A 127,775-nucleotide genomic window follows, 5' to 3' on the forward strand; every position below is an offset into this window, starting at 1 on the left:
TAAAAATCTTGTAATGTATAAAATAAAAATAATATCACAAGACAAAATGCTGAAGCAAAAATCAATAAGTTGAGCTTAATAACATATTTTCAGTAGCGCTGTCTTTCTGACCGCATGTGCCTCCTCATGTTATAACCAGGCTTCGAGACTTTGGACCCGATACAATAAGTTTACTGTGCATGCACTATAGGTTGTTGACTCGCTGCATGTAGATAGAGATATGCTGAGGTAAAAACGTTGCTATTTAGAGTATAGTACGGTAGTATGGGGAAACACACATATGTACGTTCTGAAAGTAAATATACATTAAACAATGATAATATCAAAAGAATGTGAAAAGCATTTATTCTCCTGTCTTTTATAAGCATTTGTGTTTAATTATACACAGTGTTAATGGTGGAAATAAGCATGTAGCAATTTTAATTTTTTCATTTCTCCTATTGGTCGTCTTTAGGAAGTACAGTTACAGTACCGAATTGCAATGTACCTACTACAAGATACATTCTCAGTGTCTCAAACGTAAATCTTTTTCGGTTATCTGACAAAGTTTGTATTGTAGAAAGCTGCGCCCTACGTCGCATGACGTGATAGGAGCAAAACGAAAAGACCTAACATCATTGTAGTCTCTAAGAGACAGTCCTTTATTCTCGGGTGTCTCTATGTCCACTAATTTCCTGTTTATGTTACACAATGTTCCATATCCGTTATTTTTACATAAAATTGATTTCCACTTCTGTTTTACACGTTCAGTAACCGGTGTACTTGATGTCTCATTAATTCTCTGCATCATTTACTAAATTAATTTGAGGGCTTCCGGCATCTCTTGCTCTGACTTTTCTAACCGTGTAATAGTTTCAGACACGGTTTGTATGAAAACCAAATTATTCGTCAGAACCTTCAAATCCAGAGCGTTTTCCTTTGCGTATTTGTTGGCATTCATTCTACAGTACCCCCACCCACTGTACGTTTTACCACTAGACTCAATACGCCGTTATGCGGATTTCCCACTGAACTGCTGTATTGGGTCCGAAGTCTCGAAGCCTGGTTATAACGCGAATGCGCCTTCTCCCGGGTTAAGTGCGATCTCACATTTTTAATGTATATTAAAACTACATTAATCCTTTCACCCATGTTTCTCCATTTAGTAGGGTACCAATGTCAATTGTTTGCGAAAATTTGATAAACGATGTGCTCTGATACAACAACGCCTGTTAGTGCTCATTACTGTATATAACATTATTTTGTGAGACTTCCTATCTATTTAGCATACAATAATTGTACTGCCCATGAAAATCCATAAATTAATATGCGACCAAAAATGCCATATGAGTGCTAATAGAAAAGTTGAAAGGAAAAATATTTGGTATTTTGTTCCTAAGTTCTAATCATAATAATTATTACTGTCGTGTAGCACTGTAATCGTTTCGCCTAATTAAGTAACTCTTCTAAACGAGACAGGCATGCTATTCCGCATCTGATATCGTAGTAGAGAATGATTGTCGATAAGCTTCCACATAGCGGTGCCACAGATACAAAACAATTGCCTGACATCGTGTTTTACAGATGGCTGTAATTTTATCATTCCAAACACCACACCGCCATATCGAGGAAATAACTTACACAATAATTTATCAACAACAATGTGAATGTTCACTTCAACTCCGAAGTGTCGTTACTTTTCTTATCACGTGCTTTCCAGTCTGAATACATCGTGTTTCACACGTATTCTGCAGTAAAAGCACACTCATGTCACGGAGTAGTGGAAACTGGAAGTAATGATGAAACTTGTAACTACCTACTATAATATTACAGTCCGATGCCACTGAAGAACTGACGAACTCTTTGGAAAATGAATGGTAAATATAATATTATGAGCTAGGTACTTTTTTTTTCTGAAACGAATGTTGGACTTGGCAGGAGACTTACAAAATCCTACCGTTGTTAATAAATAATAACCATTAAATTTGGATGTACTTCTTTTTACCAGAATTAAAGCCTACTATTTCGGAATTTAATGCAACTAGTGTTCAGTAAATTGTATAAGAAATATAAAGTTACATTATTAAGCAATTATGTTAAATATTATAGAAGTAGGACACAGGTTAATTGAAACGAAATTAGGAAATGGTGCAAAATGGTAGCAACAGTAAAAACGTTACTGTAGTCGCGACGCTGTTATTCCCGGCGTGAATCCTCCTCTTTGCTTACGTCTTAGGAAGTGAAGGCTCTATAAAATCTATGTAGGTAGTATCGTTCGCCATTTTTGTTCTTTCGTTGCCGAGCTACCAGACGAGGAATCGATTTGCCGTACGTTAAACATTATCATGTCGTAGCTCCTATGATAATAAATCAAACGCACTGTAATTCAGCAAATATTTGTGCGGCAAATAACGTCCTCGTGTGCTTTCTGCGAACGCCAACGAAAGAGTCAAAATGGCGGGCGATTATATTAAGTATTTATCGAGCCTTAGGAAATGCATAATGTCTTCATCAGCGAATCACAAGACGCACACGTTTAAATCTAGCCGACCTGCAACGTGATTGGCTGCCGGAAATTAGAGCGACGGGACTATAAATTCGAACATGTCCTAACTGCAAGTGGAAGTATAGCAAGGGATGGAAGGTTATCAGCCAACTTTCGTCTTTCCATTACGCGCAAGTAAGATTTTCACGACATAACGAATGGCCTATATTAGTCAAAATCGTGCACAGTATGCCACATTATTGTTCCAGTGCCGTGAAATATTACCATGCCAACTAAAATGTAATTACTTCTATTTCTATTATTACAGCATAACTTGTGCCATAATAATATATTATGAAACTAAAAAAGTTTATAATGTTTTACATTATTGCATAACTCGATGTTCAGGAAACGTTCGAAGTGAGTTTCCTAATTTTGACGAATCCACTAACTGTATAACGTTATAAAGGTGATTCATACGTTATTTCTTACGACAGCATTATAAAACAATAAATTAATAATAAAGATTGTCTGTTTTATTTCATGGTCTACGAATAAAGGAGTTGCTATGACAACAACGATGCATTAAGTAATATTACACGGCAAATCATTTCATAATATTAACTTTATGGCACAAGATATATCATCATAATAGAAGTCATGACGTTTTGACGCGTTAATATTTTACGGTATTGTTACAATAATGTGGCAATTTTGACTACAGATAAAGACTGGTTATAATGATGGTGTCCAAAACATGAACATTATGAAACGATTTTCTGTGAAATAATATTTTATACAGGGCTACTACAAAGGCTTCACCCGATTCCATAGCCTTGTATTATGAAAAGTATGAGACATACATTATTGAAAGTTATACCAATAAAAAGAGAAACTCATCAAGTTTTTGGTCCATCAACTGCTACAAGTGCTCGATGTGACCTCCTCGACAAATATCCACTCGGTAGTCTAACTCCTGCCACACCCGCTGGAGCATATCACGATCAACTCTAGCCACTGCTGCACGGATCCGGTTATTAAGTTCTTCAAGATTAACTGGCAAAGGAGGTACATACACTTGATCTTTGACAAACCCCCATAGAAAAAATCACAGGGAGTCAAATCTGGCGACCGAGGAGGCCAACGGAGAACACACCGATCGTTGTTAGAAGCCCGTTGATGTGGTTGATGCCTCACTTACATGAAGATAAACCAGGGTTTTTATTTCAACAAGATGGGGCTCCACCACATTTCCATCTGGAAGTGCGTGAGTATCTTAACGAGCATCTACCACAACGTTGGTGTGGACGGGCTTCTAACAACGATCGGTGTGTTCTCCGTTGGCCTCCTCGGTCGCCAGACCTGACTCCCTGTGATTTTTTTTCTATGGGGGTTTGTCAAAGATCAAGTGTATGTACCTCCTTTGCCAGTTAATCTTGAAGAACTTAATAACGGGATCCGTGCGGCAGTGACTAGAGTTGATCGTGATATGCTCCAGCGGGTGTGGCAGGAATTAGACTACCGAGTGGATGTTTGTCGCGTGACGCGAGGAGGTCACATCGAGCACTTGTAGCAGTTGATGGACCAAAAACTTGATGAGTTTCTCTTTTTATTGGTATAACTTTCAATAATGTATGTCTCATATTTTTCATAATACAAGGCTATGGAATCGGGTAAAGCCTTTGTAGTAGCCCTGTATACTGTATCATTATTGTCATAGCAAAACATTCTTCATAGACTATAATTTCAAACTACCCATCATTACAATTTGATTATATGTTATTTATTTTTAATTGTTTTGTAAATTCGGACAAAAAAAAGCTTATGAAACACGTTTATATTATTATACAGTTATTGCAATTAGGAAATAAGTCAACAATAAGTTTAATATTATAAACGAATATAGGTCTAGTATTAGAATGTAGGCCGGCGTCATTACGATTAGTATTATCAGGGCTGGAGGGTCGTGGTCTGTTGGTAATGCAACCAAACGTTTCGTTTCGTCCACTACTCCGGTGGACATCTTCAGTGGCGTTGTACACTGGACGAATGGTCGTCCTTGGTACATACAGCAGATACCACGGCCCTCTAGCCGGGAATATAATATATTAGTACTATTATTGATACAAAACTAAAATTCTTTCAATCATTTATTATCATAATACACTGCTCTCCTAAATTGTCTGAACATATTGGGAATTAAATCAATGACTTTCACAAAGCACGCTATGAAATGTTTAATATAAAACAGTTTTTATCTCGACAAGGAAGCAAAAACGAGCAAAATTTTGTTTAAATATTTGTTTGAAATATCTCAAAGAATAACACTTACGATTCACCCTGTAGGATATATGAAGGGTTCAGAACCATAGTGGGCCAAGCGCCATTTACTAACACCGTAAAAAACCCGGCTTAAAATGAAGTTATTACCATAATTCAATGGAAACATATAGCAAGTAATATAAAGTATACACATTAAAACTAAATGATATGTCAATCTTCATTAAACAATGGTATTCACTTAACTTTAACCCTTGCTTTCTCCGTTTTTAATAAATGGCGCTTGGCCCACTATGGCTCTGAACATATAGAGATTATATGAACCATAATTTTTTAAAGGTGGATGCAGATAATGCAAGATCCTAACTTCACAACCGCAAGAGCCATCTGCGTGGCTCAGTCGGCTAAGGCGCTTGCCTGCCGTTTCGGAGTTGTTTTGTGGTGCGGGTTCGATTACCGCTTGCCCTGATTACCAGGTTGGGTTTTTTCCGAGGTTTCCCCCAACCGCAAGGAAAATCGCAAGTAATTCCATTGCGAATCCTCTATCCTCATCTCGCCAAAATTCATTTTCCTATCAACAGCACCACACACATTTGATTCTCTGATCACTTTGAATTGAGGAAACATGGCTAAAGAAAGCAGCTACACTCTAAGCCATGGGTGTCCAAACGCCTATAGAACCAGGAAATATTGCACGTCAAGCATGCTCTGCTAAGGTCAATAACTTTCCATATAAAATAGGAAAAACGACCTTAAAGAATATGCGTTGAGGGTTGCTTACGCCAGGGGTTACCTCGTACGATTTACAGTTCGACATCTATGCTCTAAGTGATGTCTGAAAAGCAGGGAGTGATTGTCCATTACTCCTTCATAGCGATGTTGATTATACCAATACACAAAACAAATGTCAGATAACACGTGTGACAGATAACAGAAGGCTCATCAATACATCACGTTAACATGCGACTTGGAAAATATACCCATGACTTGTAATCTATAAATCGAATTACTTTGTAAAAGATTTGCTTAATTTTATCACGCCGAACAGTAACTATTTAAACGACGATGGAGCTGAAAAGAATACAGTTCAACATCAACAGCAATGGGAAACTGTTCGCTTCAACTCCAGGCTTGCTTCGCCATCCTAATGATTTACTTTTTGGCTCTTTACAATACTCCAAGTTCAGCGAGCTCTACAGTTATTCTGCTACGGAAGCCTGTCAACAACACTGAAATAAAATATGAACAAAATTATAGGAAGACGCAAGCTATTTCAAATATGCACAATGGACACCAAATCATTCATGCATATGAAACGGCAATGAAACCAAAACCTCGTAGATATATGATTCTGTCTTCAAAGAACTTTACAGAAACTGATCATTTTACTGAAGGAAATACTGGTTATAACAATAAAACTGTCAGATCTAAGAGATCAACTTCAACACGTATTTTAGAAGCAAATCGGTATTTCTATAATGAGATTGAAAGATGGGTGAATTACCTATCTGACTACACATACAGTAGTACTCATCAGATAAATGGAACAGAGGTGAGATATATATATATATATATATATATATATATATATATATATATATATATATATCAGTTTTCTGCCTTTTCACTTCAATGGCGTACTGTCAATCTTTTTCTTTATAGTTTTAAGCTGTAAATAATTACGACATATAGTGGATAGCTATTAATTGTATGGAAAATTGACTGTAGGTGAATATTACTTTCAATAAATTTAATGGAGTATATTTCAAACTATAAACAGAATATTATTAGCTGGATATTTCCTATTTCAAAATTAAGAAACCATTGCATTTCTTGTAATTTCTATATAGTCTTCAACTGTGTTATTTTCAGGTTCTTAGATTCAAAGGAATCGGAAGGGAAGATAATGGATGGAATGATGTGATAATCAAGTCGACTTGTCAAACAAGATCCTCCATCTCATACATCTGCTCGGGGAGTAATATTTGCCCCAAACGACTTGAAAAGGCGCAGCATGTTCAAGCTCTGCTGAACGCAACATGTGTATCCACTTCTGCTGGATGTCGCCAGGTTTATGCTAAGCTGCATTATGATCATTTTCACTTAAAGAAACATGAAGTGGGATGTGTGAAATATGAACTACGAAGTCAACTAGCAAATGAAATTCCTGAACCAAATATTTTGTAAATACTCATCTACAAAAACATAAACAACTTACCTGTCTATAAGAATGTGTTCTACCTTACTAAGTAGATACTTCTTTTCTAATTAGTTACAAAACTTAAGTTTGTCAAAGAGACTTAAAAATCATATAATGGGTTTTCTTTGTTCTCTTAATATTTGAAATGTATGTGATGTTTGAGAATATGTATTTCTCTTTCAGATGTACGGTATTTGTTATTTTATTAGAACGTGAGGAACTTAATGTTTGCAAATATCTCTCTATGATAGTAAGAATGAACAAAATTATGTGAAAATAGAAATGTACAATATATTGTTGAATGATAATAAATTAATATGTGCTACTTATAAATTTGCATGTAACTGTTCCGTATGAAGCCCATGTATTACTATCCTGTCCCATCCTCAGCAAAAATTCTCAACTACCGCATTTATCTTTCCCGTTATGAAGAATTATAGGCAATAGTAAGCTATACCAGAGAGTACCATTAGTATGTAAAATCCTTCAGCACAGAAACCTACATAACAAATATGGTTGATGTTATAGATAATAATTTGTGAGCAATAATGGTAGATAATTCTAGGTTTCTATAATTTTTTTAAGATTCCTTTGAGGGAATAAACTCGTTAGTAAACAGTGATAATGTGCATGTTCGTATCTTATTATCTTGTTAAAGTTAGAGTTTACAAAGAGAATTAGTGATAGATGATTGGAAGTTATATCACCATTCTTGTATCTAATCATTTTATTCCATAATACACTTAGATATTTATATTTTCTACAATTTGGAATTTCTCGGTAGAGATCTTTCATTCTCCACTCTTGTCCTAAAGTAGTGTTCGACAGAATTTTTGTCATCACACTTCTCTAGCTGAAGAGACGAATTGAAGCTGAAACAGAGAAAACGCAAAATTACAAATAGAGTTTGTGTTTTCGCAGATCATTGCCAAAGAGTGTAAGCGTACTTTTACTGCGTAGACCTACTAACTTTCGACTACGTTTTCTAGAGCTTGTAATACGCTCTCGTTGTTCGTTAATTCTGAGAAATTTCAGCGCTGTTTTCTCTTTCTCGAGCCTGGTAAGTTCGAACCCTGTTATCAAAGCGTTCGATGCTTATTTCTCTTCGTCCAGACACTGGAATGTTCTAGTTATTATTTAGTAAACGATTCTCTTACTCTTATTAAGTTTCCGAATTTTGTTTTTCCCTGAGGCAGAAATGTTTCGGGATAACTGAGACTTTTGTTCTGACATTTTGATGTATATAATAGCAATACGCCTATCTATCTATCTCACGTTAACGTTCAAGATCTTTTCCAGAGAATACTATCTGAAATTATTGCTGTCCAACTTACACTTATCCACTAAAATGAACAAAGCACAAATCGAATTCATAGCCCCAGAACACATTACCGCTGTTTTATTAGGCAGTGGAGCCTGGATAATTCTCGATACAGCAAGACACAATCAAGCAGTGTGATCTAGTATAGAGAACTTACAAAATGGAACCCATTATTTATCACTGTCCAACGCACACTATAAAATAAGGCCAAATTTAATATCCTCCCACACCACACATGGGAAGAGAAACCTACTTCATAATTGAAAATAATCATAAAATTGTAACACACTAGCCTATAGACACTGTGATCACTGAGAAGGATATACAGTATACTTAATAGTGCACAATACTCCACACTGGATGATTAGCAAAGCAACATCTGTAGCACTACTTGTGGTCCATACTAAACCCCGATCTCCATCCTTCTGAGCTCGCGTCCTTATATACAGTACGATTATTTAGTCCTGACATTCGCCGGAGATGTGTGCCTGAGTCAGGTGAGTCCATTTAGTTACGCCAAGTGGTGTTTGGATTAGTCACTCGCTTGCCTTCTGAGCGATCGAATGTCATACGTGCGGTAGAGCAGTATGTTTCTAGTACAATTAAGCTGTACTGCATTCCTTTACCGATCGCTCCCCACTACTCCTATTACTTCCCCTCTTTCGCGTCGCTGAACTGTCAGGACTAAACAATCGGTCTGTACAAGGTTAGTTATGGATTACTGTTGTAAATTAGTATAGATGGTTAATTTATTATTGTAGCTGAATTCAAGGTAGTGCTACGTTCGTTTCGTACGAATTCGCAATTATAATATGCTTTAAAACTATTTAAATTAATTCTTTCACCCAGATTTCTTGAGGAAATAAGCAATGTGTTCTCATAGAGAAAACCTGCTGATGCTCGATATATCACGTTAATTTATGACTCTTACTAAGTAATCAGAATACAGTAATTGTGCTACCCATGAAAGTCTATAAATTAATATGCAACCAAAAATGCCTTCTGAGTGCTAATGGACAAATTGAAAGGAAAAATATTTTATATGTTGTACCCTAAGTTCAAATCATAATAATTGTTATTGTAATGTACCTAGTACCAGGGGCGGCTTTAGGTGTAGTGCCCTCGTGCCATGGCACTGCCTAAATAAAATATAATTAAGTCTTATTTTTAACTTACATTCAGAGCGCTATAAGATCACAAACAGTATAAAAAATATGGATTTATCATGGAGTGAATCCAGCAGAACATCGATTTTAACTACCGCGCCGCGCTTTGTCAGAGTACCGGTAACAAAGCCGTTCGACTACCTCTGTATGAGCATGCGCAGAAATATTTTGTAATCCATTCGCTGGAGCTTCACGGTGGTGCAAAGGACAAGGGGAAAGGTCTTATCCGTGCCATTCAGTTGACAACTCGATTCGAGATGAAGCACTAAGATTAACTCTAAATGTAAATATAAATACGTAAATAAACAGTGCTAAAATGTTTATGCAAAAAACAAATAGATTTGTTGGTGTGATATTAAAAATTCTTTCTTCTGTTTTCCTCGTGTTCTTTTTGAATGCCTCTGGCACTGGTCTAAGAAATTTGTGATGGATTTAGTTCACTTGTGGTAATAAGATCCCCAATTTTAGACAGAAAGTCATTGAACTCTTTGCTGAAAATGACAGGAAAATAAAATTCAAGTATAGAACAGTTTAGAAAACTTCAAAGTTCCGTGAATTTATTACATTAATTTATTACTAGGTCTATTATTATTATTATTATTATTATTATTATTATTATTATTATTATTTATATAAAATAGTCACGATATAAAGTATCGTTACTTTTCGTTTTCGACCTGAATGTTCTGGCACTCAGCCGCCACTGCCTAATAGCCTAAAGCCTACTAATTGTTTCGACTAATTAAATAACTTTTCGAAGAGGTAAGCATGCTATACCTGATATCATAATAGAAAGTGGTTGTTGATAAGCTTCCACATAGCGGTGCCACAGATACAAAACAATTGCCTGACATTGTGTTTTACAGATGGCTATAATTTTATCATTCCAAACACCACACCGCCATATCGAGGAAATAACTTACACAATAATTTATCAAAAACAGTGTGAATGTTCACTTCAACTCCGAAGTGTCGTTACTTTTCTTATCACGTGCTTTCCAGTCTGAATACATCGTGTTTCACACGTATTCTGCAGTAAAAGCACACCGATGTCACGGGAGTAGTGGAAACCAACAGTAATAAGGAAACCTGTAATTATATACTACAGTATCACAGATGCCACTGAAGAATTGGTTAACTATTTGGAGAATGAATGGTAAATGGACGGAGTTACGCAATAATAGACCAACCGACAATTTGAAGAAAAAAATATATTTGCAGGCTGATTTAACTCGAAAAAAATCAAGAATACAATATATGAATTTTGCTGCTATTTATAAGCAAAAATTCGTTTATTGCATAAAATTCATTTATTTAATTTGCTTCCAACTGTTGGCCTCTTATTAAAACTCGGTTAGCCTTTTTTGGTATTATTTGTGCTATTTTTGTAATAGTATGAATATTATAATACTTCTTGCACAAAATGTTTTATAAAAAAAAAACAGATTTATTCCAATGGCCAATATCTCGAAACAGGTTTTTGGCGCTTGGATCACTATTGCTACTCACTGTCCAAATACACTATTATGAGCTACCGTACATACTTCCTTTTCTAAAAAGAATGTTGGATTTGGCAAGAGAGATACAAAATCCAATCATAGTTAATCACTTTTAAAGAAATCTGTACAATCACTTGGGGGGGGGGGTATCCTTTTACCAGAATGCAGGCCAACCATTAAGGAATTTAATGTAATTGGTGGTCAGTAAAGGTTTATCACAAATATGAAGCTACAATATTATATAACTATGTTAAATGTTATAGAGATACAACACAAGTCACTTCAATTTAGGAAGTGGTGCAAAATGATCGCAACAGTTCAATCGTTTTAAATTCGAATGTACCTCATGTGGCCAGAAAATGGTAAGTCATATACTCGAAGGGATATTTGTAAATGAAATTCTATTGACTAGGTTGTATCATTTTAAAGTTATTAAGAATTGGGTAAATTTAAAAGCATTAAAGAGATTATTTATGAAGTTGTTAGGTAACTAAGTATTTAAAAGTTAGTACCTCAGTATGTTTCTTCTAGGACCTGTTGTGACATTTATCTTTCGTGTCTTAGGAAAACTGCGGCTACTCCGAAAAGTGCTGCTTGCCTACACAGATGTCGCGGCATACATGGTTGCTGCAATGGCGTTGCTTAGAGTTTTATCCTTTTACGTTACACGTATCTTGCCCATCATGGTATGAATCGCGTAGCAGAACAAGAGAAGAATTTCCTAAGATAAATAAATTAATCTCTACAGTGAAGAAAGTTTTCGTTAAGGTACCGTCAAGGATGCAGGCTTTCAGAGAGGAGTTTCCAGATATTCCTCTGCCACCTCAACCAGTTCTTACCCGATGGTTAAAAGCAGCAGAGTACTATAGAGAATATTTCTTAAAGATCCAAAAAGTAATTAAAAAATCTATCCGAGGATGCTGCTTGTGTCCCTTCGACAAAACATTTACTCGAAAATCCCCATTCTTCATGAATTGTCTTTCATTAGGTCCCAATTTACGTTTCTTGTAGCCATCATTTCAGAATTGAAATATTAGGTCAACCTATCTATGAAAAACATAGCTTTATTGGAGGAGTTCAAACTAAAAATCAAGGAAGCGCCAGGAAATGTAGAAGAAAAGTGTATACAACAATGGAAAACGTTTTACAAAAGAACAAGGGCCTGAATGAACTGTGTGCAGCAGATATTCTTTTCCCGGAAGATAGCAACATTCCAGTTCAACATGTGCCGAAATTCAAGTATTTCCCCATCATGTCTCTTGATGTAGAAAGCTGTTTTTCTTCTTATAAACTAATATTCACCAACAAGCCCCAAAAGTTTTCTCTAGAACACTAGAGTACCGTAATGTACCAATGCGTCTGAAAATCATGTGTGGACTCTGTTCTAACAAAGAGGGAAATTTATCTTAAACTACATGACCTGTAAGAAGCAAAATGACATACGAGTAAATATTATCGTAAGATTGCCAATAACATTTAGCACTTATTTGAACTTCATATCAGTGTTCGTTTCTTTTATTTCAAAGCAATGTCTGCTAAGAACAATGTAACACAACAATTTTTCACTTAAGATGTTTGGATTGACCATTTCAAATAACCTGATAATAAAATCTCCTTTATGCAGCGGTGTGAACATTGCCTTATCCTCAGCCTACAAATCAGAAAATGCGATCTCTATTATCTGTCACTGACAAAATATTACCATAATCATAACAAACGGAGTATGATATAAAGTGTAAACCTTTCTGAAAAATAATTCACATGAATTTCTCAGATCGCTCCAAATGGATTAAACTGGGCTACAAAGAATGTAACAGTCTTTGAAATCATATTTCAAAAGCACGGAGTGACTCCATTACTTCCTCATATACACAAACGGCATGCATTACAGATGGCAAAATCCAAGATAAGGCTGTTTATCACGAGTACACGCGAATTGGTAAAATAATCATGCATCTAAAATCTGTAAGCTGACTCTTTTGTAATAGATGTATTCAAATTATCACACTCAACAACACTATTTATACCTCGATGGAAATAGAAAGAAGACAGTTCAACATCAGCAGCAATGGGAACTTGTTGGCTTCAACTTCAGGCTTCCTTTGCCATGCTACTCATTCATTTTTTGGCACTTTACAATACACCGAGTCCAGTGAGCTCTGCAATCATTCTGCGGCAGAAGCCTCTCAATATCACACAAATAAACTTACAGACTTACAGGAAGACGGAAGGAGTTCCAAGTATGAAGAATGAACACCGAATCATTCATACGTATCAGTCACTTCGTGGATATCTGAATGAAGATATAATGAACATTTCAGATGCTGAACATTTCATGACTGAAAGAATTATTGGATGTAATAATAAAACTATTCGATCTAAGAGATCAACATCAACACATATCCCAGAAGCAAATCTGTATTTCTATCATGAGATTAAAAGATGGGTAAATGATCTAGCAAACTATAGGCCTACACATAGCAATACTCATCAGTTAAATGGAACAGAGGTGAGATATCAGTTCGCTACATTTTCACTTCAATAACATAGTGTTTGCCTGTTATTTGAAAGATTTAAGCTATAAATAATTATGTCAAATAGTAAGTACCTGTTAATTATAAGGAAAATGGACTGTAGGTGAACATTATTTTCAATAAATTTAATAGAGTGTATTTGAAAACTAGAAACGAAATATTATTACTGATTAACAATAACTTCTTCACTGTGTTAATATTATAAAAATATCTGGTTGTCTAGTTGTGAGGTAGTGTCCCTCATTGTTCGAACCCTAGTCACTTGTTACTGTTAATCAGTGAATATACAACGAAGGAATATTACTTGTTGAATAATTTCTTATCAATCAGTTAAACTCAAAATTTAGAAAATATTGCACTTCTTGTAAAATGTATGTCGTTCTTCAACTGTGTTACTTCCAGGTTCTTAGATTCGGAAGGGAAGAGAAGAGATGGAATGATGTGATAATCAAGTCGTCTTGTGAGTCAAGATACTCCATCTCGTACATATGCTCGGGGAGTAATATTTGTCCTAAACGACTTTCAAGAGCGCAGAATCTTCAAGCTCTGCTTAATGCAACATGTGCATCGAGTTCTACTGGATGTCACCAAGTTTATGCTAAGCTACATTATGACGATCTTCATTTAAAGAAACATGAAGTGGGATGTGTGAAGTATGAACTACGAAGTCGGCTAGCAAATGAAATTCCTGAACCAAATAATCTATAAATACTAATTTATAAATGTTTAAAGAATTTTCTCTATGAGAAAATGTAGGGCCTCACTTTCAGACGAAAAAAAATATGAACACAGTTGCACTACAGTCTAGTACATATAGTCACGAAGTTCAATACGTAGGGAATATGAAACCAATGACAGTTGAACTTTAGTTGCTAGCCGCTAGGATTGCTACTATCGCTACTATTGTTCCTAGTACTCTCACTATTGGAGCATTGTATCGCGAGAAATGCAAAAAAAAAAATCACTTCAAGCTTCGTGACTGTATATACTAGACTGTAGTTGCACTATCTTGTTAATATTTATAACATACCAGTGGATAATATTCCATAATAGTCTACATATTTCTGTTTGAAATGTACGGTATTTCTTGTTTCGTATGATCGTAAGAACTACAATAAACGATTGTAAATATTTATTTTTATTGTAATAATGAATTATGTAGGCCTAATGATAGAAAATAAATTATTGAGTGACAGGCTAATAAATGTGAGTGTTACTTGTAAATATGGACATATGTGTTCTACATGAAACCCACTTACATTACTTTTTCAGTCCTATCCCTAAGGATTATATTAAACCTGTGTTTCTATTTACTGTTAGTAAGAGTGATAGGCAATATGAAGCAGTATGAATCTTTATGACAAGTATGAGCAAAAATGTTAGATAATCCTATATTTGTATAGAAATTGTTGCAGTCTCTTTGCGAGACGTAGCCCATTCAGTAAGCAGTAATAATCAGTGTCTCACTCTTCCGTCTTCTATTTTGTTGAATATAAAAAGATGCTTGAATATAGAAAGAGAACGATTGGAAGGCCCTCTGAGGACAAACTTGAGGAATGCGATTGAATTACTGACAGGACGCTGTACTCTTATAAAACAACACACGCACAGTATGGAAGCCAAAGTGGTAATCCAGATGTAGACTTTGTGAACTAGAAGTAAATATTTCTTGACATGTAATGTATTATTCTGTAGATTTCTAGAAGATATACGGTATGTACAGTAGTGGCAAAAAAAAAAACCGGACCGACCCTTGTAGCTTATTTCAGAGCCTTGTTCACTCCAGAGCTCGACAGACTGGTAACTAAGACTTTCGTGGTTCGAATCCTGCCTGGGAAGAAAACTTTTTTTTGTTCCTTATTCAAATTTATTCCCAATACTTTTCGATTGCAGCGATATTTTAATACTTAATTAACTTATTATTCCCAGAACATGAATTTTACCAGCAATTGAAAAGTATTGGGAATAAATCTGAATAAGGAATAAAAACAGTTTCCTTCCCAGGTAGGATTCGAACCTCGAAAGTCTTAGTTAGCCTACCAGCCTATCGTGCTCTGGAGTGAACAAGGCTCTGAAATTAGCTACAAGGGTCGGTCCGTTTTTTTTTTTTTTTTTTTTTTTGCCACTACTGTACATATTTTCATATAAGTTTAAAACGAGAAACACTACCAACAAGTTTTGTGTGTAAGCTTCTGATTATGGTAATTGAGGTCTATTTAATGATCCACTTACATCTTTGTCGTACTGGTATGCGGTGATGGTAATGATGGAGGTTCTTGTAGCGATGATGATTATTATGATGATGTGGCTAATAATGATGGTTATGAGCATAATGATGAGGATGACGACCCGAAAGAATTAAAAGGAATCAATGTACATAGGCGCATAAAAGAACTCTCTTTAAAAAACGGCAATCAGATGTAGAGTATCTGGCAATTAGATCGCGTCTTAAACCAAATTTCATTATATATTTTCTCTTTTTCTGATATGTATGTATAGGCCTATATGTATTTCTCTTTGTTAAAATTATTATGTTATTTCTTTTTTGTTTTATAATGTCGTACAAAAAATAGCGTATAATGTTATACAGTTATTGCATTGGTCAAATTTATGAAATGAGTGAACAGTAAAGTACAGTAAAAACTCGTTAATTCGAATCCTGATAAGCCGGATTTCGCTTAATTCGTACAGGCAAAAGAACGATGAGTTTGGCAAAATTAAAGAACGTTGTTTTAAGACTTACTTTTTTTACATTAGAACTATGGAATTACAATAATTACAATATTACACTTATAGTATTAAAAATTATATTGCATTGTATGTATTACTTTACTTTTACTGTGTAGTGTAGTGTATTGTATTTAAGCCTATGCCCTTTAAATGCACCATAATAAACGTATTTTGTTGCTATAAATGGAGTTTTAATATACGTTCTACTGTTGTTTTAGATTATTTTAATTAATCCGGACTTTAGTTAAACCGGTTAACATATCCTCCAATTATTCCGGATTAACGAAGTTTTACTGTATAACTTTATAATCTACAGTAGTATCATAACAATGGATACCGTACTCAATGGACAGAACAAAGGAACAGACTTCCAGAAAGAAGAATAAACAGTTTCTCTATTCCATACAGAAATTAGAAAGATAGTGCTGTAATAATATGCTTGATTTACAGATAAGAAAGATTTGAAATTCGTGCGAAATTGACAAAATAGGAGTTCGATAACTTGATTGGCACAAATTTGTATAATATTAAATGTATAATGTTCATGAATTAATTTTCTTTGCACGAATGGAAGCTATGGCCAATTCTAAAAGTAAATACTAAAACCACAGAACAAAATAAAAAAAAACTGGGGAATTGACCCCTCCCCCTCAATGTACAATAAAATTAGTCATGCACAACCGATTACGAAAAATAGAAATGATAAATTGCTACTGAACGCCTGGCGCTATAGACAGTATGCGAAGCGACGTCTTGCGAAGTGGTCCAATGTTCGGTTTATGGAATGTCCGAGTCTTTCTCGAGTGGACGGCTCTGGATCATGAAAAACAGATAATATTCACAATAAAGAATATCTATCTATCTATCTATCTATCTATCTATCTATCTATCTATCTATCTATCTATCTATCTATCTATCTATCTATCTATCTATTCTTAATTTCTCGCTTCGTCTCTGGTATGTACAAGCGTTTGCGTGAGTTGTGATATTCTCCAGTAATTTTTAGGAAGCATGTTTACCTGTTACATTAGTATTTACTCAGATATTAACGGTACAGTTTAAAATCTGATGATTTTTATTCAGATTCTGCGGTTTTTCGAAGTGATGTTAGCGGGTTTTGATTCCTCTGAGTTGGCAAAGCTGTCTCTCTACGGTTCTTCAACGAGTTATTTCTATATATCGATAATTCTCTTTCACTTCGACCCTTATCTCGCTCTACCTCGCTCTACCTAGTCTACATTCTGGATTGTCCACTTGGTATCGCTTGACTTGTTTATGCCGGCTTAATATTGATAAATTTTGCAAATTGTAGTAGTACGATGTCTGTTACTGACTTGGAAATCATTGTAGGAACTTATGAGGAATTTCTATTGGGCTATAAAATAATTGCAAAGGGAAATAATGTAAGTGTGATTAAACAGTTATGATTTTTTTGGTGTTGAAAAACTAACCTTAACCTGTAAATTGAAGTAAGGTTAAGAATGGCCCATTGTAAAATATGGTGATTCCGTGTAAAATACAATATATGCTGGTATTAATTGACAGTGCTGTTGTAATGAAAAATTAAGGGTTTATTCCCAAGCAAGACTGCACATGAAATATAAATTAAGCAGTCTTAGTACAGTTGAGTGCTGCCAGTGTATCTCGTTTTATCCTATGTTTCTGTTTTTACTCTCTAGAAATGTCGTCTAGTTCAAAGCTTTGCAGATCACTCTCATCGTGCAAGTGTACGGAGTGTGAGTGCAAAGGGAAGATACCTGGCTTCAGGTAGTGCAGATGAAACAATCACATTATATGACATGAAGAGTCGCAAAGAAACGGGGACCCTTGTTCAGCATCATGGTAAGATGCAATGAATCAATCGTTGTGTGAATTTAACATTCTTTAAAATTGTACTATTCTTATGTCCTGTATTCAGGCTAGTTTAACTGATACCGAAAGATAAATGTGAAGAGTATTGTTCAGTATTGTTGCAGAAAAGTAGTTAGCGTGTTTCATTAATTTAAATTTATTATTGATGGCCATTTTTTTAAATGAAAATGTTTCTATCTTCCGGAACATACCGACATAGCAATTTAACACAAATTATACACTCTTTTAGGTGCTTTCCAATGCACTTAAAATTATTTATTATTTTAATTAATATTTTATACAGGTACCGTAAACTGCTTGTCATTTTCACCAAATGGATCACATTTGCTTAGTGGTAGTGAAGACGGCAGTATTGCTGTATTTCGCACTGGAAGTTGGCAAGTAGAGAAGGTCTTTCCTAAAGCTCACAAAGGTGAAGGTAAGTAGGATATTTAAATTCATTTTCCAGGAAGGATATTCTCTAGTTAATAGGGTTCTTTAAAAGTCATTTGTAAATAGGTATAATAAAAGTAATAATTTGTAATAAATAGAATACACTTTATCCAGTTATTTCCAAGAAAAGGTTGTCTTCCTCCTACCATCGATTCTAGATTTTCACCCCCCCCCCCCATTCAAATCTCGTTCCTTGAGGTGAGGTAAGGTTAGATACAGTGATGGCGACCTTTCCTTGGCACCCACCTCCATTCCAGTCTCATTCCTTGAGGTGAAGTAAGGTTAGATACAATGATGGCGACCTTTTCTTGGAGATTGCACTTAGTCCACATTACATTAAGATTATTTAAAATCCTAGCAAATGCGCGACATTTTTCTGTCCTGTTGCCTTCAATCTCTTTATCTAATATATTTGAAGATGAAATAATTGCAGTTTCTTCTTTCTGAACTTACGATATGCATTACACTTGATATGCTTTGGAGGAGAGGGATCCACGTAAAAGAAATGAGGTGGTAGACCTAATAAGCAGGCCAAAATTAACAGATTTACAGAGAAATATCATTCTCTACTCAGATGGGCAATGACAATTATTATTTTAATGTAGTCCTATCTATAACTTACTAAATACAGTAATGCAATGAATTGTAAACACATTTTCGGTAATTCTTTACTATAGCGTTACTACGTTAAGGTGTAACTGTATTTACGTTCTTGGGTCTTATACGAGTCATAGATATCGTAAAGAAAAAAATGAGTACTGATGAAAATATCATACTTAAATTAAGGGTTGAAAGTGGGGGATGGTGGAGAGATGCAGGAGGAATCACTCTGTCGAGGTGGAAGTGGCAAGCGGCAGTGAGGGGCAGCACATACATCTCATTTCCTTATGTTTCCTTACTTATCAAAGAGAAAAAGCGAGTTTTCATAAAGTCGAATCAGTGACCAAATTTTTATGCATGGGTCTAACAGAGTTCATTAGAATGAAAGACTGAGCTGGAGTGCTAGGTATGTTAAGCTGCATGTGCACGATCAAAATGTTCTTCCAATTCTACACTTTACAAAAAAAAAGAAAAACTTGTCAAAGATTGATTACTATTGAAAAAGATTTCTCAAATACGGTTTCATAGTACTGACAGGGTAGATTGATTTAAATCAAAATGATTTTAATCAACTGTTTTTTTTTAATTTGTATTTTAAACATATAAAAATGTATTCTGTGAGATCAATGTTATGCCAATGGAACTTGTTAAATGTTTAAATAAATTAGAGACCATAGTCTGCTCATAGTCAGTTACAGATAACCTACTAACTGCTGGCAGTTTGAGCTTGTAACTGAACAAGCGAAGTTATCTCATGCAAATCTAGTTTTTCAGGTGAAGCTCCTTGTAAAGCAGATTTGAAAATTTCAAGGGAAAAATTGTTCCGGAGCCGAGTATCGATCCTGGGATCTCTGGTTGAACGTAACAGCGCTCTACCAACTGAGCTACCTAGGAACTCCACACTCCGTTCCATTTTTTCCCTTTTATATCCACACAACTTGGGTGGGCTGACGAAACACCAGAGACCCACATCGAGTGCACACAGCTCTGTGTGACTTGGAATTGTGGTTTTCTGTTCATGTACCTACAGTAACGTATATACTGTATTATGCAAACCTAGTTTTTTAGGTGGAGCTCCCCGTAAAGCAGATTTAAATAATTTCAAGGGAAAAATTGTTCTGGAGGTGGGAAAAATTGGAACAGTGTCATGTGGAGTTCCTGGATAGCTCAGTTGGTAGAGTGCTGGAACATTCAACCAGAGGTCCTAGGATCGATACCCGGCTCCGGAATAATTTTTCCCTTGAAATTATTCGAAGTTATCTCATGTTTGCTGTACTGAAATGTGTACAGTTTTATTTTTGTTTTGCTACAATGTCTAATGTAGGGAGGGAAAAAGATCCTATAAGGGGAGATTTTATAAAACTTTCGACAAACAGTAGCGTAGGTTGCAAAGCAAAATGTGAAATATATGGTTTAGAATGCAAGGTTTAGTAACAAGGATGAAATCTCATCTTCTGAAATGCAAGAAGATTCAGGAAGATAAAAATTAAGTTTTTTTTTTTATTATTCTGATAGCATAACAATAATTTTTTTTAATTTAGGCCTACTTGTTTTTCATGTTCAGTACTATTTCACCTTTCTCTTGATATTGCTCTCTTGAAGATGTTTTCCCATTATTTCATCTACCCTTTTTTTGTTGACCAATCTTGGCGTTCTGTGCAAGGAGTGTGTTACAATAGAACATTGCCTGCTTCAAGGACGTGTAACCCTCAACAGGATTTGCCTTTATGATTCCTGCAACTACAATGATGTCTTTCACATTCGAGTGTTTGTTGTTAATGATGGTGGGTGTAACAGGAAAACAAATCAGTTTGGGGACTGAATTAGCTGCATTTAGTGATTTAGATAGGAGATTGAAGAAGTCTGAAGTGATAAAAAATTATGGGTTTGTGCATTCAACACTCGCAACATTAATAATGAAATGCAAGGAAATAGAGAACAGTGTTGCAAGTGGTAAAATTAATCATAAATTTAAGCATTTTAAAACCTGCAGTAGCAGAAAATGTTGACATTACTACCTTGAAGTGGTTTAATGAAATGAGGACACGCAACATTCCTATAACAGGCCAATTATGTGTCAAAAAGTACTTATTTTGCCAATGTACTTGGTGATTCGAACTTGAAAGTGACCAACAGTTGACTATAACATTTTGAAGACGTATTGCTTTCATTGAAGTGGTAGCCAGAGAAGAAAATTCTAGTCCTCAAAAAAATTGTTTTCATTTTATTTCATTTATTTAATACTATACACTTGAGCTACATTAGGCATTGCAGCCCGAAAGAGCAGAAGCTCGTGCTTGGGCGCAGTTCAGATCAGTTATACAAAATATATCACAAAATTAAGAGAGTTCATTGAGCACAATAACATTAATAAGTGGTAAAATACATACAGCATGTAATAATAGGGTCTATATACAAATAGAAAATACAAAAGTACATGAATATTAGAGTATCAATTTTTAACTCAGTTAGCTTAAACAATTAAATAATTAATCTGATTTGTTTCTTAAATCTATGTGTGTTAAGTGTACTTAGCTCAGGGTAAGCTCTAATTAATGCATTATATATTTTAGGTCCAAAATTTCTGCTGTGTTTTAATGCAGCAGTTGTGTGACATTTGGGAGTATTTAGAAAGAAAGTGTAGTTTTGTCTCGTATGGTATTCATGTGGATCAAATTTAAGTTTATTGTGGTTTTTATGGAAGTAAATCAGCAATGTTTGTTTATAAATTTGTTTTAGATTTGATACACCAAATTCCTGAAAAATTAATTTTGTTGAGTAATCAAAAGGTTTATATATACAAATTTTGATAATTCTTTTTTGGAGCAAATTTAAAGGATGGAGAGTTGTTTTATCAAAGTTAGACTGTTAGGCTGAAGTAAAATGTATCTATCTGTGGAAATAGACATGAAAACATTCTTTTTATTTGAATGAAAACAATATTATACAGTGAAACCTGTTCAAAACGGAAGTGACATGGTCCTAATTTTTTTTCTGTTGTGGACAGGTTTCTGTGTTATTCAGGTGTGAAGTTGAAATGGAATATCTTATCATTTGTATAAATGAAAAACAAAATGGCATGCCGTAACATGTAGGAATTACAAAATATTCCGTTTAACACTACTGACATTAAATCAGTTTCCTGTCACTTATTTAATTGGTGAATGATCTTGATGAAAATCTCATTTCCTGTATAAATTGTATCGTAACTTACTCATTAAAAACTAAAGTTTATTAATTACACTAAATTTAATATCTAACACTATACTATACTGTATATCACAGCACATTATGTACTTAATTGGACTAGGAGCCTAGAAGCCTTGAATTCTGGATTATCTAATTTCTTTGTCAGTTCAAGGGTTTTCTTTGCAGAATAGGTCCAGAAATTTGCGTGATCTTTGAAAGGGAAAGAACAATCCACTACCACAACAGTTCATTTACTTCTATGTAACCAGTTGTTTTCTCTTTCCTTTTGTGTCACCATTATTGACCGCAAATCACTCACTCATGATACAGCCTTTATTTTTCAAGGTGTTAAGTTAGACCTGAGTTTTCCATTCATAAATTTCAACATTATTTTCCATACCCTTCGTTTCTCATTTTCCTTGATAACTTTTATTTCATCAATTAATGATACTGCAACATTTTTACGCAACTTTTTTTTATCACGAAATCATTAATACACTTTCGTTCTACCCAGCTACGACAGTATACAGGAGTGAAGCACTGAACATCTTTGAAGGGACTCGTCTGCCTAGTCAATAGGGTAATAAAATTTATGACCACCAGACCAACACACCCTCGCACCCTCAAAAATTTTACAAAGAAAACTTGTTTTTATCTTAGTGACCTACGTATTTCGTACATTCATTGAAAGCACATACTGTTTAAAAATATAGTTTACATTAAAGTAGTGTGTCCAAAATATTATTTCCATTTTGAACAGTAGCAGACAGTTTCTGTTTCCGCGTTGGACAGTTTCCGTTTTATTCAGGAAAAATTACACATAATACATATGAATTTTGCCGGGACCAATAAATTGTTCCGAAATAGACAGGATTCTGGATTATTCAGGTTCCGATTTGAACAGGTTTCACTGTAATATGAAAGTATACTTTTATGCAACAGATTACCAAGTTGTTCTATCAGTGATGACGGTATTTCTTTAGTTAGGGACATATTCATTGTTGGCATCAGGATTAAAAATACAGTGAACAAACTGTAGTAGACCTACTATTTTAGTACAATCATAAATATCTTTATTTCAGCTGTGACATGCATTAGCGTCCATCCCAGTGGTAAACTAGCACTTTCTGTGGGGACTGATGCAACATTACGAACCTGGAACCTTGTCAAAGGGCGTCAGGCTTATGCTACTAATTTGGGAAAGTAAGTAAACATGCATTTACGTATTTTGAATATAAATTCAGATCCTTCTGTTGGACATTTTACTTCTGTGTGAAACAAATAGTGAAATGCTTTGAATCTTTCAGTAGCTTTTAAACGTAATGAATTATTTGAACATTAGTGCAATATTTTAATAGTAAGACTGGTTTCTTTTCACACTAAACAATAATTTAGTTATGCAAGTTAACTTTATTACAAGGTGTAGTTAATACACTGTTACTTTGAGGTCATAAATTTTGAGGAAGGTGTAAAGAATCTGATTACAACACGTTACATTATAATCTGTGAAGAAAAACACAAGCATTCAGATATAATATTCAGGGTGTAATGAAAAATAGTGGGCAAAACTTCAGTTATGGATTCCTCATATGTATAGAAGAAAAAATGGTTACATCAACATGGGTCCGAAAATGCTTGGTTTCTGAGTACGGCTTGCAAGTATGATCACAGTGCACTCCAGTACATTTGTTTGTTGGAATTACAGGGTGCCCGTAAAGTCCCCATACATTTCCATGATACTGACCTACAGTGACACAATGAACATGATATTTGGATAGAGTAGGATCTAACAAGAACCCAGGCTAGTGGAGTTCCATATGTCCTCCTTCCTTCTCAACACACCGCTCCCATCACCTTATGGTTGCATGGAACACATGTAGTAACATAGCAAGTGTTATCAGCAGGCATTCGTCTCCCATTCACCGCTGTAGCTCATTAATATCAGACACCCTGGTTTTGTAAACTTCGCTCTTGATAAACCCCATGCGAAAAAATCGAGGGGTGTCAGGTTGGTGGGGAGTCCACATGCGATTTGAACCTCTTCTGATCCACCGGCCAGGAAAAACATCATTCAAGTACTCTCACACAGTGATTGCAAAGTGGAGTGGTGTCCCATCTTATTGGAAAACCACTGAGTCGAGTATACCATTTTGCTGCAACTGTGGCTCCAGGAACTGTGTTAGCATATCCAGGTAGCTTCCCCTGGTTATTGTCTGGTCGGCAAATATGAAAGGGCCGAAAATTCTGTCTTTCATGAGACCAAGTCACACATCGACTTTAAGAGAGTTCCTTTGCCACTCAGTGACTTCATTGGGTTACTCATATGTCCAGATCCGGCAATTGTGTTGGTTGACGATGCCGCACAGATGAAAAGTCGCTTCATCACTGAACAGGACATGAACAATCAGGTCCTCCTCGGCTGCAACTTGACGCATGGCTTGAAGCTCCGCATAGTTGTTATCTTCCAGCCTGTGAAGCACCTGGATATGGTAAACCTTCTTAAGAGTGTAATCCAGCACTTTCCACACTGTGGACTTTGTAATGTTCAGCTCCCGACTCAGCCTGCGGGTGGATGTCTTTGGACTTCTGGCGATGCTATCCCTTATCCTCTGTACCCGTTGTGGACTGACCACAGGTCATCCACTGTGCTGCTCATCGCCTACAGACCCCGTATACCTGAATTTGTTCACAATCTGCTGAACAGTAAGGCCCGGTTTCTTCAACCTTTGTTAAAATGCACCTAACATAGTGTTAATTAACTGTAAGTTAAAAGTATGAATTGCTGTTAAAAATATTGCGTTTCTTCGACTTTACATTTCACATTTTAACATTCTGTTTGTTAACTCTCTGTTAGGACCAGAGATTCTAGAGTTTAACCATAACCTATAACCAAGTATAGGCTCACTCCTGTTTTCTGAACTCTGATAATTGTGATTCTCGCTTGTTTCCGTTGTTTGATTCAGAGAGAATATAAGTCTTTCTATTCTCTCAGGTTTGATTTCTGCTTCTTTCCTCGTCTGTATCACAACAGTGTGGAGCGGCGTATTGGTATTGCTGTTATGAAATGGAAAATACTGGAACAAAAAGAAATCTTGGGACTAATTTCTCTTCGTTCGAAAGAAACCTTCTGCTGGAAATTATTTCACAGTATAAACCAATTAATGAGAATTAACAAACAAATGAATCTAAGTTGAAAGCGAAAAGTGAGGCTTGGCAGAAAATAGCCTATACCTTTGTATGAACTTCTGGTCTGTCAAATCACAGAAATCATCCGCTCTCTTTATGTATTCATGGATATCATTTTCTAAATAATCCAGATATATAAGTTCAGCATCTAACGCACCAGCCATATTGGATACTTCTATGCTAACAAAGAGTTAAATGATTTAATTGCATGAAATTGGGCAGTTAAATTAACATAGGTTTTAACAGCCTGTTAGTACTAACAGTAGTTGAAGAAATGCTTCAACTGTTAAGTTTACAGTTAAAATGGAATAACACACTGTTATAATTTAACAAAGGTTGAAGAAACTGGGCCTAAGTCTCGTAAGCACTTCTTTGTGATACTTTCTCTGAAATAGCCTCAGGGAGTCAGCATAGCTTTTGCCACGTAAATGGCATTCCACCACAGTGACTCATTCAGCAATGGTAAACATTTGGACATGTCTTTACTGTATCTACAACAGAAATGATCCAAACTTATGCTTTTTGTGAAATGTATAGGGACTTTATGGGCACCTTGTATTTAGATGCATTCTGTTTACATTTTCTTATATGAACTGTTCAGAGTGTCCACCTCCTGTCTGAATACACGCCGCAGCTCGTCTCATTGAGATCCACACATGCTCCCAAACTCCCGGCATAGTTTTAATTGTCTGACAGCCTTGCAGAAACTGCTGATGAAATGTTCTTTCATTGTCCACAGGAATCGAACACACAAACGACTGTAAGTGTCCCCACAGAAATAACTGCAATGGGTTGAGTTCTGGTGAGCATGGAGGCCAAGCATATTTGTATCTCATGGCTTGTGCTCAGGCAGGAAGTCGAAAAATTTTGAACAGTTCAGCTAAAGAAATGTAAACACTGCATCATAATAATTCCAGCAAGCAAACGTAAAGTGCACTATGATCATACTTGCATATGAGGAATTCATACCTGAAGTTTTGCTTACTTCTTACGTTGCACCCTGTATAAACAATTTTTCAGCTAATGAAGTTTTAATTTGTTTGAGGAATCGCACTGGTAATGGTCGAGGTATCACCAGTTTACTATGGTCACCAGATGGCAGCTACTATGTCATTGCTATAGGTACAGAGGTGAATGTGTATGACGTGGCTACAGCAGGTGTTATCCACACATTCCAGCTGAAGAAAAAAATTACTTGTGCTTGTTTCAGCCAGGTACATCATTAACATAATTTATTGGTAGTTTTTAATCTTCGTCCTTCCTACAGTAATCTTATTTATAAGATATTTGTAGTGAATTTAATGTGTAGACTGTTATCTGTAGTGCTCTAAAATGTTTAGCAAGTACAAACAGAAATGCTTAATTTAAATTCAGATTGCAAGAGGCAAGAATGCTCGACAATGCTATACAGCATTACTGAAGCTTGTGGTAGAGCGACTTCACCATATCGTACTGTGACTAGGTGGGTGCATGCATTTCATAACGGGAGGGAAGATGTTCATTAAAATCGTGGAGCTGGCAGACAGTAATCGGCAAGTGAATGCTGTAAGAGTGCTGCTGGAGAACACTGTTGTCGATTATTATTTTGACGGAATCCTTCTTGCTCTTTTTTTTGTGTGTGTGTGTGTGTGAATATTTATCTAAGAGGCCTCCTCTAACAGGTGAAGCTGTACAAATTTATTTTTTTTAGATCTGACACACTCCATCAACTCAGAGCAGAAGAACTGTTAAGGGAAGTGGGAGAAGCACTGCAGAAACAAAGTTTGCTGGGGCTAGAGTTTTCTAGGGTTATCTGGTTTTCAGAATGTCAATAAGTCGTGCCTTGAAGTGTGATGTTTATTGAAAGAAAAAAGCACGTAATTTGGGAGAACCCCATGAGCACACCATGCCATATTATTGTCTTAGTTTTGTACAGATCTAAAAACACTCACACTTTGTTAATTAGCAGTTTATTTTATTGTAATGTTGTTACTTGGGATTTAGATTTTAAAAGAATGAAAATGATTTTGTGCTGCTAAATTATCCAATAAAAAAGCATTAGCTAGCAAAATTTAATGTATCTTAATTGTTTCAAAAATGGATTACAACTATGTTTCCAATTTAAGGTAACTTGGACCTCAGTTATCATGATATCTGTGGAACATTTGTTCCTTTCATCTCTCCACTTACTTTTCATAACAGAACTTACCCCTTTCTACATAGTCTAGGCATTTGAACCTGGAATACACAGTCAATAGGATACCAAAGTAGCATGTGTAAAACTTCACTTAAATTAACTTCGGTAAAGAAAATTTATCCATTTTGTATTTACTCCTTTATTGTGTTGAAAATTTCCTATTTCAATTGTATCTTTCTTCAATTTTAAGAAATCCTCATAAATACGTCTTTATTGAAATCTGAAGAAATGTCTGTGAATTTCAAACAGTCTACCATCTATTCAAATTTTTAAAATTCAACAGATGTTAAATTTAATGGATTCGGATGTTTTAAAACATTGTTCTTGGTGTAGTTACAGTATATGATTTTTCTAAGTAAGGTACAGCACTGCTGTAAAAATCCATTTTTCACTAGTCAATAAATATGGGATTTTGGACATCATGTATGAAATCAATATGGGACAGGCTTTTACAGTCTCAAATATGGAATGTCCCATAAAATACGGGACACCTGGCAACTCTGCTGATACACAGTAGACAAGGTTAGGACAATCATACTCAAGAAATCCTCTACTTGAGTGTCTGCTGTTGCTGCTTAGACGCTGCATAATATTGATGAGTTCAGTCTTTGTTTTTCAATCTTTTCCATTAACACAGCACTTTGACGTGGAAAAAGAAAATGAAAGTACAAAAAACTAAACCATTCAGAACTTTAAAAGTATATTATACTGGAAACAATGTGCTGCAGTCCATATGCTGATATGCGATATCTTATTGCCTACAAGACTAACCAGAACAACCCCTCTTGAGATGATACACCTTCTAATGACCTGATCTAAAGACATGGTGCATCTATATGGAAAATGTCAGATCTAAAAAATACATCCGTAGATCACTTTACCATACTAAGAAATCACCCTTTTATACAGATATCTGTATTGAATCAAGGATGAAGTAGATTAATGAAGTTTTCTTTTCATTAACCATTTACTGCTTCAGACATACCGGGTACATACAACTGCAATTGAAGGGTTCAGAGCCATAGTGGGCCAAGCGCCATATATTAAAAACTGAGAAAATGAGGGTTAAAATTAAGTGATTACCATAATTCAAGGAAATATATGGCAAGTAATATAAAGTATGCACATTAAAATTAAATGATATGTCAGTCTTCATTAAACTATGGTATTCACTTAACTTTAACCCTTGTTTTCTCCGTTTTTAATAAATGGTGCTTGGCCCACTATGGTTCTGAACCCTTCAATTAACGAAATACTGGTATGTGTTAAATTTTAATTGACATTTTATGAACAGACTTTATAACTAACATGGTCGTTTTGCATTATTGAAATGTTCACAACAATTGACAATTTTATTTATCTATATTACTGGTTGTGTGATTGCAGGGTACTGAACTTGTAATTGGAGATGAAGGTGGAGGTCTCTCATTTCACAGCATCCCTAAGAAAAAGCAGTTGAGAGTTATTGAAGCACATGAAAACAGAGTCAAGTGTGTAACCTGCAGTAACATAGGTGAAGAAAAGTTTCTGATTTCAGCTTCCAGTGGTGGAGAAATCAAACTTTGGCATTATGAGGTGATTATCATTATTCATTGATATAATATTAGATATAAAGTGTTATCATTGTAAAGTGTGATACAAGGATGTAGATCCTTGATTGTAAACTGCTATCCTATGTCTGCAATAGTATATTATGTTACAAAGTTAATCATTCTATTTTACAAATATATGGAACACAAACCATTAATTTAAAAAAAAGAATAAGTTTTAACTTCTTTAGTCGAAGCCAATTACTGCGCAGGAAGAACAACTCTAACTAGCATTTACAAACCTATGGAATACAAAACGTTGATTAAAAAGAATGAGTAAAAGGAAGTAGAAGCTTTGAAATTTTCAGATTGTGATTGAAAGAACAGGTAAGTGTTGACTGCGTCTGTTTGCGCTACTGTTCTTTATACAGAGTGTTTCATAATATATATTTTCATAGTTTTCAGCCCAAGGACAGGTCTTTCACTGCAAACCCAACATTCTCCGATCTTTCATATTTTCTGCCTTCCTCTTAGTTTCCGCGTATGACCCATATATCTTAATGTCATTTATCATCTCATAGCTTCTTCTTTCCTTTATTATACCGTCAAAAGCCACCTGAAATCTCTCAAAACCAGTTTCAACTAGTAAAAACTGGTTTAAGTAAATAAAAGCAAAAAGTGTATATGCAAGGCATACCAAAAGCCTGAACAAACCAAACCTAACCTGTCACTGATTCTAGACCTTACGAAAACTCGCTTTCTGAAGCCTAAATAAACGTGTGTACATTGTGTGTGTGTGCGTGCGTTCGTACACGCTTTTTTAACTAATTTGTGAATGCCTTGTATACCAGTTACGAATTACTGGTATTTATGAAATGAGTAGTGCGATAAATGATATTGATTCACAATTAAATAAGCACTTAACACTAAAATCTGATTACTGTTGATACTTTTTTCAAAATAAATTCTCTATTTTTCTTTGCTTGACTGCTTTTATTCCTCAGTGTTTGAATTTGTTTTCTATTTTATACAATGAGTGAAAAGTTCTATCACTACCATCATCACCTGATACATTCTTGTTTAGTAGTTTCGATTTCTTACGATAGTTGATCTATTAACGGTTAGAACCAAAATTCGTAGATTCTTCACTAATGTTACATAAATGTTGAAGCAGTTACATTGACCAAAACTCAAAACTTGTGTAAATTGCTGTATAAGCAGAATAAAAAAATTACGATGTCAGCATAGGAAATCTGAAGGAATTAAAAAAAATAATAATATAAATGGCGGGACTGTAAATTGAAATTTGTCCATAGCTATGGAGTAATGGTTAGCCTTCTTGGCTGTGAAACGAGCGGGTCCAGGTTCAAATCTTGTTCAGGACAAGTTACCTGGTTGGAGGTTTTTCTTCAGCCACTCGAAGCAGAATTGCTGGGTAACTTTCAGCATTGGATCTCAGACTCATTTCGCCTTCATTAGTATCTTTCCATTAATCATATTACTAGTTTACAGGTGGACTAGGAAGACCTGGCAGATGTGGTTCCAGGATCTGTCTATAGGCGGCATCTTTCTGTGGGAGCTGCACATATCCAGCACAGCTGCAGAGGCTTTAATAAGCAGACTGCTGTTGACTGGGGGAATGTAGCTCCCTTGGATAGATGGCGCCTTGGTGAGTCGCGAAATCGATGGCGACATGTTCTTCTGGTTAGGGATGCAGCAGATTCTGGCACATGAATTGCAAACAGATCCCATCGATCTGAGGAGGCTGCAGAATAACATCGCAGGTCTCCACTCAGAACTGGATGCTGTGGCTGAATTGATATGATGACAGCATGCAGTGAATCATGCCCTTGAAAGAAGCGATCCTAAGGACTTCAGTAATGATTTCAACATAAGGAGGTTGCACAACAAGCCTAAGATTGTGGTGTTTGCCTGCAGGCCCTCCTCCGAAAGAAAAAAAAAAGTGGAGTTTGACTATATGACTAATATATTTAACTTACAATATTTACTTTTTTTTTTTTTTTTTTACAGGATGGTGACTTGAGGGAGCTATGCAAAACTGATAGTGATTGTCGCATCACATGTTTGGTTGTGCTGTTACACACAAAATCTATGGAGAACCAACCAAAAATAAAGAAAGAAAAAGAAGTAGTGCTATCTGATATTGATAGAACTGCCACAAGTGAGAAGAAATCAAAGTCAAAAAGAAAGAATAGCGAAATGAGTCCAGAATCATCAAAAGTTTCGAGAAACTCTTTGAGTTTGGATGTTGTGTGTACTAGAGGACAGAAGTGGATAGTTGAAGAATTGTAGGAACACATTCAAAGAGGCGATGAAAGTTGTGAGCTGCTTGGTGAAATGTTACTCACTGTCAGTGAAGTGTGATCTATAGCAATTTAATGTCTGTTTAATATGAAGTATTCAGGTTATTAGTATTGTGAATTAGTAATTTTGAAACAACTGATTTTAATATAAGCATATACAGTTCACATCTACGTAGGCTATAAAGTAATATAAAATAAATTTTGATTTGCCTCTTAGATTCAAAATAAGTACAGACATTTCTATTATAAATTTTGCATTTTCACAAAACACTCACAAAAAATATACCTAGAAAGTTATTCATGTTTTACTTCTCATGTTATTATGATTAAAAAAAAAGTTTTAATATACTGAGTGATCCAGTCGGGAATCTACCACCACACAACAGTGGAACTCATGGTAGCAGACCAAGACAAGGTTGTTCTGTACAGTACATGCACAGATCAACAGCTGCAGCCAAATCTCCATACAACACCCGATGTAATGATAAACCCTGCTGCAACAATAAATTTTTATTGGTCCTGGTGTATTTCCTAGATTTTAAATATGTCTTGTCCAGTTGTCTACCGCGCAACGATGATCAAATTTTGGAGGAGTCCCAATGAAATGATAAAAACATAGGCTAATGTGAGGTAATCTATGACGAATTCTCGGCCTCATCTCTCCAAATAGTCGACTGGTTGGCAAGTTGGTATAGCGCTGGCCTTCTATGCCCACGGTTGCGGGTTCGATCCCGGGCCAGGTCGATGGCATTTAAGTGTGCTTAAATGCGACAGGCTCATGTCAGTAGATTTCCTGGCATGTAAAAGAACTCCTGCGGGACAAAATTCCGGCACATCCGGCGACGCTTATATAACCTCTGCAGTTGCGAGCGTCGTTAAATAAAACATAACATTCTCTCCAAATATCATCTCGCTATCACCAATTCCATCGATGCTAAATAACCTCGTCGTTAAATAACCAAGTAAAAAAAAACCTCAATGCAAAGATAACCCTGAGATAACAACACAATTTTTCTAGTCCCCAGAAAATTGTTGTATCGAGCTTCAACTATATTCAGCCGAACATGTGCTTTCATATGGTCGAGCCAAATGTGTTTCTAGCTGTGTGTGTGTGTGTGTGTGTGTGTGTGCGTGCGTGCGTGCGTGCGTGCGTGCGTGCGTATGTGTTAATGGAGTCAGCTTTTTATGTTTGGAGACAGTTCATTTCCCGACATTAAGGTTCCACCATATACATCCTGATGAATAAATATCGAAAGACAGAAAGTGTGAAAGATAAAAAAACCTAAACAAGAACAAAGAATACTTACTGAAAAGATTTAACATAACATTGGCTTTTGACTGCAAAATTCCCCTACCAAATTTTTTCTGCATGTCTTACAACAAATGGGTGTCCTATATGGTTCTGTACAAAGGGCTACAAAGTTATTAAAGTTAAAGTCAAAAGTCATTCCCAACACTGGCCCTGCAGACCTGCAGGGTGGTGGGGGAGTAAAGCTTCCATCTGTACAGACAAACCACTAGATGGCATTAGAGGTATCAATCATGTGTGTCTGCCTTCTTCTTCTTCTTCTTCTTCTTCTTCTTCTTCTTCTTCTTCTTGTGTGGCTGTACAGTCCGTTATGAACCTCAGCCTCAAATATTTTCTTCCATTTAACTCGCTCCTGTACCAGCACCTCTTGTGATGGCGAACATTCTACGCATTCAGCAGGCTAAATAAAACATCAGAGTAGTTTGACGAACTTTATTGACTTTCACATTCACAATAAATGTTCAAAGTGACAATCGCCAACTTCGTTACATAGCATACAATGACGAACACTGTAAAGATGCACTCAGTAAGCTCATTTACTGTTTCTACCGGTGTTGCAAACATAGTAGCCTTTACATACCCCCATAGGAAAAAGTCGGGAGGGATGAGGTCAGGGGAGCACGCAGGCCAAGGGACTGGGCAGACCCTGCCTGAAGATATCTGTGAGATATGGGTGGGTCATGCAATCGAAGTGTGATGGAGCACCATCCTGCTAGTACCACATACTAGCCTACAGAATGTGTAGAAAGTTCACTGTCACAAGAACAGGAGAAGCAATATCTCACAGTGCTGTAGGTACTAAAGTAGCGTCGCTGTTATTTCCGGCGTGACTCCTCCTCTTTGCTTACGCCTTAGGAAGTGAAGGCTCTATAAAGTCTAGGTAGGTAGTATCGTTCGCCTTTTTGTTCTTTCGTTGCCGAGCTACCAGACGAGGAATCTAATTGTCGCACAATTAAACATTATCATGTCGCAGCTCCTATGATAATAAATCAAACTCACTGTAATTGAGCAAATAAATGAGTGGCAAATAAGGCCCTCACTTGCTTTCTGCGAAAGCCAACGAGAGAAGAAAAATGAGGGGCGATTATATTAAGTATTTATCGAGCTTTAGAAAGTGCATGACGTCATCAGCAGCAAATGACAAGACGCATACGTTTAAATTTAGCCAACCTGCAACGTGATTGGCTGCTAGAAATAAGAGCAACGGGACTATACAATTCTCACTTCCGGTCATGGATTCATTGGTAAAAAATCTTCATATCACCCTCTATATCCCCCCAGAATTTTGAAAAAGTCATTTAATCACACCCTGTATATCACATAGCATTCGATTGTCGATTGGATCACTCAGTATTTTGTACTTCTTTCTGGTAAAAAGTAAAGGATTTTTTTGTATTTATTTAAAATCACTTTAAAAGTGGTAACGCAATTTGAATTATAAATTAAGGTAAATATAATATAATATAAATGAAGTTTAATTTATACAGTACAGATTTATACGAACACCTTGAATTCAAAAATTAACTGACTACAGTTAATACTATTGTATTTATAATAAGCTAAATTAAGATATGCATAAGGATCTTGATTTCAATTTAAATGTGTTCATAAAGCTCAGTATTTTCTAAGATTTTAATTATTTTATGTGAGAGTGACGAATTATTAAGGATTTCTTGATGTTCTATTGCCTCATCTTTGGTAGCGATTTCAGTTAGGAACAATATTCTAATCTGCATGTAATTCAGTTCAAACTGTTATTTTTTTTCTGATGGTGGATACTTGCCTTTTCGTCATTCACCCATATGAAGTCAGTTGTGTACACGGAGAAGGCTGGTCTACTCTACACCCATGATGAAATGAGATGAAGATGATTAGTTGAGATGCCACAAGGAGCCGGAGCTCCCAGAGAAAACCCCAGTGTTACCTGGACCACAGGCTTACCCAACACAAGTCATAAATAGGGGTTACATCAGGGATTAAACCTGAGTCCACTAAACTGCCATTGCAGCTCAAAGTGAAATTCTACAGTTACATTTAGTGCATTATGGAGGACCTTTTATTAAAGGGTGTAATGTGGTAAAGGAATTTGTTGCTCCTTGTAGAAGTCTTAAAGGTATGTTGTTAAATTTCTTATTAGCTTACAAGATAATGAATATACAATGTATAAATGTATGTATGTATGTTCAGTCAGCAGTCCAAAGACTGGTTGGAATCTCAAAAGTGATACCAATAACCTATCACTCATGAGGCAATTTTAGCCAGGAGATAATGGAGTAGGGTGGCCACTTCCTTCCCCCCCTCTATTATATACAACACTGACTAGTAACATACGAGTAGTTCAGTAATCAGCAATAATAAAATTGTTCTTCCTCTGTTACACATCATCAAGTGAAATGCACTGCCTAATATTAGGTATATCAGTCATAACCTCAATCAGAGGTTATATTTATATATGCACAACATTTACATCCATGTAAACACTTGTCACAGCTTGTCTAATGAAATTGGAGTTTGTTTAAATAAACTTGAATTTCAGAGTATCTCTTCTGATTCACTTCATGAAAAAAAATTGAGAAAAGAGCTTAGGAAGCAAGCATTTCAATCTTGGTTCTCTTTAAATCAGAAAGGGAAAGGTGTTATCTTCTGTAAGGAGTTCTCTCCCACCAATAAATGGATCCGACAACCTGATTGCCTCACTAGCAGTGAATAAAGACTAGCTCTTAAAATGACAGCTAATGTTTGTCCGCGACGTGCTATACTAGGAAGGTCCCGAGACAGAAACCACTGTCATCGTTGTGTCAGTGAGATTGAAACTCTTGGCCATGTTTTGGGTGCTTGTTTTTTGAGCGAGACACTGCAGAACTCTAGACATCACAGAATCAGATCCATGATTGCTGAAGCCTTGAAGAAAGGTCTCACTGTATACGAAGAAGTTCAAGGCTTCTCTCAAGAGGGATCCTGTCGGCGAATTGACATGCTTGCCATTCCACCAGACTCTGCATCCGCTTACATTATCAACCTAACAGTCAGGTTCGAGGCACAGGAACAACCCCCTGAAGTCCATGTACATGAATGCAGAATTTATGAGCACAGGTCCCCATTTGGAGAAATATCACCTCACCTTCATTGAAGTTGTAGGGCTAATTGTTAGAGCTAGGGGTACAATACCTCGCCTCTTTGTCAGTTTCTGAAAGAAGTTCCAGTTGAACAGTGACTTCATTTGTGATGTTTCCTTGCTGCTTGCCATTTTAAAATAACAACTGTACTTTGTTTCCAAACAAGGAAGAACTTTCTTTTGTGATCTTTCCTGTTCTCTTTTGTAATTTCATTTTTTCTTTTTACTCTGTGTGTTAGTTATGATTTGTCTAATACTGGAAAAGCTGAAAGAGTGTCTTTCTGAATAAATAGTAGATACTTGATGTTTGAATAAAAAGTTCTTGTTGTTAAAAATAACTCCTAGGAATAAAATTTGATCCTCAGCATTCTATGAGATTTGTGCTAAACGAAATGGTTATGGAGCAAGTTTCCAAGTATACCAGTTTCTCTTATTCCATCGTTGCACATTTTTATTAGCATAGTATTATCATCTCGCTAACTCTCACAAAGGAAACTTTCAAAACATAAGATAAAACCCCTATTAAAAAGAATTACACTGGTAGGTACTTTAAAGGAAAGATTAAATACGAAAAATTAGTTATCAACATAAAATGTGAACCAAAAACCAACTTTCAGAAATAGATCACAACTGACTTTGAGTAGTCTTTTGTTAGAATATTTGGACACACGTGTTTGATACAACTTTCCATGATCATTTACTTTTCCTCATCTGCTAGACACCAAATATAGTCTGCTACAGGAGGAAAGGTCAGTATTCTGGGAAATAATAATAGCAATCATAAAAAAAATTCTATCTTTGATCTTCTGGATCATACTGAATTTCTGTTGGCAAAGGGATTGAAGAATATCTCACGAGTGTTCATTGATAGTATAACATATAGTTGGTAATGAACACTGACCTAGTTAAATTGTGACATAAGTGTAGTGTAAGGTGTGATGCAACTGGCTTGCCTTTACTAGTGATAAGTATAAAGGTTACTCAAGTACTAATTGAATGGAATATTTCACACTTAATTGTAAATTTATTTCATTGTGTTTTAGAGTTTTATACTGGCATCTACATTTTCGTAAACCAATTTTTCTTTGGAGTATGTATGCTTACAAACATTTTTTTTTCAGTAGCTTTGAAATATATAGGGTGATTAAATAAAGAACAACTTACCATGCTTAGAGATAAGCCAATGAATGTCGCGTTATTTAATCTGCTTTTGTGGCTCTGTTAACTATTTGAAATGAGAGTAAAAGCATCGTTATTACTATTGAAATATAATATTTGGAAAGACCTTTGAAAAAGTTGAGTTTTCTAACATTTTTTACTACTACTGACAGTTTTATTCAACCTGGCCTTTAGTAATTCAGTGTCAACAGAAGGCTCTTCACTGTCCTATATTCTGTATGGTGAACTAATTTTTCAACATATTTTGCTTAAGATTTGTATTTATTTTTCGTAAAAGTCACAAAGAAAGATAAATAAACTGAAAATATCTGCAGGCATAAGTGTATGTTTTTATAGAAAAACATGTAATAGTAAATTTCATGGTTATTCACTTTTAGATTATATTTTGTTGCTCTCATTTCTCTTTCACCACTTTTTTTGTTAACACTTAGATTAACCTTCTTTTGTTATTTTGATGAAGAAAATAATGGCTTTGTTATGGAAACAAGACTCATTTCACAAGAAAACATGGCAACATTAAAAATAAGGGCGAAATTACGTGTATAATAATATTAAGTCATAGTAATAAATTTGATTAGATTTATAGTATTATTTTTGTTTCTGTAACCTTTGAGTCAGAATTGCATTCCAACACTTGATTTTAAAATCCACTAATTTAGCATTAATCTTTTAGAGGCGATAATTGTACGAGTATAATCATCTAAGCAGTGGTATTCAATCTTGTTTGCTATCATAGCCCCAAAATACATTTTTTTTTTTTTTTTACCTTCAGACCTCCAAACTGCATTGAAGTTATATAAAAAATAAGAAGAAACTTTGATGTTGAATGCACAATAGCATTATTATTATTATTATTATTATTATTATTATTATTATTATTATTATTATAGCACATAAAGTAGTTACTGAAGCAAGGAAAAACAAGAGTTTATATTCTAAAAAAAAAAAGAATGTAAACTGCATTGATTGTCAACAAGTACAGAGCGTTCGCCTACGGGTGAGGCCAGGAAAGCGACATGTACTAATACGCCGCTTTGTACGCACAGTTGTTGAGACACGCACAACAATCAAGGACATCAAGGTCGACAAGTTATCAGTTGTGAGCCAGATGTTGCAGTATTTAACACGTACAGTGCAGTTTCTTGACACAGTTTCTTAAATATTCAGCGTGTGTGTAAAATTTGTTAACAATGCAAAACACAAAATTCACGCTTGGACAGAGAGTTTTTATGTATGATGCATATGTGAAAACAGAGTCATGTAGAGAGGTGCAATTTGAAGTGAAATATTCGGGTGCTCCAATTTAGGGTAGAGAAACTGTTAGACGTCCTGTTAACAAATTAAGGACAACAGGGTCGATAAATGCTACAATTCCTAAGCGAAAACAAAGAGTATAGACGGAAGAAAAAGTTGATGAAATCAGTGCATCATTTACACACTCTCCTAATAAATCTCTAAGACGTGTTTCACAGGAAGTTAGTGTTTCAAAAACATCAGTCTTTACTGCTAAACTTTTAAAATTAAAACCCTATAGAGTATAGTGTAGAAAGCGGAAGCTTACGGATAGACGATTCCCGCAAGCGACACCGCAGGCAGGCCGCTTTCCTGGCCCCACCCATAGACGAACGCTCTGTATAAGAAAATGTGTCAGCATTTTTACATACCTAATCACTGGGATGCATATCCCTGGGGGTACACGTACCATAGATTGAATACCACTGATTTAAAGGATCTCATACACACAAAGACTTACCTGTATAGACTTACCTCAGGGAGGCATGTCTGAATTGGATTATTGTCCATACACGTTAAGAATTGCCTCCTAGACTTAAGAGTTGACATAATTGTCATAAGAGGTTGTTGAAATCAATAATTTTCCTTAGAGAATCGTGATCATATGATAAATATTATTCCTTCATGGTTCTACATTCATAGTAGTACGTAGGAATAGTTTCTCAAATCTGTACTTTCATAGCTTGCTGCCAATTCACTACAGAGAACTGCTTAAAAAACGAAACAATGATGAAATCTCAACTACATGACTGCAGTATCGCTTGTTTCTGTGTTTACTTTTTCTCCCTCCTTAATTTGGAGAGCACTGCTGTTGGAAAAATACAAGCAGCTGCTGAACTCTGGAGACTTACCTCAAGGCCGAAAGACTTGATATTTTTCGTCCATACACGAGGTATTTGTCTGTGGATTTAGGTTGGTGCAGACTTACCTCCAGATAAATCTTTGCATGTATGGGGCTCTTACGAGACTGACTTGGCTGTAAAAATAGTTACATACGAAATTGTATGGGAGTTATTTATTACAAATTATCACTGATTTATTTTGAACTAGAGGCTGTGAATACACCTTGCAATGGATTTCAGTGTTTAAATACAGAATTTTCATTGTTTTATTATAGACAACTTGTTTGTTGCATTAGAGTTAGGAATACATTCATCATACGAGCATAAAAATATCAAGGCATTTGTACATTATTTATTCTTATTTATTTGAAAATTGGAAACAATTTACAGTATAGTGATTAAAGTAATGTGTATATTTTTGCGTGATGTTTTTGAATGAATTCATTTAGAATATTAATGTATGTATATAGCTCTTAGTTAACAGGTGGAGGAATTGCGTACCTTTTGATTTTGTCCCTGAAACTTCTTGTTCGCCATTCACATCTTGCTCGCTTTATTGTAATTCACTTCATCAGTACCAACTCGTATTTTACATCATCTTAGGAAAGTCTTCCAGTGTGATCCATTGTAAATTAACTCTTTTTTACATGTATTTTGAATTCAAACAAAATTCCAGAATGACTGTATAAAGTTTTATGATAATCATATATCATATTTACTCATGTAACTTCTCTTTTTTCTAATCTAAACCTAAAAACAAAGTTGGAAGTAGTGTGCATGCTGTGTTCACAGAAAGACAATGTCTATGGGCCAGTCCAAAAAGGAAACAACTCAAAATTTAAAGTTTTGGTAAACCTGCATTTTAAAGATTCATGTTGCTGTGAAAAATCCAAGGATCATTGAAATTACTCCAAATTCTGTTAATGATGTTTTCTATATACCACAAATTTCAAATTAGTGTTGGGTTTTTCACAGCAACATGGAGCTTCAAAATGCCGTTTTTCAAAACTTTAAATTTGGAATTGTTTCCTTTTTGAATTGGCCTGTCGTTATGTATTCTTATTTAGTATCACCACTGGTTGCAAAAGTATGTTACAACTTGACTACCTTGGCAAAAGTTGGTAAAAAAAAAAACTTGTATTTAGATATGAAAAAGGTAATGATGTCCCATGTACAACCATCAGCTCCGATAGGAGGCAGTGATTAGAATTACTGTCCACATACTTTACCCTCAGAAAGAGTCGTTCTGGAAGTTATGGTGACAAAGACTCTGTCTTCAGCCAGAATAGAATCCTCCTATTTAAGTTTCCAACCTGTTCCAGTAAACCAACTCATTTGTTTGTTTGGATATATGAGTTCAAAGTGACTTAATGAAGTACAGATATATATTTTGTAACATGAATCGTGGAGTAATTATATACATATCTTCCCATTTATAATTGAAAATATCAAATGTTCATAAATGTGGCGGTGTTATGAATAACAATACTACATATTTAATGGCAGTGACAATGTTATAAAAGTGCTACTTTCAGAAAGAATAGTTGGAATAATATTAATTATAGTTGTTGATTAATGCAGGAAAGAAAATACGAGGCGCGACCATAAAGTAACTTTCCCACTCGTCCCACAGCTAGCAAACCATATGTTGCACGAAGCGACTGCGTGTATGTGATAGAATAATGTCCTGGAATGGCGCATGCACTAGCGGAACTTACAGAGTGCTCTCAGTAGCTTTATTGCATTGGTTGAAGATGGACATTCCTATTCCAGTTCCCGCCACGTGAAGTGCGATCAGTGATAAAGTTTTTGAATGCACAGGGCATAGCGCCAATTGAAATTGATCATCATCTGTGCCAGGTCTATGGGCAAGCAGATGGTGCGTTGCTGCTGTAGACAATTTTCAGCAGGACGCCAAAATGTGCATGACGAGGAGCGCAGTGGGAGCCCAACTATCATCACAGACGACCTTGTGGAGCAATGCACCATCTGCTCGCTCATAGACCTGGCACAGCTGACAATCAATTTCAATCGGCGCTATGCTCTGTGCATTCAAAAACTTGCACTTCACATGCGGCAGAGCTGGAATAGGAGCTTCCATCTTCAACCAATGCAACGAAGCTACTGAGAGCACTCGGGAAGTTCCGCTAGCGCATGCGCCATGCCAGGATATTACTCTATCACGTATATGCAGTCGCTTTGCACAACGTATGGTTTGCTAGCTGTAGGATGAGTGGGAAAGTTACTTTATGGACGCGCCTCATTATATCAAATATTTTCGTAATTTCATTGCCAATTTTCCTACTGCGAATTTTTTTGATGTACCCTAATTCCTAAAAAAACTGAGGGGCAAAGCCAATACGGGTGATTCAAAAGTCCCTCTGGGATTTCCAAGTCCAGCAGCATAACAGTCAAGACAGACACAGCGGAAAGGATATTAATCAATAGAGAATCTCTCCAAGTTTTCATTCATAATAGGTGTTGTGGCGTACTTGCAGATTTCACCAGTAGGAGGTAGTCGTGACGAAACATGGCATGGACACAGAAAAGAAAGCTCTTTGCATCTTTGAATTTGTGAAATGTGAGTCAATTATGGCAGTACAATAGAGATTTTATACCACGTACAACATTGAACCACCTACAGACAGAACAATTCGTGAATGATACAATAAATTCGACCAAAGTGCTGCCTATGGTGTGCCCTGAAACAGGCCAGCTTGGATCATAGGCAAGACTGTCAAGTGAGTGCCAGAAACATTTGTCAGGATCCATTGGAAGCCAACACTTTGTGTGAGCTGTGTCTTTTAAATGTCTTTGTCACTTACCTGGCACATTCTACATAAACGTCCTTGCATGAAACCATACCAAGTGTAACTGTAACAGGTGCTGGGTTCCCGGGTTCACAATCTTCATGTCCAGTTTTGTGTGGAATTTCAACAGCTGATAGTGGAAGACTGATTTGTGGACAAACTAGTTGTTAATGATGAGGCGATGTTTCATCTGTGTAGAAGGGTGAACCCTCACAATGTACATTGAAAATACTCATGTAGTGGTGGAACTTGTCCGTGATTTATCTAAATTGAATATGTATTGTGCCATTTCTTCTCTCAAAGTCTTGGACCACAGAGTTAATGGTCAATGGTATGAACAACCTGGATGTGCTACAACTGTGGCTAAAGTGACAGTTACGAAAAGTTAATGAGGACTTCGTTTTCCAACAAGTCAAAACCCTGTCATACTTCCATGCAAATGTCAGTGATTACTGGAATACTAATATTATCATTCGTTAGATTGAGCGCACTTCTATCAGTGACTCTCCTTTCCTGGCCCCTATTGTCACCTGACTTAACATCCTGTGATTTTTTTTTGTGGGGTTATGTCAAGGAATGCAGCCCCTATGCCAGGTAATTTACCAGATCTGCAACAAAGAATCATGCAGGCAGTTGCTGGTATTGATGGTGAGGTGACGGGACACATGTGGCAGGAACTTTATTATAGCATTGACATCTGTCATGATAGCAAAGGTGGACATATTGATAAAGTAGGACACAAACTTGGAGAGCTTAACACTCTATTAATATGCTCCACCTCATCATGACATTTCGGCTACTCTACTGCAAGATGTGAAAGCCTAATGGTGTGTCTTTTGTGTTTATAACGAGATATAGAAAAAGTCATGCCATGTCTCATTGCTGTTTTTTCCATGAAGATACAAAGGGGTATAGTTACCCTTGGACCTTCGTTATAAACAAAAGTGAAAGCAGTTACCATTAAAAATAGTATGTTGTTTGATAAATAGTGACTCTATGTTTGATGATAAAAAGTTTAGCTGATTCTATATTATGAAGGTTTAAAAAATATGTTTTTGTTGTTTTCTAATGCCAGGCGTTTGACAAAGTCATTTGACCTCTTTCGCTCCAATATTTTTCAAAGATATTGTCATGGCCAACCACTGAAGCACATATTTTGAGATGTTTCGAATCCATTTCTTGATTTGAGGGTTTAAAAAATATATATCAAATAAAACACTCAATTTCACCAAAATTGAATTTATGTCAATGATAAAGTACCTATTTCTGAAAGGGATCTCTGGGAAGGAAATTTATAGGGATATGGTGGGTATATTGAGATATCATTTTATTCTTATGGTACTATAAAAAATTGGGTTGCAGAATTTAAGAGAAGAAGAACAGAGATGAAAGATGAAAGACATGTTGGAAGACCTGTTTCTGTGACTAATCCAGAAATATCAATGCTGTGTGCATGGCATGATTTTGGAGCATCAGTGAGTTGGGCTGAAATGTACTGTATATAAGAGATTGCATAAATAATGTTATGAGTATGAACAAATTGTCTGCTAAATGGATATTTAAATGCCTGAATTCTGATCAGAAAAGAACTCTGAATGAAATTTCCAAGTTGCTTTACCATCATTTTTAAGAGGATTTCTGTAACTTTTTGGATTCCATTTGAAAAAAACTGGTTCTGCCTGGCCGAAGAAATTTCACGTTCAAAAATTGGTAGAAAGGTTCCTTCATATCTTTTTTTTTAACACACATGTAATAATTATGACAGACTACTTAGAACAAGATAAAATTGTAACTAATTATGAATTGTGAAGATACATCATGGTAAAATTTCCAAAGGTGTGCTGTTTTTGCAAGATAGTACATTTACTCACAAGTCCCTGAATGTGTTGCAGAATATTGAAGTTGTCTTGGAATTGATTGACCATTCCACATGTTTGCCAGACTATCACCTACTTACAAAGAAAAGGGGGGGGGGATCTTTGAAAGGAAGGAAATTTTCATTAAATGGAATAGTTTGTGAAAGAGTGGTTTGCAGATAGGGTTGCCAACTTTTTTTGAAGAAAATACGGGAGATTAAGGAATTGATAAAATTTCACATATAAAATGTACAAATATTCCGTTCAGTTAGCTACTAAAAGCAACTTTATTCTACACTTCGACAGCTAGGCTTAAATTAAGAGTATTTTGAGACTATTTTGTCTCGTGTAATAGTTGAAGTCAACTGCAGTTTTCAGCTCTGATTTGATTAGAATTGTGTCGTGCTCCTGTTTCGAACGTCTGTCCAATTGTTTATGAGGTGAAACACCTCCTTTGTATGAGCATTACTACTTGGTATGCTTACAACAAAACTAACCAGTTTTTCCAAATTTGTAACATTAACATAGTTTGATTTTAAATGGATGAACACTAAAACCCATTCTTGGCAAGCATTACTTTCTATGAAGACTGCACATTTCAGTGCATCTTTTGAACAACAAAATTCACTATATAAACAATCATCGTGCATCTTTTGAACAACAAAATTCACTATATAAACAATCATCATTCACGGCAAAATGTTTAGAATAGTGATTTTTATATTATGCAAAAATAAGGGAGAAAAATGCTTCAAGAGGAGAATACAGGAGCCAGGAGACTGTTAAAAATTAGGAACAAATATGGGAGATCCTGGGAAATATGGGAAGGTTGGCAACCCTATTTGCAGAACAAGGCGAACTAACTTAATTGCTCTATATTCTTTGTGCTAAGTATATAGAGTTAAAAGGTGATTACGTGAATAAATAAAAATAAATTTTAAGATACAGTAACTTTTTTCTGTGTTAGGCTAAGAACTTACCAGTATCACCTCATACTTTAAGTTTTTGCTGTATTACTGTTTTTATGTATTTTCCTATAATGGGTTGGTCTTTTTAATATTAACTCTTAACTTGAATCTCATGAAAAATTGTTCTTGTAGTAGCAGAAGTTATATTTCAGTTTACTTAACGAAAATAAAGGTTGTCACCTGTATGGTAAACGCTCCACATAATTGTTTAATTATATATTTGTGATTGAAAATCTGTATTTTTATCTTAAATTTTCATCTATATATTTTTTTCATGTGCTCATTCATGTACAACCATTATTGTAAATTGTGTGATATTGTGTCTATAGGCAAGCCTTGGAAGGTCAGATAGTAAAAACTATATATATATATATATATATATAGGGACAGATATATTGGATGTGTATTAGTTGGTAGGGTTTAAAGACTTGATTCACTAGACTGTGAAATCTAACATAGATAACCGAGTCACATGGATTGGAAAATGCAGCTTGTAAACCTATGCTAACATGTAGAGAAGGCCAGTAACAGTATTAAAACAAAATACAGAAAAACCTGTCTAGGTGGAACATGATGGTTCCATAGAAAATTTTCTGTTTTTGCAGGTTTCCTTTTTATAAAGGGTTGCTTAAATGTTCATGTCTGTATATTTAATTATTTATTAAGAGGAGTTGTTGAGTTTTCTTTTGAAGACGAATGAATCACAGTACAGTATGCCTAATGTTAACATAACAGAGAGGTATGAACATTAAAAATTTAAGTTGCCGAATATTTCAAAGGTACTTACTGGCTTTTAAGGAACCTGGAGGTTCATTGACCGCCCTCACATAAGCCTGCCATTAGTCCCTATCCTGAGCAAGATTAATCCAGTCTCTACCATCATATCCCACCTCCTTCAAATCCATTTTAATATTATCCTCCCATCTACGTCTCAGCCTGCCCAAAGATCTTATTCCCTCCGGCCTCCCAACTAACAGTATATGAGTTTCTGGATTCGCCCATACATGCTACATGCCCTGCCCATCTCAAACATCTGGATTTAATATTCCTAATTATGTCAAGTGAAGAATAAAATGCATGCAGTTCTGCATTGTGTAACTTTCTCCGTTGTCCTGTAACTTCATCCCTCTTAGCCTTAAATATTTTCCTAAGCACCTTATTCTCAAACACCCTTAACCTCTGCTCCTCTCTCAAAGTGAGAGTCCAAGTTTCACAACCATACAGAAGAACTGGTAATATACAGTGAGTGTTTTATAAATTCTAACTTTCAGCTTTTTTGAGAGCAGACTGGATGATAAAAGCTTCTCAACCAAATAATAACATGCATTTCCCATATTTATTTTCCGTTTAATTTCTTCCCAAGTATCATTTATATTTGTTACTGTTGCTCCAAGATATTTGAATTTTTCCACCTTGTCAAAGGATAAATTTCCAATGTTTATATTTCCATTTCGTGCAATATTCTGGTCACAAGACATATACTTTGTCTTTTCGGGATTTACTTCCAAATCTATATCTTTACTTGCTTCAAGTAAAATTTTCGTGTTTTTCCTAATAGTTTGTGGATTTTCTCCTAACATAGTCCTGTCATCCGCATAAACAAGGAACTGATGTAACCCGTTCAATTCCAAACTCTCTGTTATCCTGGACGTTCCTAATGGCATATCTAGAGCAAAGTTAAAAAGCAAAGGTGATAGTGCCTCTCCTTGCTTTAGCCCACAGTGAATTGGAAAAGCATCTGACAGAAACTGTCCTATATGCACTTTGCTGTACGTTTGACTGAGACAGATTTTAATTAATCTAACTAGTTTCTTGGGAATACCAAATTCAATAAGAATATTATATAAAACTTCTCTCTTAACCGAGTCATATGCCTTTTTGAAATCTATGAACAACTGATGTACTGTACCCTTATACTACCATTTTTTCTCCAATATCTGTCGAATACAAAAAATCTGACCAATAATCGATATATTACGCCTAAAACCACACTGATGATCCCCAATAATTTCATCTACATATGAAGTTAATCTTCTGAAAAGGATAAATTTCCATATTACTCAGGCATTAACCAACCAGTGGTTTTTTAGAATCATTCTATTTTCGCATTGCCAAAGTTTCTGACTTATTGAAGTCGTTTTCACATATAAAATTGTTTTGTTCTGAGATTTTCTTTCCATATTGACAAGTTTCCTTCTTGTAAAAGTATCGTCATAGAGTTTACTGTACTAGCAGTATCCTGTTAACGGTCACTTACACATACTAGATGTACTACTAGATGTATTCTCCAGTGCATGTGCTCAGTTACTATTATTAGATTCCAGAGTCTTGTGAACTAGTTCTAGGAACCTTCCAACAGATAGCACATCCATTTTAGTACATTCACTGGCACTTTTAGCGTTTAGCGCCTATCATTCTTAATCATACACCTACCCAATCCTTTCCTTTATATCCTCAGATCTCAAAGTGGGCTGACAACCATCAAGAAACCGACAATGAGTGCACACAAACTCTGTGTGACTTAAATTGTGGCTTTCTGTTAACGAATAGTGACAAATCTAGCTTTTAGATAAAGCTCCCTATGAAACTGATTTGAATTATTTTAAGGGAAAAATGTTTCGGGGCCAGGTATTGAACCCAGGACTTTGAGGTCTGTGGATATAAAGGAAAGGATTAGATCGGTGTCAGGTAGAGTTCCTGGGTAGCTCAGTTGGTAAGAGTGTTGGTACGTTAAACCAAAGGTCCCGGGTTTGATACAATTTTTTCCTTGAAATTATTTAAATGAGCTTCACAGAGCTTTACCTGAAAGCTAGATATGCATTCTTAATCATAGTTATGAGATAACAGTTCAGTATATATGCTTGCTTTTTTTATGAATTCTTAAACTGAATTATGATAATTTATTAAAGCCATTATGTTACCTTTTTTTTGTAGTATTAATTCAACCATGATCTGAAACTTTTCAATTACTTTGCACAATATTTCTGAAGTAACTCAAATTAATATTGAAATGTGGTTTTCTAAAGAATCGTACGTACATCCAACTCTTTATAAGAGAATTTGTTTCACTGTGGTGACGTAATGTATACAGTAATGATTAGAGACCGGATTTTAAAGGGAATTTCTTTTTTTTTTTTATTTCAACACGAAACATGAAATAATAAATTATGATGTTCAAAACTATCTTACACCGATCAAATTATGTGATTATGACTTCCCTTTTTAGTCCATATTCCCCTTTTTTCCACTTTTTTAAAAACATCTCTTATTTTGGTCCTTTTTTTTTGACAGAATATCGCAAACATTTAGATAATTTTTCTATAGTTTTTTTATAGGCCTATAATTTCCTGAGCAAACGAAAATAAATATCGTTCTTCCTTTGATTCCAGACATTGAAAAACTAATAAAGTGTGCTGATTTAGAGTTCAGGATAAAAAGAAAATTTTCACCTCAGGTTTCAGTTGATGTTGAGCAGTGATTTTCTGTTTATAAAGACATTCTGCATTCAAAGAGGCAGAATCATATTGAAATGTTGAATGTGATCAAATACAACACTTTCCTTATGTTGTGAAGCGATAAATATAAGCTTGTGTGTGCTGTGTTTATCCATGAATGTGCTGAAGAGTTTTTTCAATTAAAATAGCACCCTTTTGAGGGAGTAATATAGTCCTTTTTTGACTATATCAAATATAACACTTTATGTTGTGAAGAGATAAATGTAAGATTGTGTGTGCCATGTATATCCATGGATGTGTTAAAGTGTGTTTTGGGAAATAATATAGTCCTTTTGGGGGGGGGGGGAAGCTATAACTTCCTTTTTTTTTTTTTTTTTTTTTTTTTTTTTTTTTTTTTTTTTTTTTGATGAAAAATGTTCCCGTTAAAATCCGGTTATAGTAATGATATTCAATTGAAAATCATTTTATCCTTAGGAATTTGAGCTTAAGTATCAACATAACAGCCTTTCGTGCTGAACTCCAATACAGCTTTTTGAAATAAGCTCCTAGTGTAAGAGAAATAAATTCTTTCTTCTTTAGCTAACTGCATCAAATTTAATGATTCCTGTTACTGTATAATTCAATACTATATATGTAAAAAAGACAACGATTTCTTGTAAATTTCTTCTTTTATTTTAATAACGTGAAAGGTGATTATGAGATGAGAAATATCACATGAGTAAATCTGATACTTTTTACTGCAATAATTAAAGAATAATAACTTTGCAGAAGAAAGTAGTTAACCTCAAAATTATATATTCCATTTTCACATTATGTAACTCGTATATACACTTCACATTTTCATTGTAGTAACAGTAGATGTAAGAAATGCTGTTCTAAATATTGTTATTCAATGCTGATTGGTCTCTTCAAATCATTTGCTCAGTGTTCCACTCATACTCGTGCAGTTTCTTTCATTCTGTGAGGTACATTAGATCCACGTCATGTGCCAGGATACCTGCAGTATGTTTTACCATCCAGATCTTCCATTGAAATCCAGTCCTCTGTTGGGCCCACCTCTGACCAGTCATCCCGAACCTGCAAATAAATATTAAACAAATATGATTTATTTTAATCTCCAGAATTTCATCATCATCATCATCATCATCATCATCATCATCTTTATCTTTCCTACTCTGTTCCTCCTTCCTTTTTCATTTTTAAGCTATGTAGCCCATTATGTTATGATTTCACGTCATCTTTTCAACAGTCTTCTTTGGTTTGGCTCTTCGAGGGCCATATCCAGGATAGATCCTTGCACTTAGGCTTACATTGGCCCATTGTGCGGCTTATATTTATTTTCAATTGGCCCTTAATGAGATATTGATCTATCTAGGGCAGTACATATAAATGTGTTTTGTTTTGTGATGGTAACCATTACAAATGATTATATTACAGTAAAACCCCGATTATCCGTCACCCTATTAACCGATAGTCAGATTATCAGACTTTTCTTTGCTGCAGAAAAAATATGAAGTACTGTACAATATGTTTCTAGGTAGCTTTCCAAAAGGAATGCTTCGCTGTCGGCAACAGAAATAGTTACTTGTAAAACAGTCATTACCTGCTTTCAAAGAAATTACCTCAAGAACTTTCACAAACCCGTGTACCAGTCAGACCTTATCTTTACTAGTCGAGTGGCAGTTATGCAAAATGTCTTCCATAATTGTCAGAAAAAAAGTATTGTGTTAATTATCGAAAAAAATTACAAATATTTTAGAGGTTTGAGAAAGGAGAAACTGTGGTTAATGTTGCTTCAAAGTACGCGAGTATAACTGAAAGCGATTTTATAAAAAAAAAAAAAAAATGTAAATCTCCAACATGAGACTTCTAGTATTCTTGTATTTCCACAGACAATCAACCAACAACACTTGGTTTCAAGAAGCCATCGTTGACAACCAAACTTTTAGTGAACTCCTGATCCGCTACAAAGCACGTTAACACAAGACCATGAAGGAAATCACAAAATTGTAGGCCAAAGTATTATGCACTTAATTTATGAAAATCTTTTATTACACGGATTATCCGATCTTTTCGATTAACCGTTCAGCCCATCCCCTTCATTACCACGGATAATAGAGGTTCTACTGTATTTATTTATCTATGTATGTATCTCTCTGTCTGTCTGTTTATCTGTATGTATGTATGTATGTATGTACACAGGTATTACTGCCCATAAAAGCACTTTCTTAACATTTTTATCTTACAAGAAAATAGTTAATAATGTAAAATAAATTTATATTTGCAGCAGAGTATTATAACATATACAATGAGTAAATGGATAATCTGAATATAATGAGAGAGAGGGAGGGAGGAGGTAAGTAGGTAGGTAGGTAGATTCTTGGGAGTAAGAACTCATTGTTAATAAATTGGCTCAGGTCACTTCGTGTAATATGTTTTTCTTTTCTTACTTGGTTATTTAATGACGCTGTATCAACTATGAGGTTATTTAGCGTCGATGGAATTGGTGATAGCAAGATGATATTTGATGAGATGAGGCCGAGGATTCGCCATAGATTACCTGAAATTTACCTTATGGTTGGGGAAAACCTCGGAAAAAACCCAAGCGGGAATCGAACCCATGCCCGAGTGCAATTCCGGATTGCCAGGCAAGCGCCTTAACCAAATGAGCTACACCAGTGACTAGTAATATGTTTCCATTGCTGTAGCAGCAACATTTAAAATTTGAATGTAATCTTCAAATAATAAGTATTATGTGTAATAGGTATAACACGATACACACAAAATAAAGTACACATCATCCACATCCATGCACGCTATGCTCCTGAAAATGAACTCCAATGTTTAATGCTGCATGTTTTAATACCTAAATCCTAAACTATTATAATCCGCATATGCAATAGAAATACATAAAAACAAGAATGAACTTCACTATTCAATCAAATTTCAGTCATTCTTGTTCCAATAGAGAGTAACTTCATGTAAACAGTCCATGAATATTTCTTTGTTGATCTCATTTTCTTTAAAATGTCAGGATTTTGTGGCCAGTATGAATAAAATGCTACTCAACTTAAATAACGAAAGTTTTACTTCACTATAACCTTTCACTGACTCTACAAAAAGATGATTCTTCTCCTTCATTGGATTTGAATTAAAGAAATGGTAAATGCTCAGCAAGCATGACAACTAGTGATCCTCATTTGGAAGCCTGAGTGAACTGATTACATAGGCAAATAAGGTAACAGGACAAACAGAACCTATCAGTAAAGTGATGGAATAAGGAAACGGAAGTGAAATGGGCTCTGTACTTCTAATCTTAAAAAATGGTCGAGGACTGGTATCATTCTGAGCTCTTGACTTGTGAATAAAACAAAGATGCTAGGTATGTCGAGAAGCTTAGCTTCTGTTGTTTAAAAACCAAGCATTTTTTTTTTAATTCACAGGTCCAATTTCCGGACTTTGACATTGATTTTAGTCCACACCTGTGGAGTAACGGTTAGTGCGTCTGGCCGCGAAACCAGGTGGCCCGGGTTCGATTCCCGGTCGGGACAAGTTATCTGGTTGAGGTTCTCAACCCAATATGAGCAAATGCTGGGTAACTTTCGGTGCTGGACCCCACCTCATTTCACCAGCATTATCACCTTAATTCATTCAGATGCTAAATAACCTAAGATGTTGATAAAGCGTCGTAAAATAACCTACTTAAAAAAAGACATTGATTTTGAAAATGAGGACATGTCCGGAGAAATGAGCACTTATGGTAACCCTATATAGAAGTAAAAGTAATGACTATTTATGTTTAATTAAATATTTTTTAACTTAATATAGTCAACTCTGATTATAGTGAACCTCTGCAGACCCAGCATATTCATTCACTATATCCAAGGTTCACTAAAATCGAAGTGTCTGTTTTTATACTACTGACGTTGCTATACATACAGTATTAATATCCGTTTGGGTCAATCAATCAATCTTCTTAATATATCCAGCTGTTTGCTGACAACATAAAGTCCACTGTAGTCTATTCAGTTGTTGTTTTTCACGAAAAATGAGGGGTATTTTGATCAGTGTTCATTATAGATGCCTGTTACTGGTAGCCAGAGTTGAGGTGTAGTCAATATATACTGCAGGGCTGTGTCTTCTGCAACTAGTACTGATGATTTTAATTTACTTCTTTCGTGGTTTATGGATGGACAGTATAGAAGAATGTGTTCCAGATCTTCATCATGATTATTACACCACAGACAAGTAGGATTATCAGAAATGTGAAATCAGTGTAGGTACAATTGAGTGACAAGATTACGTTCAATATCAGTACTAATATTCGCTGTATCTTCCAACTTAAACACTTTATGCTTCGACATCCTGATGTTCACAGTTCGAAACTTGAATCTAATCTAGCCTTAGGTACTAGGCACTGACCAATTTCGCACTTCTTCCCATAGAAGTATGCTACTGTGTACTCTGCCTTGGAATTTCCCCGGGTTCACTTTTACAAAGATGCGGGAGGAAGGGTTGAGGACCGCCTACTCTAATCCTTCTTGTATTTACCCTTTGGTCATCACTCTACTCCCTTTTACAAAAGAATAACCTCTTTTAAAGGAGGCAGAACTACAATCCTTCCTTTAACCCTCACTGCATACACTATTCTCTTTAACATGTTTCAAGCTGACCAAGAAGCTGAACAAATTCTTTGTCTTTCAATGCACTTAAGGAGTAGAAGATTTGAGATTTGTTCTGAACATATTCTTGGAAGTTTATAGGAGAAAGGGTTTCCTAAATTATCATTTTGGCCATTTTGAAATTCCATTTTCTTGGGGATGTTCTAGTTTTAGATTCATTATAACCGAAGTGAGAGTTCACTATAAACGGAAATATTAATGTACTTTTTAATGTATGCGGGTAAGGACCAACGATTTATGTTCACTATATCCAGAGCTGACTCTATATTTTTTATTACATCTAGGCCCTAATATTATTTAAGATAACATACCTTTTCAACTTCCCTGAAAACTCTAACTAGGTTGGCCCCAGCCAACTTCTTGATATCAGAAGAACTCCATTGCCTGTCTCTCGCTAGCTCTGCCAGTAACATAGGATATCGAGACACATCCTCTAGTCCTGTAGGTGTGCTGCAATAAACCAGCAAGTGCTTAACTTACATTCAGCAGTGACATGACATTAGTATTATACAGGGTGGAAGGTATTCAATGACTGTAACTTCATAGAGAAATTCTAAAGAGCAAATAAGCAGAATTTTCCTTTGTCATTTTGAGTGGGAAATTGACTTTGTTTCTTGAAAAAATTGCAACATCGCAGTAAATATTGTAGCATTTTCCAACACAGTCAGTATCAACTTCAGACCTTTCTCACGAGGTGAGAATTTCGAAATATCCACATATTATTTTTTATTTACAACATTAGTTTTAAAAATGTAATAAAACTACACGTACTCATTGATTATTATTTGATGCAGTGTGAATACTGAAAAATATATCATTATAAAATTAAGCAAAGAATAGAAGACGTGTGTATTGTAACTAGTATAAAATTCTAAAACATTCCAACAGTATTGTATATATTTATGTACTTTTATCTATATTGCATATGTGATTAAATAGTGAAGTCTTGTAGTTTTGTGTCCAATTTATATGTACTAGCTCAGTGGTATTCAATCTCTTTTGCTAGCGTACCCTCAAGATACATTTTATTTGCTTTCATGCCTCCAAAAAGCACTGCAATTATATAAGCAATAACAAACAATTTTGATGTTGAATAATTTCAAGGGAAAAATTGTTTCGGTGCCGGGTATCGAACCCAGAACTTTGGCTGAGCGCGCCAACACTCTACCAACTGAGCTACACAGGAACGTATCAGACACTGGCTCAATTTTTCCCCTTTATATTCACATACCTCAAGCGGACTGACAAGACGTCAAGGACTTGCTTGAGGTATGTGGATATAAAGAGGAAAAATTGAGCCAGTGCAGTGTCTGGTATGTTTCTGGGTAGCTCAGTCGGTAGAGTGTTGGCGCACTCAGCCAAAGGTCCCAAGTTCGATACCCGGCCCTGGAACAATTTTTCCCTTGAAATTATTCAAATCAGCTTCACAGGGAGCTATACCCTGAAAGCCAGATTTGCATAGTCACTGTTCGTTAACAGAAAACCACAATTCAAGTCATACAGAGTTTGTGTGCTCTCATTGTTGGGTCCTTGACGTCTTGTCAGCCTGCTTGAGGTATGTGGATATAAAGGGAAAAATTGAGCCGGTGTCTGGTACGTTCCTGGGAGCTCAGTCAGTAGAGCATTGGTGCGCTCAGCCAAAGGTCCTAGGTTTGATACCCAGTCCCTGAACAGTTTTTCCCTTCAAATTATTCAATTTTGATGTTGTATGCAAAATAAATTATTATTGTTATACATACAGTAGTTATTGATGCAATAATAATAGTAATGATTAATGAATTATGTAAAGTGTTACCATACTGAAGCGAGGAAAAACAAGAGTTGATATTGCGAAAGAAAATAGGCCTATGTAAACTGCAATAATTATCAACAAGAACAATAACATAAATATGTCAGCATTTTTTCATATGTAGGCTACGTATCAGTGGGATGAGTACCTCTTGAGACAACCCCTTATACCCCTTAGAATGTGTGTACCATAGACTGAATACCATTGTAGTAGTCTACATTCTCTTGCATATTTGTACACACATGATCTAAATATTATCTTCTTTTAGATTTTTTCATTAGCAGATTATACATTGACCTTCTCTCGTGCTTTCACAGTTCCTGTTTAAATTCGTCTGACCAAAGGCATAGTTATTATTAATATTATTATGAAAACGAAAAATTATTTCGAAATATTTATACAGGCATGGGATTTAAATTGCTGTAATTTCCAGTAATTACAGGCCTTTAATTTCTAATAACTTAATGGTAAATTTGTTACTTTCAGTCAGTGGCGTATACTGGTTAAAGGGTTTGGGCTACCGCTGACCCTATTATTACACAAAATATATCTAACAATTACTTTAATTTTAATTACTATGGTAAAACTAATAATACAAAATTATTACATTATGTTATATTATAAACTTTTTCTTTTGTAATTTCCTTGGGCTACCGCCGGTAGCCCCGGTAGCCTGCAAAATACGCCCCTGCTTTCAGTTAATTAATGTTAAGACTATAGATAAGGAAGAAAGTGTCCTGCATGCTTGAGATACTAAGATAAAACATTTAGTCTACTCCATTTTTCTCTGTTTTAAAATATTACAAAATGAAAAACATGTAGGCCTAATTTAAAATATTGTCAAAGTACATAATATTTTAATTCATTCAGAAAACCAGAAAATATATTTAATTGGCCGAAGGTGCAGGTAATGGGGAAAAAATGAAGTGATAATTAAATGCAACTTACAGATTAATTCCATCATAGCCAGCTCCTAGTCCTACGTGGTTAACACCAGCCACTGCTCTAATATGATTTATGTGTGCTGTAGTAAATAAATGCATTTATTAAAATTAGTACATTACCGTACTGAGTACTTGATGAAGACAGCTATTCAACTCAAGACACATTGTAATGAATACCATTTTGACATACGAGATGCAATTGACTATAACAGTAAAACCCCTTTTAACGAGTCTGGCGGGATTGATTATATTTTCCTTAAATGCAGAGTTTTATTAAAAGAGTATTTTCACTTAACAGAAATTAGAAGAAATTAAAACACTCGTAGGCCATTTTACAACATTATATTTACATACTATTTTTATTGCCATTAAATTTACTATTAGCAAACACATGGTATTTTCATAAAATCATAACACAATTTAAGTACCATACTGTAATTAAATTTATAATTTTCATATGCAGACACAACATTTCTTCAATTTCACTTTCATGAAATACTGATGCATAGCATCAAATGCAATGTAGGTACTGCTGCTAGTTCCATAATGGTGTGACAAGACCGTCTCGGGTGTGACCATACCTTGTACAGAAATCGATCAAAACTTTTGAAATGTGTTCGGAATTCCGTTAAAATAGGTTATGTATTCGTAATTCTGTTCAAATGTATTCCTTAAAAAAACGGGATTTTTCTTAAGTGCGGGAATAAGGTACATTACGTTTACAGTATTTTTTCAGGACTTTTTAAGCAATACTTTTAAAAACGCAAACGTTACAACGAGGTTTTACTGTATTTACAATTTAGTATTATAAGCTATTTCACTATTTTGGACTATAGACTATAATGGTCCACTCTTGAAATTTTCTGAATATTTCTTGTACATTTTCCATTTTTAAATACGACTTTTCACCATTGTCCTATTAGAATAGATTATTACTGATAAATAAACTCACATTTATCATCACAAATATCAATTACTAGTATAAGAAAGCTTTCTGTTACAAATTACATTTTTGTTGAGAAAACATGTTTTTCATACTTTGAGTTCTCTTCACATATTATTATTATTATTATTATTATTATTATTATTATTATTATTATTATTATTTATGCATCACCATTTGTTTTCATTGCCAAAATAAAATTATTACGTTTTGCATGATGCAAATTACATGATACAAATAAACCGTGAGTGGCTAGATAAATTTAATCATACGTCAGAAAAGTATTTGTATTTTTGTTGATTTGTTTTTAGTTCAAAGGTAATACATTAATATATTAAAACTTACCAATAACATCATGAAGTGTCGCAGTGTCTGTACAACTAAGGAAGTTGTTGAAGAAACTGACCATTACTATTCCACCATTGATTGCCTGTAATCAAATCTTTTATTAATATTCGTGAAACATAAATAGATTGTCTAAAATAAGCATAAGCTTTTTCATACCACAAACTGGGGTAAACGTGAGCATAAAAAATGTAAACATAAATAAAATTTGTGCACTGAACATATTTTAAAAATGATTAAATGGCAAATTTACGCGTGTTAATTATTTAAGCACGTGTGGCTTACAGCTGTTTCGGTGTTTACATGACACCATCATCAGAGCCTTCTAGCAGAGCCTTCTAAAGTTCATTTTTTCTTTTTTTTTATGTTAGACTCAATGGAACTCTATTTTTATTAAGAAATATGAGTTGCAGATGACTTATAAAGAGTCATGCAATTACTCCAACATTTAGCCCAAATATAAAATAATTCCTTGCTTCTCTGTGAGACCACAGCTCAGTTTGCTATCTAAGTGAAATTGAAGCAGAACTTTCAAAATTATTTACGTGAAATGCCTCTTCATAGATGCAGCTTCACTTTTTTTTAATAGCTATTTGTAAGACCATGTTATTTGTGGGTGCATGTATAAATGATAATTCAAAAGGTTTTGTCAAAACCTCTGGAGCATACAGAGGGCTCTACTAAAGCAACTTTTGAATAGGAATCCATGTCTGCTGAAGTGAACTTGTGGTGCTATAGATGCCTCTACACTATCACATCTAAACCATGGTGTGGGCTGAAGAATGATCATATAGCATTGAAATAATTACTTTTGTTACTTCCCGGACTATTTTTTGTTTTTATTTTTACTCATTCTAGTGCTGTAGGTAGAGGCTCCGCATCATGCTAATCCCACGTCACAGGAGTCCCAATATGTCCGTCGAAAGTCAGGGTGATAAAGGTTTTATATATTTGTAGAAAGGTGAATAAATACAATGAAAATCATGCACTGAACGTAATGCTATAAATAATTTAGTATAATACTTCACAGTTGGCAGAAAAATGTTGAGTTGTTTCTACGAGATCCCATATGTTTAAAATGAGCAGGGCATGTAGCATATATGAGTGAATCCAGAAATGCATAGAGTGTTAGTTGGAAAACCTGAGGGGAAAAGACCTTTGGAGAGGCCGAGACGTAGATAAAAGGATAATATTAAAGTGAATTTGAAGGAGGTGGGATATGATGCTAGGGACTGGATTAATCTTGCTCAGGATAGAGACCAATGGTGATCTTATGTGAGGGCAGCAATAAACTTCGGGATTCTTTAAAAGCAATTTGAAAGTACGTAAGATTTGGGTTTGTACCATTGAAGCCAGAATTTTTAATTTGTAGGGAAACATTCGGATTGGCAGAACTTACATGGACAACTCTTCCTTCTTTGTGCCCAATACCATTAAAACTGTTATGGGAATAAATTATTACTAGCCAAAACAAATGTTTCTAATATTAAATGACTGGTATGTGTTCATTTCCCATTGCGTACCATAAAAAGCTATAAGTTAAAACGTAAACAATATTTAATAAATTTAATCATGAACTTTGTTAGCACAGGAATAACGGAAGCTGTGAAATAATTGCTAAGGAAAAACTGTGTTTTAACAGTAGTTAAGTAATGAGAAAACTGTGCTTGAAATGTTCTGAAAAAAGCTTTACCTTCGTTTTTAATATCTGTGTGAAAAATGGAGTGCAGAAAGGTTCGAATGGGTTAATTTTGGGTGGTCGTTAGCCCATCAAAACCTGCTGGTGTCACCTCGGGTTCCTATTAAAAACAGGGCTGTTTAGTTGGAGTGGGACAGGGCTCGAAATCCGTCTGATCTTCACATAAAATCTTCCAATAAATCCTAGTTTAACTGTTTTGCTATCATCTGAGTTACTGGCAGCCTTATGCCTAAGAAGATTCAGAAACATGTTGCACGACAAAGTGTGGCAATAATTCTGTATAACTGTAATGCTGCTATTTTAAGAGTTTGTAGTTGCTATGGCCTGCAATAAGTACCTAACAGACTTATACTAGTACTTTTCTTCTGGAGAAAAAGATGGTGGAACTCTATGTAAAATATATTATTATAGCAGACGGGGAGATTATTGTCCACTGCACGGGAATTTTGTTGCTTTTAACCTCCTTTTCGTCCAACTTTCAAGGCCTGAGAGGAGTTCAAAGAAAAATCATGTTGAAAACAATTATGAACACATTTCTCTATTCCATGATGAAAATACAACAAAATATGCTGTTCTTGTGTGTTCTGCCAGAAAAAAAGCATTTCTTATCAGGACCTGATTTACAATTTCAGAGGCCCGGGGCTTAATTTTCTTTATGAGGCCCTTTCTTTTCATATAATATGCTAACTAGGCCTACCTTATTTTATTTGAATTATGTCACCTATCTCCTTTTACCATGTATGTATTTCACAGAAGTTCTTATTAATTCTCTATTTTGAGGAGAAGGATTAAAAATAAAGTGGTCCCTTAAGGTATCAGTGATGATGTGTGGCCACAAGACAGGGTCAGAGCTGAATGCATTGGTTGTAATACTGGTACTTTCCCTTGTTTCCTCTAATGCAGCAATTCAGGAGTTTGAAAGGAATGTTCATTTTTCCTAAATTCTGGCATAGACTTATACAAAAAAAATACCTTGCCTCTCCACAATTTAGTAGCTGTGGCAGACTGTTGTCTCTTATGCCAAAATCTTCATTAGTCTGTGTTAAAACATTCGTAACTTTTTGAAACTGAAGGTCTCTGTGGGTAAAGGAGTTACTGCTAGTAACATATGAACAAACATACTTGCCCAATGGTCAGCATTGTTTTTCCTGTTGAATTTCAATAGCTTTCCGTTTTCTTTTATTAGCTCCTAACTCAAATTGGCTTGGGAATTCCATTTTTAATTATGGATATTCCTATAAAAACACTTTAACACTACCACTACATACCGAATAATGGTCCTATGCCAATAAAATTAGATAAGCTGCAAAGAACACAAGCACTAGGCACTTTGTTTAACACTCAATACAATGAAAACTGACAATGTTGTTAACTTTGGCTGCTGAATTCATTATTAATTATTTAAATGGGCCTAGTGTTACAATTTGAAATAACTGTACATTGTAGTCAACTTCTACAAGTTGAACTAAACTCTGCAATCAACTTATGACTCTAAACTTAAAACAATACTGTGATTTTTATACGTTTTCTAATGTATTAATTAATTAAGTACCTAATTACTTATTTTCTCAATTCTGATTTTCAGTTGGCATATTTGTTGTCTACTTCTTTTGTATAATGCATTAAAATTCTTCTTCCTGGTTTAAAAAACTTGTTCCTGGATTATGAGACTCCCAGAATCATGAGGTCCTGAGCAGAGGCACCATAGGTTCCTGCCTAAATCAGGCTTTGCTGCTTATACTGTTACTGAGGTAGAGGTCATAAACATAAAAAGTAGCTTGAAGATTCACGCCTTACAATTATAATACACTTATCATTATTAATATATACCTACTGGGTTTTCATAAATAAGTTATCGTCAGAATCAGACTCTGCAGGACTGCTCAAACGTTGTTGTACTTGTAGCTCTATGTGTACACGACCACAGTTTTGACCAAGTATTTAGAATCACTTCGTATACATGAACGCAGATACGCACCTCTCTAATTGTTTTTCTAGTCATTCGTAAGCAAGTGTAAAAGAATACCCTTGGACTAATGGAATTTATAATTAAGTATTAGTCAATACAAATTAAATTTAACAAATGTCCCATAAATTTTAAGCCTTAAAGTAAGATTACCAAATGTCCCCATTTCCTGGGGACAGTCCCTGAATTTTGTTTTTTGTCCCCGAATTTAATAATTTGTACTCAGATTCCCCGAATTTTCAGTGTTTATTATTAATGTTGATTAATTATTCTTGCACATAGCTGTGGACGAATTTTGCTAATGCAGCTTTGTCACTTTTTCATGATGACATAATGAGAACTGAAGGTGAGGACCTAACTGCAATCAAGTCTTCCATATATTATTATCAAGGTTAATAGAAAAATTGAACTAGAGGAAAGAAGAGGAATTTATTCCATCAACGATTAAATGATTTTTGACATCGTTAGAAGAAGTGGTTTATATTCTACTAGAGAATTTCTCAGTGTCTCTTGTGAATTTTATAAAAATACTGTTGAATATGTCATTGCCTGAGGTATCCATTCACAAGATAAGATATGTATGGAATGTATAGTGCTAAGATCTCCAGAAAGAAACATTTGAAGGGAAGTGCATTATTTTTCTTCAAATGTAGATGGATTTGACATAGATGAAGATAATTTATTTGATGAAATTTCTTGCTTGAAGAAATATGTGCCTTCTGAGAAAACAGCAAAATGGAATGAAGAAAATGTTACTCTTTGGTAAAAATGGAGTGATTTTTTTTTCTCTCTCTCTCTCTGAGAAAATGATTCTCTGTGCACAACTCCTGAAGTTTAGTGAACTATCTCTGTGTTTTCCTGGAAGTAATGCTTCAGTCAAGAGAGTTCTTTTCTTTAATTAACATGTTGCAGACATCCCAAAAATCTAGAATGATTTTGGAAGTTGTTAGAGCCATGCTTGCTACCTTAACCAGTTTCAACATGACCAGTCAGGTATTTGCTGCAAAATTGGGATCCAGAGAATATCTGCTTTAAAAATTTCAGTCTTCTTAAAAATACCAGTAGTTTAAGTAGTAGGTAAGTAGAATGAATATGTTTAGCGTGTAAATAGAATGAGTATTTTAATTCTTTAATTTGTGTAAAACAATACAAGTGAATGGCAAACTAACAGAACTAACAGAAATGTTAAAAGTTGTTTTCATATTAGATATCTGTCTCCGAAAATTGTGGGGGGGGGGGGGGGAAACTGGTAACCTTACCTTAAAGTAATGGAAATGTGAACCTGTTATTTGCAGATGTACTCACCAGCTTCCTCAGAATATGATCAGGTACGTTACGTGATGAATTGCAAAGTGCAAGAGCTGAAGAATGTGAAAAGATAACTGGTGCTTTCGTTACGTCGAGTGCATCTACCATAGTCTGTACAGACACATGTGACAGATCCACCATCATTCCAAGACGATTCATTTCGCGTATAACCAGCTGAAATTACACGTAAAAATAGTTTAGTGTGCCGGTACCAATATTTTTGTCAGAATTATATTTGTAGATTGGAATGTGAATAAAAGCAATGTACAAGTATATCTCGGAAATGTTTACTTTTGTGGTCGTATATTATTATTAGGAATCGGAAGTTTAGGATAATGCCTATTTTGTTTGAATGTACGTATTTTAAGGCTGTTAATTTATGTATACGAATCACGAAAAATCAAATGTTGTGGTGAAGTTTTATATTGCCTATATTTGCCTTTTTACATTTTGTACCTTTTTGTTATTTGTTCTTTTTTTCCTATTCTGTATAGGCATATATAGTTGACAGCACTCGTTAATTTTTTTGCTTGAAACTGAAAAAAACTGATTGTTCTTATAGTATACAAATATTTCGGACAGCCTATTGTGATTGAATTCTTAAGACCCTCTACCTAACTATTCCCATCGTTCATACCAACCAACCACCATCTTGAGTTCAGATAACCAACGGTCTACTTTATTATCCACCCTTCTCCTGCATAACATAGACGACATATCTGCTTGAAGTATACAGTCTAGGATCATCTTGTATTTAGAGAGAAGTTACCTGACACTCCTCTACCCCTGAGCCTATTGTTACGAGGTGAGAGACATGGTTGAGAGCAGTGAAATACTATGCGAATAACTTTGAATAAATAGCACTAATTGTTAAGGAATTTTCAGAGAATGATTCTCTGTCAATCAAAGAAGCTCAGTGTGTTTTTCAAGAAAAAGGACTTAAAGAAGACTTGGCACATATCGATGCGCATTTCACTTTTGTAGCAGATACCATTCAACAACTGGAATCATGCAGTCTGTCATTTTGTGAATCCATGTCCCTGTTTTTGAATGCAAAAAACAGATTATGTGTAGGTCCTGGCAAGTATGCTGCTCAAATATATGAGAAGTTAAAAAGTGTTATTTCAAGAAATCCTGGATATGAAACTATTAATTCTGTGTAGAAAGTTCTAAGTGGTGAGTTTCCTGAGTGATTTAATGTAGCCAGGATGGTACAGTATAAGCACGTTCCACTCACTTCAGTGCATGTTGAGAGATTCTTTTCGCCATATAAACAGATTTTGTACAATAGACGTCACAAGAGCGAGTGTTTTAATCTTGAAAAGTTGCTTGTTGTGTATTGGCATTCAAAATATGACCATGGAGACAAGTGCGCACTAAATTAAACATTCTGAAGGACAAATACCACTTACCTACCTTTTTTAAGTGGTCATGCAGTGCAGTGTTATGTTAATTTGCTGTGTGTACATAATGAACAGAAAAGCGAATACTGGCATTTAATTAAAACATCGTGTAAGGAAGTAGCCCAAATTAATTATTGTGTGTGGAATAAATTTTCAGTGGTTAATTTTCCCTAAATTTTTATTTTTCAGTGCCTTTTAGGTGAGTGAATACAATTTTTAGTGCCTTTTTAAGAGCCTAAAATACCATTTTCAGTGCCTTTTTAGGAGCCTAAAACACCATTTTTAGTGCCTTAACTTCCGATCCCTAATTATTATTATCAATCATACAGTGGCAAACAGGTAGGGGAGAGTTGGGTAGTATCGGACAGCGCGTTTCTTTCATGTACCACCATATGGTAGTACCTGAATGACATGGTTACGTTTCTCTATGCAACATCACAGAAACGTAACTATGTCAATCAGGTACTATCATCGTGTGGTAGATGAAAGAAACGCACTGTCTGATACTACCCCAATGTCCGATACTACCCGATTCTCCCCTAATTAATATAAAGAAATATTAGATATAATTTTTACATAAGTATATAGACTTTGAAATGTGAAAATCTTCGAAAGAATTCTACCATGATTTTTGATCATAAGTTTCATATTATATCCTCCTTATCTGGGATTGTGTTCTTTGTATAGATCAGTGTTTACCAATAATTGGTTGTTGGCGGACACCCAGAGACAATGGCACTATTGGCAAAGAAAAACTCCACTCGTGAAGCTCGAATTTTTCTTACAGATGCAATATTTTTATGTGGTTAGTTGAACAAATATTGTGCGGTTTTGTATGTTAAACTACTTACATATTTTGGAATAGGCCCACTTGAACACATTCAGTATTAGACTTTAAGGTAATTATGTGAATATTTACATTCAAGAGGGATTTGAAGCAGTAATTAAATAATTACGATTATGGACAAACCGAATTAAAGATGATAGCGTCACATCTGAACACTAGAGACGTTTCTGGAGTTCACTGACTAATAGTTCCTGTCAGAAGTTAAACTCGCATCACTTAGCACCTGTGTGATCAAGTTCCTAGCTTGAGAAATTATTTCTCTGCACCAAATATTGAAAACTCTTAGAAAAGGAATTCTTTTTGAATGTGATGATGTACAATTATTAACAACTCTAACTTCAGAAGACCAAGTTACACTTGTAAATTGTGAAGATTTGTCGAAAACATTTTTTTTTAATAATGTAGACTGAACCAATTCTGGGTGATGGTTTTTCCTGATTGTAAGAAATTAGGTTAAAAAACTTAGAGACATATAGTTTCTTCCTTTTTTTTCAAGAGATCTATATGGACAAACATTTTTAAAATTTTGTTAACATGAAAAAGAAGCTTAGATATCGTTTCAATGTTGTTTTAGATTTGAGACTAAAAATATGAAATATTGAACCAGATGTGGAAGAGATTATTTAGTGCGAAACTAGGCATGATTTCGCCAATTTTCCCATCATATCTCATATTCTTTCCACTTACAATAGAAAGTGGTAAAATTATATTCGTCTTTTTCTAACTAAATCATATTTTATCCAAAAATTGTTTCACATAGATAAGTGCCATACAAATATCAAAATTTTCAAAAGCAGAGTGTTCGTGGCTTGCTTTTGGACAACGGAGGGTTCATGCCCTTAGCTAATTCGGACCACTGATATAGTTTATTCTTTCCTCATTTGACAGCTATGAACATTGTGTTAATACGCAATTTATGGTACTGAATACTTGTACACTTTTTGTAAAATGAACATTTATGTAATATGTGTAAGGTCTTTCGTTTTAATTTAAAGAATGTACAGCAGTCAAAAAAAAAAGTGGCCGCACTCGTGAACAGCAAATATTTTCAAAGTCCACTTCGGGTCGCGGCGATGTTACACGATGCATGTGCTTGTACAAGCAGTTCCGGAACTATGAAAGTGTTCCATATCTGCGCCTCGTAGAACAGCGGTAGAGTGCTTGTTTAATGATTCAAAGGTCGTGGGTTCGGGCCTTCTTCAAGTTTTCATTTTATTTTTTAATCGTTCTTTAGCGATGTAAATGATATTCAAATTATCATTTATATCCAGTTATCGTTCTTTGTGGATATCACGTTATTTATATTTTGTTATCGTTCTTTAGAGATATGAATAAAATTCAGGTCATCATTTGTATTCTGTTATCATCGTATTATAACGATATGAATAATAATTATTATTGTATCTCCAATGGGGGTTAGCCCTATTTTACATATGTATGTTAGGGCTATAGTTTTATACACAAAAAAGATAAGCATAAAGAGAAATGGAAAAGAAAATTAAATTAGCTTACGCGATGTAAACAAAACATAAACAATCCGTAAATTAGGCATTGCGATTGCAAAACAAATATCAGGTATCAATTTGAAACATACAAAAACATTAACAACACACATACGTAACACTTCTATAACACAAATATGCAGCTTTCTGTACCATACATCATAAATTAATACACAATAGTAACACAAACACAATCAAACTATAATTACGACATTGCGACGACATCAAGCATCCCATAACTGACTCACATACATAACAAATCAAGCATCCGTTACAACACATACACTTCAACATAGTAACCACACTTTTAAAAGTTACAAATTTGGCTCCAAGAAGAATAAATAGGACACTGTTATTAATTACTATTCTTCTACAATTTCTTAAATACATCTGTAATAAATCTGTGAAATTCCGATATGAATAATATTCACGTTTTTTATATTGTTATCGTTCTTTAGTGATTTAAATAATATTCAAGTTATCATTTATATTCTGTTTTCCTTCATTAGCATTATAAAACAATATTCAAGTTATTTATATTGTTATTGTTCTTTCGCAATATGTTAATTAAACAAACCGATATTTATCATTTATATTCTGTTATCGTTCTTTAGTGATACTGTATAAATAATATTCAAGTTATTTATATTGTAATCGTTCTTTAGCGATATAAATAACATAAATTTAATATTAGGTTTGGAAAAATCCAGTTGCATAATACTGCTATTAGTTTTTCTTTTTGTATTATTACATTATACTATCTTGAACCACAATAAAATGAAAAGGAGTAACGAGGAATTGAACCTGAGACGTTGACATCTAAATTCCGACATTCGTCCGCTGAGCTATGAGAGCAAAAGTGTGGAAACATTTTCGGAAAAATTGGCCCAATCACACTCTAAGATTTTCTGATGATTCGTAGAAGCTAGTCCAGGATGCGGGGGGCAAAGGCTAATTGAGATTTCCCGGTCTCTGACCGGGTCAAACATCCTGATAGAATTAATATTTAACCCTTGCCGTGACTTTCGGTGAAGTCCGGAGGGCCCAATTAGTCAAATCCACTCTCCTCATCTCCACGCTTGAGCCCCCTGGAGTTTAATAAGATGCGAAAGAGATAGTGGTGTGCGGAAAGCAACGGGATGTTACCGCATTTAGGCCTATCCTTCCCAAGAAAACTGCAAACATGAACAAAGGAAGCTTTTAATAGAAGAAGAAGGATCTTCTGCGGACCTCTGGAAAAAGAACTAAGGAAGGGACTAGTGAAGTGCTTTATGTGGAGTGTGGCATTGTATGGGGAAAGAACATGGACATTACGACGAAATGAAGAGAAACGAATTGAAGCATTTGAAATGTGGATGTGGAGAAGAATGGTGCGTGTAAAGTGGACAGACAGAATAAGAAATAAAATTGTGTTTGAAAAAGTGAGTGAAGAAAGAATGATGCTGAAACTGATTAGAAAGAGAAAAAGGAATTGGTTGGGTCTCTGGTTGAAAAGAATAATAAACGACATTAGGATATGTGGATCATATGCGGAGACTGAGAGGAAGGCAGAAAATAGGAAAGATTGGAGATTGCTGGGTTTGCAATGAAAGACCTGCCCATGGACAGAACATTTATGTGTGTATGTTCAGAATGCCTGGAATATCGTGTCTAAGAACAGTCGCTATTTGCAAAGACTAGTCAATTCCATGCCCACTCGACTGCAAGATGATCGAGATAAGAGGAAGATAGACTAAATATTGAATTGTGGCTTTTTGTTTTGTTTTTTGAACGCTTAATTGTTTGAATGTTTTAAGGCCGACGCCAGTAAATTTGTTATGTTTATGCCACGAAATATATTTTATTGAGAATAAAATCTTTTTTCATTCCATTTGCAGCCACAATATCATAATGATAATGATAAAGTCATGGCATAATATATTAATGACCCTGATGTTACTTACTAAAATAATCATAAAAGAGAAAGGAGCCATTATGTCTAGTTTGTCTCTCTCAAAAACAGAACAAAAAAGGACATAAAAAGCACGAGGTTGTAGTCGAACGCAGGACCTCATGAATAAGAGGCCTGAACGCTACCATTATGCTATCGAATCACAGAGAGAATATTTCAATTATAACTGTAGATATCAGGCAACGTGGTCCAACAACGTGTAACATCGCCTGTCTCCGAATTGTAGCGAAGATACCCGAAGGGAACTTTGTTTCAGGAGAGCAGCCACTTTTTCTTTTGACAGCTGTACTTGTTCAGTTGCAGTGTTAACCTATTAGTATTTTATCAGCAAATGCCATCACTGTAATTTATTTTATTTATGATGATATTAAAAGTAGGCCTATATGCTACTTTGTTAAATTTAAAAATTGCTCCATATGCAATACAACGTTGTTTCCGCACATGATGTCATTCAAATTCGTCATCAGAGATCGGAAACAACCCTGTAAACATTCAACCATAGAAGTCACACTTGATTATCTGAAAAAAATTAGGTTTATTTTAAACAAACAAATCCACCGATTCTTTAACCACATATTCAATATGAATATCGGAATATTAGAAGATAAAAGAGTTTCAAGATTATTAATACAGTATAATAAAGAAATATAGATCTCATGAATTTAACAAAATCATTACATATGTAGTTTAGCTCTCCATGGAGCGTCACAAATTTACACAATACTGGTACTGAAAATAATAACTACTGACGCAATTATTTTATATAATGCGAGAATGTTACTCCAATATAAGGATTTGTGACGTAAATTGAGAATTCTTAGGTAAAAACTGTGTACCAATACTTGTCTTAGATTGAAAGAAGCTGTGACAGTATAATGTTTCTGGCTTCCTTATTAAAGTTACAAGTTCTTACTATTGATAATACTTTATATACTTACCTTTCCGAAGTTAGATAGCCCCCCATGTTCTACGAAATCCATGGGTACAGTATCACTGGGATCATCAGCCAATGAAGAGTCTGCCCTGACAACAGGCAACCAATTAACACATTATGTGAGGTTTTTATATCTAAATTTGAAACACATTTATACCACAATACATTAAATACCTAGTTAGTTTTCTAAGTTGATAAAATTAAGTAAAATCATATTGTGAAATATGAGAGGAAATTTTTATTCTCGAACTGTGAACACAGAAACATCTTCAAAATCTTAGTTAATATGGATTACATTCTCTTCTCATATGAACTTGAATACTAGACACAGAACTTTATTTTTAATTTCATATATTGTATCTTATAGAACAACATTGTATCTTTGAGATGTGAAACAAGTAAAAAATTATAGAAAAATATGTAATGCATAATGAAATACAAAGTGAGTAGACTAATTTATAAGCATAAATAGTTTGTCAGATGAATAGAAAATGTAAATATGGAGAAATTTTGTTAAATTGTTGGTAAAGTTTTTTTTTTCTCTCTTGTTCTTCAAGCCTTTAAAATAATTAGATAGTGCATTGAACACTGTAATGCATTACTAATGAATTCCTTTTTTTATAACTAATGATTAATTAAAATGTGTCTCAGTGAAACATAGGGTACATCAGAGTCCGTACCAGGGGCGGTTTTTCGGGTGAAGCTCGTGAAGCAGCTCTTCACCTGTTTACTAAGCGCAGCTTCACTTATTTACAAGTATTTTAATATTTTATTTTATTTCATTTCATTTTTGTCCTTTACGTTCTGCTTTGAGATATGTTCTGCACTCAGGTATCCTGCATTATAGAACACTAGTCCCATTGTCACTACTGGTTGGCGCAGAGTGGGGAAGGGTGACAATTGCAGCTATACCCCTCTTTCAGAGGTAGAGCTTCTCAATTTGCGGATTTGTTTACGGGTAACCATGGCAACGAACCCTTGTAAGATTTCTGTAGAGCCTGTTTGCGAGGGTACTTGAATCGCTGATAAAACATTTCTCTTGTAGCTGCAAACACATTACAGCCTCCTGGCTTGGCTCTTTTGAAAGGAAAATAACAGCACGCGAATACAATGAGATAAAATTCCTTGTCTTTCGCAGTGTTCACACTTCTTTGTATCTGTTAATTTCAGTTTGTGAGACGTGTGAATAGAGTGACTGTGTTATGTCTTGTTGCTAAAACGATATATTAGAAGATTAAGTTAACTAAGCAGTTATTTATTTTAGTGATAGTTTTATAATTGTTTTTAAAAGTGATGGCTCAAATATTTTTATTAACAACGAGGAATGTATCCTATAAACGATATAGTGTGTAGCGTGTTGTAGACACTATTTTCCCGATGGACTGAAGGTGATGAAAGAGATTTATTGTTACTGGGAAACCACCGGCGTGGCTCAGTCGGTCTGAAGTTGCGCTCGGGCGCGGGTTCTATCCCCGCTTGGGCTGATTACTTGGTTGGGTGTTTTTCGAGGTTTTCCAGAACTGTAAGGTGAATGTCAGATAATCTATGGAGAATCGTCGGCCTCATCTCGCTATCACCAATCTCGTCGACGCTAAATAACCTCGTAGTTGATACAGCATCGTTAAATAACCGACTAAAATAAAAAGAATTGTTAGCGGGGAAACCAACACTAGTTATTAATATATCAACAAAAAAGCTGAAAAGGAAAGGTGCGAGATTTTACACCAAACGTTTTAAACGTGCGTCGTACAGTGAATATCAGTGGCTGTGCGGTAGTTCTTATTTGGAAAAATTGTTTTGGTGGGCCTGTTTGTTAGTTGGAATAAAAAAAATCGGCATGGAACTCGGATGAATTTTGTGAAAACAGATTAAGTTTCTGTCAGTTTTTTTTTTTTTTTTTTTGAAAAGCTAAAGAAAGCGATGAATTTTCAGGGCGGAAATATGTTAAGCTGTCAGAAGGTGAACTGTTTCAGAAGTACACACACTTATTTTTGGAATATGTGACGTCATTTTTATGCAAGTTAACACAAGATGTCAAGACATTGAAGAGCTTCAGTTTTGCTCTTTTACCAATACTTCAAAATTTCTTCAGTATTCGAATATTTTTCCTTCTAATGCTCTTGCCATTCTACAAAAGACTTTCCCAAATTTGTTAAAAGTAAGTAGTTTGAAAACAGAACTAGAACTTCTTTATGCAGATCATGAGTACCAGAATATTTCTCCTGTTACAAGCACTAAAACGTGTAAGAGAAAACAAAGACGTATTGAAGAAACCTATAGGCTCTTTTCCCTTATTATGACATTACCGTCAACAAAGCGTTTCAGTGGAGCGAAGTTTTACTGCACTCAACCGCATAAAGACAAAATCTTCGCAATTCAATGGCACAAGGGAGATTAACATCGGTGGCGTGCATCTCCATTCACAAGGACTTGCTACATGATCTGATTGAGAAGCAGCCATTTCATGACATCATTGACAATTTCTCCATTCGTAGAGACAGACGAATCAATTTAATCTACAAAAATAGGTAAATCGTATATCATGACCCTCAATAAAAGAGCTTCACCAACTTTTCAGGTTGCGAGCCGCCACTGGTCCGTACAGGCTAGATTCTGTCTTATGCTTTTTCATTTCACTGCTGGTTAAAGCAAGGAGATCACTATCACTTTTCTTTTTAACTTTGCTCTAGAATATGCCATTAGGAAAGTCCAGGAAACCAGGGAGGGTCTGGAATTGAACAGGTTACATCAACTGCTTGTTTATGCATATGACGTGAATATGCTAGAAGAAAATCCACAAACGAATAGGGAAACACGGGAATTTTACTTGAAGCAAGTAAGGAGATTGGTGTGGAAGTAAACCCCGTAAAAACAAAGTATATGATTAAGTCTCGTGACCAGAACATAGTACGAAACAAAATTAAAAAATTGAAAAATTATCCTTTGAAAAGGAGGAAAAATTCAAATATCTTGGAGCAACAGTAACAAATATAAATGACACTCGAGAGGAAATTAAATGCAGAATAAATATGAGAAATGCCTGTTATTATTCGGTTGAGAAACTTTTATCATCCAGTCTGTCTCGAAAAAGCTGAAAGTTAGAATATTTATAAAACAGTTATATTACCGGTTGTTCTGTATGGTTGTGAAACTTGGACTCTTACTTTGAGAGAGGAACAGAGATTAAGGGTATTTGAGAATAAGGTTCTTAGGAAAATATTTGGGGCTAAGAGAGATGAAGTTACAGAAGAATGGAGAAAGTTACACAATGCAGAACTGCACGCATTGTATTTTTCACCTAACATAATTAGGAACGTTAAATCCAGACGTTTGAGATGGGCAGGGCATGTAGCACGTATGGGTGAATCTAGGAATGCATATAGAGTGTTAGTTGGAAGACCTGAGAGAAAAGACCTTTGGGGAGGCGAAGGCGTAGATGGGAGGATATTAAAATGGATTTGAGAGAGGTGGGATATGATGGTAGGGACTGGATTAATCTTGCTCAGTATAGGGACTGATGGCAGGCTTATGCGAGGGTGGCAATGAACCTCCAAGTTCCTTAAAAGCCATTTGTAAGTAAGTAATAGAGGATAGATGGAGTTCTAATTTATATCTTTCATTACATTGATTAAAGTTCACGTTAACACTTTGTTTGTTAAAACCATAAAATTACTTAGTCATACGTTAAGAAGTGTTAAAATTTTAACACTTTTTAACGTATGACTAAGTAACTTTCATTACAATTTTGAATGTTTTGATTAGCACTAAAGTATCTTGATTTTTAGTATGAAACACCATTAAGGGAAGAATTCACTTGCAAATTAAAGTCAAGATTTCTCAATTTTGGAATATCTTTTTATGCATGTTTGTCATTATCCCTAAGTCTTTTTTTTTATACAACAAAATTTCTCAAATTCAGGTGTGTCTGTCCAATATATTAATCCATACTTCATTATGGAATCAAAGTACGGTATGTCATTTTAAGTGTGTTTATATTGGCAGTACAGGATAAGGTTCTTAATGCATAACATGCAGAGCTCAATTTAGGAGTAATAATAATATTCTGTATATGTTTTCCAGTTCAAGTGATTATCCTATTTGAAATCAAGAAACTTTGTGTGTATACATTCCTTGAAATCAATTTCATTTCATGTAATACTGGAGGGAAATTGAGTACTGGTACCATTATTTGATTACATTGATTTTGTCAATATTAAGTACAGTACTAATTTATTTGCACCAAACTGTTTATTCACTAGATTTAACATTATATTAGAAGACTTCATATTGTTTACTTTAGGTAATCACGCCTGTTTCATCTACAAAATAATATTACCTGGGATAAATTATTTATGACTGAGGCTAAATCATTAATGTACCGGTAAACTACAAATAATACTTAGTAAACGGCAGTTCTTTATTTACGATTCTTTTAAAAGTAGAATCAAGTTGGTTATGATAGCATAATAATGAAATAATGGCAGAGAAAAACCAAACCCAAAGAAATTATATGCATACGTATATACAGGAGGGTTACCAGGTTTGAACCCCCCCCCCCCTTGCCTATCTTGAACTTAAAAAAAATGACATAACTAGATTTGAGTATTTTTTTTACCCATAATAGTTTTCCCTTCTCTAATTTTTCACAGTCAGAGTAACAGAATCTACATCGAAAGGCATAGTTCTCCTATCCCTCCTTCAATATAATCCCTGTGCTTGGTGCTGCAGCACATTCGAATTACAACAATGCTGTCTTTATTATAGAGAGATCTACTGCCTAGTATCGGCCTTTAAATAGAATGAAGCCGACACAATATGAAATTTAACTTGTGAAACATATTGAAAAGGTTGTTTTGACAGTTCTGCAGCACAGATGTTAAATATTGTGTACTGTCGATTTTAAACTCATTTTAAGAGCGGAATTCACCCATTCGTTAGAGTTCTGACTTTATTGTGGAACTTTTGTTTAACGTTTTGTGCATTGGACAGTTCATATTTTAAATATAAACTTCTTGTGTAAGTATAATACTGACACAAGCATTTTTTATTGTACAAAATTAAACAAATTAAAATTTGTTAAAAATTGGATGGCTGTGAAGAAATTACGTATCAAAGATTTTGTAAGGATATTCATGAATATGTTCTATTATAACATAGTATAATATTAAAAAATAAATCGTAACATAATAATAATAATAATAATAATAATAATAATAATAATAATAATAATAATAATAATAATAATAATAATACACACAATTTAAAATACCGACAATGTAAATTGTAAAAGAATTTAATAATGACCCCTCCTCCTTGACAAAATTCTGCATAGGCTACTGCATATACAAATGAGGAATGGAAATACCTGTGTAGTGGAATGATGGCAAGAAAAATAAGGAGCTGATGTATTAGTCATTCATCAAAGTAGTACACCCAGTTTTATCTTAATAACTGTTGTATGCCATAAAAATATGATACAATACAAAGTGAAATGCAGCAATTTTATTCTTTCATATCTCTGATTTTATTATTTTTGACCAGATTTATGCCCTTTATTCTAAATTTGACACTTAACTTTTTACTCACCAAGGTGTGTTACAGGTATGTGTCAAGGTCATGTAACGTGCACCCAGTTGGTAGAACATCCGAAGAACAGCCAGGCTGGATCCTAAAGAATGACCTCCTTCGACACCAATCAGGCTTGCCACTCTTCCAGAACGATGTGCCTCATCAATACCTATGAGAAAATGTCCCTTTTTTAATATTATATATGAAGACAGAATAACTTTCTGTTAAGATTGATTATCACTGTCTAGGTTACATTGTGTATTTATGAACTTCTGACCTTTTGCAGTTGTTACGAGCTGCATTTGGTTGGGGTATTTATCTACAAGGCGGCGAATCACATCAATCTGCTCCAGAGTGAGCTGCACTGAGTCAAGGTACTGAGATCCACATGGAACATATGCTGACCAGAACTGTAGACATACAGGATTCTGTATGAATGCTTCTGGTCATATAGAACCGAGGTTAATGTTGTGCTATTTGAATGTAATGTTACCTGTGCGCCAACCATGCCTTGCTTCAACCGGTGCAGATCAGTGTGAGACCAAACACTTTGTGACCATGGCTCTTGCTGGCGTAAATCCTCCGAGAAATGGAAGTCATGCAGTTGGTTGTGTAAGAATTTTCGAATATTCCATGGCAAATCATTGTGTCTGTGACAACAGGAAAGGCAAAATGTTAATTTAATTCTGAGTAAATCTTAGTTTCAAATCAGTATGCAACTCTCAACCTTGGAAAAATTTCTGTTAAGAATCAAAGAAAAGTTTTGGTTAAAATAAGTCAAATGTAAACACATTTAATCTTAATCCATTTTGAATCTTGCGTACACTACTTTTAACACTTGAATATAATTAACTGATTACTAGTGGACTTACTCGTGTATAAATATACAGTTAACCAACCACCACCACCACCACACACATACACAACACATCTAACCACCCCATACAACACAAGCATGCTGCATTCAGGACAATGGTACACAGATTACTCAACATACCCATGAGCCAACAACACTACAATGAAGAAGTGAACACAATCAAATACATAGCACAAGAAAACGGATACAATCCAAACATATTAGACAACATCATAAGGAAGACAAAACAAAAACTTAACAAACACAAAAACACGCAAAACACAACACAAACACAAGAAATACATCACACTAACATATGAAAACAAAAGCACACATAAGATCGCATCTTCATTCAGAAAACAGAAATACAACATAACATACAGAACAGAAAATACACTACAAAGACATCTCAACATACAAAAAACACAAACAAATAAATACGACCACACAGGTGTATACAAACTCACATGTAATAGTTGCGATAAGTTCTACATAGGACAGACAGGCAGATCATTCCAAACACGCTACAAAGAACACATTAAAGCAATAACCAGAGGACACAATACATCCACATACGCCGATCACATAACCAATACTAACCATACATACAATAACATAAATACGGACATGGAAATCCTACACATACAACCCAAGAACCAAAACTCAACACACTAGAACTATACGAAATATACAAACACACTAAAATACACCCCGATCAAATTCTCAACACACAGATCAACTTCAGTACACACACACTATTCGACTCCAATCTTCAACACATTTCAACAATAAAATACATCCACTTAGCAGGCAGAGAAGTTCGAGATGACGCCGTGATCTAGTAGGCTCTGAGGGTGGTGCGTGGAGCACTGAAACAGCTGTAAGCCGCACAAATCTTACATAATTAACACGAGTAAGTCCACTAGTAATCAAATAATTATTTAATCTTATGTTCTGTGAATGTATACAGAGCGTCAATTTTACAGAGCTGGATGAGTTCATTGGCCCCTAATGTTATTCAGATATTATTTTTCTTCTTTTACTGAGCTATAGTGGATCTCGTGAAATATATGAAGACCACAGGAAGAAAAGGGGGAATGTCACTATTTTGTGAAAATTGAGATAATGGTAAAAATGGAAGTTTATGGTTAGACAACAATAAAACATATTGAACATATTGATTACTAGATTAACCACCTTTCAAAATGCATGGTGGTATTTATCATTTGTAATACACTTCTTGAATAAATTAGTTTTGAACTTTAAATTAGCTCTCTTGAAAATCTTGACATTCCCCCTTTTTTTCCTGTAGTCTTCATATATTTTTAAGTCCACACCTGTGGAGTAACGGTTAGCGCGTCTAGCCACGAAACCAGGTGGCCCGGGTTCGATTCCCGGTAGGGGAAAGTTACCTGGTTGAGGTTTTTTCCGGGGTTTTCCCTCAACCCAATATGAGCAAATGCTGGGTAACTTTCGGTGTTGGACCCCGGACTCATTTCACTGGCATTATCACCTTCATCTCATTCAGACGCTAAATAACCTAAGCTGTTGATAAAGCGTCGTAAAATAACCTACTAAAATAAATATATATATATATATTTTTTAATGCTACACTACCGGCTTGTCATATAGCCCACAAGATAGTCCAAAAAATAACTTTGACAGTCATCATCATCATCATTATTATTATTATTATTATTATTATTATTATTATTATTATTATTATTATTACAAACAGGTTTACAATGTAATATCACATCTTCCTGTGACCAATGTCCTACGTTCTTATTTTTTTCTCTCCAATTCTTCCTATCTTGAAATTAATCAGATTGTGTAAGATATGTATGGAAGATATGGTAAGCAAAATAGTAACAAATGGAATTATATCAGAAGAATTCGTAAACCAAACAGGATTAAAACAACCTGATGCTCTCTCGCCAATTTTATTTAATATAGCATTACAGAAAATAATATGACAGACTTAATACCAGCTGGAATAATCCTGGGTGTCGAACACTGCCTTATGTATCATACAGAAAAATATGTTGTTCTAAGGTATACTCAATAATAATAATAATAATAATAATAATAATAATAATAATAATAATAATAATAATAATAATGAACAACTTATCACAAACAACACAATTTTACTCCTGACGTGCACAACCATCCTTCGCACGCAACAGATACAACTCAACTAACGGAACTTGCCGTGAGCTGCAATTTTGACATGACAATAGGCGCGGGAATTATCACTCAGTGCAAGGCCATCACCACCGTGGTCCACTCTATCTCTAGACGCTCTGTAGTTACCCTATGCACTTTATCTTTATCTCAAAATTTTGTAATTAGAGTACTGTAGCGATGTATCTACAAAGTCAGTTTATATTCTTCACTGTAATTTTGCACTTACCCATCAACCAGTGGTACTTCCTTCAATATGCGTCTCACCACTTGCAAACGTGCTTCAAGAAGACGTGAAGATCGAAGTTCTAGTGCCAGTGGCACACCTACTCCTACACCCAATGCAGCGGCAACAATTAAAAGGCCACATACAGCCAACCACTGCTTGCAGTCGAGTTCCAGTACTGCTGTAAGAAAGAACTGACAGTGATTAGACACCCAAAGTGTATGGAATCCTCGTGAAACGAACACTCTTATTTTGCACTTGTAACAGAAATATTTGAATTACTCGTGCATATTAATTTTGAATTAATAACATTAAAAGCACTGCTCGAAAAGAAACAATATAGATATTTAAGAAGTTATGGTAACCCAATGTTATGTGGAAGCGAACGATATATATGACAGGAACTGAATGTCTGTACCATAAACGGCAAGTCTGACAACTACAAGAAGGAATAAAAACTTTTGAAAAGAGGAGAACATTCACAAATGCTTAATATGTATAAAACTACAGCCTTAAAGACGAAATAACGGAGAGAACATAATATGTCGAAAGTCTAATCCATATAGGAAAGAAAGAAAAAAAAAAACTTTTACAGTCAAAGAGATCTAGACATATATAATTATACTATAGCATGGTATACTATTACATAATTATTTATTTTTATTGACAAAAGTGAGGAGAAATCAGTGGCTGTATGTTTATTCAGAATTTCATGTTGGCAAGTCCACTTTATAAAACAGGCTCTCTCTTGTATCACCAACGTCGGTATTATTGCTTTGAGAAATAAATTTCAATAGTTCATAGTAGCATATCAAAACACTATTATATTTATATTCATTGCACATTCATTTCAAATGAGACCTAATTGTAATAGGCCTACTCATATCCTTTTAATACATGATGTTAAATACAGTTTTGAATTCATCCAGGAGAAAAAATCTTAATTGAAAATGGAGCAAGACATATTTTTATTTTATTTATTTATTTATTTATTTATTTATTTATTTATTTATTTATTTATTTATTTATTCATTCATTCATTCATTCATTCATTCATTCATTTATTTAGTTATTTATTTATTTATTTATTTATTTATTTATTTATTTATTTATTTATTTATTTATTTATTTATTTATTTAATGTCTCTTTAATTCATTAAGTCATGTCGCAACAATATATAAATGAAGAGTGTGATTCCAAAACACGTTAAGTCCATTTTTATAAAAGGACTGAGATAGTTTTTTTATCCACTGGTCTATTGACTGAGCAAGTTTTCAAGAGATATGCAGAATAATGCAAATTTTTAGACAAGAACTGGCGTTGTTTTGAAAGAAAACAAGCTTAAAATATAAATGATAGAGGTCTCAAACATAAACATATGCATATATGTATAAAAAATAAAAATGGCCAAATGGACTAAGCAAGTTTTGGGATCACACTCTTCAAATAATTATTACAATTTACATAGGGTTACTGTATTACAGATAATTTAAATATCTTTGTACAATATATATTAATAGATTTTAAAAATTGAATGAAGTTCGAACTAAGTGATGCACTATTCAGAGTTGTTAAGTTTTTTTGACATATTGGGTTAAACTAATTCAGAAATTATGTGATGTATATAGTGTTGCAGTTGGTACATTTTGGAAGAAGAATTATGTTTAATAGGTAAAAATGTGTTACTTTTGTGTGACCAATTCGTAATCCAGTGATGATAACTTAATCTTGACGTTTAAGGTCCTGTTTCGGATATCTCATTTTGGAATTTTGTATTATTCTTGAAGTTTGATAGATGATGAGCCTTCCTATGAAGTTAGCCATTGATTATGCAGTTTTCTGCTTATACAGGATAAACCGCAAGTAAGATCATTAATTCCAGGAGGCTATTCTTTCAGATATTTCAAACAAAAAAGTGTAATACAGTTTTGCTTGTTTTTGCTTTCTTTCCGAGATGAAAATTGTTTTACATGAAACATTTCATAGCGTGTTTCGGGAAAGCCATTGATTGAATTCCAAATATGTTCAGTCAATTTAAGAGAGCAGTGTATTATGATAATAAACGATAGAAAGAATTTTAGTTTTGTCTTTTGATTGTGCATAAACTTGATTCGAACAAATGTAACTTTTCGTTCTGCAAAGGAATTTCATAATGTTACATTTGTTCGGGTCAAATTTCTGCACATTTAAAGGACAAAATCAAAATTCTTTAAATCATTTATTATCATAATACTCTGTGTTCTTAAATTGAACAGGGGCTGAACCCATCGATAAACAAAATGAGAATTTGGAACCTATTTCAAAAGTAAATATTATTATTATTATTATTATTATTATTATTATTATTATTATTATTATTATTATTATTATCATCATCATCATCATCATCATTATTGTAAAATAACCATTGTTTCCACCCTTCTCCTGCTCCCTATCTCATTCTTCTCTTTTTTGCGAGCCCTTCGTCAAATTATTGCCAGCACACCTCTGTGAATATGCAATAACTCCGCCATATTACTCATAAATATGACCTGGCAAAGAATGGAAAAACTGAATAAAATTACTTATAGGCTACACAGTCTTGGAATATTGGTGAGGGAAGGTCCCTGTGTCTAGAGTGCGTTTGAAAATTCGTGACCTGACACATAGACGACATTGAAAACGTCCCAACAATGCCGCCATTGTTAGCGGCCATTTTACACTTGTTCAAGCACGAAAAATCATAATTTTCTGTTGACTACATTTTCTGTAGTTCCATTTTGAATTTAGTGCGTCCAACGGATTGGCAGAAATGGAAAATGTCGAGCTTCATGCTGTAACTAAATAGGTTCGTAAAAAAAGGGAATGAGTCCAACATAAATTAAAACAGACATGGATGCTGCACTGTGGGTAATCCGCTCCAGCGTTTTCGGGTGTGAAAAAATGGGCGGCACTATTTAAACATGCTCGAAGAAGTGTGGAAGACAATCTCTGCAGTGGACGTCCAGTAATAGAAACAAATGAAGAAATCGTAAATGATTGACTATGTAGCAAAGGAGAGAACAATAACGAGAGAATATTATTCAAATCAACTGCAGCAACTGAAAGGTAAAATTCGTGAGAAGGCCAAGAAGGATGTATTGTTTCATCTCTACGACAATGTACCTGCTCACACGTCTACAATCACGGTTGCTAAATTACAAGAACTACGGTTCCAATTATTGTTGCCACACCTCTCCACTCCTGTTCATCAGATCTCGCACCCCCAAACTTATGAAGATTGTTTCAGAATAATCCTAGTTTAATTTCTATGTCAGGCCACGAACTTTTCAAATAGCCCTCGTATGTTGCTTCAAGATTATTGTAAATCGAAATGCTCATATATAAATGATAAAATACCTCTTTCTCCACGACGTCCGTTGCCTCCAGACTCTGGGCCTGTACCTCTGTCTCCTGGTGAAGGGGAAGGACTTTGTAGAATTGCAGCAGCACCATTTGGCAGTTTTCTTGCTAGATCAGGACTTCCAGCCTGTGAAATAATGAGATATTAATCATTAAAATGTAAACATAACATATTCCACTTTTGGAATATAATCATCGGTGAAGACAGAAACAGTAGGCCTATAATTTATTTTTGGTAATTTTTATTCGTTCCGTACTGTGGATTGGCATCCTTGGAATTGAGAGCGTCATGTGACAGTGCGGGACATGTGATTCGATCTTCTATCTAGACCAGCGATTTTCAACCTTTTCAACATGTGGCCAGCGTGCGAATTAACGGGAGGATGGGGGGGATTTCCCCCTGTTGGAAAGTTATCCCCCTCTCGTAAATTCATATTAACATCCCTGCCAGGGATAATTTCTATCCCCTCTCACAAAATATAATTTTTTTAATACGAGTAAACATTGTACTTTATAAAGTATAAAGTAAGCAAAGAAAATAATATTGATATATTATCACCGGTAAGCTGAGAACAATCAATAACTTAGGAATTACACATCTTATCTTAAGTCTGTTCATGGATATAATAATAATAATAATAATAATAATTATTATTATTATTATTATTATTATTATTATTATTATTATTATTATTATTATTATTATTATTATTAAGATGCAAGAGAAACAACTCAGTGCGACCAAGCATTGATCCATATCGCATGAGGATAATAATAATTTGTTGTATGGTATTCTGTATCTAGGATTCTATCCTCCCCCCCCCCCCCATCAGAAATCTTAATTCGTACCCTGCATGTGACACATTCATACAATCTAAGCTAGTGATTTCTAACCAAGAGGAATTTTTAGGGTTTTAGGAGAGAATGTGTGTACTAAATGTTGACTTTTGTGGACTTACTTTTTTATTACAACTTCTCACTTTTTGTTTTTCCAATTTTTGCTACGATAACCTTTGCTATTTTCATTTTTTCGTGGCACACCGGTTGAAAATAGCCTAGACGGAAGAGCGAGCAGGAAAAACATTATCGCTCATTTTTATAGTAGAGAATAAATATCTTAACGAATAAATTCTTGCGTAATTGAATTTAAAGGAATTTGTTGGAAATAGCATGTAAGTAAATGATGTCGAAGCGTCACGAACAGAAACAATAAAAACTACCTTTAATTACGCAAAATAATTGCACGGTGTATATTCTCCAATGAAATATTTCTCCAAAGAATAGCTGACAATATGGAAAAGCAGAATGCACAGCAGACTAGTAGCACAGTCTAGTATATACAGTCACGAAGCTCAATACGTAGTAAATATGCATCCATAGATAGTTCCTAACCACTAGGATCGCTACTATCGCCTCATTACAGACAATACGAAATAGTACCGGCACAGTCTATTGTTCCTAGCACCCTCACAACTCAAGCTTCGTGACTGTATAATATACTAGACTGTGCCAGTAGTTTGAGTTTTTTTTTCCGATACGTATTCATAATTTATCTCACTCTGCGGTCATTTTTCGTATAGACTTTTCTTCTATGACTAGCTTGGTTTTCCTTTCTTATAGTGTTCTAATCCATTCAATTATTACTGCCATTATTATAGCCTACTGTAATATCAACATTAAGCTGAAAATCGCAATACAGTACTTATTTCAAGAATACGGCACAATTTTCTGTGCCTTCCTCCTCCCCCCCCCCCCCCGTGACTGCGAAACATTAACAATGGCAGTAGTGAAGTCAGAAATGGCGGATGAACGGAAAGGATGTTTCTCTCTTTCTGTATCTCTCTCAATTCCTTTGTTAGAGAATTCAGGGGTGGTCCAGTTGGATCCCCTCCATGAAATCAATATTCCACCCTCCCATTCTTCGGTTACCGTATATCAGATTCATCAGCATCATTATTTAGTTTAATTTTAAGATAAGAAGTTTACCTTAAAAACTGGATGAAGAATTTAACATGTCCCTCGTTTACTGTCATGAAACTCACAATATATATTTATTATTATTATTATTATCATTATCATCATCATCATTATCAGTTATCACTGTCATCATTGCTATCTCTGTTTTCCTTTTTTTTTCTTGTATTAGATCGATGAAAGCTCTATAGTGTTCATTTGACTTAGCCCTCTATAGGGCTTTAATTTAATTTGTATTATTTTCATCAGAGTTTGTATATCTTTTTTGTATTTATATGTACTATCTAATAGGATGGAAGAGAAGGCCTTATGGCCTTAATCCTGTCAGATTAAATAAATAAATATAGAAAATCCTATCGAATTTGTCTCTCTCGTAGACGTAAAGTTCTCTTCTTGAAAAATTATCTGCTAACATAAACTATACACACTAACTTTTTTTTCATAATCAATTTCGAAAATTAGCAATGAAATCATGTACCCTTAACAAAGCATGGTGTAGCCATTTTCTTTTAAATTGGTTAACGACACTGAACTGCGTAGTTATTATATCTATCGTTGATAGCGAGATGGTATTTTGTGCGAAATGAGTCTGAGGCTTCATCCTGGGATTACCTGTCATTCGGGGAAAACCTCAGGAAAACTCCAACCAGATAATTAGCCCAAAGGCTATTCAAACGCAACTTAAAACACGAGCAGGAATTCCACTCGCTATTCCTAGACAACGCTGGTGCCCACATGCTGTATCGACACACGCATAATAATAATAATAATAATAATAATAATAATAATAATAAAGTCCAAATGTAAGTGCCAAGCGTAACACAAAAATGTGGTATGGTTTATTCACTACAAATACTTTCTCTCTCTCCCTCTCCCCTCGCCCCATACATTCTCTCCTTCCTCCGGTCAAAGAGGGGGACGGGGAGAAGTTGTCTGAAATCATGACTGCCTTTTGTATCACAATATTGTATTATGTGCCAACTGCCTATGACAGCTGTTTCTCTCACAGGATGCATCCATATATTATCTCGCGTCACAATGTAGTCCCTTACTGACATCTCTTGCTGTCATGGCATTACCTGACTGACTAGACGTCGCCAGTGGCGTAGCGAGGAATTTAAATGGGGAAGGGGGCCAAGTTTTGGGAACATCACTTGGCACATTTGTCCATAATGTAGGCCTATGTGCAACATATTTACAAGAAAATAATAATTATTGTTTTTGCATTAAAATAAAATAATCTGTTCAATTTAGCATTGTTAAAGTCATTGATTTGTTTGTCTCCTTTCGCTTTTATGACAATTCAAACAAAATATAGTAATAAAACCGTAGCCGAATAAACGAAATGCAGTATATCGTAAAAAGTATGACACGCGCCTACTGGAAGGTTGATACTATTAAATTTAAAATCAATTTAAACTTCCCAAAAATTGTTATAAAGCAAAATTCATTGTTCTTCATTGCAGACTGACTTTACAGACTCACGAAGAATGTGATTTCTGGCATCATTCTGATGAAAAACGTTCATATAAACATATGTCATATTTTTAAATCGAGTAAATTACGCCCTCCTGAATGTTAAACATAAACGTATATATTATGAAGGTTTAAGCATTTAAATTATTTACAACAATGGTACTGGGTGTATCATAAATTCATTTAAAAACATTCACGTTATTACTCACCTGAAAAATCTGTATTAAAGCCGGTTTTCAAAGACCCCACTTCTGCAGCAATACACGTAGCCGCCCGAGTGTGAACTGCGCGCGCCGCATTCCCTAATTTTCGTTTCGGATGCTAGGTAGATATTATACGTTGTACCGATGTTGAGTTATCTCTAACCGTGACCCAGATGTCACGCGATTTTGTGTCGCTGCTGTCAGCTGTACTATAACACATACAGCTCCAGACGTCCAGAGAGAGATAAGTTCACAAGAATGCGTGTTACGGAAGAAAGAAATGTGATTTTATCCGAAACTTTTCAAAATCGGACACATGTGTATATGAACTTTTTTCATCAGAATGATGTCAGAAATCACATTCTAGATTATTGCACAATCTTCGTGAATCACCCTGTATATTTTCTGGAGGAGGGACCCGAAGGCTTACATTGCAGCGTGAGGCTTAAAATAAATTATTTAATTTGTGTTGAGAATGGTAGCTTCATAATTTCTTTGAATATCATCGAATAATTTTAAAACAACCTGTCAGCAGAAATATAAAGAATTTGCTATTCTGAATATATGTATTGGTCATTGACAGCAGAAAATGTGTCTTTCAGTGTCGCAACGTCAATGGTAGATTGTTTCTTCATGCTTTAAATCTAATCTACCGTAATCTTAAAATATTTTATGAAAAATGGGGGGCGGCCTTCAGCCTGGTGAGGTCTGGCGTAGGCGGGGGTTCTACGCCACTGGAGGTCGCCAGCTTTGTCAACTGAATTAGTAAGAAAGTCGTTGAGGAGCTGTGAATAGTCGCTAAATTACTATATTATTAGTACTGGTAGATAAAAATTTCTTCCTGTCGCTAATCTCAATGTAAAAAGTCGCTAAATTATATTTAAGACCGTGGACCGATAAATTCTTTTTTCATAAGACGAGAGTCCGGTCCCAACAAATTTATTTGAAAATACTTTCTAATTTTTTTAAAGTTCACACATTTAACTAACATAAATATTAATAATTATTAAGTATGGCGCAAGCTTAAGACTTAAAAGAATATTGGTACACTATGAAAACGGTGTGACGTATTGACAAATAATTTAATTAATTGTCAATTACTTTATTAATAAATTTTTGTAGCATGTTGTAGTTTCCTGAAGCCAACATCATTAATTAATTTATAGTAATTTTCGTTGACATTATACCTTTCTGACCACCAAAAACTTAGGCCTATAAAGTTTATAACGTTGAGCATTATTAAATTTATTTTAATTATATATTGATCTGAAAAAGAAATGATAATGAGAAGAATGATTATGCACTGTAACTCACCACAGAAATCAGCTGTGCAGGGGAAATAGCACAAGGGTGTCAGCATGTCGGCGAAACACTTATCACAGACATATGCCAAATATTTTTATATGCAATGTATGTTATTTTATGTATAAAAAAATGTGAAAAGTAGCACATTAACACAGAAATAGTCGGCCTGGGTAGCGTATTTGGTATAGCGCTGGCCTTCTGTGGCCGAGGTTGCTAGTTCGATCCCGGCCCAGATCGATGGCATTTAAGTGTGCTTAAATGCGACAGGTTCATAGCATGTAGGCCAGTGATGTCAATTGATGCCCATAGAGCAAACGCGCGCTTTAGAGCTCAGGGGAGCACTGATTCAATGGATAAAGGGAAGATAACTTATTAAAACTGTATCCATGTTAATTTTTAGATTTGTCTGAGAAGTATAAGCGCATTATAACAATGTAGGTTTTAATTTTAATGTTCATTTTTCACAAGCTTGCTTTTTTTATTCAAAAGGAAATATTTTCTCAACTTTTTTTTTTACAGAAAAGTGAAATTTTCAGATATGTTTATTTTGTATCCTTACAGGTACTGAAGCAAAGTTTTCGTAAATCTAATATATCGTAAATACGTATTACTGAAGATACGTAGTAGGCCTATATTGAGAAATGTTATGGTCATAATTATTACAGTGATCATACTGAAGAAAGTGTATTAAAAATTCTGAAAATATTTGCATGGAAAATGTTTGTAAGGAAATGAATTAACAAAGTAACTACTGTCACATCATAAACAAAAGATATATGCCGATGTGTTGTAAAAAGAAGTCAGCTCTATAGCTTCAGCAGATTTCGAAAACATAATTTAATATTCCGATGATAGGAAGTTGCGCACCAATATCACCTTAAAAGCATAATGCGTTAAGAGTTTTGTTATGTAATGTTAGTTACAGTTGAAACATATACAGTACCTAGGTAATTTTGCTTTGTACTGTAATATTGTTTTGATTAGTTTATTGATTACTTTTATAAGGTTAAAGATAACATCAGTATCAATTCCAACTTACCATGTCATACTCAATCTCTTTCTTTTGAATATCACTTTCTTTATGAATGATGTGTTTGATTCACTTAGTACAGTATAGTTGTACTACTATGGAATTTATGTGAATATTACTTCTTAATTCTTTATTATGCTATTAACGTTTAAAACACAATTGCAGTATTAAGAAATTGGTGTTAGTAGGCTACTTTTGTTTTACAGATAATATAGAAAACAGTTTGTACACTACTGTTTTCATCATGCTTATTCATATGCGTAATCCTTCCTCGTTCTATATCTAGCGCTTAATGGCCGCGCACGACGTCAAGGTCAAAAAAATGCGCTTGCTTTGACATCACTGATGTAGGCTAAAGGAACTCCTACGGGACAAAATTCCTGCATACAGGCGAACGCTGATATAACCTCGGCAGTTGCGAGCGTCGTTAAATAAACCATAATTTTTAACACAGAAATAATTATAATTTATTGAAAAAGTTAACCTTAGTGCTTAATTTATTATATTTTTTATTACAACTGAGAATTTGTAAGGTTTTAGCGAGGTTAGTGAGACTTTTGTTGCTGTCTTCTGCCCATTAGCTTGTTAATTGTTTAGTCAGGGATAGAGGTGGGAAAAGTTGTTATTTTCTTGTAACAGTTCCAACTGTTCCAGTTCCATGAAAATACTAGGTTCCAAATAACAGTTCCAAAATAACAGTACCACCATATATTATATAGCCTACGCCGAAGTTCGCTCCACAGCACCGGATCGAATCCCTCCTCCAGTGTTTTTCCCTTTGTGGCCTAACTCCATGTTGTTACCATAACAGATAAATTCTGTAGGATAAGAAATTAATTTTTACATATATATATATATATATATATATATATATATATATATATATATATATATATATATAGTCCAGAAGTCATACTGACAGTATTGACACCACGAAACCAGTTACGTTATATTTATTCACGACGCCAGGTCAGGATTAAACGTTGGTATTGATTTTGTCCCTGAAAATTGTTAAAAGTAACCAGATCTAGTGACAAAGTCGCTAAATTAATAACACAGCAGCAACGGTTGTCAACGTCTTTGGTTGTCATATTGTAGTTCCATACACTGCCAACTTGATGCTAGCTTCGCTTCACCTTTAAAAGCGAAGGGAGCATCAAGTCGGCCGTGTTCCATAACATCGAGTATATTGTGACAGCGACGTGAGAATCGAACTCACGACCAGCGTCCCGCAAGAGAGAAGATCGCGCGGAGCACTTTGTGATGGCGCGCGGCGAAGAGGGGAAAGGCCCAACACGGCGAGAGAGTGGAGCGAGTCTGCGCGCGCAGCTGCTACTTAACGCAGTGAATATGGAACGACCTTCTCGACTATTCCAGAAGTTCGTCGATGTAGAGATATCGAGATAATTCTCTACACACCTGTAGCAAATTCTCGCAACTATGATTTTGCTATAAAAGAAGAAGCGCCAGCGAACTAGACAGAGTTTTCAGAGTTTTCAGTTATTCAGTCAGTGAGAAAGCCAGAGCAAGGAAGCCAGTCTTGTGCACCGGAGTTCGACTCGAGTGTGCGTCCGCAACTGCGTCAGCAGCCGAAGGCCTGAGTTCGAGTGCAGTGGACCGCAGTTGGAGGGACCTGAGTTCGAGTGCAGTGGACCGCAGTTGGAGGGACCTGAGTTCGAGTACAGTGAACTGTCTCTGGAGGTCTGTGGTTCGAGATACTGTGAACTCGAGTGACTGAGATAGAAGAACTGTGAACTGAGAACTGGTAGTTCTGATTTGTAAATAGTACTATGTAAATATTAGTTAAGATTAACAGTTCATTGTTGTGCGTAATAGTCCAAGTAAATTGTCATTGTCGTCGGTGGAGTGCTATAACGAATACTGTGTTGAGTGAAGATCCAATTGTTGACGAGAGCGTTAAGGTGAATTGTAGAAAGGAATTATTGTTGTGGCGAATAAATTACATTGTTGTAACTAATAAAATTCACACTGGTGTCAGAACCGGGATATTATCGACAATGGAGAACCTACAGCAGATCCTGCAAGCCATCGCGGAAATGAAAGCTGAAATGAAAAAGGACATAAGTGACGTAAAAGCAGAAATGAAGAACGATATCAGTGAGGTAAAGAACGACATAAGTGAAGTGAAAACGGAGATGAAAAGTGACATAAGCGGAGTGAAAGATGATGTCACTACGCAAATTGAAAGCGTTTCAGCCCACGTAGATGGAATTGTCGCCATCGTGAAAGACGAACTCAAAGCCGACCTTGACAACCTAAACAAGAATTTTACAACTATAAACGAGACAGTAACCGAATTGAGACAGGAGGTAGACCATTTCGACGGCAAAATCCGCGATCTCGAGCGTCGTCAAGATCAGACGAGCGAGTTGCTGGACAAGACGAGTGAGGTGATGGAAAAACACGCCGAGGAAAACAAGCACATACTCACGTTGATGGACCGACATGCTGAAGAAAACAAGCACATCCTCGCGTTGGTGGATCGCCAGGCTAGAGAACAGGAACAGATAGTTGCCGAGGAGGTTCGACGTGCCATGCAAGAAACGGCCACAGAGTTGAGGACTCCATATAGTGGCCCTGCGGAATCATCGCCTTCAGCCAGACATTACAACGTCAAGACGCCGAAGTTCGACGGTACGACGTCTTGGGCGATATTCCGTCGCCAGTTCGAGGCCATCGCAGAGCACAATGGGTGGACGCCAGCAGAGAAAACCACTCAGCTGCTGGCCGCGCTTCAGGGACAGGCGTCGGAAATTCTTCACAGCGTTCCAGAAGATGGGACAGCCGCTGAGATAATGGCGGCCTTGGAGGGACGTTATGGTGACCATCAACTTGCTGCAGCATTTAGGACCCAACTAAAAACGAGGGTCCAAAAGTCAGGCGAGTCCCTGCAAGAATTCGCGATGGCGGTGGAACAACTGGCCCATAAGGCCCTCAGGGGCCTACCTAATGACTTCATCGCTGGAGAGGCGGCCTACACCTTCGGCAGCGGAGTTCGAGACCCCGAAATCAGACAACAGCTACTCCTGGCAGAGCATCGTACCATCAACGCAGCTCTGGCGGCGGCCCTCAGGATGGAGGCGGCCAAGTCGGCGGCGGGAGTCTCAACACCGCACTGGATCAGGAGCGTCACGGCGACGGATGCTGGGGGGCGCCAACCGAAGCCACCCGAGCGGCAGTCAACAGAGCGGCGGAGACGACGGGCGCCCACCTGCTGGTCCTGTGGCAAACCGGGACACTTGAGAAGGGACTGTGACCAATCCAGTCACAGGCAGGAGAGAGAGGTGGCTGACGTCGAGGAGCGCCAGCAGTCAACGGAGCGGCGGAGACGACGGGCGCCCACCTGCTGGTCCTGCGGCAGACCGGGACACCTGAGAAGGGACTGTGACCGATCCGGTCACAGGCAGGAGAGAGAGGTGGCCGACGTCGAGGAGCGCCAACAGTCAACGGAGCGGCGGAGACGACGGACGCCCAACTGCTGGTCCTGCGGGAGACCGGGACACCTAAGGAGGGACTGCGACCGCTCCGGTCACCGGCAGGAGAGAGAGGTGGCTGACACCGAGAGAAACCAACAGTCGCCTGAGCAACGGAGACGACGGGTGCCCACCTGCTGGTCCTGCGGTGAACCTGGGCACCTGCGGAGGAGTTGCGACCGACCTGGCAACAGTCAGGAGAGAGAGGGGGCCGATGCTAGGAGGAGCACGTCGGCGCCATCACCACCGTCCCCTCGGCTCGTCCTGAAACCGGTCGACAGAAGGTGCAACGATGGGCTGATTGCTGAAGGACGGATAAAAGGCCGTCCATGCAGAGTACTGGTGGACACCGGGGCGATGCTCACTATCGCCAGACCAGACGTCGTGCATGGCCTACCTGGGAGGACACCGCTGCGCCAATACGAGCTACGGACTGCTTCAGGCGAGTGCTTGCCCATCCAGAGAGAGGTCTTCCTGGACCTGACCTTGGGGAAGAGGAAACTGGAGATGTGGGTGTTCGTCGCCAACATCACCGAGGACGTCGTCCTGGGACTCGACGCCATGCGGTTACTCGATGCGACGGTGGACGTCCGGCGCCGTATACTCCGTCTTGGTCGGGATGAAGTGTTCCTGATGGACGCCGAGGACCAACCCGTGGCCAGCGAGCTCTCCTTGGAGGGCCAAGGGGAAGAGCAAGATGGCGCCCACGCAGTACGAGTATCGCTGCCCAGCCAAGCCAAGGATGGGGTGGCGCCACCATAAGGAGGGAGCAGCCGGAGGACCCCAAACGTTGGACCGACTAGCAGCCTACCAAGGGACTGCCCGGGACGAGCAGCCCTAAGGAGGGGGCAATGTGACAGCGACGTGAGAATCGAACTCACGACCAGCGTCCCGCAAGAGAGAAGATCGCGCGGAGCACTTTGTGATGGCGCGCGGCGAAGAGGGGAAAGGGCCAACACGGCGAGAGAGTGGAGCGAGTCTGCGCGCGCAGCTGCTACTTAACGCAGTGAATGTGGAACGACATTCTCGACTATTCCAGAAGTCCGTCGATGTAGAGATATCGAGATAATTCTCTACACACCTGTAGAAAATTCTCGCAACTATGATTTTGCTATAAAAGAAGAAGCGCCAGCGAACTAGACAGAGTTTTCAGAGTTTTCAGTTATTCAGTCAGTGAGAAAGCCAGAGCAAGGAAGCCAGTCTTGTGCACCGGAGTTCGACTCGAGTGTGCGTCCGCAACTGCGTCAGCAGCCGAAGGCCTGAGTTCGAGTGCAGTGGACCGCAGTTGGAGGGACCTGAGTTCGAGTGCAGTGGACCGCAGTTGGAGGGACCCGAGTTCGAGTACAGTGAACTGTCTCTGGAGGTCTGTGGTTCGAGATACTGTGAACTCGAGTGACTGAGATAGAAGAACTGTGAACTGAGAACTGGTAGTTCTGATTTGTAAATAGTACTATGTAAATATTAGTTAAGATTAACAGTTCATTGTTGTGCGTAATAGTCCAAGTAAATTGTCATTGTCGTCGGTGGAGTGCTATAACGAATACTGTGTTGAGTGAAGATCCAATTGTTGACGAGAGCGTTAAGGTGAATTGTAGAAAGGAATTATTGTTGTGGCGAATAAATTACATTGTTGTAACTAATAAAATTCACAATATTGTAACATGTAACAGCAAGTATTTTGTATAACAGGTACAGTACTACTAGTATGTAATGTCACAGTGATGGTTTGGAACAGGCCTGACTCATAATGTAGTTCCATAACAGCGAGTATTTTTTGTAACAGCGAGTTATTTTTTTTAACAGCAAGTATTTTTTGTAACAGGAGTATTTAATGTAACAGTGGAAGAGCCACGTACTACTAGTACGTAACGTAACAGTGGTATTTAGGAACATGTACGGACGCTAAATGATCACATACTTCCCTGTATGGCATGTGATGCAGTACGATGTCATAATGAGTCGAAGATGTGAATTCCTGGAAATGAAATCTTTTCTAATGCTAAATTGAATTCGTAGATCAGGTTTGTTCGAAGCAGGAAATGTAATGTAATTTTAAATTATTTGTAAATTGGTCACGAAATCGAAATGGATCCCAGTGGTAAATAAAACCTAACCTATTCTTCCTCTTCTGCTTAGCTGAAGGTCACAGTAGTGTTCAATTTCTCCAAAAATGCGTAAATAAAAGCTATAATCATTTCGGCCGTGCTAAAATTCATATTAATAATGTACCGTCATGAAGAATAATTATCTCATTGTAATGAAATATGAAAATTTACCGTTGTACTTTTTTTTAAACAAAAGAACTACAATAATAGTCATGTTTCAACAGATTTTAATTTAATTCCAAGAATTGGTAATGAAACTAAAACTGTAAAATATTTGGAAATAAAACATAACCTATATATTTTCATCTCCCTTGATAAAATTCACAATGCAGTTACTATAATACAGGCATTATATTATTTGATAGAATCCTATACTTAATTAACATAAGTTCCAAGATAATGTGTACATTTTTTAAAGACTATCTTCGTATCTTTACTATTTACTATTTACTATTTATCTTTTACTTCCAACATTTTTTTCGTACGACGAAAGGATTCGCAATTCTGCTTTCAAACAGTGGCGCCAACTTATATGGGCTCGTGGAAGCCGAGCCCACCCAATAATTTATCGTGTTGTGACACGTTGTGAGATTTATTTAACTTAAGGCTCGTCAAATGTTTGAGCCCATGCACTGTTTTCCAAAAGTTGGCGTCACTGCTTTGAATATTACTAAACATGTTCCGTTCTGTGGAACAGGCGTTGTCTAATGTAGTTCCAAAGTGAAACGAGTATTTGTAACCGCAAGTATTTCGTACTAGCTCAGAGCAACACTCTTATTTTGGAACATAGTGTTCCAAGGTGCTGTTACTTTTTGGAACAGTTCCAAACAAGGAACGGTTCCAAAATAACTGTTACGTTATTTTTTCCCCACCTCTAGTCAGGGATGTCAATCAGAGCGTATATGCACTACAGAGAACGCTTGCGCTACTGGAGCACGTAGAGCGCGCAGCTACGAATACGTGCTTCATTGAGGGTTGTACAATGCATCCAGCGAACTAAACTAGAACTTTTCTATCGGCCTCTTGCTGCAGACATAGAAGCTGTACCACTAGAATTGCAGCTACAAATAAATCTGGGAATACAACGTTATTAAAACATGCATATAATGATCAGGACCTCCTTACCTTTTACAAATGTTACAGCTCTGAATTGTATCCTATGTTCCGTAAGTTTGCTGCTCAAATTATGACAATTTTCGGTAGCACATATGTATGTGAATAATTTCTTTCATTGATGAACTTAACAAATCCAAGACTATGGGCAAATTTATCTGATAACAGTAACTTATGCGTGCTACGCTTCGACTTGCTACTTCAAATAACAAAGTATCAAACCTTACAAGACTGGTATCGGACAGAAATCGTAGGAATGATTCTGGTGAAACTTTATTTTGAAATGTTAACTTTCCCTATTTTCGCCATTACAAAAGATAGTAATTCTAATAATCAATAATATTCAGAAATCATTATATATGTTAAATTATTAGTAAAGCAGTACTCGGCCATAATAGTCTACAAAACTAACTTTGGCTGACTATTCTGATTAAACTTCATTTTGCAATGTTCATTTTCCCTATGTTCGCTATTACTGAAGACTAATAGTAATAACCAGGCTTCGAGACTTTGGACCCGATACAATAAGTTTACTGTGCATGCACTATAGGTTGTTGACTCGCTGCAGGTAGATAGGTAACAACGTTGCTATTTTAGAGTAGAGTACGGTAGTATTGGGAAACACACATATGTACATTCTGAAAGTAAATATACATTACACAATGAAAATGTCAAAAGAATGTGAAAAGCATTTATTGTCCTGTCTTTTATAAGCATTTGTGTTTAATTATACACAGTGTTAATGGTGGAAATAAGCATGTAGCAATTTTAATTTTTTCATTTAGCCTATTGGTCGTCTTTAGGAAGTACAGTTACAGTACCGAATTGCAATGTACCTACTACAAGATACATTCTCAGTGTCTCAAACGTAAATCTTTTTCGGTTATCAGCCAAAGTTTGTACTGTAGAAAGCTGCGCTCTACGTCGCATGACGTGATAGGAGCAAAATGAAAAAAGCTATCATTGCAGTCTCTAAGACACAGTCCTTTATTCTCGGGTGACTCTATGTCCGCTAATTTCCTGTTTGTGTTACACAATGTTCCATATCCGTTATTTTTACATAAAATTGATTTCCACTTCTGTTTTACACGTTCAGTAACCGGTGTGCTTGATGTCTCGTTAATTCTCTGCATCATTTTCTAAATTAATTTGAGGGCTTCCGGCATCTCTTGCTCTAACTTTTCTAACCGTGTAATAGTTTCAGACACAGTTTGTATGAAAACCAAATTATTCGTCAGAACCTTCAAATCCAGAGCGTTTTCCTTTGCGTATTTGTTGGCATTCATTCTACAGTACCCCCACCCACTGTACGCTTCACCACTATACTCAGTACGTCGTTATGCGGATTTCCCACTGAACTGCTGTATTGGGTCCGAAGTCTCGAAGCCTGGTAATAATCAAGAATATTCAGAAATCATTCTATCTGTTATGTTATTCTCAAGTTACTAAAGCAGTATTAGGCTATAATAGTCTACAAAACTAACCTTGGCTGACTATTGTAAAGCAAATATAAATTATTCAGCTATCAGATAATTGAATTTTATTTAAAGTGTATAAACAAATGTGTAACGAATTATTACATCTGGACACCAGATCATTTTCACTTTGTCCGCCCCTATATCTTGTGTGTTTACGGATTTCCACTCCAGCACTTAAGCACTCGAAGGAATTAAACGTCGTTCATGCGCTCTTTCTTTGACATTACTGGTTTAGATGAATTGAAGTAATAGCCAAACGGAGACAGTCAAAGTTGCAGTAGGTGGTTCCTCTGTTTCGTTTTAAGCACGCTCATGGCAGAAAATGCAGTTTCACAAAGACACGTGGTGGAAAAATATGTTGAAAAGTTTCGAAGTCTGAAAATTCCCAATCATTAAAAAATAAGTGGCTTGGTCACTGTTATTACTACACAAATCTTATTTAGTTCGATTTTAGAATTTAAAGTTTAGGCACGAAATGCATCTGCGCTTTTCAACACAATCACGAAAATTATTCTCCTAAGAATATTTTCACTATAAAATATGTATTCGTAAAAAACGCTTAGAAAAGTAAAATGAAAAATTCCAGGGGAATATCTCGCGGCCCGGTATAATTGATGCCATGACATTGATTTAAATTATACAAAAGTTTAATTAATTTTGCCTTTAAGTAGCCAGATCTAGCGATTGGCAACACTGGACTTCGCCTGTCGCCTCGAACGTGATCCATGGTCCATTGCCACTAACCGCACCTATTAGTAACACGGGATGCGGAGAAGTCAGAAGTGAAGAGTGTAGCGTTAATTGGGTGTGGAACTGATGGAGAAGTGGTTAGGTGTAGGTAGTGGGGGTAGCAGCCACTTCTCTTTGCCGTCTAAAGGAGGAGGAATGGAATTTTTAACAGAGACTGCAGGATACGGACTGTTGCACACGAAGAAATATGAAGACAGATTTTAACTTGGTAAAAAAAACTTAGTAATACGAAGTGAATGGAAAAAAAAAAACTACATGTCGGCAGTCACAAAACTATTGCCAAAATAGTGTTACAAAGCTATCATGTGAAAATAAGGTCAATAGGACGCTCCGGAAAAGGTGAACAGCCAAAAAATGTACATTAGAAAGGGCAGATATTCCTGAATCCATGACTGAAGAGAAACGTTTATTATATTATTATTATTATTATTATTATTATTATTATTATTATTATTATTATTATTATTATTATTATTATTGTAACTTTTTATACAAAACAATAATGTAATTTTATTCTCACACCAATAATAATCACTTTCTACAATTTAATTCTACTCCCGTCGACAATGGGATTTCCACTCGACACAGTAACATAGTATTCGTTATTGCACTCCACAGACGACAATGACAATTTACTTGGATTATTGAGAACAACAATGAACTGTTAATCTTAACTAATGTTCACAGAGCACTATTTACAAATCAGAACTGTCAGTTCTCAGTTCACAGTTCGTTTGCCTTGGCTAATTCTTCTAGCTCAGTCACTCGAGTTCACAGTATCTCGAACCCCAGACCTTCAGAGACAGTCCACTGAACTTCGAACTCAGGTCCCCCAACTGCGGTCCACTGCACTCAAACTCAGGACTTCGGACGCTCACACAGCTGCGGACACACTCAAGTCGAACTCCGGTCTCGAAGCTGGCTTCACTGCTACACAAGACTGGCTGGCTTGCTGTCCACCGACTATAACAACAACTGCTCTCAAGTTCATTCGCGTGTCGTATTTATAACTAAACCATAGTTTCTGGAGAGTACGATTTCGCGATAAATCGACAGATGCCTAGAAGATGGCACCTCTCGAATTCTCTGAATTTCTCCCCTCATCCTTCGTCACGTCGGCGCCGTCACTCCTCTCCTCTCTACGCCACAGCACATGCCCCAGGAAGCAGATGCGCGCGCAACTTCATTTGCCGCCGACCTTGCCCTCCTTCCGCCGGTCGTGAGATCGTATCCCGGCTGTCACATTATTATTATTATTATTATTATTATTATTATTACTACTACTACTACTACTACTATTATTATTATTCTTACTATTATTATTACTGCTATTACTATTATTATTATTATTATTATTATTATTATTATTATTATTATCTCATTGCCATTTTCTATCATTCATTCTCATTCATCATTTGTTGTTTTGTTCTGTTTTGTATCGTGCTAAACTGTAATTGGCCTTGTGCTGTTGTTTTTGCACGTTAATATTCTAAATAAATAAATAAATAAATAAAATAAAAATAAATTATTATTATTATTATTATTATTATTATTATTATTATTATTGTGTAGCTTGAACGTAATTAATGCTGCCTTCTCAACTGATTACTAGTCAAAACCAGCAGTCAGAATCCAAAATACAAACTTAACAGTATTGTAAGAATTGAAGAGAACACACCGGTAGTAGGGTTGCCAACTCTAGAGGACGGAAATTCAGGACACGTTAAAAAAAAAATAAAAAAAAGCACTTCAACTTATAATGAAGTTCAATGTAAGTACACTTGTATTTTGACGTTCAATTAATCACTTAGAATTATCTTTGTGTTATTATTTGGTTTTTAGCAGTGTAGCCCTATATTAAAGAACATACCATAAGTCTGTACACATTGAAAAACACAGCGGTTGATAAGTATAGGCTAAATGTCTCTACATTCACTACATTGTTTGAAAGAATACTTGTTTCTTCCCTTGTTTTTGTTTATTAGTTCTTTGTTTGTTGAAATATAATACAAAAATTCTCTACATGACATATTGAAGTTCGTCTTTATTAAGAGTTCTGATTTTACAAGTTCTGGCCTCATCCGGTTCCTCTCGTCAGTTCAGAGATTCTCCATTTTTTTTAAAACTCGCTCCACATGAACATTGCTAATTGGAAGAGCATGTATGTGTTCGACAATTTTCTTTAAGTTTGGCACACTACGTGTCTTCTAAACAGTGTACCAGCGTTCTTGAGGTGATAGATCTTTCAGTATCGGCATCATCTCTTTCAATAGGCAATACTCTTGGTACAATGCATCACCATTTTCAAAGTCCAGTTCTATATTAACATGCAATATATTCACAATTTCAATAATGACACTGAATGTGGAAGTATCATTAAGGCTTAGAAAAGTGATTTTCTTAAAAAGTGAAGGATAGTAATCAAACCATTTTTGCAAATAGTCAGTGGCCCTCTGATACACATTCAGTGCTTCCTTCTTAAAGAGATGCACATCAGAATCACTCAAGTTATTCAAATGCTGTTACCAATGAGCGCCATGAACTCGATTTTGTGTTCTATCCAAAAAGCTTATAATACTTACAAACTCTTTGATTCTATTCATCAAAAAGTATATCGTATAATTATAAAATGTCTTTGGTAGCCATTGCAAACTACGTCGGATCTCTAATAATGAAATATCAATGTGAAATTTCAGAATATAATTAATATTGCAATGAACAAAATTCCGGACATTAAGCGTCCTGAAAAGAATTTAATTTTTTTCCTGCATAGAGGACTGATTTCCTGACAATTCGGAAAAATTCCGGACGGTTGGCAAACCTAACCGGGAGAATGAAACTAAACACAATTCTAACATTATTCCAAATATACTATGAACAGGCCTAGAAAGACTGTTAACATCGTGGAATGAAACCGTAACAGGCTACTGTTGTGATTAGCTAGCTTGGCCGGTCATGACATTCTGCGCAGTAAACCAAGCAATTCCATTTGATACTCACTAAGGAAAAAAAGGGGTGTATGGGTTAGTCGCTGTGCAGCTATAGTTCATTCCTTTTCATTGTGCAAGTGCGAAATATACTAACTATTGCAAAAACATTAGTACCGTAATAGAATCAATAAAGACATGGCAGTTCACTTTATTGTGAGTGGAAGAGTGAAAAGAGAAAACTGCATTGTGTTCAGTACGAATGTTTGGATACCAATGAGTGGAAAAACTGTGATCGCCCATGAAGTGCAGGTAGTAGGCTACTTGACCAATGTAAGCTGAGAAAAGTGTTGTGGATTGTATTGAGAACAGAAACTGAAATAATATGGACGTCTTTTGAGAATGAGAAATGACAACTGGCCAGGAAAAGTTTATGGATGGACACTACCAGTTTCTCATAAAAGAGACAGATCACTATTCTAGAATGAAGCATCCTAAAACTAAAAGCTATGGAGGATAGGAATTTAACAGTGCAGGATGCAGTGGAAAGGAGACAATCATTTGGGAACGGAGAGAAGACTCTCAACAGTATAGCCTACAGTCGAATTTCGATATCTGGAAGTGCTTCCGGAAACTGGTAATGCTTCCAGTTATAGAAAATTCGAGATATATCAAAAAAATCCCAATATCATAAATTATTATTATTGATGACATGTATTTCCGCTTAAATTTCAACAAAGAGAAGTCGAGGTTGTCCGTAGACTGTCTCTTTGCTCTTCAGGACGACGATTGTAGGAATTCATAACAACGTTTGAGAATAATAATGTTAAAGATATGCCATTATGCTCATTATAGTATAGCCATATTTTAACTTAGCCGTGGACAGTCCTAAACCTGTGAAAATTGGGAAGGAAAATGTGGCTATTTGTGTTTTTTTTATTTTAGTAGGTTATTTTACGACGCTTTATCAACATCTTAAGTTATTTAGCGTCTGAATGAGATGAAGGTGATAATGCCGGTGAAATGAGTCCGTGGTCCAGCACCGAAAGTTACCCAGCATTTGCTTATATTGGGTTGAGGGAAAACTCCGGAAAAAACCTCAACCAGGTAACTTGCTACGACCGGGAATCGAACCTGGTTTCGCGGCCAGACGCGCTAACCGTTACTCCACAGGTGTGGACGGCTACTTGTTATAACAAGAATTTACACACCCCTAAGTCAGTCACCACGTGTTGCTGAGTCTTGTCGCAAACATGCCCTTGAAACTAGCAGAACCATGCTGCAAACAGGTTGTCTTTTTTGACGCATAAAGATTACTTTCTAGAAAATTACTGCAAACGTGCTTCCCCGCCGGTGAACACTGTCGGAAGTTGTACTTACCGTTACTTTCCTTTGTACGGAAGGATTTTAACACTAAAAAATCTTTCTGTCAATACCGTACATTCCTGTCTTTCTGTAACATTTAATCATCCTTTGAATTCTGTGGAGTGTGAAGTAAGCATAGAGTTAGTGGAAGTAAGTTTGATAGTACAAAATGGCAAAGAGGAAATCTCTGTTTACAAGTGAAAAATTACTTCCAGGTATCAAAAAATCGAGTTGTAGAAGTTCGACTTAAGACAGTTCGACAATAATTCATATTACAAAGGTAGTAGTAATAGTAGTAGGCTAATAGTAGTAGTAATAGTAGCAGTAGCAGTAATAGTAGTAGCAGCAGCAGTAGTAGTAGTAGTACGCTAGTAGTAATAGTAGTGGTGGTAGTAATAGTAGTACGCTAGTAGCAATAGTAGTGGTAGTAGTAGTAGTAAGCCTATTAGTAGTAGTAGTAGGCTAGTAGTAATAGTAGTAGTAGGCTAGTAGTAATAGTAGTAGTAATAGTAATAGTAGTAGTAGTTAGTAATAGTAGTAGTAGTAGTAGGCTAGTAGGTAGTAGGCCTATTATTAGTAGTAGTAGTAGTAGTAGTAGTAGTAGGCTAGTAGGTAGTAGGCCTATTAGTAGTAGTAGTAGTAGTAGGCCTATTAGTAGTAGTAGGCTAGTAGTAATAGTAGTAGTAGGCTAGTAGTAGTAGCAGTAGCAGTAGGCTAGTAGTAGTAGTAGCAGTAGTAGTAGGCTAGTAGTAGTAGCAGTAGGCTAGTAGTAGTAGCAGTAGGCTAGTAGTAGTAGTAGGCTAGTAGTAGTAGTAGTAGGCTAGTAGTAGTAGTAGTAGGCTAGTAGTAGTAGCAGTTGCAGTAGGCTAGTAGTAATAGGCTAGTAGTAATAGTAGTAGTAGTAGTAATAGTAGTAGTAGGCTAGTAGTAGTAATAGTAGTAGTGGTAGTAGTAGTAGGCTAGTAGTAATAGTAGTAGTAGTAATAGTAGTAGTAGGCTAGTAGCAGTAGCAGTAGGCTAGTAGTAGTAGTAGTAGGCTAGTAGTAATAGTAGTAGTAGGCTAGTAGTAGTAATAGTAGTAGTAGGCTAGTAGTAGTAGTAATAGTAGTAGTGGTAGTAGTAGTAGTAGTAGTAGTAGGCTGATAGTAGTAGTAGTAATAGTAGCAGTAATAGTATTGTGCTTACTTTCTCCTTATATTCCGTATAATTGAAAATGTTATATATGGATGAAGAGACAGACAAAGGATATTAATGGTGCTAAAATATGTAACCTATATCAAAATATTGAGGTCTACTATTTGAAGCTCTATTGTACTATTGTACAAAGAGGGAGAAAAGGTAGAAATAAAACCACTGGAGCCGATTTAACAAGTTTCCATTTGTACTAAACTTTTACTAATATCTAACTTCTTAAATATTGTTGGTATTATATAAATAAACATTCTGAAGTCACATCAGCCTATTTCGAAATGAATTAACTCGGAAATACTTAGTGCAAACAAAAACTGCCGAACTACTTGAGAGGAATGGCTGTATTAGACCTATGGAAGGGTAGATGGAAAAAGACAGACAGATGATATACCAAAAACTGTAAGCTACCTTTAGCACGGATGTTAAAGGAAGATGAATTTCCATCAAAAGTTTGTCATTCTCACATTATTATTCTGTACGCCAGTGATGTCAAAGAAAGCGCATTTTTCTGACCTTGACGTCGTGCGCGGGCATCAAGCGCTAGGTATGGAAGAAGGAATAAGCAGCCTGTTGGATTAAGAAACCAGTGGTGCACAAACTTCAAACAGAACGTGAAATTTTATGTCGTTATTTTTATATGGCTTCTTTCTGTTTGATATTATCTGTAAAACAAAAGTACTAACACGAATTTCTTAATATTGCAGTTGTGTTTTAAATGTTAATAACATATATAAGAGTTAAGAAGGAATATTCACATTAATTCCATAGCAGTACAATTAAACAATACTAAGTGAATGAAACGGATTTCATAAAGAAAGTGATATCTCCCCCCCCCCCCAAAAAAAGAGACAGATTGAGTATGACATGAGAAGTTGGAATTTATATTGATGGTATCTTTAGCCTTATAAAATAATCAATGAACTAATCAAAACAATATTATAGTACAAAGCAAATTTACTAATATTCCATAACAAAACTCTGATCGCATTATGCTTTTAAGGTGATATTGGTGAGCAACTTCCTATCAACAGAATATTAAATTATTTTCTCGAAACCTGCTGAAGCTATTGAGCTGACATTTTTACAACACATGGACACATATCTTTTGTTTATGATGTAACAGTAGTTGCTTTGTTAATTCATTTCCTTACAAACATTTTCCATGCAAATATTTTCAAAATTTGTAATACACTGTCTTCAGTAATACGTATTTACGATATATTATATTTACGAAAACATTGTTTCAGTACCTACCTGCAAGGCTACTAAGTAAATAGGCCTTTATCTGAAAATTTCACTTTTCTATTTTTAAAAAGTTGATAAAATATTCCTTTTGAATAAAAAAACAAACAAACTCGTGAAGAATGTGCATTAAAATTTACAATCTTATAATGCACTTATACTTCTCAGATCAATCTAAAAATTAACATGGATACAGTGTTGATAAGTTCCCTTCCCTTTATCCATTGAATCAGTGCTGGCCATCCCTGAATATAGCTCGACCAAGCGGCATATACTACCTCTTTCGTCTGTCTCTTTCCTTTCCGCTGTAAAGCGCTCAGGCTCTCCTAAGCTCTAAAGCGTGCGCTTGCGCCTATGGGCATCAGTTAACATGACTGCTGTACGCGCACGTCTATTCTATTTTATTTTATTCTATTCTATTAGTCTCCCTTGAGAGGAAGGGTACTCAATGGTGACTGCCCTCGCACGTAGGCCGCTTGGGTGGGCCCATTGCACTATCCGGAATGGAATTATGTGCGCTACAGATTCCTCTGAGAGCCACCCCCGAACTCCCGTACAGCCTGTACAGTCCTTTTACATTTTCACGTAGGCATCACCGCGGTTCCCAACCTCTGTCCCACGAGGTGCCATGAGCCCTAATCCCCATGTCAGTTTAGTTGATAGGCCTTCCCCTCTACTCACACTCTTTACTATCCGTGAAGGGGAAGATGCTACTGTCTATCTTATTAACGTTCGACTAATTGACTTTGAACATAGTGAAAATTCTTAGTATTGAAAATGTTTACCGGTAATCTATATTTCGAGAGCCTATACTAAGCGTTTATATTTCATTTTATTGTTGTTAATATCAACCGGCACATTAAAAAGCTACTAACAGCAAAAGATAAATGTTTTTTTTTTTTTCACCGCTAGTTACTACTCTATAGCATATACAATGGGACAATCTGCACTGTCACTCCCCCCTGACTTCATAACACAAACTAACATTCCTTAATTTAATTATTAGTTGAAAATATTGTAAGAACGGTACTAAAATATACTAAAACATGTAATTATTAAACATTTATGTCACTGTATTTTATATCCAGTTATGAACGTTATTTAATATTTTATTTTCTTGTGTGTACAACTTGGGGAGTGCAGGTATAGCCCAAGAGGTAACGGCTACCATTCTGTTACTGACGAACTTAAGGCAAGTAGAAGGGGAAAGAAATGCCTTCGCATCCTCTTAACTTGTATGAAATGTCGTTTAGGGGAGAATCCATGGTACATAGCACTACCACCAGCAACTAATGACCACAAACCACGGGGTCCAAGTTCGGTGGCGGCCCGCAACCGACTCTATCGAATGCAAGCCCGAAATATGGAAAAGAAACGGAGATGATGATGAAAGGGGGAAAGTTTATTATGTCGAAATGAGTCCAAGATCTAACGCCAAAATTACCCAGAAATTCTGCTTCAATTGATTGAGTGAAAGCCTCGGAAAAACCTCAACTACGTAAGTTGTCCTCCCAACCAGGATTTGAACTCGTTTGACAGTCAAACGTGTAGTAGTAGTAGTAGTAGTAGTAGTAGTAGTAGTAGTAGTAGTAGTAGTAGTAGTAGTAGTAGTAGTAGTAGTAGTAGTAGTAGTAGGTTTATTTTGCCTGGCAGAGTTAAGGCCATGAGGTCTTCTCTGTACGCGTACGTCGAACAATTGTAACCTGAAGTATTCATTAGATTTCCATCTCCAGCATTTAACTTTATTTATTTAGACGAAAGTTCGATTGAACAGCACTTGTGAAGCGACTGCTGTAGAGTGACAGCGCGTGGGATCAATTCCGGAAAATCCGAGGGGCTTCTCTATGTCTCTTTCTTCGAAAAACTTACAGAATTATTCAGAAACTCACTCAATACTTTATAAAATGAGTATCGAGGCTCTTTCTCTTGTAATATAAAGCGAGTGGAGTGTTTTATTCGCCATATACCTAGTCAGTGGCGGCTCGTGATAAAATGTTACATGTGTTCACAATTTTGTGTTACAAAACCGAAGAGAATTTGAAATCGTACGTTTAGCCTAATATGAAATATCATGATTCCAATGTTTCACTCTCGAAAAACTGTATATAAATTCAAAACATACACTAATAATAATAATAATAATAATAATAATAATAATAATAATAATAATAATAATAAATCCAGTCTTTTTATTTCCAATTTTTCCTGGGAGGTCAGTTTACCCAGTTCTTCACTGTTCAAAATTACTTGAACAGAGTTTATTGTTACCGTTTGTTAAAAATTAATACATATCACAGTGCAATTATTTACAAAAGCGTGTGTTTAGTAACACATTTGGTTCACAACACACTGATACACTATAGCCTATACCCCCCATTCGCATAGATTACTATAAATATGCCAGTAAATATTATTCTTAAACAATATACACCACCATACAGATACTTAAATTAATATCACTTCACAGTCAGCCAGCACGTGTTTGAAAGCCAAACTATACTATTATGCTAACACCAAAGTATAATAATTCACAAACTACACCCTCGTCAGCATTGTACAAACATCCACACAAAGTAAACGTTCCGAGAGTGAGAAATGCTGACACCTACAGGCTACAATACAGACTATTAAATTTCCTCCTCAAAATATAGCACGTGAACGATAGGCATCGATGCACCTGACATATGTAGGATAGATTCACTGTTCACTTAACGCTTTGTGCTCTTGACGAGTCATAAGCAGCCAGCGAAAGACAATTTTCTCCAGCGCATGCATGAAATTTCTCTAACCTTCTTGAAAAAGCACGGCTTGTACGTGAACGCATGTTGCCAAGTTTACATAAGAAGTTTATGCAAGATGCGGGAAGTTTAAAATACTCGATTCTAATATTATACATCCCCACTGCGTCAATACGGTATTAAATAATAAAACTAGTCGTACATTAATGGATACAAGGTGTTCACGTACTCTTATTGACGCACCGCCACTGTACCTAGTGTATGTTGTCTTTATACATGTCACTTCACCTGTGCATCGTAGAGTTTCACGACATTATCTGCATGATAATTATCATTAATAACTATAACATATCGCCTAGGCCTAGTTCCCCTTCATTTCTTAAATGTATATCCTGTTACGTACGACTTTCATGAAAGACAGGTAATGTCCGTCAGCTTTTAGTAGGGCCTATACAAAAATATGACGTGTCGAAACAATTCATTTCGTATTTTTAGCATGCAAACTAATCTATCTTTAGTGCATCAATTACACGCAGTGATGATGTAAGACTATTTTTTTCCCGTGGGATGATAAAGCAGCAGGTAGGGCTGTACTCGTATGTAGATCAGGATATTTTATGTAAGCCTTGTCGTAATAATGTTTTGCATTTATAATTGGACACTATTATTATTATTATTATTATTATTATTATTATTATTATTATTATTATTATTATACCTATAGTAGGGGAACAGTGCCATAGTACGAAATTTAATGTCTTCATTGGAGTTGAAGTTTATCAAGAACCTGTATAATTAATTTGTAATTTTATATTTAGGCAAGAGAATCTGATTGAAAAGCCTCCCCACGCCCAGAAGGAAACTCTGCGTACAACACATGTCATCATTTACTGTAATAGTTTTTATTTCATGAAGTAATTTTTACATTTATTTTGTGGTGATTAAAATGTTAAATATAATAATGTCGATCAGACAATAGTCAATTAAAAATTACGTATGATATAATATTATTTACACGAAATATTTTTCAAAAACTTCAGAAAGAATGGAGTGCTGATCGTGATGTGAAATGTATTGGAAGAAACGGTGTTTTCTTATAGAAATATAGATCCTACTTCTAGATTTGACAAGAAGCTGTGGTCACGTCATTGCTTAAAGTGGGCCGTATCAGCCGGGCACACATACGAAATCTGGGAAACAAGTCGGTGTGGTATACTGTTAATAACACTAGTGAAACGTGAATTTAATGCATCTTTATGTAAGGTTACTATCCATCCCGAACAGTTTATTTTATTTAGTTTAAATTTAATTACATATTATGAATACGATGAAAGCTCCTAATGAAACTGTTATAAAAGTTCCATATGAAGGATTAACAACTATAATTCGGGATGTATGTGATTCATGCTTTGTTGACCCGTGAGACACGTGTGAGTTCATATCTATTTCAACTCGTATTAGACTATAGCCTACTATACACGTATGCTCAATATGCGAAAGAAACAGTCTCGGAAGCTGTAGCTCCTGTGATCAGGGATTTAGGATATAACATTAACTAGGCCTACAACTGTCTTATATTTTATACAAAGTGTTAGAAAAAGTATCCAGTATTTTAGGAGGTGATAGTATGCATCAAAACAAGAAAAAAAATGTCTAATGAACATGGGTTCTACAACACATACTTTCTGAGATCTGAAAACTTGTTCATAGGAGATGCTCAATGTGACGTCCATTTATGGCAATGCATTTTTCTGCCCTACAATACAGCAGACTACCAGATAATCATACAGTAATTGACACCCCTGGCATGGAATACTGATACGTCGCAAGGAATACTGAAAAGAAAAGTTTGGTTGCTGATATGAGCAGGGTTCAGTAGAGATGGTGTTGTGAATTTTCGTAATCAGCATGTGTGGGCTGATGAAAATTCCCTTGCAGTTGAAGAAACAAGACATCAGCACCGATTCTCAATCGACGTATGGACAGGCGTTCTTGGCGATAGATTGAGAGTCATATGTGCTACCACAGAGATTAACTGGAGCTCGTTATCAGGACTTTCTTATTAACGTATTGCCTACTTTGTTGAGTATGTGCGATGTCAGCAAGACTACAGATGTGATTCATGCATGATGGCACACCAGCACATTTTTTCCACAATGAACGTGAACACCTGACGCTGACATTTCAGGATCGCTGGATTGATTGGGGAGGCCCCACACCTTGGCCCGCACGTTCCTCAAATCTAAATCCCCTAGACTTTTGGGGCCGTATTCATAGACATTTTTAGCGCGGGTTTCCGGTGGATGATCAGCGTTTTTCGTATTCATAAACCAGTGTTAGCGATAGGATATGATTTGAATTGTCTACAAGTAACCAGTGGATAGCCGGGGCTAGCTTAGAACTCTCGTAGCGCGTGCTGCGAAATGTCTATGAATAGCACCCTATGGTATCAAGAATAACCAGGTCAATTTCAAAGAATGTGTGATTCCTTACGCCGAAGGGCAGAGGAATGCATTGCCATGAATGGACGTCACATTGAGCACCTCCTATGAACAAGTGTTCAGATCTCAGAAAGTATGTGCTGTAGGACCCATGTTTATTAGACTTTTTTTTCTTGTTTTTATGCATAATAGCACCTCCTAAAATATTGGATACTTTTTTAACACCCTGTATAAATGTAGTAAGCTATGAATAACTTTCTGTTAGTGTAAATTTTAAGTTATATTGCATGCTAAGGGATACTAGGGCTGAGTTTTGAAATTTTTCCGTTTTCTCTCATTTTGTAACTATTTGTTACATGAATTAAGAATAAGGCGTGTGCAAATTTTCTGCTCAATCGGAATGCTAGTTTTGAAGTTAATTTTATTTTAATTACGCAAATTAGTAATATAATCAAAATGTTTCTGTTTCATGACACTTAAATATAGCAATTTTTTTTTCGTATAGACCCTGATTGATGGGCAATATTTTTACGTTGAGAAATTCACGATATCTGGATTAGTTTAGGCACAATAAATTTTTGAAAATGAGACATTTATTTATTCATATTTTTTATTTGCATAATATTTTTTTAGCTCTTAGTTTTCAAGATACTTAACCTCCTGAGTCCTGATTATGATATAAGATGTAGGCCTATGTGCTGAGACCCGAAGTCTAGTATAATATACCTACATTTGTAACCTAACTGTAACCTGCAGAATGTTGTAGCATTTTTGGAATTATATTGAACTTTAAAAATGAAACAACAAATGTCTCAGGACTCAGGAGGTAAAGATTTACATTAGATCCCAGGTAATATATAGGTGGACACGTAGTACGATTATGTTTATTGAATTTGATGAAAGCTGCATACGCATTGAGCATTTTGAACATTTAAAAATGCAATTTCGAGAAAAAGGCATCTGTGATCCATACTGATGTAAGCTAAGGAGTAGGCTTATATAAAATTCGCTCCTGGACCTCAAGGAAGACATGGAGGCAATACATTTCTTTCTGTCAACGTCCCAAGTGTCTGAGTGAGCGTAAAAACTCAGTTCTGCTGTCCCTTAATGGATTATTTGTAGTTTTTATAATTGAAGTTTTAAATATATTATATCCTATTCCATTTTTGAAGTCAATTTTTCTAAATAATTATTGATTTTCTTGAAATATCGCCACCACACCTTTTGTATTTACTCATAGTTGCATACCGCCTCCTTCTTTAAAGCCACTTTCAGCACTGGGTCACGTAGGTACTCAAAGGCAGGGCATACCTGTCTGTAGGGCTCTCCTGAAGCGGTGATGGTTTCTTCTCCAGCAGTGACGGCGCGTTCAATCAGGTCCAAGTCGTCTATCTTCTGTAAGGACCTGCAGGCAGTCTTCCTGTCCGCCGTCACTACATACTGGTTCCCTGCGTGGTAGTGCAAGTAATTGTTGCAGATGATGGTCGTGGTTGCTGTCGTGTTTCCACTCTTCTCTGGCTCCCCCACAACCTCCATCCTTACGAGCCTGAAGTGAGGTCAATTTCCCCCCCGCATTGCGTCCTACTGCCCAACACGGGATAATATAATCACTTTGTTAATAGAGAACTACACCGTGGTGCCCACCCTAACAGCCGTGTCAACTGACTAACGCCTTAGCTAATTTTGCCGCGCATGCTCTGTTTATCAATAGTTCCACCGGTTGGGTCGATACGGACCCCCGGGGCCCAGGGGTTAGGGGCGTATGTATTCGATCCGACATCTATGGTGAACATAAAATTGCACTGTCAGAAAATGTTACTTTGGGGACACATTTCAGGATTTCTTACCGTCGACCTCTATAGTCACATACATGAAATAGGAATTGCATTGGAACAAACACAGCAGGTCACGGAAATCAGATATTTTTCAAACATCCGAGACCTCTGCTACAACCTTCGTGTTTCGAGTGTCCTCGACTTAGACAATAAAAAAACAAACACAATTGAATGTGTATGAGAAACAAAACATTTTATATCTGTAATACGTAATAATATTTCCGTCTAAGATAAATTCTCTGAGCAAATATTTTCACCTTCTCGCTTACAATTATCGTAAAGTTACCTCGTTCTGTTATCAAGGAATTAACTGCTGCTTACAAAGGATTAGGAATTCACGTCCTTCATACGCATGACTAGTAACATGCGTGAATTTTTTGTGAGTGCAACGTTCTAGTGCAGTACGGTTACAGACTGTTTTCTCCGGTTATCATCATAATCTTGTCGACATTATTATTATTATTATTATTATTATTATTATTATTAATATAAAAATTGGAGATTTATCCTTCGAAGGGGTGGAAAAATTCAAATATCTTGGAGCAACAGTAACAAATATAAATGACATTCGGGAGGAAATTAAACGCAGAATAAATATGGGAAATGCGTGTTATTATTCGGTTGAGAAGCTTTTATCATCTAGTCTGCTGACCAAAAATCTGAAAGTTAGAATTTATAAAATAGTTATATTACCGGTTGTTCTGTATGGTTGTGAAACTTGGACTCTCACTCTGAGAGAGGAATATAGGTTAAGGGTGTTTGAGAATAAGGTGCTTAGGAAAATATTTGGGGCTAAGCGGGATGAAGGTACAGGAGAATGGAGAAAGTTACACAACGCAGAACTGCACGCATTGTATTCTTCACCTGACATAATTAGGAACATAAAATTCAGACGTTTGAGATGGGCAGGGCATGTAGCACGTATGGGCGAATCCAGAAATGCATATAGAGTGTTAGTTGGGAGACCGGAGGGAAAAAGACCTTTGGGGAGGCCGAGACGTAGATGGGAGGATAATATTAAAATGGATTTGAGGGAGGTGGGATATGATGATAGAGATTGGATTAATCTTGCACAGGATAGGGACAGATGGCGGGCTTATGTGAGGGCGGCAATGAACCTTCGGGTTCCTTAAAAGCCATTTGTAAGTAAGTAAGTATTATTATTATTATTATTATTATTATTATTATTATTATTATTATTATTATTATTTCCCGCGCCGTGGAGTCGCGGTCTAAGGCATCCCGCCTAGGACTCGGGTTACGGAATGCGCGCTGGTTCGAGTCCTCATGGGGGAAGAAATTTTATCGTGAAATTTCGACCAGTGTATGGGACCGGTGCCCACCCAGCATCGTGATGCACTTGGGGAGCTACGACAAGTAGCGAAAATCCGGTTTCGCAAACCAGCTATAACGGCTGGGGGAATCATCGTGCTAATCACACGATACCTCCATTCTGGTTGGATGATCGTCCATCTCTGCTTCGGCATGTGGACGTGAGGCCAGCAGCCGGCTGGTCGGTCTTGGCCCTGCAAAGGGCCGTAGCGCCATTGAGTTTATTATTATTATTATTATTATTATTATTATTATTATTATTATTATTATTATTATAGTATGCCATTAGGAAAGTCCAGGATAACAAAAACAAAGAGGGTTTGGAATTGAATAGGTTACATCAGCTGCTTGTCTATGCGGATGACGTGAATATGTTCGGAGAAAATCCACAAACGATTAGGGAAAACACGGGAATTTTACTTGAAGAAAGTAAAGAGATAGGTTTGGAAGTAAGTCCCGAAAAGACAAAGTATATGATTATGTCTCGTGACGAGAATATTGTACGAAGTGGAAATATAAAAATTGGAAATTTTGCTTCGAAGAGGTGAAAAAATTCAAATATCTTGAAGCAACAGCAACAGATATAAATGAGGGGAGGAAATTAAACGCAGAATAAATATGGGAAATACCTGCTACTATTCGGTTGATAAGTTTTTGTCACCTAGTCTGCTGTCAAAATATCTGAAAGTTAGAATTTATAAAAACAGTTATATTACCGGTTGTTCTGTATGTTGTGAAACTTGGATTCTCACTTTGAGAGAGGAATAGAGGTTAAGGGTGTTTGAGAATAAAGTTCTTAGGAAAATATTTGGGGTTGGTTAAGAGGGATGAAGTTACAAGAGAATGGAGAAAGTTACACAATGCAGAACTGCACGCATTGTATTCTTCACCTGACATACCCATTAAGAACATTAAATCCAGACGTTTGAGATGGGCAGGGCATGTGACCGTATGGGCGAATCCAGAAATGCATATAGAGTGTTAGTTGGGAGGCCGAGATGTAAATGGGAGGATGATATTAAAATGTATTTGAGGGCGGTGGGATATGATGACAGAGACTGGATTAATCTTGCACAGGATAGGGACCGATTGCGGACTTATGCGAGGACGGCAATGAACCTCCGGGTTCCTTAAAAGCCGTAAGTATTATTATTATTATTATTATTATTATTATTATTATTATTATTATTATTATTATTATTAGATTTAACCTTGAAGATGAAAGATGAAGAAAAGCTAGAGATTGAAATTAAGAAACTAAAAAAGAAAACAATGAACAAACATAAAAAGAAAGTATAAACTTCAAATATCCAGGAGGGAAACAAACATCGAAAGTATTATTAACATGGAGGAAATTCTTTCCTCTTCTATGGTAATTCAACTGTTGACCAGACGTGATCAAGCGTGTAGCTACACATATTTTCTATAATCGCGATCAGCGATAATCGCTAGTGTAGTCTGTCGCTAATATAAGAAGTCGTATTATGTTTTTGAAGGTGAATGAATGCTCTTACGGACTTCATACAGAATTTTGCGTCTATAACAAAGCGAACTATTCGGATCCAAATAACATTTCCACATAAAAGGAGTGATAGGACACAATATGCGGTGGTGACCTCTCCTCCGTATGAAGGGGCAAAAACCTTTCTATTACTCGACCGAGGCGAGTGGAGCCGCGGGCATAATGTGAACTATCGCGATGACGTATTACGAACGCAGGAGAAGTACAAGTGGCGCTCCGGGATGCAGGACTCCACTGGCCTCGGTCGAGTAATACTTATCGTTAGTGAAGGCTTTACTCTACAGCTGAGACACACAAATCTCACAATAATTTAACTACACTGTAGATCAATATCTATAACGAACTGTTTGTTGTCTGTCGTTGAACATTTTTCAGGAATCCTCTACCTTCTTTGCGAATATAAACCCAGTTTGATAAAGATCGAAAATAGAATGTTTATATTTTGTTAAAGATATAGTGAGGAAAGATGAAGGATCAGAGAGGTCCGCGTCAAGCACTTGTGTTTCAACAGTCTAGGAAAACGGATACTCAAATTCAAAATAAGTATATTTCTTGTATTTCACTGTTGAAACTAAAGGTGAAACTATATCTGACCTTGCCGCTAGAGTACCTACACGAGTACGACATCTCAAAGTTTATTTCGACCGGATAATTTTGAAAGAATTCCTTGTAAGACGATGGACATTTTATTTTGTCCTTTCTTTAAAATGTTTTATTTAGCTTCATAAATTATTTCCATTACATTCCAATTAAAAGTTTTATAGAAGGCTTATGGCAATGTGTGCAGTTATGGCTACGTGACAGGAATAAGTTTTTATAGAGGAGGGCTGCAGGAAGGGAGGTAGGAAGAGGGGCGTTAATTCGGAAACTTCTCTAACTTTCCCTCCACAGCACAATTGAGATAACTATTGTGGAATGCAGGGTTTCAATACCCGTGGTTGGCTAGTTTAAATTGGAATCGTTATGGCTTCGCAGCTGTCTATAGGAAAACCTCGGAAATTATAATAATTATTTCCAGTAGTCCACGATCTCTTCCTCTTGAATTTCTTTTCATTCGCTGACTACTATTCTAATCTTCAATGACGTTAGTAACTCTGGAGATGAAAATGTGAACTTTAAATAAATTGAATAAAGTTACCGTAGTGTGTTTTCTTTCTAAAGAACAAATTAATAGAATTGCGTTATAAAAATGACGAAGACTTTCTCATTACGGTAATTGTATGTGTGTTTTTTGTCAAGTTTATTTAAACACGCTTTAACATCTCTAAAGAAAAAAACATTCTTGTTCATTTATCTGTACTTATGCCGTGAATTCCGCATATTTTGCATGTAGGTCTGGAAAATATCCCTAAATAAAATAAAAACCTGAACTTGTATTGCAACGAAAAGAAAAGATTTAAAGAAAGGCGTAGGAAAAGTAGAAAATTCAAGTTTTATGAAACACTCTACAGGACAAGAGGCGCCATGTTGAGAAATTAGTGATCTGTGAATGGTAGAAGGAAACTAAATGTTGAGGAAACATAATGTATTACCTGTACATGACACAGCTGAGTTGTTTTAAACTTTTCAATTCCTAGTTCTAAAAATCCAGAAAATAGGGGAAATATCATTAAATTGGCACGGTTTTCTTTATTGTAAGTAGCATGAATAAAATGCAGTGAACTGACATCAGAGTTGAAAATAGCTTTATTTTCTATAACCAAGATTATTCAACACTATCAACATCTCTGTTGGGTCTCTTTTACTATCATACCAGTACAACGTCAACGTAGAACGTGTGATAATCGTGATGAAAGTCGGCGATATTCAGTCCCAAGTGGTGAGGGTGATTTGCTTTCAGTCTGCAAAACCAATTTAATGGAAATATTTGCAGAAATTAACAGATCTGTGGATAATGAATGGATCATAGTAGGCCTACCTAGGAAATGTTTATGGGACTTAACACCTTCCATAAATTATGAAGTTTGTTTGTCTCTCAGTGTGTTAATTTTAGTAGTATCATCAAACTATTGATAAAGATGGGTGAAAAGTAAATCGTAAATACTGTCAATTCAATTTTAAAAAATATATTCTTAAAATTGTTCAAGAGCGAAAGTTATTTCGGAATATGTATTATATGTCTTCCTCGTGTTAAATTCTGTTAACATGTTTCGGTCTGTTATTGACCTTCTTCAGAACTGGCTGTTGCTGGTCTTAGCGCCTTTTGTTTTGTTTCCTGTGGGGGTGTGTTTGTGTAGTGTAATATGGAATCAAAGAGTGTGTTCTGAAATTGAAAGTTATTTATTAAGAAAATAAAAAATAAAATAATAATCCGTGGCGCTACAGCCCACGAAGGGGCCAAGACCGACCAGCCGGCTGCTGGCCTCACGGCCACATGTCGAAGCAGAGGTGAACGATCATCCAACCAGAATAGAGGTATCGTGTGATTAGCACAATGAGCCCCTCAGCCGTTATAGCTGGTTTGCGTAACCGGATTTCGCTACCTATCGTAGCTCCCCAAGTGCATCACGATGCTGGGTGGGTACCGGTCCCATACACTGGCCGAAATTTCGTGAGAAAATTTCTTCCCCCATGAGGACTCGAACTTAGCGCGCATTCCGTAAGCGAGTCCTAGGCAGGATGTCTTAGACCACAACGCCACGGCGTGGGACTATTAAGAAAATACTGTTCATAAATTTGGCAATTTATACCGTTCTACTGTTAAGTATCCAATCTTAAATGGACAAATGGTTGAAGGATAGTAGGTCAAAAAGAAATATTGTCCCCTGATTTCTCCAATACCGTCTTCGTGCTCCATAAATTCAACTTGGACTATTCTTCGTCGGCTGTCGTTACATATTCTGGACGTTGGTAGATTTACTGGATGCTGTTTTACAGGTTTGACCTGATCTCTATTCAACAGTCTTTTGAAGCTAGCAGGTCTGGGGATCAGCGTGTAAGTTCTCTCTGGACATAACTCTAGGGGAGGGTTCCCCTCCAGAATAACGTAACATGTAGGCTACAGTGTATCATAAATTTCAAATGAATACATTATTCTCATAAAATTTCCTTTGTGAAATCCAAATTATAAGAAGATCCAAGGTATGTTCTGCAGATAGTAGAAACAAAATGTCTCTACTATGAACAAGCTGCGCTCACTACAGCTATGTTGTCAGCTCTTCAGTGCTTAATTAAACGATATACTGTATAGTATAGACTAAGAACACAGGCGACCTGTGACCCGTGTTATCATTAAGCTAATGTATACAATAGCCACTCGATTAATAAACAACCTTTTTAATCGCTGATGAACTGTTAAATTATTTAAATACGCGGGTCATTCAATAATTAGTGGCAACATTTGAATTAACAAGAAAGAAAACATTTTTGGAACTTCACATTGTTGCAGTGCTCAGAAGTAATCTCCTCCAACATGAGGAACCTGCCTCCACACTTCGGGGACACGACGGATGCAATCCACAGCTTCTTGTACTAATCTTCGAACACACTGCTCTACTGCTACAATTGCCTGTCAGGTTCTAAAGGGAAACTCCTCTAAGTGGTAATTCCATCTTCGGGAAAAGGTAAAAAACACATGGACTCGTATCTGGAGAGTATGGAGGATTCTCCAGAACTTCCCAGTTCCATCTGCGAAATAAATTAACCACAGGTGCAGCTATGTGATAGCGAACACCATCATGTAGCACAATATGATGAGAATTCAGGAGATGTGTACGTTTACGGCGCACCGCTGGTTGTAAATGATGTTCCAGAAAGTAACTGTGCTATGCACCATTCACACGAGTTCCGACAGAAACTGAATGAATGAGAAGGTTTCCATCAAAATCATAATCAACAAGGTGTTTTCCAGCAGCACTCTTACAGCGTTCACTTGCCAATTACGGTCTGTCAGCTCCACGTTTTTGATGAACATCTTCCCTCCAGCTGGAAAATGCATGCGCCCACCTAGCCACGGTACGATAGGATGAAGTCTCTACCACAAGCTTCCAGTAATGCTGTATGGCTTTGTCAAGCATTCTTGCCTCTTGCAATCTGAATTTCAATGAAGCATCTTTGTTCGTATTTGCTAAACATTTTAGTCTACAAATTAAACTCACTAAAATATCTTATATAAATGAGATTATTGTCTTCAAACTCACAGATAACACACATTAGATGCGCTTCTTTCCCATTGTTACCAGCTTGCATCATTTACCGCTGGTAGCACCACATACAAACATTGTTGCCACTAATTATTGAATGATCCATGTAAAATAAATAACGACTTCACTTGTTAACATTTTAAATTATTTAACCATATTCTAAAATGTTAACGCAGTCAAGTCGTTATTTAATTTAAATATCTTACTGGGTCATCAGTGATTATATAAATGTCAAAAGAGTGTATTAAAGAATGAAGAACCTTTTTAAACTCCGCATCTTTGACTCAAGCGTTAGAGTGCTAGTCTTTCACCAAGACGGCCGAGGTTCGATTCGTGGCCAGGTCGTGATAAAATGTGTGGTGAAAGTAGATATTGTAGAGGAGTTTTCTCGGGATACTCTCGTTTCCTTCTATCATTACACCAACATTCTCCAGCTTCATCTCTTTTTATCTATCATCTAAAGTACTGTTGTGTTTACTAGTAGATAGCTTGGCCGGTGTGTGTGTTTTGCTTTACTTGGTATCAACTACGAGGTTATTTAACGTCGATGGAATTGGTGATAGTGAGATGATATTTGGCGAAATGAGACCGAGGATTCGCCATAAATTACCTGACATTTGCCTTATTATTGGGGGAAAACCTAGGAAAAAACCCAACCAGGTAACCAGCTCAAGCGGAAATTGAACCCGAGCCGAAAGCAACTCCGGATCGACAGACAAGCGCCTTAGGCGACTGAGTTACGCAGGTGACTTTGGCCGGTGTTATGCGCGAACATTTGCGTAGGGGTGATGTGTTAAATCCTGGTTGAAACAAGTTACTTGGTTGGATTTTTCCCGAAGTTTTCCCTCAACCAATTGAAGCAGAATTGCTGGGTAACTTTCGGCGTTGGACCTCGGACTTATTTCGCCATCATTAATTTACATATCATCATCAATACCATAGCCCGGGTTAAGTTCACGGTGCGACGTGTTGTAGTTGTACAAAAGCGCGGCCATTCGGCTACCCAGTCATTCGCAGAATAGGAGTGGTAAGCACAATAAGCCTCAGGCTGCGGTGTAAGCCTTCGGGTCCCTCCTCCGTACAAGCGAGAGAGGGGTGATGTGGAGTGAGTCAGTTTCTCAGCATATTCACCGGAGAGGAGGGGGAAGGAGGATAATTGCATGCATTTTGATGTAATGGAATGGATTTTTGGGAGGGAGACTATGTCCTAGCGCTGCGACCTTTTACGATTTATTGCCCTAATTCTCAGCCTAGTGCATTACCAAACCCACACCGGCTGAGGTTCGCTGCGTACCCAGGTTTCGAGCAGGCAACCCCACTCGTCCTTAGACCAGCTCCCTCGTGCGTGCGTCGTCAGTCGGCGTTCGAGGAAAGCTATGGAATGATGACGAAATGGAGGAATATTGACGGAATGATGCAGATGCCTAATACCTTGTCCGCCATAAGTGTCACTACTGTTCTCCAACCACGAGAACGTCTCTGCGGAATGAAACGCAGCGGGGTAATGCTGTGAATGAATGTTGATGTCATACGGTGTCATAAGGTCACACCACAGTATAGAGAACAAATACTGTGGTCACACACGTGGGTACTCGTACCTCTATTGGCTAGCTCTCACGGCACAAACAATAACACTGATACACACATTTTTATACTACCCTAGTTACAAAATTAGATCACTGTTAATCTCCTGGTCTTTTAATCCCTCTATACAGGAAATAACATATGCAGTTAGAGCGCATGGTTTTTAAACTGACGTTATAACGATAATGTTATCTATCTGCTTCGCTTCAATAGATAACGCAACAGTAAGCACATTCCTTTCACGGTTGATCTCCTGGTTGGAGAACAGTATGGATTTTTCAATGGAAAACCCAGGCCTAATCAGGACTCGAAGCCGGACCGCCTTTGCGTTACAGGCTGAAGGTCTCACTACTCAGCTACCGCAGGAAACCAATGCTGACGTAAATTATAGCTATGTTAAAAACATTGATCACGAACCTGCATTCCATGGGCGATCACAGTTTTCCCACTCACTGCTATCCAAACACTCGTATTTCGCACAAAGTGACTCTTCTCTTTTTACTCTTCCGTTCATAATAAGTAAACTATACAATGTCTTTATTGGTTCCATTACGGTATTAATGTTTCGCAATAGTATACTACGCACTTGCACAAGAAAAAGAAGCGAACACAACAAGAGCTGCACAGCAACAAACCCGGAGGTTTATTGCCGCCCTCACAATATAAGCCCGCCATCGGTCCCTATCCTGAGCAAGATTAATCCAGTCTCTACCATCATATCCCACCTCCCTCAAATTCCCTTTTGTCAGTTATCAGTATCAAATGGACTTGCCTGGTTTACTGCTCATAATGTTATGACCAGAGACCTGAAGTTTAGTCATTATGAATCATTAAAATAGGCAAGCAAAAAGGCATCATAAATAGCTAAAAAAAAGGCAGGCAAAAAGGCATTATAAATAGCTAAAATACGCAATAAAAGGCAATTACAAGAACCTTGCACTAGACCCACAACCTTGCACTTTCCACAAAAGCAGCAAGAAAAGTTTTACATAAGTCGAATGCAAATTGAGATTTTCGACTCGATGTTGCAATTACTGTTGGAAGCAAAGAAATCTTCTTCCCAGTAGCCTTGGAAAGTACATTTTGTGTTTGGTTGTACTAATATGTTGCGATATAAAATATTTAGCTAGCTATAACAACGTCGCAACGAAAACTGAAAGAAAAATAACCGTTAAAAATAACGTTAGACCCGCACTCAATGTTGCCTTGAAAATAAACACAAGCGATAATTAAAACGCTTACTGTTATACATTTTTGCACGTCAGCACTCATTGTTGCAAAGAGAATATGAATTGACTGAAAGACAATAATATACATTCGGTGAAGTCACTTTTATTGTAGCGGTTATAGAAATAAATTAAAACATACCTGTAGGCAATTTTTAATAATAAATTAATAAATAATAAATAAATAATCAAATAAAGGCAAAAAAGCATTTATTTTGTAAATTAGGCATTTATATTTTAAAAAGGCAGAAAAGGGCAACATAAAACTGTGACGTTTCAATCACAAAGGTATAATTCGTACAGATTCACTTTCAAAATGAAGATAGACTTAACACATATGAAAAGGCGTTCTGCCAAAGTTCCGGTCTCTAGTTATGACCGTTGCTCCAAAACAGTGGACAATATTATATAGACATGAGAAAATAAGCATAAGCTCATAGACTAAGGTTGTCAGACGTCCCCGTTTCCCGGGACAGTCCCCGAATTTCGTTTTTTGTTCCAGAACAAAATTCGTTCCCGGAATGTCTCCGAATTTAATAATTTATTCCCAGACGTCCCCGGATTTTCAGTGTTAATTGTTATAATTTTAAGAATGTGTTGTTCAGTATCTCAGTGCTTGGAGATATTCAGTGTAGTGAAACAAATGCTGATCTTTGCCCAAAATGGAGTGAAATTTTTAAATTTTCCTCTGAGAAAATGATTCCCTGTGCACAACTGCAGAAATTGATTGAACAGTCTCTGTGTCTCCTGGAAATAATGCTTCAGTGAACATAATGTGAACATCCCAAATATCTAGAATGAGTTTAGAAACTGTTCGAGCCATGCTTACTGTCTCAACTAATCTCAACAAGACTTGTCAGGAATTTGGTGCAGAATTGTGGATCCAGATAATATCTACTTAAAATAATTAATTGTTCTGAAAATACCAGCAATTTAAGTACTGTAGTAGTTAGTAGAATGAATAGTGGTAGTATGTAAACTATTTTAATTCTTTAAAGTGTACAAAAACAGTACGAATGAATGGTAAACCAACAGAAATATTAAAAGTAATTTTTTATATCTAGGTCTATCCCCGGAAAGCGTTAAAGAAATCTAGTAACCTTAACATAGACCTTACTTACAAACAAAACTTTTACGTAAACGTTGATTTACATATTAATTTGAGAATTATGCTTTCTTCATACCTAATGCTAGAACTTATATAATTTTGACCTGGAGGCATTGCTCCTTATGCCTCCCCCTATTCTCCGCATATGTTGTATACATTTGAAAAGGTGAGTCACCGGCATAATATAGGAGTAACTCTTGTTCCAAAGTTGCGTCGAGTGTGGAGCATGATTGCAAAGTTGGGGTTTTCCGACGTTTTCTCCAAATCTAAGCGAGTGTAAGATAATTTCATGAAGAATCCTCGAACTCATATTACCAAAATAAAATCTTGCTATCACCAATTCGATCGACGTTAGCGAGGAATAGAGTTAATACAATTAAGGGAACTATTTTCAAAGTGTGATAATAGTACTATGCGTTACAAGAGCGGTATGTTGAAGTTTTCATGTTCGAGGAAAAGTTTGAAAAAGCGAAACTTAGTTGAGCTTTTTTAATTTCCGAGAATTGAAAGAAAACATACCGCTCGTGTATCGTACATTATTTTGTGCGAAGATCGTTTATTACATACCGTACCTGAAAGAGGAATTTTTAATTAGTTGCAATGAAATCTCCATCTTGGTTTCTGTTCACTGACGGCAAATTTGCAAAACAAAAATATCTATCTTCAACATTGTTGCTTTAAAATGTTTTCTGTGTTTACTATACTCCAGCAGGCCGTGATATACGTCTGTCTTTTTTTCCCCCAGTCTATGATGAGTCTGGAATCTTGTTGATTTTTTCACGGCTTCCTTAATGTTACTTGCATCACGAATGCAGTAACTTTAGTGGCGTTGTAGAGTTTACTTAATTTTTGCAAATATTTAAAAGCAATAGTTAACAGTGCAATTTAGGTGAAATTGCAGTGGTAAGTTTCCGATTTATAATTATTACTATATTGAACGTCTCTAAAAATAATATGTTAAAAGCCTAAAGCAGTAAAATCAATATGTCACTTAAGCGGTAAGAAGAGAGAAATTGTTATGTGTGTTAGGTTGGGAATACTGAATGTGGAATTTTAAACTTTCCGCGGATTGATTTTGTGCGGAAACCAAGCAAATACGCACGATCTCGCACAAAATAAAACTATATAAGGTGAATAAAATTTGTATTTAAACAACATAAAAGTTCATTTATGCTTTTGGATTTTGTTGATTTACACAATCAAATATTATTTTTTTAACCACAACCTTCAGCTGGCCTTCTCTACTTGCAATGCACTGCTGAAATCGTTTCTGGAAACTTATCATGACACGAACACACAACTCCTGACCAATGTATTTAGTTCCATGCCGAATCCTATTCTTCAGCTCTTGAATGCCATATAATCTATGTGGGAGAGCAACGTTTTTTTTTTTTCAAATACTCCATAAAAATATTAAGATGTTAAATCGGGTGAACGCAAAGACCATGGAATTTTACCAGATCGGGAGATGCGTCCGGAAAGAACCTCTACAAAGTCTGCAAAATTATTTTAAGGATATTTCTTGCCGCGTCTGTGGCTCAGCATTATCCTTTGATATTAACCGCCTCATTTTGATCTACTTCAATTCCATGCGGTCGCATCGTTAGTTATTCTTCTAGTTCTAGAGCATGATCATCCAAACTACGGCCCAGGGCCACATTTGGCAATTGCTTTTTTTTTTTTTTGGCTTGCCTTCGTTCTTGTAAGAACTGTATACTAAATTATTGGCAATTTTATAGTTTTATTACTTGAATACGACTGTTTCAGTGTGTCTCGACAGTGAAACCTGGCCTGGCTGCGCTTGGGACGGTTGTTTGATTCTTTCTATGTCATATTACAAAAGCTTGAGGAATGTATCAGAAGGTTGTATTTCTTTAAATTTCACAAATACCCGCCTTCCAGTCTTAATCAAGTGTGTGAGTCAAGGACATCCTGAACAGGTCAGTCATCCCTTACAAACCGTTATCTTACCCTTAAAAGACTTTTTTTTTTGTTCACTCAGTTACTTATTTCTTACGCAGTTACGGTCTAGCTCAGTCGAGTGTCTAATAAAAAACGTGCAAAATGCTTTGCAATGAAGGAGTATAACATAACATTAAAAGCCCTACCAGACGAAACATTCTCGTGATTCTGATAAATATAGTGGGTATGAACGCGATGTGAAGACAAAAAGGAATGTGTTTAAAAGTCGCTACACAGCAGAAATGTTTACTTCAAGGTTGAAATCTGAAGCAGAAAAACGCTGCGAAAAATGAGATACGAGGTTTTGAAGCTCATTTTTGAGCCTTGGAAAGAGTTCGCTAAGGATTGTACATATTGTCGCTCCTGGTAAACGTTATATCCTGATAGTTAACTTGTTCGAATCATTTTTCCTGTTTACAGGACATTATTACTTACATACAATTATTTGTATTTCGAATATTTATCTGTAAAATAACATATTATGGCCCGCAACCGATCACCAATCTATACTTGTGCTAGACCTCCAAATAAAAAAGTTTTGGCACCTCTGGCCTATAGATTCTATAACTTCGGCTTTCCACGCTTCAGTTCCAGGTTCAAATCCCAATAGGTCACAGAAAGTTTGAAATTTAGCAAAATTCTCTTTTCGTTCAGAGCTACCATTAAAATAATTAAAAATATCCCTTGTTAAATCCTCCAAAAATGTGGGCAATTTCTGGTATGCATATGATGCGCACAAGTGGAAAGAATGACATACATTTCATCACGAAAAGTGAAGGAACATCATTTAACAATAATGACTTCAAGGAATGATGATCCCCCATCATAACATTCGCTCCATCCGAAGCGAAGCCAATTAAATTGGTCCTATACGGGATATCGTGAGCGTTAAAGAGACTGACAATATGCTCATATTATAATGCTGACGCGTTTGCAGCAACCAACTTAATTATAGTCGCGACGCTGTTATTCCCGGCGTGACTCCTCCTCTTTGCTTACATATTAGGAAGTGAAGGCTCTATAAAGTGTAGGTAGGTAGTATCGTTCGCCATTTTCGTTCTTTCGTTGCCGAGCTACCAGACGAGGAATCTATTTGCCACACCGTTAAACATTATCATGTCGTATCTCCTATGATAATAAATCAAACGCACTGCAATTCAGCAAATAACTGAGCGGCAAATAACGTCCTCATGTGCTTTCTGCGAACGCCAACGAAAGAGCCAAAATGGCGGGCGATTATAATAAGTATTTGAATAGGTCATTAGAAAAAGGGCCCAACTCCACTTTTTTTTTATTCACTTTTTTGCATATAAACGTACTAGATGTAAGCGCGCATCTGTTGAGTGGAATAGTGTCCCGCTGAACCGACTCTAAGCGTGCTAAAATTGTTGTTGAAGTATGGGTTGACTAGAAGAAGGTCCCATTTCCAGGATATGGGACGTTCTTCTGTTCACTCAACGTTGCATTCCCTCTCCTCACTTTTAGACTTCCCGTTTATCTTGCTCTTGTTTTGCCGCCACATTGTTGACTTGCGTAATCGTATTGTTTATTCATTGTTAACTTAATATTATTAATACTTGCAAAACAGAATTTGAAGGAAAGTATAACCTTAAACACAGGTACATTCAAGTGCGTAAATTTACTTGTCTGCTTGCGTAATGGGAAATTTTATTTATTACATTGTTTCTTCTCAAGCTGATAATAGCATCAAAACTGTTTATATTATTGTCAGTTGAAGAAAGAGGAGGCAACTGTGTGGTGCTGTTAATAATAAAATAATATGGATAGTGGTGATGAAGATGTTGAGTTTGCGGGAAGCAAACGGAAAGCGAATTCTTGAGCCTGGAATAATAATACAGCTAAAAGATTAAGGGCTGAAGGGAAAGCATACATAAATAGAATGGGAGAAACAAAACTGGAAAGACGTACTGGTAGTCTGTGCAGGTACGTGTAGATATTTTATATTATAAAATCACTATTTTCTTTCATGTTCGTTTAATTCTACTAACAATAAAGTTTCACATTTCGTTATTTTAGGTGTAAACGAAACTGCTTGAAATTTATAACTGAACCAGTGCGCCAACGGATACTGGAGAACTTCAACCTTTACGGAGATCAGAATGCCCAGGATGCCTATTACCAATATTTGATTAAGTAACATCTGTTGAAAGAAGGAGAGGACAAAGTGATAAATTGACATGTAACTTTAATTTTCATTACGAGGTTCATGTTGGAGAGGTAGTCAAGGTAGTCAGCCTAGAAGCCTTTGTTAGCTTGCATGGAATAGGTGTGAAAAGAATCCGACGCGTTGCTGTTTTGAAAGCTGAAGCACGATCACCAAAGGACATGAGGGGGCAACATCAGAGAAGTGGAAATGTAAAGCCTGATGAGATTATTGAAAGTATTGACGATCATATTAAAACTTTTCCAAATAAAGTAGCACATTATGAGGCTTGTGGACGTAAATGCAAATATCTATCCAGTGAACTTTCTGTGAGAAAAATGTTTAGAGAAATATGATGTCGATAACTATTTGTTACTCAAACAGGGGAACGTAGATATACATAAACTAAAATCAGAGGTTAAATAAAAATTTTACTTAAATTATTTTACTTAAATTATTAACAGAAACGTTAATTATGGCTTTGGGCTTCCTAGATATAAGACACCATTTTCTCCAACGGGGACACATCTATTTACCATGCGATCGCCACTTCGGTGTCCTTGAAAGAATGCAGCGGAAAGTGGACAAGACTGAAGATTATGAGGAATGGATGACATGTTAAATGAAAAATTCACCGTTGTTGATGTCAAAGGATTTATGATCAAAGATTATGTTTCTGCCCTTGGTGTACCGTATTTCAAAAAAGCTGAAACAAATAAAGGTTATAAATTTCACATAACCAAATATAAGAAGTTTGTATTTAGGGAACAACATAAAGATAGTGTGGAGACATGCATGACAATATCTTTCCCTGAGGTTGGGAAATTTCAATTAGTAAAACCTGGTATTAAAACAGTACCTATCCCAACACAGCCTTTGTATACCGCAATGCTACCTATGAATGTAAATAAATTCAAAGATGTTCTTAAACTCATAAAGTACATTACCAAACAAAGTGTTCTTGTCTATTATAAACACTGAATTGCTACCACTAACACTACTGCAGACGACGAATAAGACATTATGATGCTTTTTCATTGCACATAACTGCAAATTTTTGTTCCTTAGTTTCTAAATGTGATGCATATTTTGTTTGTAACTAGTAGGTAACCGTTTTTTTATGCAATGATAGCAGAATAAAAAATTTTGTTTCTCAATTTCCGTTTTCTATGTCGTCTAAACTAATTCAGTAGAAAAAGGGCCCAAATTCGCAGAATTAATAAATATGTATTTAATAAACTAAAGCAATTAGAACGTTCAAACATTACATGCATGTGTGTCGATACCCTATCTACTATGAGAGAAAAAATCATTGAGCTCTGCAAATTACAAGAAGTCACTATTCTTTTTTTGTCTCTCCTGAAAAATTTAGAATTGTGGATTTGGGCCCTTTTTCTAATGACCTATTCATTTATCAAGCCTTAGGAAATGCGTAACGTCATCATAAGCGATTCACAAGACGCACACGTTTAAATGTAGCCGACCTGCATCGTGATCGGGTGCCGGAAATAAGAGCGGCGGGACTATAATGTTAGAAAGTTATCTCTTACATTCCCTGATCCGTCATTATATCTTACTACTAAACATAGATGCTTTTGTCGATCTGTCAGTTGATTCATCATCAATCAGCGAAAATTTAGAATTCTTTAAGTCACTACACAGATTTGAAATACTTTCCCGTCCTATAACATTTGTCACAATGGCTCTGGATTTTGTTCTTCCACACGTTATCTTCTTTGCTAATGGCTTAGATGGTCCATTGTTAGGAATGCTAAATTATGTTCTGCTGCAAATGCCGTCAAACGAATTTCAGCTGAAATAATAAAAAAATGCCTAATCAAAATTACGATACCCTATATAAAATATCCGCCTATAGCAGATGCGAATTCTGTAAACAGGCAACAAGTATCGAAAATATGTTCATGAGTTGCAGACATACAGGAGCAGCATACACAACCGTCATGTCACGCTTCGCTGCTGGCTTATAACTAATTATTATAAATAATATGACTCATTCCATATTATATTAAATTTTATGCAGCCTATTTCTGTATATCGTGTAACTGTTATTTTGGTATTTATTTTAACCGAACATATAAAAATAGAATAATTAAGTTATTCCTTTATTTAAAATGATTTACCTTCTTTAGCGCTCTCTTCTAACTTCCTGTTTCTGTCCATGTCTGGGAACTTGATGTGATTGTTGGTTGTCGAGCTACAGACTTCTGCAATTCCTGATGAGCTTTTGATGCACTGTGTTTCGTAAGGGCATCTTTACCGGAATCTATTTCAGGGGCGTATTCTGCGGACTACCGGGGCTACCGGCGGTAGCCCAAGGAAATTACAAAAGAAAAAGTTTATAATATAACATAATGTAATAATTTTGTATTATTAGTTTTACCACAGTAATTAAAATTAAAGTAATTGTTAGATTTATATGCGCTCTCTGCTCTCGAAAAGAAACAAGTTGTCAAGGCGGCATCGCTAGAGAAACCGCTTGCTACGTGAGGTAGCCTGTGACCGTACCGCGCACGCTGTCCGGTCGCACAACTGCCCATCCCCCCGCTCTCTTCTGTTTCCAACGTGCAGTGTAGAGATGAGCTTAAACGATATTTTCAAGTATCTGTGACAACTGTGACTGTGATAATTAAATATCTGTGACTTTTATCGGTGATTTTGTCACACCGATATTTTATATCGATACGTAGCATGAATTACACCGATATTTTGTCACGCCGATAAAAATTAGCAGGAAATATTGAAGAGCAGTGAAATATGAATACTATTTCTCTGTACACACCACTCATCAGTAATTTATATGGGAAAATTCAACAAAGAAATAATGTACATGTACCATTAACAAATAAATACTTACCTAACTGAACAGTAACATGTCAAAAGTTAACCTCATGTACCAAGAGGTTATATTACAGATATTGAACCAGTTGATCATTTTTAAATGTAGTTGGGTATGGAGAAATTGAGGTTATGTGATTATCCTAATCGTTTTAAAAATTGATTTTTTTAATTGTATATAATATAATGGGTAAATTATTTTAAGTCGTGCATTAACATTATAATATTGAGTCATAGAATAAAAAATAATGAAACATAAGTATTCGGAAAAACATTGGAAAATAATTACAAAACAAAACAGTTGTTCAGACAGGATTTTACACAAGATTAAGTACTGGTAACCAATGGTG

General features: G+C 36.0%; 2 protein-coding genes across 4 annotated transcripts; one reads left to right on the forward strand and one right to left on the reverse strand.

Moving 5' to 3' along the window:
• Positions 1-17,415: 17,415 nt before the first annotated feature.
• LOC138713316 (p21-activated protein kinase-interacting protein 1-like) lies at positions 17,416-31,771 on the forward strand. The gene is made up of 7 exons (XM_069845301.1): positions 17,416-17,598; positions 17,875-18,037; positions 18,351-18,485; positions 23,371-23,491; positions 26,520-26,688; positions 29,037-29,225; positions 31,211-31,771. The coding sequence occupies exons 1-7, from the start codon at positions 17,515-17,517 to the stop codon at positions 31,490-31,492; spliced, it is 1,143 nt and encodes a 380-aa protein (XP_069701402.1). The 5' UTR covers positions 17,416-17,514; the 3' UTR covers positions 31,493-31,771.
• Positions 31,772-49,108: 17,337 nt separating this feature from the next.
• On the reverse strand, positions 49,109-109,345 carry LOC138713314 (dipeptidase 1-like). Of its 3 annotated transcripts, none has more exons than XM_069845299.1 (12): positions 109,006-109,345; positions 80,860-80,989; positions 77,484-77,658; positions 74,705-74,861; positions 74,489-74,621; positions 74,230-74,380; positions 68,648-68,732; positions 62,004-62,180; positions 57,034-57,118; positions 55,750-55,825; positions 53,324-53,462; positions 49,109-49,407 (listed from the first exon to the last, which is right to left on the reverse strand). In XM_069845299.1, exons 1-12 carry the CDS (start codon positions 109,228-109,230, stop codon positions 49,312-49,314), a joined length of 1,629 nt encoding a protein of 542 aa, XP_069701400.1. In that variant the 5' UTR covers positions 109,231-109,345; the 3' UTR covers positions 49,109-49,311. The 3 variants fall into 3 exon arrangements, with proteins under 3 accessions (XP_069701400.1, XP_069701399.1, XP_069701401.1); XM_069845298.1 differs by having other exon boundaries at positions 77,484-77,661; XM_069845300.1 differs by lacking the exon at positions 109,006-109,345 and adding an exon at positions 86,860-87,167 and having other exon boundaries at positions 77,484-77,661.
• Between the last annotated feature and the right edge of the window lie 18,430 nt (positions 109,346-127,775).

The sequence above is a fragment of the Periplaneta americana genome, chromosome 14, assembly GCF_040183065.1.
Source record: "Periplaneta americana isolate PAMFEO1 chromosome 14, P.americana_PAMFEO1_priV1, whole genome shotgun sequence".
In the NCBI taxonomy this organism is placed as follows: Eukaryota; Metazoa; Arthropoda; class Insecta; order Blattodea; family Blattidae; genus Periplaneta; species Periplaneta americana.

Bases quoted from the DNA above. Each gene is read 5' to 3' on its own strand.
- LOC138713316 (XM_069845301.1), top strand. From the start codon at position 17,515: ATGTCTGTTACTGACTTGGAAATCATTGTAGGAACTTATGAGGAATTT. The intron at 23,492-26,519 runs GTAAGTAAACAT...AATTTGTTTGAG, and splicing joins TATGCTACTAATTTGGGAAA to GAATCGCACTGGTAATGGTC. The intron at 26,689-29,036 runs GTACATCATTAA...GTGTGATTGCAG, and splicing joins CTTGTGCTTGTTTCAGCCAG to GGTACTGAACTTGTAATTGG.
- LOC138713314 (XM_069845298.1), bottom strand. From the start codon at position 109,230: ATGGAGGTTGTGGGGGAGCCAGAGAAGAGTGGAAACACGACAGCAACC. The intron at 55,826-57,033 runs GTAAGTTTTAAT...TATTTACTACAG, and splicing joins GACACTTCATGATGTTATTG to CACACATAAATCATATTAGA. The intron at 53,463-55,749 runs GTAAGTTGCATT...GGTTTATTGCAG, and splicing joins GGCTATGATGGAATTAATCT to CACACCTACAGGACTAGAGG.